Below are 116,766 nucleotides of genomic sequence, written 5' to 3'. Positions count from 1 at the left end.
AGCTGTACGAGAGGAGATGGGGCCAAAGGGCCAGGAGTGAACGGCTGAAGAAGGACACAGGGTGGCTCCTGGTTTGTGCAGGTTCCAAATATTCACGTTGTTACAGTCCAAGCAAGAGCAGGCATGGCGCAGAGCACGTTTTTCCCCACTACCCTCAACTTACAAAGAGCAAAGAATAAAGACAAAAGTTGCTTCAGCTCTTTGTAGCTGCACAAGTGCAAGCCATAGAGGACAGGCATTTTTTTCCACTGTATTCTCCCAATTTTTCAGTGGCAACAAAGCCCAGTTAGCTCCTGCCAGCGAGGAGCAGACTTCACCCCAGACAAGAAATACAGCGCAGGCAGGAAGGAGCCTGCAGCCCGCGAAGGGAGGATGAGAGCAGGAGCGGGGCTATAGGGAGTGGATGGAGACGGTCTGAGCAAAGTTAACCCCTGGCAGAGTACAGGGAAAAAATGAGAAAGAAAGAAAGAAAGAAAGAAAGAAAGAAAAAAAAAAAAAAAAAAAAAAAAAAAAAACACAAAGCTACTTAAAAAGCAAACCAACGTAAAGGGACTTAAGACAGGATATGCTCTTACTATGACAGGACAAAAGCATAACCATGTCCTGTGCTTTAAAGCGTTAGCGAGCTGGAATTGTTCTCGGCAGAGGTTTTATCCCCCTCCAGCTGTGCCCACTGAGCAGCCACGTCGTGCTGTCACCTCTCCGTATTTAAGGGCTGCAGGTAATCCTCTCACCGTGCCCAGCTCCCCACATCCACACGCAGGTACCTTAACCCTTGCTGGCACCTCCACTCACTTCTTGAACCATGACTTGTGCAGACAAAGACTTCCGATGACTTTTTCGTACTCCGTGCAAGTTTCCAAACAATGCGGCGAGAAGCAGACATACTCCAAGGGCAGAGTTAAGGTTGTGTAATTATCACATGTAGGAAGTGTCATTTTCCCATTGCATCTGCTGTTTTCCAAACATTTTTGCTCTTTTAGATCGTAGCAGCAATGTTTGCTTCAGGAATCTGTGTGGGAACAGTCACTCAGCAGCGTTCACAGGGGTATGCTGAGCACAAAGTCCCGTTGTGCAATTGCTACCAGAACTTCGCTGCAGTGATGTTTACAGGCACAACAACAACGTGTTTGGGGACAACATCAGCGGAGAACCTGGGAAGAAGCACACAAAGGCAGAAAGTCCTGAAACGTCAGCTCAGAAGCAGATCTGAGCACTGCCTGACTCCTGATTTCTGCTACAGCAAGAAGAGGCTGCAGCTATTCTCCCTATCCCTCTGTTACCACGTTAAACAGAGCAATGGCCACAGCAAGCACAGAGCGAGTTATTGTGGAAACGCAAAGGAGCTACGGGACATTTTTAGAAAGCAGTTTATCTCCTCAAAAAGTTTCAGGGTTGCTGTATTCACAGCAGAAGTTGTTTTCTTTCCAAAAACCTACTACATCCTTTATTATCAATTCCCCTGGAAACCTTCCTTCCTCAGCAAGTAAGTTTTCAGTCACATGGTAAAAGCTTGGCAACCTCTGGACAGTGTGACTTCATTTAATCACGTACGTCCAACAGGAGGTAATCATTCCCAGTTTATTAAACACTCCTCAAGTAGCAATTAGGTCTCTCTACCTTCACAGGCCGGATGGCAAAGCTGGGATGGTTCCTGCAGCAGCACCGTGACTGCGGACGGGGCCAGCTGAAGCTCCAGAGCTGCTGCATCCCTTGGGAAGAGCTTCCCTCTTAACCCCTCCAGACACCAAGAGAAGAGCCATTTGTGGAAATTAAAACAAACTAAATTGTAGCTATGCTGGTGGGGTGTTTATTTCTCACCAGGTTGCTCGCACCGTGGATTATCCTGCCTGCCTCAGAAGTCACCGCGGTGACGTGGGCAGCGTACCCTGCTGAGCATCTGGCGATTTTTAATGGAGTTCAGGCTCTCGCACGCTCGCAAGGCAGCCTTGGGCAAGTCATTTAGCACTTCTTCTCATTAACTCCAACACTCTTGATTTGAAAAGTGAACGCAGTAAATTTCTAAGCTCACACATAAATCCATGGCACCAGTTGTAAAACCGAACTCATTCCAGCCAAATATTTTGGACTCCGTGCCCTTGGATCCAGAAGATGCCACTTTCTCAGCAGCACCGTGTTCAACCCCTTGCTTCAGAGCTCTCCCAACTGCAAGAGGATCCTGTTAACCCACATCTTTCCACCTCTCCCCTTCCCCCATCACGTGAATTTTAAAAACAAAGGTCTTGCACAGAGCTGCTGGCTGCAGACACTTCCCAGGCATGACCTGAGATGCAGCAGTCCCTCACAGAGCCACCTCCCTCGCCCCGGCAGCACTGCAGCTGCTCCTGCTTCTGAGCTCCAGCTCGGAGAGCAGGCACCGGTCCAAGGCTCCAGTCTGCACCTCTGCAACTGGCCAGAGATGCTCGGGGCACGCTGGCGGCTCTCCCACCCCAAACTGAGCATCCCACAAACAGCCCCTGCAGAGGGGAAAGAGCTCCAAAACCCGGAGTGCCAAGAGCGCAAGGATATTTCCACGCACCTGGACCACTCATATACACGGGTTTAAAAACAAAGCAGGACGCTACACACCCAGCCAAAGTCAGTATTTGTGCATAGGGTTCAATGCCAAATATAAATATTAACTCGAGCTTCTCGGCCCCGTTAGTCACTGTGGTAAAGATGCATTTTTGTGATTTTGCATCAGAGCTGCGTAACTTCTCAGAAGTGACTGCTGTCCTCAACAGGCTGAATTCTAACCACTTGTAAATGAGCTTTCTGTTGGTTTAATAGGGAATTTGTTACACAGGAATTGGAATCGGGCTCGGGACACGGGGGTCCCTGTGAGTTTAGCCAGAGCTAAAAGGCTCAGAAGTGATGCTCTGGGGCAGGAAAGTTGCGTCTCACCGCGTGATTAGCGCCTTTTAGTAGAAGTGGGTGAAAAGGGAAATTAGCAATTGAGGGAGAAACGGCAGCACTCACTTCATTGTGCCCAGCACATCCCGCTGAGTGGGATTCCGAGCTGGGGAGAAGACACCGAGGGGAGGAATGAAAAGAGGCTGTGTGAAAGCCGGTGGCCCCCACGCAAACTAGAGTAATGTTTGCCGTGCAGTAAGAGCATCCTTGGCAAGGGAAGCAGGACTGCGCTCAGAAGCCTGGAAGTCTTCACCACAAAACAAAACACCAAACCGGAGAGCACGCGTTAGCCAGAGGCGCTGGTGGCCAGCTAACCGCACCCTCCTCCGCTTTCAAAGCACAGCGTTAGCTGCCACTGGCTCGCAGGTGCCGATGCCAGCAAGAAGTCAGGAGGAAACTACTCTTGGAAATCTCACTTAGCACTTGACAGGACCTTTAAAAATGCGGCCCGGGCTGAGTTCGCAAGCTTTTGGGGAAAGCGTTGTGCTAGGAGTTGTGTAAACACAGAACTCGCTGATGGATGGCCCCGGTGCACCACCGAGCTTGATGCGTGCTCCTGCAAAACACACTGAGGGAGCTGGATTAATACAGAGATGCTGAGAGACTTCACTGATAATTGTGGGAGAAAAGCAAATGATAAGAGAGAGAGTTCCCACACAGTATGCCATTTTCCAGACTTCAGTAAAGACTCTGGTATGCTGTCAGATGGGGTATTTTTAGCCGAGCTGGGAGCACAGGCATGGCACAGTAGGCAAGGGATGAGGCAAGGAGAACCACTGTGTGACTGAGCTCCTGGAAAGGGGAACGTCAAGCTGCAGATATCAGAGCTCCCAACAAACAGAGACAGGGAAGCATTTAATGGCACTGTGCAGTGCGCAGGCAAGATCTTGCTGGAGTTGCCATTCTCCAGGCAATTCTTGACAAAAACTTGCACATGGGCTGGAGCAAGCACAGGGGAGAGCTTCTAGGCTGGTCAGAGTAGTGGGAAGCCTGTTTTATAGAAGTCTCTACCAGTTCAACATGCTCAGCCTGGAGAAACAAAGGCTGAGAGGGGGTATGGCTACCCTCTCAAAATACGCTGGGGAAGGAGGCAGCACGCTGGGGCAATAGAAGAGCTAACAGACGAGAACCAAGAGCGCAGCTGAGCTACGCCGGCCATGTAGGCTGGAAATCAGACATCTGTTTCTAACCTTCGGAGGAGCAAGGAACAGAAACAGCCTTGCCATGGGAGGAGCAAAGGCAGGCGATGTCAATATGGACCTTGATCGCTTGCAGGAGGAATCGCACAGCGGAGCAGCTGCCCCGGTCCCTCCTGCCCCCGGGATCCCCGTGGGATCGGGTCCTGCACCTCCCTCCTCAGCCGCTGCTCTCACAAGGGAGAGATACAGAAGGAGGGGAGCTCTTCATCCAGCTTTTGCCTCTGGAAATGGATTTCTCAAACACCCAGGGATTTCCAATTTGCCTCTAAATTTGGAAAGTGTTTTTTTTTTTTTTTTTTTGCCATCCCAGAAAACCTAAAACTTCCTCTGTTCAGCAAAATAAGGGTCTTTTTTAAAGTTCTCTTTTAATATAATCTATTTATAGATGGTCTTTCATGGGTTCTTTGGAAAATAGTTTTAGAACTGAATTAGCAAGTGATCAAATGCCGACTATCAGGAACTTCAAACAGCAAGCCAAAAACTTTCTATCAGAAACAGCCTGCCGAAGAGCAACTTAGTAGAAAAAGGATCTGAAAGATGAGGAGCAATATGCAAGCAAGAGCCGGTGCCAAGAATCCCAGGGTCTGCAAACCCTTAAAATGCCAGACAGGCAGGAGCAGAAAACAGCCTGAAAAGGTGGGGAGGCATAAAAAGCTGTGTGTGCAACAGTGTTAAATGCAGAACTCAGCCGAGGGAAAGGAAAGCCAACAAAAAGCAGAGGCACCAGCTAAGCATCCTGCACGCTGTATTGTACAGATAGCGAGGGCTGTGCAATTTAAATCTGTAATCCCTTCCCGAGCAAAGAGGCTTTTGCAATAGCGCAATCTGGATGTCACCAGCATATGAATAGGCATCTTGGGACTGCTCTGGAGAGCAGAGGTCAAAGTTTAGTGATGTATGTAGTTGTCTCCCTAATGGGCCTTATTGATTATCATCCATAGAAACAAGCAACGTCTCCAAATCTGCCTCCCCCTTCATGTTAGATGCTGGCAGCCAAGAAAAAGTACCTTGATATCCTCGCTCCACGCAGTTTGTAGAGCATTGAAGCCTGCAACAAGGAAAGACACGGCGCTGCTGAACAGACTTCTGAAACACAGCGAGTGGGAAATGATAAATAGACCTGCGCAGCATCTGCATAGCAGTGGGAGCGCTGGGCCAAAAAGTGCTCACTAGTAAAATACAAAACAAACAGACAGCCCAAACAAAAAATAAAACAGGATGACATGAGGGGAGAAGGAGGAGGGGAAAATAACCAGTCACCCTTGGAATTCAGCCACCTAAATAAACTATGGAAGGGGCTGAAAAGCCCCACTACAAACAGAGCCCAATTCTTCCTTGATTTCAGGTATACCAGCAAGGTATCGTAAATATTGCCATGAAATTGTCATATCTCTGACGTAAAATCATGAGAATAGTTTGGTGTCTTCACAGCACGTGCACAGCTCTGTTGTGGAAACTCAATGGGAGAGCAAAAATAGAAAATCCAGCATAAAGGCTGGACCAAAAGCACTAACGTTTTTTCCCATTGCAGTGAGCGCTGCTGCGGCAGCCAGCGTGCCAGCTGAGTGCCAGTGATGCCAGCAGAGCCACACAGCCACCTCCGGCTGGGTGCTGGGAGACCCCTGGGTGGGGGAAAGCTGATAAGGAACCAGGGTGATTATCAGACCTCTTCAAACTTCCTGGGTTTTCAAGACAGAGCCAGAGAAAGCAGGCTCACTCTGCAGATTTTTGGTACTTCCAGTTGTGGCTGCTGCTAGAAAGTGGAAGTGGCAGGGGAAAGAAAAAATATTAAAAAAAAAAAAAAAAAAGAAAAAGAAAAACAAGCCCTCTCCACAGTATTTCAGAATCTCAGAAGAAATCCCACTTGGTTCCAGGGTTGGAAATTGTCCCAGCCAGCAGGGAGGTCCTGGCTCCCCCAGAGATGTTTGCCCACCTCGGTATGGGGACATCAGGCCGTTTAGGCTGCCCCTTCAGGTGTGCTGCTGGGCTGTCTGCTCCCTCCATCCTCATCCTCAGCCATTTTCACAGCCTGCAGGCTCAGCACACACACACTCAGGACTTGGAAGAGCATCCCTGCAGACAGAGGCACCGTCAGCCCCCCGCAGCCCTTTGCTACCTCCTGCAGGGTTTGGGATCCCCTGGCCCCGCAGCACTCACAGCTTCTGTAGTGAAGGCGCCCCGCTGACCTCCACAGCACAGACGAGACGTCTGGGAGGCAGGAGCAGTTTTGCACGGCCCACACAAAATTCCTCTAAGTCCTTAGGCATTGCAAAGTTTGGCCAAAAAAAGGAGTCTGTGTGCAGGAGGCGTCTGCCCCTGCAGCTGGGAAGCCTGTACAAGCCTTATTTATTCCTGAGTAGCATCTGTACGAAACCCATCATCTACCTGCGTGTCCTCACACTGAAACGCTGGCTCTTCCCACCTGAGAAAGAAGAAAAACTGGAGATTATAAAGCAAAACACAGGCTGTGTCACCTGCATGGAGGCTGTAGTGCCAGCCAGATGGGCAGCAACCACCGCCACTTCAGCGGCACTGCAGCAGCACGACGCCGGGCACTGCCAGGGATGTCGCTATTCAACACGCTGCCAAGTCACAGAACAGCAACAAGCCTGTTGTGCCCTCAGTTTTCTTACAGGTACAGCAAATTTGGCTCGCTCTGGGGCCTCTGAAGGGCCCAGCGCCGGGGAATCAGCGATGCTGTGCTCTGTGCAGCTGGCACTAGGATCACCAGCATCTGGTGGGAGTGCAGCTCCACGGGACTCACCAAAAGAACAAAAAAAAAAAAAAAAAAAAAAAAAAAAAAAAAAAAGCCTCTCTTTTCTTCTAGAGTACAGCTGAATTCCCTTCCTCTCATTCCCTCAACAGATGTCAGAAAAAAGCATGAATGGCTGCGGCCCCGTGTTTGACTTGCAGCTTTCACACTTGCTGCCGAGCTGCCCTACCGCTTCTGAATTCGGCTCTGAAAGGTGCTGCTTTCTGAAAAGGAAAAGAGAAAGGGGAAAAAAAAAAATCAACAACCTCAAACATTTAAGAGTAAACTCCTTCAAAAGAAAACTTGCTTCAAGCCAAAAAGCATGTGCCAAGTTTCAACTAAATGTAAATTTTCACCACACTGTAATAAACATCTCAATATGGGGGGCTCGCAATGAGAACGCTGAGACAACTTTGCTTCAAGAGGTTAAGAATATATAGAAATATAATATATAACTTTTTCTTTCTTTTTTTTTTTTTGAACAGAAGGAAAAAATCAAAGTACCCCAAGGAGCCATTTTATGGTGTTTGTTATATCCATATAGATATTAAAACCAACCAAACAAGGAGAGCAAAATGACGAGCCATGGGTTGATCTGGTGCTCGTCGTGCAGGAGGATGGAGTCGGGAGCAGGGCTCTCTCTGCCAAGCCATGTCACAGGTCTGGGTGCTGTCAACCCAGGACTGCTATGGGAAGGAAGATTTTCCAGGACGGAGAGGTGGCCTGCAGCAGAAACGTGCCTGCAGAGCACACCTGCCCATCTCATCTCACCAGGACTCTGTGGCACGCAGCGCTGGCCCCCAGCTGCCTCCTTCCCCAGCTCAGCACCGAGGGGTACTGGACATGGCTGGAGGGCTCCAGCAACTGATGGAGGTGGCGTTAACAATAAAACGTGCCTGGAAGGGGGAAGAGTCGTTGTCCTTCACTGCTCAGGTGTTGCAGGCTTTCCTTGCCCTCGGGCTGGCAAGGTGGGGCGCTGGGAGCTTTGGGTGCAAAGTGCGAGCACGGCAGTGTTATCTCAGGGCCACGTCTGCCTGCTTGGCAGACAGCTGCTGATTTGTTTTGGAATGTACAAAAATGGCCTTAAATCCAATTTAGGCATTAAGGGAGAAAAAAAAAAAAAAAAACAACATCACCACAAGAGCCGTATGGCAGCTTTGCAAGCCCACAGGCTCCCCCGCAGCTCCCGGGAGGGCAGCAGGGCTGTGGCCACCGCTCCAAAGGTGGTGTGAGGGTGCCACCAGCTGCAGCACCCTGCAGAGAGGAGCCCAGGGGCTGCACCAGCCCAGGGACAGCAGCTCGTGCCCTGCAGCTCCTAGGAAAGCTGCAGCAGGAGAGCATCACATGTATCTCCAGGAGAAGGGGCCACGCTTGGCACCAAAGCCATGAGTTCGCCAAACTTGCCCAAAAAAAGGGAAAAAAAACACTGCTTACAACGTTCCCCCAGCCCAGGAGAAATACGCTTCCCCAGAATCAATTCAAACCTAACAGGTTGCTGTGCTCAGAAGCAAAATTAATCTTACACCAGGAGGAGGAATTACAAAAGGAAGGGGTTGCTGCGCTCCTCGCTAAAAATTAATCTTGCGCCGAGAGCTTCCCTGTCTGCTCTCCAAGTGGCCACCTTGCCAGGTGGAAGGGAAGCCTGGGTGCAAACGGGAACTTTGAGAGAAAAGGTAAAAAGGTTTCCAGGTGGTTTTGGTTAAAGCAAAGGCAGAGCGATGAGCTGCATCACTGCCTGGCCTCAGTCATGGCAGAAGGTGGAGAATTGGCCAGGAAGAGAGAACCGCTGCTGCCGAGATACCGTGACTGGCCTAATTAGGTGGAATTGCCATTAGCTATTCCACCTAATTAGATAATTAGATTAATTATCTAATTAACTGAAATTGTTGTTAGACAAAGGCAGGTAGAGCCTCAGAGGTGATAAGGAAGGTATCAGGGCAAGGTTACTTTGAGATTTATATTGATTCCTTTAACGGTTCAAGAATTCCCCTGCTTCCCATAGTTATTTACCCTCACCTTGCTCCTCCAGGATTGTTTAAAAGTGATTAAAGCAGGGAAGAGGGGGGCTGCTTTTTGAAAATAGAGGGGGAAAAAAAAAAATGAAAGTTTCACTGCAAGTTCATGGCTCCATGCTCTGGCCACGCTGGCAAGGACCATGCCTGTCCCCAGGCTCCTGGGGCTGGATTTTTTGGGTTTCTCCCCGCAGTCCTTTCTGGCTACACAGCCCACGTATGTTCAGTGAGAGGCACAACACGTGAGCTAACGCTGCCCCGATGCTGCTGGGTTTTTCTCCATCCCTCGTCCCGTGCTTGCAGTGCTGGTGGGAACCACAAGCCCATTACGGAGCCCTGTTGCAGCAGGCACGGCATAAAAGCAGCATCAGAGCATCCTGCCCCAGAGACCCCACGGCCCTAAATACCCAAGGGGTGGCGTGAGGCAGGTCTGCACGTTTGATAACCCAGCTCTTCTCGCTCAGGTGTGAAGCTGAAGGCACGGCAGGCAGGGCAGGGGAGGCACCCGGAGCCTCTGCCCACCGGGCCTTCTGCTGCCCCCCCTAAATTTTGCCCTGACCGAGCCCAGGCGTGGGGAGGTGCAGGAAGGCGTGCAACCAGCTGGACCCTGCCCTTCCCGTCCTGCATCTATTGTTAGAAGCATCAAGGAATTTGACCCACTTTGGGAGTTTCTGTTGGTTTTTCGCATTCCATTTGTCCTCTCCGACGAGCGTTTTGCGCTCGTGTGTCACGGCGCTGGCTCTGCTCCCTGTGGTGGATGTTCAGATGGCCGTAAAGAGATCCAGCTGCTGTATCCCGCTGCTCTCAGAGCTTTTACACGCCGAGTGGATCCAAGATACTGCCCACACTGGGTTTTGAGGCGTCCTCTCCATGTACCAGCTCTACCTAGCATCCTCCCTCCTTGCTCAGCTTCCTTCCTCCAGCTGGACATTTTAATTTGGATGCAGACACTGCACGCTTGCTCCCACCAACACCAAAAACACGAGCTTTGTTAACTACGACACAACTTTTGCAGAAGCCCAAAACAAGAGCCCAGATTTGGTGAGCAAAACATCCTCAGCCCAAGCTCTTTTGCTCACCTCCCTGCAGGAATCTGTACGGCTCTGCCATTGGGCAGAAGGAAAGTTTGAACACCTTGTCAGGAGCTCGAAGGTGACTTCTGGTTTACCCTCTCCAGCGTTGGTTGGTCGCACACACGGGTGTCTCACCATCATTTCCCCTCTTCTGCCTGCCTCCTGTGCACCTCTGAGGTTTCTCTTCCATACGCCCTCATAACACCTGACTTCTTTCAGCCTTAATACCTGCGTATAATAGCTTAATAACTCTCATAATAGCTCCAGCCTGTCTCCTGAGAGGCACAGAAATAAACCTGTCTCTCCTCGTTGCAGGGAAGACGTTAACAGATCCATTACCGGCCAGAACAGAGCCGCTGAGATTGTCAGCATCCCTCGCTCCTGCTCCCAGGGAGCGCCTTGGCTTCCTTCTCTGCAGGACGAGAAGTGCCTGCACCCGAGCAGTGCCCCCCAGTATTTTTGCCTGTCCTGGAAATCCGTCAGCAGCACGCTGCGGCTGACCCCACTTAGCCAGCAGGACGGAGGGAGGCCACAGGCAGGCAGGAATGAATTTAAGCCATGCCCAGCAGCAGGCTTCTAATCCCTATCACAAAACCTGCCCGTTCTGCCGCTGCTGCCATTCGGCTCCACAAGTTTGCAGGGCCAGGACTGCCAGCACTCAGGCTCCTTCGCTTTAAGCTGGAGGCTGATATCCACAGGATCTCGGGGAGTTGTGTTCATCGCATTTGGCTCAGCTGGGCACTTATTTCATTTTTAGGGCTCGGAGACGCAGCAGCACTCCTCGCTGCAGTGGCAGAGTTCAAACCCCAGAGGAGAGAAGTCAGGGAACGGTGCATGGGCGATGCCTTGACGCTCCTCAGCATAAATATCAATTTTCACACCATGGTCGGGTTCTGTAAGTGTGGGGAATTGGTGTGGCAACAGGATTGTAAAGAGGTCTGCCGGAGATTAATCCCTCCGTAGGCAGTCCCCCTGCGTGCGCCGATTCCTTGCGATCGCTCGGTAATTAAGAGACTAAAACCAAACCAGGAGGGACTACAGTGAAAAACTGCCCCCCTCCATCTGTCTGCCCACAGCTGCTCCCAATCTGACCCATGGGCAGGGAGCAGGGCACTCCAAAACCTCCCCATCCCTCCTGCCAGCGAGCCTGGGCAGCCCGGGCTCAGCACACACCTGCATTACATCCCTTTTACTGACCCCCTGCCCGCAGCATCAGCCCCGTACCCTGGCTCCCAGCTCAGCATTACATCTCGCTGTGCTCCCGAGCACATCCACCACAAAGGGACAGCTTCATCCCCATGTCCCCCGGGGAGCAGCCCGGAGGGATGCTGCGGGCAGGGGTTAGCCCATCGCACAGCACGTTAATCGTATTACTGCAGAAACCTGACACAGTTCCCAAAGTGCGAGCCGCCGAATCCTCCCAGCGCCCGGCGAGCCTCATTGCAGCATGCCAGAGGTTCTTTAATTCATTAATCATATTTGCTTAATAACCCTGTATCTCTCCAGTGGGGGGAACTGCCAGGCTCGCACGAGGTAATTGGGGATGGCTCTTCTGGGGAGCAGCACCAGGGTTGGGGCACGTGGAGCAGCCCTGCAGTCATTTCCAGCTCCCAGCCCCATCCCCAAAGCCCGGGGGGGGCACACACCAAGCCCCACGGGTGTCAGGCACCCTTCTGACAGCTCTCCTCTCCCCGCCTGGCAGCGAGGCTTGTGGCAGAGGATTTATGACGCTGCCAGGTGATTGACAAGCCCGCGGCCGGCAGCAGCGTGTTTATTGCGGGTAATTACTGATGATGTCAAGGAAAAAATTGCAGAGAAGATCCCGCGCGCAGCCTGCTAATTGTACCTGCTCCTCGCGCTAGGAGTTGTGAGAGGTGTAATCCATCAGAGGGGCTTCGTGCGACTTCGCAGCAGCTGGCTGAAGGCCAATTCTGCTGCTTTCGGAGCCAACAGCAGCAGCAGGGCTGGCGGCAGCAGCCCCAGCTGGCACTGCCCAGCAGCAGTAGCCCCACATCAGCACACGTGCGGGTGGATGGGGTCAGCTCTGGTGTGTGAAGCTCTCCTCCACTCGTTCCCTGCCCCTGCAGCACCAGTTGCTCTCATACTCACTGCATCGAAGCCCCTGAGCCCAGCACTGGGTGGTGGCAGCGCTCGGTAGCTGGGGTTTGGGTGCTTCCCATGTTGAGGATCAGCCTTCTTAAATATCCTGTGATAACAGCCCCAAAAATCTTCAGCTGGCACTTTTTCCAGGACTCCACTGCTGGCAAAATGTGTATCGACCACCCCATGGCTCTGCAGCCCCCCAGCACACCTGTGTCCATCCAGCACCACCCAGATCCCAGCCAGAGCTACAGCCCCACGCTCTCCCTACAGCATCACCAGGGGGGTGTTTTTTCCTCACCCATGATCAGGGAAATCAGCTGGCAAATCCCATGGCCGGAGCATGGATGGGGTGGTCTATTTGATTGCTCATTATCATCCAGTGCCACCCACCTGAAGCACAGCCTGGGCACACCAAGGAAGCTGCTGCACCTTTATGGGGGCCCACTGGGGCTCCAGCTGCCTTTGGGGATGTAGGGAGCATCCCATAGCTGCTGCTACCTCTCTCTTCCCCCTTCCCAGGCAAGGATCAGCTTCACACCAGCAGCCTTATGGCCACAGAGCAGGCCAGCTTTAAATGAGCCCCAGCTGGGCCAGCTCCTCCTTCCAGAGGGTGCTAAAACCTCACCAGCAGACTCCCTTCACGTCCCACTGACTTTGGAGGTGCTGGGTGAGCCCCCGCAGGCTGACACGATGCAGGATTTACCTGGCGTGCTGCAAGCACCACAAACTACTTGTTAATCTTCACAATGACCATTCAAGACAGACAAAAAACCTCTGCGTTGCTCATCCTCCTCCACTATGGCCATCAGAGCAGCACATCCCACCCGATGTAACCCTGACACTGGGTGCACCCGCGGAGCCCCGGGTCCGGAAACCAAAGCGGGGACAGGCGAGCACGCCGCCGAGAACCTGGGAAATTAAATTGAAATGCTTTTAAAAAGCACAGGGAAAGCAGACACCCTCCCAGGACAAGGAGGCTGAAAAGGCTATTGAGAGCAGCTATAAATACAGCCGGGCCGGTTCTGGCGGAGCCATGATATCATTTAATAACGTTGCTCGGAGGCTAATTGCAGAGTTTAAAAGCAAACTTAATAAGTAGCAACTATGAAAATGTTAGTTCTTAGGTTACAGGATTATAAGAAAGCAAACCAGTCTATGCTGTATGTTAATGTCTGAATCCACGTATTAGAGCAATGATCTGCGCTCGGTCTCTCTGTATAAACCTGCTCAATATTTCAGCAGCTGGGTATTTTTGCCTTGGTTCTCAGAGAGAAAAATACGCTCATTTATTTCCCCGAAATAGCATATTATGATGGATGCAACTGCCAAGCTCCAGCTAATGGATGTAACATGATGGAAAACATCATTATTTAGGTGTGGGAAATTGTTCTTTAGGAATCCAGTGTCTGCAGCAAACCTGCACTCCTTGAACCTCAATCCCACAACACGTTTCAGATGTGGATTTTAAGTGACTGTTTCTAATTAGTGCATCACAGAGCCCTGTCAAAATACCTCCTGGTGAATGGCAACAGCGTGTGCATGGGATTTTAAATCGCACCAAGAGAGCGGCCGTGGCTCCCCGCAGCTTTGGAGGCAGGAGGCCAGCACCACGAAGCAGCGGGGCCGCCCGTGCCCGGCAGGCAGCGGGATGCCAGGCTGTGGGGTGAGCCCGGGGCTGCTGCTGGTCCCGTGCTGCTCGTCCCCGTGCTCCTCCTACAGCAGAGGTGCTGGGGAGACAAGGCAGAGGCAGCAGAGATCAGCTCGGTACGGAGGCACCTGCAGAGGCTTCTCCCCAGGGCTGCGCATTGCCTGGGTACCCAGGGGGGTTGGGATGGCAGGCGGCACCGAGACGCTGCCAGCTGCACGGGGAAATCGTGAGCTCCCCAGTGCCACCTGACGCAGGAGGAGGGCCTTTTGTGCTGTTTCCCACAGGAAAATGAAAAGCAGTGAGCAAGGCGCAGGGCTGGGTACAGCAATGAGCCCAAGCAGCCCGGCTGCTGCAGGGAAAATTCCCTCCTGGTGCGGGATCTCCCTCACTCCCCGGACTGATGGGGTCAGCCTGGCCTAACACCCACAGGGAGATGCTCTCTGCTCGCAGTGGCTCTGAGCTTTCTTTGTCCATTTACTCACAGTTTGGCACCAACTCGTTGCAAAATCCCCGTTGCACCACAGCCTGAGCGGCACAGGCCAGAGCCCAGCAGCCCCAGTCCAAAGGTACTCCCTCACAGGGGAAACGAGACCCTGCTCCTCGGGCAAGGGCAGCAGCATCAACACCCGCAGCTGGTTCACATCAGCCCCGCAGAGGCGTGTGCTCCAGGTGCTTGATAAATGCTCCTGGCTTCCTATGCAGGGTTCTGCTGTGCATCAGGGAGGCTCTCAGCCTGCCTCCGCCGCCTCAAGTGGGGCACCCCTGGTGGTTTCGGTGCTGCGGGAATAACTCGCTCTGCTACCCCGGCGCTCGTTTCTGCTCCTGGAGGTGTGTGAGCAGCTCCTGCTGAATCCAGCCTGGTCGAGGCTGGGCTTCTGAGAGCTTCACAGCTGCCTCTGCCAGTTTGCAAAGCACCCAAGGGCTGGGTGCTTTGAGATGTTGTCAAGTCCTTCCTGTGCTCGAGGAGGGAAAATCCAGCTGTGGTTACGTGGGCTGAGCCCTCCTGGTGAGCCTGGGACTTGGTGGCATCAGTGACCACCAGCCCTCGCTCCCCAGGCAGGGGAAGCAGCATGCACCCAGGGAAGCTGGCTTTTACCAACGCTGCTGGCATTGAAAGGGCTCCAGAAACAGCATCTCTCATTAACTGATTGGGAAACCACAATAATCAACCCGCACTAAACCTGCAACTCTGTCGGTCACATGATTGTCACCATCATTTTGGGGATCCATTCCTACTGCTCAGCACTGCCCAGAGAAGTCCCCTCCACGTGTATCCCCAAGGGCCAGAAAGCAAAAGAACTACAGCAGCAGAACAATTATCATTTTAGGATCCCAGTTCTTAGCTCTCTCTCGCTGCTCCCATCCCCATCCCTCCTTTAGTCCCCCCCTAGCATCTCACAAAATTCCTGCACCCCCGGCAGATCCCTGCCACCCCCGGAGCTTTTTGTTCCCGGTGCCGCCGGCGTGACCGAGCACTCGTGCGGACGGACGCACGGACGGACGGACAGACGGACACGCTCCCCCCACGCTGGCATTGTTCCTGCCGTGCCTGCCCGAGCTGCTCAGCAGCTGCCCGGGGGTTTTGTCTGGCTGTTTTGTGGCTCCCGGCCGGGAGCTCATTGTGCGTTTCCAGCAGCTCCCGGCTGACCCAGGTGATGGCTCAGCTGCCGCGCGGCCTGGCGCCGGCACAACTTGGACGGGTTTCAGACACCTGGCATCGCGCAAGGAGGCAGAGAGACAAAGGAGATCGATACCCTCTGCCCCCAAGGCAAACAAACGGCATCGATTAGCTCTGGCGGCCGCGGAGACGTTGGGAAGCGATGTGGGTTTCGGCAGGTCTCACGGACACCCGCTCCAAATGTGCTTCTGGTGTTCGGCCTCCCCGAGCTGCCCGGCGGGGGTCAGGGCTTTACAGGGAGCAGCCACCCCCTAGGCAGCAGCTCTGAGGTCCTGCCTTCATGGAAACGGATCTAGGTTGGGGGTCTTCATGCACAAATCCTCCTCCTGGGGTCCAGAGCCCCCTTCCCTCCCCGTCCCCCTGCCAGGATCCCTGGTCAGGCTCGGCGCGGCTCAGAGGACCCCCCCAGCTCCATGCCTCATGTGCCAACACGTGCACTGAGCCAGGCAAAGCAGGGCACGGCCTTTGCACAAACACCTGCCCTGGGTTAAGTCCCCGTGCTCGTTGGGCAGGCCCCGAAATGGGGCTGGGCAGTGGGGTTTGGGAGGAGGGAGGCTGCTTTGAGGGGTCAGGGCCTGTCCTGCCCCAGCCCCGGGGGCTCCTCGTGTCCTCTCCTCCCCGTCCACCCAAACTCGTTTCTTCTGGCTGCCCAGCGTGGTACTCAGTCAGCAAGGACACTGATAAAAGGAGAAAGGCTTTTATTTATTATTCAGCCCTCTCCAGGGTTTCGGTGCCACAACACATTACCGTCCTTCCCACATCCATTATTTATTTCCTGGTTCAGCACAGGTAAAGCTAAAGCGAAGCTGAAAGATGTTTGAAGCCCGTGCACAAAAGCTTCATCCAGCCCAGCCTCCCCCAGCTGAAATCCCTTCCCTGCTCGGAACCTGGACGAAAGAAATCCCGCTTTTGCTGAAGTCAAAGAGTTTTGGTAACGAATTTCAAGGGGTCTGTGCTCCAAGCCTTAGCAAATGGCTGAAGGGGGGGGTGGCCCTGGCTGCAGGCAGCCCCTTCCCGCAGCCCAAAAAGGCTGTTCCCCCCCCAAAAAAGGCTGTCCCCCCCCAGCCCCTGCTGCCCCCTCCCTGCCCCCTGCAGTGCCTGGTCCCCAGGGAGCAGCGCAGGAGCAGAGCAACAGGGCAGGGAGGATCCTTGGACCCTTGGATTTTGCCTGGTTTCTCCAAAAACCTCCTCCCTCAGCCCCAGCCACCCAGCTGGTTCGGGGAAGGGCGGCCCTCACCACATCAAACACAAATGATTGCAGGATCTGAGGAAAAGACAGCAGGCTGGTGGAGTAAAACCAGCGCTGCAAAATCAAAACATCTTGGATCTAGGTACTTTTTTTTCTTTCTTCATTCTCTCTCTCTCTCTCTTTTTTTTTTTTTTTTTTTTGGCATCTGGTGTTTGAAGGGGAGCGAATTCAGGAACTGGAGATATTCCCAAGCCTTTGGGTCATGGCTGCCGTCGGTGGCACCGGGAGGGCAGCGGGGAGCCACGAGCCCTGCCTGGGGTCTCTGGGGAGGATGGGGACGTGGGGATGGGGATGTGAGGATGGGGACACACTGCTCCCGGGTGCCACGATGCCACAGAGCCCCCTGTCCCTGCCCTACCAAGGATGCATGACCAGACCGCGAAGCAGGAGCTCTCGGGAGCCAGGATGGGGGCACAGCCCGGCTGGCCATCCTGAGGGGGGATTGAGGAGATCAGCTGAGATTATTCAGGCATGGAAGTGTTTGCTGAAAGCCGGAGCCTGCTGTGAGCTCGCTGCCAGCGGAAACGCTCCTTTGTGTCTGCCTGGCTGCAGAGGGCTGGCGACCCGACCCCCCCACAGACACCTAAAAACTGCTCCTGAGCGCAACGGTGCTGCCCACAGGGCACTGCTGTGGGACAGGTAATTAGCAGAGCCACTGCTAATGATGCACAGAGTGAGATAGTGCCTTCGCCCAGAGGCAGCGGGGACACGAGGCCGCTCCCGGGGGCTGGGAGCCTCCCCAGGACACGGGGATCTCCCGGGGATCTCCCGGCCACTGCGCGCCGATAACAGGATTAGCGATCTGTTCTGTTGAACGGCGCTGTTTAAACACGAGGTGCCCTTAAGCGTGGCGCTTAATGTCAATATTGGCTGGCGAGCAGGGACAGCCGATAAGCTGCCCGCGAGGACACCGGGTGCCGGCCCCCTCCATCTGCAAGAAGAGCCTGGGACCTCGCTCCCAACCCTTTGATCGCGCCCCGCAGTTGTCTCGTCCTCAGCAGAGGAATGCGGCCCCGTATAAATAGCGCTCGCTTTGATGTAACAGCCCCGATTCCTCGCTAATAAAACGGCCTTGATTCAGCCCAGCACCCAGCGCCCGGCTCGAGCCTATAAATATTGCTCTTCCCCTCCTCGGAGCCGGCGCAGGTCCTGCCGATATCAAAGGGGAGCACGCACGGGGAGGATTCATCGCGAGCCGCGAGCCAGCCGGGCACTTAAGTGATTTGCTGAACCGGAGCATTAAATGGGAAGCAGCGAGTTCTTTTAACTGCCTATAAATACCATAACTTCTTCTCGGAGCCGGAGCTATTTTTTAATGACTGGTGCTTAGCTACATTGAAGTTTAAAACCCCGTGGATAAAAAAAAAAAAAAAAAAAAAAAGCCCTGCTTCAGCACATGGGTAACACAAAAGCAGCATTTCTTGTCCATATGGAGAACATATTGGCTGAACTCAGCTACGAATCGACCTTTATCTTCGTTCGGGAGATGAGACCAATTAAGTCACTGGTGGCAGCGCAGCCGGTGAGTTATCGCTCTCCTTCCTCGGGCAGATAAAGGTCAGGCACGAGCCGGCAGCACGGGGCTCGCTGCGGTACCTGTTGCCCCGAGCTGGCTGCGGATGCCCACGTGCTGCTGCTCCTGGTGTGCCCAGGAGCCAATTCCCAGCTAATTGGGGGGGGTTTGGAGCCCCCAGCCTCGAGCAGGGGTGCTGGGGAGAGGCTCCTCAGATGGGCACAGAGCCTCTGCTGCCCTGTCCTCCCTCTGGGGGCACGCGGTTTGATATCTCGAGCCAAAAAAATCCTCCAAAAAAACGCTCTCCACGCTCCAGTGGAGCAACCAGAGCACAGATTTTGCCCCTTGTCCTCAAGTCCCTGCCTTCAGCAGGCTCCTCGGGTTATCTTTTGGGGTCTGTGTGTATGTACGGCTGCGTCCGAGTGCCTATATCCATGTACACCCCGTCACGGTGCACAGCAGGGCTGTGGGCAGAGCAGCCTGAGCCAACCCCCCCGGGGGCACGGCTGGGGGCACGCGGTGGCCCTTGGTGGCCTTTGGTGGCCTTCAGGCCGTCCATCAGCACAGCCAGCATCAGGGCCAGGGCGCAGGGCAGCCGCCTCCCCCGGGGGATGAATTACGGAGCCATAAAGCGCGCTGGGCTCAGCAGGAGGGTTTTATGCTCACCATCAATCAGGAGACACAAACAGCTCCATTCCCGGCAGAAATCGCGGCAGAAACGGGCACGCGGGGACCCTGGGGGGGGGTTGTTGAGAGGGTCGGCTGGTGGGGCAGAGCTGGGCACCCCCCATGCACCCACGATTGAGGGATCGCACCCCTGTCCCGCAGAAGGAGCCCCAAAGCCCGGCAGCTCCCAAACCAGAGGCTGGTGCTGCTCACAGCCACGCACCCAATGCTGCCCGCTCCCAAATTTCACCTCCCTGAGCAAGAACCCAAACCTGCCCCCAAAACCGGGGGTTTTGGGGCTGGTTTGGGGCTGGTGGAGCCTTCCTGGGGCAGGGGTGCTGTGGGGACAGGCTCCCCAGCAGACACTGCTGCCCTGCTCATCCCTTCGGTCTCCAAACGAGCATCGTGTGGGAGAGGAGAAGAGGCAGGGAGGGAGGTGTGCACCTACTGAGCTGTGTCACTGCCTGCCCGAACGCGGCCCTAAACACCTGCCCCAAACATATCTGCCTGTCCATCACCTTCAATTAGCAGGCAGAGCAAAATGTGAGCCAGCACATCCGAAAAACCTCACCCTGAGCATGGGGGGAGCCTCTCTCGGCTGCTACCTGCTCGCTGCTGGAGCTGCATTCTCCTGCTAACCCCGTGCTGCCGGAGGAGTTTCACGCTCCGGGGTTGCTTCCCCGCTCTGCTCCCAAAGTTTTCCTTGCTGTCGCGTGGATGTTTTTCCAAGCTAAAAATAGGATTATCTCTCCACCAACCGAGTCTGTCTGGGATTATACATTCAGAGGGTGTGATATAGGGACGTGGAATAAAGGTTTAATGAATCACAAAATTGAATCCTTTATGGGCTGGCAGCATTTTTCTGAATAAAACAACAACTTAATGTCCTACGTGTTGTACTTTACGAACTGGGACCTAAACTTATCTTGTACAAAGGAAATTACAGAAGCAATCAGGGGAGGTCTTTTATTAGTAGTTCTTCTCTCCCCGGCGCAGAGCAGAATATGAATTGATTGTCAGAGATTTTTTAAGTGCCTGTGATTGAGGAGATGATCTCTGATAAGCTGCTGGAGTAAAATAGGAGCCAACAGCTGCTCCATTTAACACCGGTTAGCCTCCAGTCCTGGTGGCTCACTAAATGACTGTTTTATCTCCCCGGCACATCCCCACATCACGGCGCCGCTGGCGCACACCTCCTGGCCAGGGCTGGGGGGATGCTGCAGACAGGGATGCTCCTTCTCCCCCTCCAGCATGGGCACCGTGTGTCACACCGCCCAGGAGCTTCTGGTGGGGATGTTTCCCTTCTTAAAATGGGGGAGAGATCATCATCCGTGCTTTAGAAGGGAGGAGAGAAGGTAATTCACTTGCTCTCCCCAGCAAAGTGTCCATCAGGCAATTAAAACACGGACCCTGCAGCTGGTGAGTTTGGAGGGGGCTGCTGCTCCCCAGATAACCCCGCTGCGCTCTCCCCACTTGCAGCATGTCACATCACATCACCACCGGACCCATCTCACATCTGGGAGCTGCTCATTGCCATAAATTGCACAAATTGCCTTCACTTTAATGCCACCCACACCCAGCCGCATCCCCGGTGCCCGCAGGAGGGCACGGCCACCCTGCTGCCCCCTCAGTGGGAAGATTTGTGTCCCAAACTCCACCACGAGACGTGCCCCAGACACCTGCAATGAATCCTGAGCGCAGCTTTATGGCACGGGTCAGGGTGCAGCCGAAGATGTACGAGGGCACGGCGCAAAGGGGAGGGGGACCTGGAGCTGCTGATGCCCTCCGTGCCTTCCCTGCCCCTCCACCAGGGCCAGCAGCCTCTGACTCGTGCTGCAGCCCGGTTTGCTGGCTGCCTGCATTTGATGCTACCCTTGGAAGACTCTCAGACGTTCACAGGCTCCATGTTTTGGGCGAGCAGAGCTTTTTCCAAAAGAGTCACTTAAAGGTTTACGCAGGAACAAAGCTAAAGGGGCTGCTGATTATTTAGAGTTAGGCATGGCTGAGTTCACCAAGCCATCACCCATCTCAGCTCCCCACTGTATGGTGAGAGGAGGCAGATTTCCTCGGGCTGTGCAGCCGGCCAACTCCCAGGCTGAATTTAGCCTCGGAAACCTCGGGTCTCCTAAAGAAAACACCACAGCCCTGCCAGAGCCAGGAGCAGGAGCTGACATCAAGTAGCTCAGACAGGCTTCGAACCACCACGACCTGGCCTGGCCCAGCTCTCCCCCAACCCACGGGGACACCGCGGGGAGCTGGGTTTGCACTGTGGGGAAGGGCGAGATATTGCTGGAGAGACGAAGGGGAAACTGAGGCAGCACCTCTGCAGCAGAGCTGAAGCCTGCTGCCATGCAAAGGGCTCTCGAGGTGCAGGAGCATCCTTCGGTGTCCCTGCTGGTGCTGATGGGGAGTGAACCTGCCCGTTGCTGGCAGCTCACAGGGGGGATGTTGGCGGGGTGGCTGCGTGGGCCCCCCTGAGCTGCCCACAGCCAGGCTCTCCCCGAGGTCTCGGCAGCGCAGGAGCAAACCTCCCGGCGCTTGGTTTCGAGACGCAACTCCGCCATAATTGATATCATAAATATTAAACCAAATAAACCCTTCTGCGCCCTGCCACGCTGGGAGAGCTGCCTGGGAGAGGCGCGTGCGGCAGCGCGGGCTGGATTTACGAGGGCTGTAGTTATAGCAACAGGCGCTGCCCTGGTGCGGCACAGCCCCGGCACGGCGGTGACAGAAACCCAGAGCCACGGGCTGGGCTGGGCAGGACGCCCCTCGGGCATGGCTCAATCCCTCTGGATGGGGTAGCACGCCTGCCTTGCATGCCCTCCTCGCCTACCTTTGTGCCAGGACCCGTGGGCACAGACCCGTAGAAAAGCCAGGCAGCGTGCCCGCTCTGCTTGCCCTTTGGTGTACGCGGGGTCAGCCGGGCACCCGGCGTCTTCAGGTGGCACTTTGCTGCCTTTCTCCTCTTCGCAGCACGCAGCCAGGCTAAAGAGCAGCTCTCCTGCCTGCGACTCAGCCACCCTGCTAGGAAATCAATAGCAATTTGGTGATGTTGTGGCACTTGGCTCGCTGCATTGCAATGCCCTGGGAGGAGCTGGCGGAGCGAGCAGAAGCAGTGTGAGCAGCACGGGCAGCACGCCTCCTCCTGTGCTTGCCCCAGGAGGCAGCAGCCACCCTGCAGCAGGCATCCCGTCCTGTCCAGCACCACGTGTGGCTGCCTGGAGCATCAGGGAAGTGGGCAGAGGGCTCGCAGGGCACGGGCTCGGTGCACACAGATCTGGTTTCTGGTTTCTGCAGCTCCAAGGAAGGTTTGGGTCTCCTCCTGGCTGCTGCTTGCACATCACATGCTCCAGAACAACTACAAGGCACGAAAAGTGGGTAGCCATTCACCCTTTTATTTAGCTTAGCTCAACCTATTTACCTACAGAAAGACAGAGTAGGAATCACAAAGTTCTGGTCAAGAAATAGGCAGAAGCCAGGACGTGACTCAGGATCTCAGGATCAGTCCCACACACGACAGCAACGTGGTCCTGGTCACAGGCTCGAACGCAGAGCCAGAGAGAAATGAAAGGTGGAGGTGCCGAGCAGCAGCAGCTGGTTTAAAACAATCAGGAAACTTAAAATAGATTTAGGCAGCTTTGAACCACAAAAATAAAAGCTGCTGGCATCTTTGTTTAACAAAGAACAGTTGTTCTTTCCTGCACGTTAAGGAGGGCACGGGCATGGCTGGATTTCAGCAGGTTTCAAAGGGCAGCACACACATTATTTTAAAATGATAAATAAAATGTAATAGCCTGACCTCGGGAATACAAGGGTCTGTTTCCAATGCACTCCTGCTTCTTTCATTTTCCTCCATCTGCATGGAATACAAACTCCTGCTGCTTCCCACCTGCGTGCACCATGGTGCCAGAGCTGCTCTGGGTCCCAGCCTGGCCAGGATGCAAACCCCAATGGGGGCAGGAGGGGAAGGGCAGGGCTGTGCAGGGGGGGGAAGCTCAGGGCTCTGCAGGGCTCTTCCCAGGGCGCTGCCTGCGTTGAGAGCAGAATTAAGACCTCCAATCTATTCCTAATGGAGAGGTTACAAGAGGGCATTTGGGAAGCAATTGAAAGGTCGGTGAGGAGAGGCGGCCAGGAAATGTATGGAGTCTCATTACCTTTTATCTTCCAGGCGCATAAAGTTTGCAGGCTCTCTGTTTAGGCTAGGAGGAAGCCTCCGCAAGAATTATACACGCCGCCCGCCTGCTTATCAAGCGAGGGAGAGCTGTGCTCCATCAGCCAGCTGCGGGGCTTCGCGGAGATAAAGCTGTCCCCCTGCCCAGCAGCGCCGCGGGATAAATCATCCTGTCCTCGCTCTGCCGTCGCTCCTAACCTCTGCCTGGCCCTGCCAGCTGCACGATTTAGCTGCGGAGCCCGCAGGAGCGAGCGTGGCCGTGCCTGCTTGAAGCCTCCGAGCGCTCTGCCCGCAGTGTGGGCAAGGAGGGAGCGCTGAGTTTACAGAGTGAATCAGCTCCATCAGCTGCAAACACTGAGGTCGCGGCTTAAGCACACGCCCAGCCCAGCACCAGGAACCGCAGTGCTGGAGCTGGCAGCGGGGTGCAGGACGCTCGCTGCCCCTCTTCCTGCAGCTCCCCGCAGCCCCCCGGGGATCCCGTCCCTTCCCCGGGGCTCAGCAGTGGCGGCGAGGCGCGGAGAATGAAGGAGGCTGCAAACGGAGAGGGCTGGGCACGGACACGCAGTGTCTGTGGGATTCGCTGTCGGCCAACAGCACAGAGACATGAAGAGCAGAGATGCACGGAACCGAAATCCCTGCAGGCTCGTTCTTCTCTGTAAGCACCACATACACACCTGGAAAATAAAACTGTGCGAGTGAAAGGGAACAAATTAAAATTCAATTCCTCCTATAGCAAAGAGACGCTACCATTGGTGGAAGGACGTTAGAGATATATCGGTACCGGCATAATTCCTTGGTGAACTTTTATGAGCCAATTGATAAAAAATATCCTCCTGAGAGCAATGCACATTATTTCCAGAGCTCCAGTATTTTACTAGCAAGTCAGTGCGGGGATGTGTGATTTACACAGTGAAAACAGAGGGCTACCTAGGCGCAGGCAGTACAAGCGCTAGTGCTCCGTGGGGAATTCTGCCCGGGGTCGATGCACAACGTCTCTGCTCGGCCTGCAGAGAGGATGAGCTAAGGCAGGGCTTATGGGGATCTCTGCTGTTAAAGAAGTGGCAGGCGTTTATAAAAGCAATGTTCCCAAGCAGCACAAAACGCACCACAAGGAAAAAAAAAAAAAAAAAAAAAAAAAACCAAGATGCACAGCACTGCTGCATCTTTCCTTATGACGGCCTTAAACACCTTCAGCAGAGTGGAGCAATTTCCTCCGGCACTCCATGTGTTCTCCAAAACGAAGATGGAAATCTAGATGAAATGAGCTCATCCGCACCTTCCCTCCAGATGTGCAGCACCCCGTGGATCCTTGCACAGGAGGAGCCGCTCAGACATCGCTTGCCAAGCGATGCTCAGCCTCGTGCAGAGCAGGGTGCCGGGCTGCTGCCGGTCCCTGCATGGTGTGGGGGCTGTCCTGCACGGCCCCCAGCACCTGAGCACCCCCAGGAGCTCCCTGGAGAGCAGCAAACTGCCGGTCCCTGCCCCGACGTGGCTGCAGCTCTCACCGACATCAATCACAGGGCTTCCCCGTGGGACAGAGGATGCTGCTGCAGCCCCCCGCGGATCATCAGTCATGGTCTGCTGATGGGAACCAGATGGAAGGGGCGCTGTCTGAAGCCAGAATTACGTTTGCTGCTCTGGTCTCGCTGCGTTCAGGGAGGTTTCAGCCAAGCAAGCCATGGCTGTGCCTGCAGCAGCACAGAGGTGATGCTCGAGCAGAGCCTCTGCAGCCCCTCAGCAGCTCCTGCTGTGTGCAGGCACCCAGCTCCTCCGTGCTCTCAGGGGACTGCAAATTTAGATCTAAGAAAGCCAACATCGGTCTGGTTCATGCATTCTTTGAATTCACCCGTCACGCCTCTGAAGATGAAGGTCCGCTCATTTAATTAGTGTAGTTTACATAGGAAAGAGCATGCAAAACCCAACCTGAAGCAGCACAGGAAATTTACCTTGAACCCTGGAAATTGGGTGCTTAAATGATAACATTCTGGTGTTTTACTACACCCCTGCTGTCAGCCCCGTCCTGCTGACTCAAGCAAATCACGAAGGCCCGCGACTCCGAGGATGCTTTCCTGCATGATTCACCTTGTCACTCACTGCAGCAGGAGCAGCAGGGATCAAGCTTTTTACCTGGGGCAGAGAGAGGGCTGCAAGTCAGAACCTCTCACCTCCGCGATCAGGAGGGAGAGAAGTCACTCAGCTCCTCGTGCCACGAGGGCTCAGAGGGAAGGGAATATTTACCGTGCCTCAACATTCACCTGATTTTTTTTAAATTTCTTCACATTAACTTGTATCACAGGTCAGCCATTTGTTGGGCACAAATTTATTTAAAAAAAGAATCCCAAGATGGTTAAAAATAAAAACTTGCCCTGCCTTTTCTATCAGTCCATCACCAGATATATTTTTCCTCCATCTCAGGGAGTTTTCTGGCCCACATGAGGAGTGTGGTGAAGCATCTGAGCCGAGCATCATGCCCCTGAGCAGTCCCCACTGCAGTCCCCTGGTGCAGGGCAGACCCCAGTGGCATCCCACAGAGGGGACAGAGGATGCAGCCGGTAGGGCCAGAGCTGCTGTGGGAAGCAGGAGCTGATCCTGAAGGAAAAAACTGCTGACCATAACGACTTCATTATTTTTAGTGAGCACGGTAGTAGTCACTGTGATCAACTTTGCTGCATTTTAGCCTATTCAGCAGTTTTGTCCCTACTCATCTGCCTGTAATAACATGTGTAACTATTTTATTGAAATCTAATGCAACTACAGAATAAATAGAAACCCATCAATAATACTGAGCTCTTCAAAGACAAAAACATAGGCCACAGCAGGCAGGATCGGAAGAGGGGGCGTCCAGGCTGACCCCTCTGTTTGAAACCAACCACCAGCACTGCGGCCTGGCCCTGCACCTTCTCCGACCTCGGATTCTTTTATTTAAGTGGTAAAAGGAGCTTCACAGAGTGCCAGAGCAAACCTGAAAGTGAGAAAGCCCACAGGTGCAGCCAGGCACTTGCTGTGCCCTACAGGGAACGGGGGCCAGAGCCTCGGTGGCAGCACCAAATGGCTCTGCACAGCCTGGCACAGCCGTGCCTGCGCTGTCCTGGGGGACCTGGGGAATTCCTCTGGCTTCTCAAAGTACAGCAAACACACAGAAAAATGTGTTCTAGTCAATAATTTATTATACCAAGATGGCAGCATAATTAAGTTACCAGAGGGCTTTGGGCAAGTATCTGGTAGCATAAGGTGCTACGTGCTCTTGGCACAAGCTTTATTTAAACACATTGGATCAATTTGAATCAATCTGACATGTACACACTTCAGGGCATGGCTAGTTTCAAATCAATTAAACTACTTATGACTTTATGATTAGAAACTTGAGGTTATAAAACATTAATACAAAAACACAGTTTGTAAAGTAAAAAATAAAATCCCAGTGTAATGTTTCATGAAGATCACAGGAATCATTATACAGGCTTCATTAAACAAACAAGGTAAGGGCAATTAGACTGTAAATTGAGTACAGTAGTTAAAAAAAAAAGAGAAGCTATAATTAGGATGTGATGGCCACTTAAACAAATATAAGGAAGTACGGCTAACTAGTTGTCTTCTGATTTCAGACAAAAAAGCAATTGATTTCTTCATGAGATAGAGTGTCCCAGCAAAACCTTCAACACTGAAAGCTGTTTGTAGCAAATGGCTCTAGGACAGGCAAGCTAAAGGAATTGATTTTCAGGCCTGGGAAGAGAAGACACAGATTTAAAGCAACAAAATGCATGCAGATCTCGCACAAACAGTGAATAAAAGCCCAGCTGGTATTATGGCCACATAACGATATGATTCAGCAGAGGATTTGGGCAGGTACCTGGGCACGTTCCTCTGCACGGACTTCCCTGGAAGAGCCCATGCAAGTCCCACTAGCATGGATGGGACTGAGACATGCACCTCAGTGCCCAGCAGAAATAAATTAAGCTGGGGTTTGAGAGCACTTCTGGGGGAAGGTCTGCCAACAGATTTTACCTTCTGGTGCGTTAAGCATAAGAACTGCCAAATCCCAAAGTGCTGTCCCCTGCTAAGCAAATGTTCATTACCAGAAGTCCCAGGGGAACAAAATCCTTCCGTTGCATGTTCTGTGAAAGGAGCATGATGGCCGTGCTCCTTCCTTGGCTTGGTACAGGTTACACTGCACAAAAACCATCCTGCCACAACCACGTGTCTTGGTCAGATTCAAGATGCCTTTTCAGAGGCTGTGAAAGGCCTGTGAGCAGTTCTCCTTCAGAAATGCAAACAATGATTCTCCATGTGCTTGTATCTGGCCTGACCAATAAAAACATATTAACATAATTAAGTGTTTCAGTACAAAAAAAAAAAAAAGCAATAGTGATAAACAACAACAGACACAACACCAGGTGCTGTGGATGGGAGAACCCCGCGGGCTCCCCCCGTTACACGTGGGGCACGGTGCCTCCCCGCTGTGCCCGGCTGTGTGCTGGCAGGCAGGGTCCAAGGTCCAGGAGCCGGCAGAAACCCTCAGCCTCGGCAGACTTTGCTCGGGGCCCCATGCACATAGGTCGTGTCCTTTGCTCCTCATTTACCAGGGGACACAGAGGCTGTGGGATCCTGGTGCCACCCCACAGCACGCCCCGTGAGCCCCCTCCTGCCCGCTGATGTCCCCAGCCCTGTCCCCTTCCCGGAGAGCCGACCGAGTGGCTGGAGGCCTGCTCCAGCCTCCCCACCGCAGCAGTGAAGCCCTGACAGCTCCAAACACACGGCGTCAAGCCTTAACACACAGCCCGAATCTGGATCGCTTCAGCCTTGCGTTGCCACTTTGAAATTCTTGGCAACTGGTCCGAAGCCTTTGAAGCTTAATCCCAGCCCTGCCTCCCTCCCTGTTCAAACGCGGCGGGGCCGGGCCGCCTCCATCAGCTGGCCGGCACATTGGGCGGGCGACCCACGGGACAGCAGCAGGGCTCGTGCTTCTTGCAGGGAACCTGGAGCTGTTTTCCCTCAGTGTCCTGACCCCACCTGTGGCCACAGGGCCCCCCTTTTGCTCCCCTCCGAAGGAACTGCCCCAAAAGGTGTTCCTCGCCACTGGCACCTGGAAGGAACGTGCTCTTAAACCCTATTTCTTTTCTTTTTTATTGGTCATCCCGCAGTAAGTGCTGCCCAAAAAATATAGCAGGGGAATGTGTGAGGGACGGGGAAAAATTAGGAAATTACGCCTTACCTGCTGCCTGCTAACTCAGGCTCTGTGCTGCTTCTTTCCGAGGTGACGGTGCTGCAGAAGACAGGGGAGGAAAAGCAGCAGGGGCGGAGATGCAGAAATTGCCAGGATCTGTGCATCTGCCAGACGTCTGGGTACCCGAGTCTGGCCCCAAAACCAGGGCGCTGGGTTACAGCACCAGCAGGCTTTATCACATCAGCTCTGCCCAAGGTTCAGCTCAGTCCCCAGCCGGTTTTGGTTCTGATTTCAGGCCACAAACCAGCACCAGGCTTGTGGGCAAACGGCTCCAAGGAGGAGAAAAGCTGGTTGTGTCAGGGTGGTGGAGGCTGAAGTCATCCAGCCCCACCTGGGACGGGTCTGGGGGCTCTGGGTGCCACAAATCCCTGCCCGGGGGTGAAGGCAGCGAGAGCCTTCCCTGCTGGCTTACGGGAATGCACGAGGATGCCTGAGGATGCCTGAGCAGCGCTGGCGCGTTTATTAGGGGACCTGCTGGCTCGCCAGGAAATTGCACAACAGTTAAATGCTTTACGTGCTGGACTAGTTTAGGAAGGAGCTATTTGAGGTTTTTCAGAGAGGGATCACTCTGGAAAGCACGGTACGGAGAGCAGGAGGCAGGCCCCGAGATGTGGCATGGCTCGGTGCCACTGCATCGCTGCTCATGGGGAACAGGAGTGCGGCAGCCAGCACACAGCACAGTGAGGACAGAAAGAGCCATAAACCGGGAGATCTCTCCTCCCAGGAGCCTGCAAACACGTGCGAAAGAGCAAATAGCAAAAGGCGTGTGCAGGGCTTCAGCCACGTCTTGGCACCAGCAGCTGCTGCTGTGACAGGGCCTGGTCCATGAGTGTGAGCGCAGGGGGTGGCAGCAGGATAAATGCCACAGGGAATAATGCTGTTCTTATGTAGGGGTGTCCCTGATAATGCTGATCTCAGGGTGAGGAACCTGGCAGATGTGCAGGCATCTCTCTGCCCCCCCTGAGCCCTTCAGGCCTCAGGGCTGCTGCTCGTGTCACCTCCGTTTTCCAGCAGGCAGCTGAGACTCAGGCTGGCCTCTCACACAGGGCAGGGCTCGGAGGCTGCCGGGGGGGAAACGGCAGCACAGCAACTAACGAGGAGCAATCCCCACCAGGTAAAGAGTGACTCAGGCACATTCCCCGGGCTAACAGGTGCCAAAACCAACACAGATAAACGACAAACAGTGGACCTTGAGACAAGAAATAAAACAATGTGCGGAGCGGAAAGGTCGCGATAGGGACTGACCAGAAAAGTCATCAAGGCTGTTGCAGATAAGAGAAGGAAAAAAAATGCTCTTATCACAGCAAGAGGCAGCAAAGGAGCGCTGGGCTGCCGCTGCCACCCGCCCTGCAGCGTGCCAGCTGGCCCTTCCCCTCACGGCTCTTTTTGCTGTGCTCACTGCATTTTTACCTCTTTCTGCTTTTTGGAGATGGACAGAAAGGCTGTCCATGGCTGGTGGGGTGCCAAGGTGGTGCCAACCTGTGAGCTCCCAAAAGAGCTAATTAAAATTACTTCTACCAACCCGAACCAAAAGGCTGTCCAGAGCAGGAGGCAGCCGCTCCCATGGTCACGTTCCCTCCTGCAGGTCCCAAGGAGGAGAGGCAGAAAATGACTTTTCCTTGGTGGCCATAACTGTCAGCGCAGCGTATGCAGTGCATGGATTATCTCTGGAGAAAACAGGGCCGGCGAGCGCGTTGACCTTTCCAGAGGAAGCAGCCGGTACCTGCGGCAGGCTCTGTGCTGCCCTGGCAGGGCTCTGCCCCCAGCCACCAGCCCAGTTAGCCCGGGCCCAGCCGGGCGGTAGATCATGTACAACTGCGGCACTGTCACCGGCGAGGATGTGGCAAGAGGCAGCTCCAGCCGCTCACCCATGAAATGTAAATTTAATGCAACTATTTGCAATGTAAAGTGCTTTGCACTTTGAAAAATATGCCATTATGTGCGGCTTTTATTGGCGAGAGGGGGAAAAATATATTCAGAAACAGTCTCTTGTGCATGTTCGCTTCTTTCTGCATCCAGAGTTATGGAGTTTATATTGAAATTTAGCAGCTGTGGGATACGCGGACCAACAGTGCCATCACCACTAAATCATCTCTTATTTAGCTAATGCCCTTCATCGCTTGCACTCTCCTGCGAAAGCCACACACAGAATAGAAAATGACCTGCCAGGCTTACAACAGGCTGGTCAAAACAATTCCTCCTTCACTCAGTTTCTGCAAAATGCACCATCACCAGTAATACCACAACGCATTTGTAAATATTCCAAGAGTATTGGGTTTATTCTTAGGCATGCATGACATTTTCCCCCAAATCTTTTTTTTTTCATTCACCTTACCAGAAGTGTCCACCTCAAAATAGTTAAACCAGATGTGAAGGAATGTATCTCAATGCATTAAGGAACATCCATCCACTATGAGAGTATTTTATTCTACTTAAAATTGTGAGAAAGCCTTAACTATCTAGCCTCATACTATATGTTGAGTTTGTTTCTCTCTCTTTTTTTTTTTTTTTTTTTTTTTTTTTTTCTGTACATCTGTAGATCTTAACAAAGCAAAGGAAAAGGCTTGTAGAGAGAAGTAATTCAATTATTAAAATATATATATATATTATTTTTCCCTTCTCATGAGTTTTAAATTCCTCCTCCTTCCACTTTGATGTCAACATGGTAAGTTATGAGTTTCACAGGGAAAGGGCTGGAGCCAGTGAGAAAAGAAATGGAGATATTTGGGGGTGAGGGGAGGAAGCTGAGAAAAAAAAAAGTTATTGTCAGAAGTAATGCAAAGAAACTTCTTTACAAACATTACTCCTCATCCACAGACTCAGGAGGAAATGCCTCCAGCAAATCCCTGGAGAAGGCAGGATAAGCAGAGCTCTCTCACATCACATTGCCATGGCCTATTTATGCTCCTGCAATCAGTAGTTGAGTGCAGGAGAGGAGTGAAAACTCCTTTGGTCCTCTGGATCACTGAGAAGCATCTGGCTACCTCCTTGGTGATCAGTGAAAAGAAAAGAGTGGCTTCTTTATAAATTCCCCCCCTGCCCCCCCCCCCCCCCCCCCCAAAAAAAAAAAAAAAAAAAAAAAAAAAAAAAACACCACAAAACAAACACATTTTTGCTAGTGAAGCCAAATTCTGAAACACCACACGATGCAACCTGCAAGCCAGCACGATCACTTGGCCATTTCTTTTCCTCAAAATAAATTAGCTGTTGGTTGTTTTTTATCTGAAGGCCAAAGGTTTGCATTGCTCCAGCCACTGTGAATGCATTGCCAGGCGCATGCTGGTGACAAGACTGGTCAATGGAGGTGACAAATGGCTCAGCTGCTTTGTGAGGAACGTCCTGACACCAAACCTTCATCTTCCACTAAAAGTCAGATGTGAAAGGTTGAAGCAGAGAGCCTGGCACCTCGATACCAGCAGAGCGGCCACATTTTATCCCAGGGTGACACCACACCTCCCAGAAGCTGTGGCAGGTGCCTACAAGGGACGTCCATCAGGACACGAGGTGCCACCAGATGCGCCACGGGGGCTGCAGTCAGCGTCTTGTTACGGGAGGCTGAAGATAGATGACGGCGAGCAAGGTTTTCATCATTCAATGAGATAACAAGAGGCAGAGATAAATCCCTCTTTAGGCTGCAAGGCTGGTGGGAGTGATCTTACCTCCTGGTTCATTAAGCTTCCAGAAAGCTTCATCTGCCATCGTTAAGCACTGCGCTAATGGGCCTGGCTGGGTTTCCAGTGGCTCAGCTCCCAGGGACATGGCAAAACTTTTTCCAGGCACTTCTTTAAATGCAGTCTCAGTGGTGTCTGATAACAAAAAACTGAGGAAAGAGAAATGCAGTCCAACAGACACCGTGAGGGTGCTGTCCCAAAGCCTGACTGCCTGATCCTCTGCCATAGGAAAGCAAACACGGGTAGCACAATGTGAAGACAGAGGAAATCAGGAGTGCCAACAGGGTTCCTGCCTTAAAAAAAAATAAAAATTAAAAAAGCCTAAAAAAACAGCTGAGCACCAGAAACACCCACTCCAGTAGGACAGGTTGTGCCCAGCTTGCCCCCAGCATCCTCGTCCTGCCTGGCACAGGGGAGGATGCCGGGGGGACACGGGCTGGAGGAAGGCATCACACCAGCCACCACCTTTGTGGGCTCCCAGTGGCTTTGTGCACTGTGCTCCTTCCCGTGTGGTGTACAGAGTGAAACAGGTTAAAACCTATAGCCATTTATAATAATTGCTCTGGAGGTTGTCTGCAGATAATGTAGAAAATAACAGTGGATTTGGAAAAAAAAACAACAACTACACAAAACCCACTTTTTAACCTTAATAAAAGCATTTCAAAGCAGTGGAAGGTTATTTATAGGGTGTGTAAATGTAACTGGAGGGGAGGCAGAGTAAAGGGAGTTCAAAGGGTGTCTCTGAAAAGGAAAAAAACCGCAGCGTTATCAACAGCGCTTCCTGTTTTCTCACACTCAACAACATTTTGGACCAAACTAGAGGAAACAACAACAAAAAGCTCCCGAGAGCTATTTGAGTATTATTTGACTAAATAATACTCTTTGACAGGTGGGCTCCTGCTACTTGCCGTGGGTTGGAGCTGGCAGGGACGGTGCCCGTGATGCCCACAGGACAACGGGGTCACCTACCAGGTGAGGAGCTGTGGCCACCACCACCTCCTTGTCTTCTTGTCCCTTGTCCTGTGACCTTCCTGCATCACCTCCAGCTCACGGCTGGGTATACTTGTAGGACAGGAGATTCTCATCCCCTCGGGCTGAGCTCACTGGCCTCTATCCTACAAGGACCCCAATTGTTGTGGGGTGCAGCTCTGGCCTCCCCGCCACAGCCCAGACTTTGGTGGGAGACAGCACTGGATGCTGCGGGGCTGCCTGCACAGGACACGTGGGGAAAGCTTTCCTGGCAGGAACACGATTTTAGGCAGAAATAAAATCACGGACTGCCCCTTTCCTGGGGCTCTGGATCATCCGCGGGCTGTGCAGGGTGAGGAGGAGGCTGAGGGCTGCCTGGGGAGGGGGACACAGCCCCCTGCAGGGATTTTCTCTGGGCGGTGCGATGCAAGGTGAGCACTGCTGGTGGAAACACCGGGCTGCAGAAGTGCTTTTCTGTGTTAGAAAATCAGCATGCTGCAGGAGAGCCATCGGTTCAGCTGCCTGCTCCCGTTATGTTTCCTGAAAGCCAGGCAGTGTATCGGATATTCATTCATTTTGGGCTAACTATCTTTTCCATTTCTGAACAGCTTCAATTTTCTTGATGTCTCGGGGAATGGTTTATGAGGAAATAGAGCCTTGAGGGTGGACAGATGGAGAAAAATCTCCCTTCTCACCAAATTGATCACCGTAATCCTTCATCCGCTGCCTGCGGAGCCGGGCTGCTGGCACTCGCAGGCCCTGCCCATGGTGTGGCCCCTCTGGGAGCACTGGTGCCACTGGTGTGTCTCCAGTACCGGGGGTCTTGGGCATGAAGGGGCTTCGCCTCACTGCTGCCAGCACCGAGGGGAACAGAGCTGGCCAGCCCTGCTGCCAAGTGCTTGTGTAACAACACATCCATGCTCCCAGCTGTACCAAAACCGTGCTTTTTAGACTTCTTCATTTATCCATTTAACCCATTCGTTCCATTTTTAAAGAATATTTAAGGACGGGTTTATTCTGGTGCAGCTTAATTCCTGATGTTTCTTGTTTCAGTCTTTTTTTTTTTTTTTCCCTTTCCATCGATTGGGCCAAAAAAATAAAGTAGTGCCATCTCCCCGCAAGCTGCACGAACTCAATTAAGCTGATTTAAAGCACTCGGCGCTAACGGGGCTGATTTACTGCCCTCTGCTAAGCTCCGAGCAGCTGCGCGGCCGCCTCCACGCCAGGACCCGGCGCTCCCCTGCCTGCAGCTCCCACCGGCGGCCCCCAGCCCCTGCCCCAGGCCAGGGCAGGACCAAACCACATTTACAGGGATGCCCAGAGCCACTACAGCAACAGGTGACAGACTTTTGAACCAAAGCCTGCATGGAAGCTGCACAATCGGGCTGCTTTTCCCAAAAAACACCCTTTTTTGGGCAGCAGGGACGTAGCTCTTGGTTTACATTTTCATGTTTGTTGGCTGCCCGGGAGCGTTTCCTTCTATTTCTCATTGCACCTCACCAACGAGGCTGTTCCCAAAGCTCTGAGCTGCCTTTTTGTTAGGATACGGAGCTCTGGGGAAGCACTGGCACCACCTGGGGCATAAAGGGGCAGCGCTGGGCCCGCACAGCGAAACACGTGGGCTCTTCGCGGTGCTGCTCTCGAGGAATGGCACCAGCTGCACGTTCCTCGTCAGGGGCAGCAGAACAGAGCCGCAGCACCGAGGTCCCCTGTTGGGACGGGTCGTGGGGAGGAACCACGGCGAGGCAGGGCCTGTGCCGATGGCATCGGTCGCTATAAATCACCACGTCAGCAGTGCCGGTGCGGCAGTCTGCAGGTTCACACCTCATTAAGTTTCCAAGTGCCAAATTAATCAATGGGGTTCAGCACAACTGTTCTTAATTAATTGCCGTAGCGATGGAGAAAAGCAACGGCAGAAGAGAAGGAGAACTTGCTGCCAGCAGCAGCTTACGCAGAGCGAAACTCCCCTTCTGACTTGGCGGCGGGCTGGGGACGCCCCCGCCAACCTCAGCCTGCCGGGGGCTACTTCGGGGCTGGGGTGGAGAGCAAATAGGGGCTGGTGGCTTGGAGAGCCTTTCCACAGGCTCCTTGGTGGGTTTCGCAGGTTGGCAGTTGTTTATTTTTCAGTTATTATTAAGATTAAGCTGCATCCTGTCCACTTGGCCCGAAGCAAGATGCAAACCCAGCTGTGAGGGAGGGAGAGGTGGGTGCTGTGCTCTCACCTTCACGGTGCCCCCAGCTGCTTGCTCAGTACAATTTGTGATGCCAGGGTATGGTAAGAACACGGGGTTGAGCTTCGGGGACAGAGCCCAGGAGGGGCAGGACTACCCCAAACACGATGCCCATGTCCTTGTGGGCTGCTTTCTCCCACATGCAGCAGCCACCACAGCACCGGGTCCCATCCACACCAACACGGGCACAGCCGTGCCCAGGGGCATCGTTATCTTCCCATGACAGCCCAAATCCGACTGATTCTTTTAATGGACTGCTCTGGGACCTCGCCTGCTTCTGTGGATTAATTTGAGCCATGCCTCCCACCAGCTCGGTACATCATTATTTTCCTTAGTTTCTCTTTTTCCCATATAAGTCCATACTAAATTAGTAAAGCTGACAATCCATTAAGCAAAAATGGTCTTAAACCGTGTTCCTAAGCCCCACACTTCCTGTGCTAGTAACCAGGGATACAAAAAAATATTATTTGTAGTTCAGTTTTGATATGTTGAGGGGGGAAAAAAAATGTGGGCTTAAAGAATTCATGGAGGTTACGTCCAAATCTCTGTCCAAAAATATCTGCACAGCATTAAAGCTCCAAAAGTGAATTGTTTTGGCACTAGAGAAGAGGTCCAAGACACGCCTATCTTACACGGTCATGAATAATTACACGGTGTAATTATTCATAACTCAAGTCCCAAAGGAGCACAGCCTTGCAGCATAACCACGGTAGCATCGCTGCCTTCTGGGGGGCAGAGGCTTCACCCAGCTTCCAGGCAACACCGTCCCGCTTCCTCCTGCCCTGCTCGTCCTGCAGCACTGTGAGCAGGGCAGAGGGCAGAAGGAGCTCCCTGCTGGTGCCTCGCACCAAATCCTGCCACACAAAGCACGGCTCTTGTCTCGTAGCTCACCACCATCACCAAAGTGGGCTCCCAGCGCAGACGCTCTGACCTTGGCGGCTTCTACGCTTCTCCATTCTGCTTTTAAAATGAATCATCTCATTCCAGGTAAGTGCTTTTGAATTCCGCCGAGTGGGACGTGACTCTCGCTGACTGAGACGTGCGGGTCTCAGCAGGGAAATAGACTCGGCACAGCTCCGCTCCCCGGTCGGTTCCAAGGCTCCAGTGGCGCTCACCTGCGCTAATTTTAAACGGGAAGCCTCGCTGCAGGGTAATTAAGCACATGAGGAGCTCTGTCAGCACCTGGCGGTGGGATTCCCCTGCCAGAGGCACCTGCTGGATGGTAATTCCTCCTCCCCACTCCCCAGCTTCAGCCCGAGCAGATGGAGCCGTCGCCCTCCTCCTCCTCCCGCAAGGCCCCCCGCTGCTACCCGGTGCCTGGCGCAGCGGTAATGCACGTAATTAGGCAAATCAGTGGACAATGCAGCGTATTAGAGTGGGAGGAGTCGCATCAAGGCAAAACACGAACCCTGATTTATCTGCCGCAGGAGACGGGATGCTGCTGCCCGACTGCCAAAAATCGCAGACACGAGGTGAAACACGGTGACGGCACCGGCAAGAAAGGTGCTGCAGGTGGGTCACTGCCTGGAGGGCTCAGAGCATTTCATTCTCCTCCTGGCACGTGATTTATGCCTCAAACACCCATTTCTGTTCACATGCTGCACCCCCAGCCCCTCGCACACCCAAGCTAGGCAGGGTGATGGCTGCTGACGTTCACTTTACCGCTGGCACCAGGCTGAACGGCACAGCTGAAGGCTGCAAAACCCTTGCAGCAAGGAGCTTTGGGCAGCCTGGTGTGGGCTCACACCAGCAGCAGAGGGGAGGTGTGGGACGCAGGACGTGCCCACGTAGGAGCCCGGGGCTGAGCCCCACGCGGCGTTACGCAGAGCGGTGCAAGCCAAAGCGGTGCCGAGAGCTGGAGAGGCCGTTACATTTCTTGGCTTCTTCAGAGAAGGGGCTCCGCCTGCCAAGAGGAAACACCAGGGGTGTGATTCCAGCGCTGCAAACAGCCTCACACACACAGCGGGGTTTATCCCAGCCTATAAACTGGAGCACGGCCGTGCAGGGACCGCCCGAGAAGCCCAGCCCTTCCCCCAGAGCACCGCGGTGCTGCTCAAATGGTGGGCAGCCCTCACACATCCCGCCGGGCAGGGGGCACTTCCAGATCTGTCCACACACAGCAGGACAAAAGGCCAAGCCTTCGGGTGTTGCTGGGTGGCTCTTTGTTCTCCTCTGACTTTTTGGGCTGTTTTCTGACACTTTCACGGGGTTTTGTCCTTGGCCCTAAGTGACTTCGCAAAGTGGGTCAGGACTGCGAAACGCGGTGTGCTTTTCCATGCCAAGCACTGCCCGGCTCTACCTGGCTGAAGGAACAGAGCTCTGCCAATGCCCAAGCCCTCGCACAGCTTTTGTTCCTGTCCTCGAGCATCCTGCAAAGCACCATCCGCTGTGCTGAGCCGTGCTGTGGCTTCTGAACACGAGACATCCAATAAAATGCAAACCAACATTACCAAACTCATTTCAGATACGATCTAAGCCAGGTCTGCAAACGCAGTAGTTGTGGAAATCGTACTGTCACTTCTCCAAAGCCAAGGAATATAAAAGTAGTTTGATTTATGGGTACCACAATTCTACAACCCCAATTTACTTTGTCAATGCAAGATCGTGCCTCACACACGCCTGCGTAACCACAGCCTGCAGCCACTCACCACGAGAAAGGAGAGAGACAGCTCCACGACAGCAAACCTTCAAACCTACCGACCTGCTCTGCTGACCGGAGAGCTACAAACGTCATCCACGGCTGAAATATTTAATAAGAAGCTTGCAGGTTCACCCAGGCCGCTTGCCATGCTCACGGGACACCCCGGGAGGGGGCACCAGGTTTGCAGCACCACCAGACGCGAGCGCAGCAATCCCACGGTCGGTTCATTCCCCCGGCTTATCTTTTCGCAGCTTTGGAGTGCATTCTTCCTTATCTTGGAGACAAATGACCTCCACGGAGAGCTCTGAACAGCAGAGCTATTTATCTGTTTGACATGTGTTTCCCTGTTTGTTTTCTCCAGCCTTGAGACAATCAGCCCCAGCTCTGACACCGCTCAGCTGTGCCAGTGGCGGGGGCTGCCCGGCCCCTTCGCTCCAGGGCTGTGAATCAATTTCTTTGCCATATTCATCATTGACTGTAGTAAATCAAGCCTAATCGATGCTTTCTTCTTTTGACATAGAACAAAGTCTCTATAAACTTTTCAGAAAGCTGGCTAGAGGGGGAAAAAAAAAAAAAAAAAAGGAAAAGAAAAATCAATTCAGCTCCGTATTTTTCTTTCAGGAAACAAATGAAGAGGTGGCAGTGTCCCGGGGGTGACATTGTCTCCACCAAAAGAAAATAAGGAGGAAAAGAAGTTTTATCTGATTGTTTCCAGTAGTCCACTTGTTGCTTTTAGCACAGAAACCTAACCCTAGTCCTAAAGCACATCACCCAGCCTAACCCAAGCACATCTGCATGTTCTCAGGGGCTGCTCCTGGCCCTGCATGCTGCTTGTGCTGCCCCTTCCTGCTGCCAAGCACATGGACACGCTGGGTAACACAGCCACAGGGAATTCTCATCCCTTAATAAGGAAAAACTTCGTATCCTGCTGCTGCAAAAGTCACTTCCAGCGGTTGTAAAATTGCCAATCAATGTAGAAATCAACATTCATTGTCAGTTCCACAACCACTAAACGGGATTTTGGAAAAAGGCAGTGATGAACATCAAAATGACCCCGAGTGGAAGTTACTTGCGTATGGGACTGGGTCCTGGCATACCCACGACACAGCACGTTTCCCCAGGTGCAGGCACACAGAGCAGCAGCAGGAGCAGCCAGAGGGACAGGCAGCACGCAGCAGACCTGCAGTAACAGCACAGGCACCGTTACGTTTTAGGAGGCAGAAACAGAGCTCACCTGTGCGAGGCCTCAAAGGTGAGGACACACCTGATGGCATCAAAGCTCTCTGCAAGTTAACGTGTGTGTGTGCATCCCCTGTTCTCATCCAGACTCCGTCACGGTGTCACGTCCTATGGGCAGTGAAGGTATTGACACCCAAAGGGGATTCACACGGACATCGGGCAAAACGCTCCCAAGTGGCATTCAGAAAGGATGCTTTTAGATGGGGGAAGAACACGTAGATAAACTAAATACGTTGTCTTCCCTACTTGGTAGCCAGTCCCCACAAATTAAGTGGGACTACTGGAAAAAGGTACTTTTAATAGTCTGCCACAAAATTGGTAAAAGGAGAAGAAAAAGAGCTGAAGATACCGGATACTACAAATGCCTATTAATTTGTAGGGTGTATATTTCCTAACTCACACTAATTTAAGGTTCTCCAGCCCACATTCAATTGAAGGAAGTTTGTGTTCACACCTGTAATCTGGGGAGGGAGGAAGGCTACTTTTTTTTCCGTTAAACACATTTTTTCACTCAGACATACACAGCGTAATTGCAGCTACATCGTAGATTTTATTGCTAGCATTTAGAAGAGTAAGTGCTCCCTGACATGATGGGAAAGGTTCCTCCCCTGGGGAACGGAACACAGAGCCTGATTAAGCGACCGGTAGGTATTTAAGGACATAAAAAATAGCAGCAGGTCGGGGCTGCAGTTCTCACCAAAAAGGAGTCGGCAGAGGAACAGAACTGAACAGAACTAGCCTGCTGCTTTCCAGCAGGGTACAGAGCACTGGGGAAGAACAAGTCTTCAAGCACAGGATTTTTATGTTTTATAATAATAAAAAGGTTGAAAAGTAAGCATAGAATGGTTTGGAGCGGAAGGGACCTTAAAAATCACCTCCTTCCAATGCCCCCTGCCCCGGGCAGGGACACCTCCCACTAGACCAGGTCCCTCACTCACAGCTTGCTCCTCCCGAGCTGTTCAACAGGTAAGTCACAAAGCTGGGTCGAGACAGAGCAGGTTTGCTTGCAGTCCTGTACTGAAGACCACTGCACGATGTTGTTTCTTCATTTTGGTTAACACTACTTCAGTGAGAAGAGCATACACAGACAGAAGAAATAATAATTAGGACTTAGTGAAAAAGCAGTAGCTGTGCTCACGTGTGGAAACATTTCAAGTTAGATGAAAGAGTGAAGTTACTTCAGCACTTGTGATGTGTTAAGAACTGCAGAAATAAGCTATGAACTCTATCTTGCACTGAAAAATTTCCTTTATTTTCGCACAAAAATAGAAAAATCTTATTAACAGAATTTACATTTTTAACATTATAACCATTTTTGAAGTGGTTAGCTACAAACCATTTCAAAATGAAAATAGCAGAAAACATGAAATACAAACGTAACAGGAGTATTTCTCCAAGTAAATGCCACCATCTAAAGGTATCTTTAATGATTCTGCAACTGACTTCAGTTGTGATTAAGGACATAATTCTACTAAACAAGCTTAACAAAAACTTTTTTTTTTTTAAACAAAAACTTTTTTTTTTATATAAGTTCCCTGAAATTACACGTTCCCTCACGTAGAGATCAAACCTGACTCTGTAAAACCAAAGAAGAAAAATAAAAAAAAGTGAGGCTATCACACATTCACATCCATTCTTTTCAAAGCAGTCTTGTCCTCCAGACTGTCAACACAAAGAAGAAAAATATCAGCTTCTCTCTGCAGCTCAGCATAGCCTTGGGAACACCTCATTACAGCACCAAGCTGTGTTGCTGTTGGGTCACACTGCTCTAACATGGTCCCTTAGTCTTCATCTTCATTTGTACTGCAAAGAAAAAGCAAAGGATTTGTCTTTGAAGGCACCTCCAAGAAATTTCCCTTCCCAGTAGAAGCTTCCGAATACTTGTCAGGTTCGGACACATGGTTTTCTTCTTGTTCCCGTAAAGCAAAGCAACTTGCAGCAGCCAGTTCTTCAGGCTGTTCTGAAAGACTAATTGCAGTGCGCATTTGCTTTTCTAATTCTTCTATCAATTTTCCAGGAACAGACGTAGATTGCAAAGAAGCCGTTGATTTTTCATCACTAACCTCAACCATCGAAGTGTTTGCGACTTGCCTTAATCCATCACAGTCAATAAGTGGAGCTGTCCCCTCCTCTTGAAGCACGCCTTGTGAAGAATTTATTTTCCCATCTTCACCGGCTGAGGACTCTTGCTCATCTGAATCAGAGCCTTCTGTCTCAGATGAAGTGCTGCTCGATTCTTCAGAGTCACTTGTCTCCGACTCAGAGGAAGGCAGCTGTTGCCTGGAAACTGCAGCAGCAGCTTTTAAGTGTCTCTCCTCTTCTTGTACCAGCAGCGCTGCTGCTTCCAGCTCTTCCAGCTCAAATCCGAGGTGGGACTTAGCCAGTGCGGTTTTCTGCAAGGATTCAGAAAGTGCAGCCAACTTTTTTGACCTTTAAACAAGAACAAAACATGTTTAATGTTACAAACAGAACATTCCCATTTGATAATGAGAACAAATCAAACATTTCTACTATTCACTTGGTTTGCAAACAACTTCCTATTCCAGTTATAACTGTAAAAGTTACACAAAAGTATCCGAAGTACTGGTGATTACGATTATTCTCAGCAATTTTTCTTATATGGCTAAGCAATATCCCACTGAAAGCCTTCAGTGACATTTTCAGGAAAAAACACTGCTTTGTTGTTTCAGCAATACATGGTAAACTACTGGTTTCACAGGGATTCTCAAAACACCGATCTCAGAACAAATCTTTTCAGGATTGCTGTCTTTAGCAGTGACCTCTGCAGTATTTGGCTTATTGAATTAAGTTAAAATGCAGCAGAATCATTTTGTTCTACTGCCCTTCCAGATGTCTGCTAAACACAGATGAACTGATAGAGCAGAGTTGATCAAGTCCATCTCAGTGGGTTGTCTTCATTATTTAAATGCCTGATTTTTTACCGTTAACTCTCCCAGAACTATCTGATGCCTTCAAATCTTATACTGGTTACATATTTATCCACCTCTTAACTCCGACCTCTCTAAGAAACACAAATGACAGTCAATAATAAGCTGACTCTGCAGAACGGCCATAACCATACTCCAGGCCTCCGGGAATCAATCTTTCCTGCATTAGAAAGTTTGAGAAAAATATTCGGCAACTATGTTATTTATCCTACACTTGGTTTCCTCTGATATATTCTCCTCACTTCACAGCTACCTTGGTGCATCCACGAGGTGTCCAACACACTGTGCTTTACCCTGCATTTGTACGACAGCTGAAATGGAAGTGAAGAAAGCTATCGGGACCGTTCAGATAAGCACCACTCCTACAGCAGGCACGTTACCTCAGCTCCTGATCTTTGGAGCAGCCCTATCCATTTCCTCAAGTGCTCTGAAGTCAGCACATGCTTTACCAGAAAAGGGCATCGTGGATTTAAAAACAGAACAAAAAGCTAGGGAATGCCTGGAACTGGGGCGGGGGAGACACCACCACACAGAGGGGAAACCAGGTATAAAACCAGCAAGCATACATCCTGTTTCTTGTTGTAGAGTTTTGCCCCAGACTATCAATCAACTTTTCACCACTTCCTGCAACAGCAGGTCTGCTATAAATCCTGCAGTAACTGACTGGCTTTCATTTCCTCTGCCAAACCCTGCTAACCTGCAAGGCACGACACGCTGACACCGGAGCAAGCAGCTGATAATGTAATACATGACTCCTGCGAGGCACGAGTTAAAGTGCTTGTTCTCTCAGCTGAATGATTTTAAAGATCTTTATATTCTATTTCCCAGGGGGGATAATTACTCAGTATAACACAGACTCTTCAATTTTTCCCCCCCCCCCGCTCCTAAAGGAATTGGATTTAAAACTGGGGGAAGGGAAGTTTAATGCAGCAGCTTATGCGTTTTTAGGCACAGCGCAACACTTAAAGGCTGAACTTGGATGAAATACAGCAACCTGCCTTCGTCCAACCCACGGAGTGGAAAACCAAGAAATAAGTGTTTACAGGAAATAACAGAAGCAACAGAAAAAGGTATTTTTAGGACTTTTAACTCCAAAAAGCTTAAAGTTAAATCACAAATCCAAACAGCTTCCAACGTAAACATGGGTTTCAAATGTTAAAGAGCTTGACATTGCCCAAATTTATTTAGGTAAAGTACTGCCAAATTTATTTATTTTTTTAAATCAATAACTTAATAATTGATCTTTTTATTTTTTAAGTTCCAGAGCATTTGAGAAGTTGCCAACTTTGTAACAGAGGAAACATCTTCCTTACTCCTTAAGTAAAAAGAAAGGCAGAAAGAAACCCCAAGCGATGCACAGCAAGGTTCATAAGGCCTTGCAGGTAAGTCGTACAGGAATAGCTGCCTCGCAGGGAAATTTGTTTCCTGAACACACCAGTTCGAAGCTGGGTTATGCTTTAAGTCACAGGAGTTTGCATCCCTTTCAGAAAGCATTTTTCTCCTTTGCTTTTGAAACACGTCCTTCCTCCTAACTTCACGCACGTACTCGCGTATGTGCCTCCTCCCACAGTAGGGGAGGTTAACAACATGAAGGCACAATTATTTTTGTCCTATCACGTGACTGTCCACAAGAATGTGACAAGCTCTACAACCTCAACTTGCTTTGTTACAGAGAATATTGTTTTCCTTGCATCGTGGCAGAGAATACGTGGTTCCTTTTAATTTCATTGACGCACAGTTTCCTCTGCTGACACATCTTCAACTCCAGCAACCTCAGTCTCACTACCTGTTTTACTACTGGCATTATAGATAGAAAATCAATTTTTCAAGCCCCATTTATCCACGTACCTTTTCTATCATGTCTGTCACTGTTTCCCAATCCTGTAGGTGTTCTTTGGCTTTTACTTATTTCTACTATTCTAATTTTTCCTGCATATTCTTCCTGCAAGATGTTCTGTCCTTGAAATCCCTTCCTTAAAAACTCCTTCCTCCTTTTTTAGTATTTTCTTATAACAAAGTTAACACTTGGGATAAAGAAATAAGGCACATAACCAAGTCAAGTATTAAGGAGATGTATGGCATCGTGTCCATTTTTACATTACTACTTCACTGTGCTCCAGATTACTAACGACAAGCGGTACAGAAGAAAATACACAGCGAGATGCTCATTTTATTCAACACACATTATTTTACTAAATTAGATGTGTGGTACCCCTGACAGATAAAAGAATGGCCCCTCTAAAGCAGCAGGTTTTTCAGCCCTCTACACTCACATGAATTTTTATCAATGAATTCAAAGAGAATGAATGAAAATGCTGGTGCCTGACAGCGGTGAACATCTGCCTTACTGGACAATGTAAAACTGCAGAAGGCATTCTTCTGAACATCTCGTTTCAATTCCTTCTGAGTGATCAAAGTAGACTACAAGATAACGATAATTAAGTCATAAAACAGCTGCGGCTTCCAGACTCACGTGTACTCCTTTTTCCTCAAACGATCTGCAACTACCGAAAGAGGAGATGCTTTTTATCTTTACAACAGATAACCAAAACATGGCATTGATTCAACCTCACAAGCAGATATTCTGCTTGAACGAGTGAATGCCTGCAAAAGGCCAACAATTCCACCCATCCTCCTGCTCTCCAGATCTGCCTTACCTCAGCTGTCTCCCATGGGGTCCCAGGGAGCAGTGTTGCGGCCACCACAAAGCACCAGGTCCCAGAGCACATCTCAGAAAAAAAGAAAGGGTGCAGACTTCATGCAGACCTGCACCACCACCAACTCAAGAATCACATTACACCAACCAGAATAGGAGTCTTCTGGTAAGCCATAAAAAGCCTAAAAAAATATTTTCATAGAAAACACAGAATGATTTGGCTTGGAAAGGACCTTAAAGATCGTCTAGTTACAATCCCCTGCCACGGGCAGGGCCACCTTCTACAGATCAGGTTGCTCAAAGCCCCACTACTATTTTTTTTTAGCTCTTAGCTGCATCGGATATTTGATTTTAACTGGATTTAAAAGAGCATGAATAAAGTATCTTTTCAGTTACTCAGATTTCTTAGCAGATGAAATGTTTCCTCCCAACTTTTACTCTGGTCATCAAGTCTCTTCCAGAAAAAAATGGAAAGCCTACAGAGCTCAACATTTCAAATGTGAAAAATAAATTCAGACTGTCATGCTCTTGACAAATTTATACATAAAAGCAGCAAATTCCACTCCTCAACTTTCTAATCTTTTATATTAAAAAAAAAGGCACTCGAAGAGCAGCATTGTGTCATTGCACCCCTCCCGTTTTCCTGTGCAAGGGACTAACAGAACTGCAATTAGCTATCGGTCCATCTTGTTTAAGGGAATTATCTTATTTCAAGGAGAACTGAATTTCAGGAGTGCACTTCACATCAGCCTTAAGAAAAGGTGGCAGTACTCCTTGGACAAAAACAAGGCAAACAGCATTAAAATCAGAGCCTGGAAAATGCTTTCAAGGGATACTGCGGGTCTCTGAGCTGACAGTTTCCCTGGCTGAAAGATAAGGGGCAATTCAGGAAACAGAAGTGAGACAGCAGAAGTGAGATATGATGCGTGAGAGACTTGCAGTAAACAGGTCCTGCTGTTTCCAAAATCTTTTGAGTAGCATTTTAGAGATTAAACAGCAAATACTTTAATTTTTCAAGTATGATTAATGGAAACGCATGATTACTTTAAGACATGCTCATTCCGTATGCACATCGTGGTAATGATATCTTATTATTATGGTAATAGTGTTCTTACATAAACCTGCATAATAAGCTTTAAAGGTGCTACACAAGATAATTATTAGTTATCAAGACGTCAGTTGCTTAAGGAAAATGCTTAATTACAGGTTAAGCTGATCAGATGCATGTTTTGTTTAATGTACAGCTTCAAGAAACAGGTAACAACAGAGGCATCTCAGGTCCTGTCCATTAGTCTGAAATTAAAATCTCAAGACAGAAGTACTGCAATCCTTGCCTAGGCAGCAGGGAAGTTTGTCTAAAAGAAACAATAGATACTGTTCTACAGAGCTCAGATTATAAAAGAGTAAAACTGGGGTGAAAAGAACAAAGATTTGAAGAGATTTGGTAAATAAAGGGAGACAGATAACAGGAAAAAAAGAGGATTATGGCAGCAGAAAAGGGAAAGCTGGGTGTAGGATGGCAATTTGAAGGACCGATCAACAGACAAAACTGTAAAGTTTAAACAAGCTACAGTCTACAATTACACTGCTGTACAGGAACTGTAAGAGTACTTTCTGCCCCAGTGGCCTTTCAGAAAGCAGAGATGGTTTTCTTTCCCTCGTTTCTGCACCTCCTGTAGTGCTGATCATTCAGGATGATCACCAGGAGAGGTGAGGGCAATGGGGACTGAGTGCAGTGCCCAGTGACACGAGGGACAGCTGGGGTGGGTGGGAAGCAGGACACGACTTCCCCAGCTACAGCCCGAGGGGCTCTGGTTCTACCTTCTGCTACGGAGTAAAGAGGGCACTGGGCTCTGATGAATGAAGATAGCTGACATCTCCAGAGCACAGAGGTACCAGACGAGGTCTCACAGAGGAAGACATACTGCAGGGACTTGCTTTTTTGCAGGAAGGCTTATGTTAGCCAGAAGGAATGGTAACCTATCAAAATTACCTACCCAACCACAGCAGGTGAAGACCACAGGACATGGGGAGATGCATCCAGACATAAGATCCCCAAACAGTTTTCTGTTTGGGGACAAAAACCAAGTTTTCACCAAACATTAAGTACAAAAAAAAAAAAAAAAAAAAAAGTGCTTCTGTATAATATGCTCATCAGTCAGAAATAGCACTATGAAAGGAAAAGGTTTAAAGAAAAAGTGTTAATGGGCCAGGCCTTTCCATCTGCCTGGTATCTGCCTTGCATCCAAATCTCTTGCTTAGCAGTTCGGCTATCTTAAAACAAACAAACAAGAAAACAAAGAACTTGAAAAATATGAAAATCAGCATTCTACTCCTCATTCTACATGACGGGTGGCACTGCATACTCGATCACAGCATTGTGAGTTGCATACCTAAAATGCTGTGCAAAGTATTTGCAAACATAGGAGTAAATAGTCAAATTGGCATGACAGCCTTTAAAAACAGGAGTCAGCAATGTTTCACTAAGGAATGAAAATAGTGTCTTCTTGTACTGGTACAAGCTTTAGCTTGCTCCTGTTTTTGTAAACAATAGAAAAATTATTTCTACTGAATCATAAGCCTGGTTTTGCATTTTACAAATGTATACAAACAGCCACTTTTCTGAAGTCCATGGTGTCAACTAGATATAACAGATAACAAAACTTTAACACAACAGAATTTTATTATTTTTTTTTTTTTTTTATCTCCCCCTGGCTCAATCACAATCAAGTTAGTGCACAGAGCACTAAGCCATGGCAGGTTGTGTTGTACTTGGGCAAGAACAGCTCAAAAGCAACAAAAGCATGGGAACCTGTGTATCAAAAACCCTGACAACAGCCTTGGTTACCAGCCTGGTGTTTGAATGCGACCTAACTGGTCTTGGAACTGAGATTCATAACTCAAGTCTCGTTGTATGAGGCTGTTCCAATGTGTCTTGGGCCTGTTAATTGCGTTACAATGGGAATCAGTCCCTAACAATACTCTAACTTGGCTCTACAGAGCTGACAAGCCCTGTTTTAAATGTAGAACACTTTCCATTAATTATATTTAAGCCTTAGAGGCAAGATAAACAACGCTCAAAGAAACAGTAGATACTTCAAGTGCAGGCTTGCCTTCGCAGTGTTGTAGGCTCCACCAAGTGGGAAAGCAGGCCTGCCTTATTGCTAAGCAGCCATCCCCTGGTAGCCCTACAGCTCCCTGAGAGCCACTCAAAGACAAACTAGCAGCACGCTGTGCCAGCCAGCAGGGCTGACAGGTACAAAAAGAGCAGTTAAATAACTTATCTCCACTCGACAGGAGCTCCGGACACCTAGGATTCATCTAACAGCAAAGCTGCTGCGTTAAGCGAAAGGCTTCCCGTCTGCTGGGTCTTCAGGTACTCCCAACAGCCTCCGTGTGCTGGGATGGCTCCACGAGAAGCCACGGAGCTTAAGGAGAAAGCATCAGTCTATATTTAAATTCTCTCTCCTGACAAGGCCTGGCAAAATTCAGACTTAGGAGAGAAAGCCTCACAGACATCTTTTTTCTCAGATACAAGAGATAAGATAACAAGCAGCACGCCCAGCCAGTACAACCACTTTAAAGGTGTTCCAGATGACAGACCTGGCAGCACTGCTTGCAGTTTCCCACAACTACATGTACTTGTTAGCTAGAGGCACCCTCAGTACAACCCCAGGGGTATTGCTATCTCAGGCATCACTGGATTCAAACCCCAAGCAGAGCCCCAGCAGCTCAGACAGAGGGCACCTCGGTGTAAGGATCTGCACGACACTGAACACCGGGTAAGCTCTGAGGGGTAAGGGAACTCTGCCTTGCCCCAACGGCGAGGGACAGGCTGCAACCTGACGTACCTGCTGCTTCAGCACCGACACCGGCCACCAGAAGCTGCAGACCCTGCAGCTCGGCCCTTTTCCTGCCCACAGGGGTCTCACCAGATTCCATCCATCGCTGTCTTCCAAGTCCATTTTGGCTTATGGGGCTACACAAGGGGTATGAAGAGACCTTGTTCAACATTCAGCCCATTGGTAATGCCAGCATCGACTTCTTAAAGGAATTCTGTCATCATCTGGATGAAAATTAGTCTCCCTCAGGCAGCAAATCTACTGCTTAAGGTCCCTCATGCAGAGGACTCAGTAAGTTACAGCTGACCACATAAAAAAAGAAAGTTGATACAAGAGTGATGCAGCTGAACAAGCACCCAGCTATTCTTACAGACTTGAGAAGAAAACGTGTTGTTCCTCCACCTAAAATTTAGATGTCAGCTTCCATCCAGGCCTGCACAGCTGCTTCAGCAACCGAAGTGGTGATCTTCAGGGAATGTCTTGAAGCTGGTAACTGAGCTCACCCTTTTAAGTAACACGGAAAGTCACTGGAAAAGCACATTGTGATATCCAGGGGTGCCTGATAAGGTGGGAGAGGAAGACACACTGTTGAATTACCCTAACAGGACTGAAACTTCAGGGCTTTGGGCCAACACTAGCATGCTTCCGCTAGAAACCCAACTAAAAGTCAAACATCCCTCCACATTTGAAAAACAAACTGCTAATAAGAAAAAAAATGATTTAATTCTCATGATACAGAATTGAAAGACAAATTGATTTTAATAAGATAGTCAAGACATGAAGAAGTCTAGGTTTGATCGACCCTGACTGTAAAACATAGAAGCAATAACAAAAATGACATTGAACTGAAAAGCAGACTTCATTAATGTAGAAACACCTAGAGTCAACATGCACAAAAAGCATAAATGGTCAAACAATGAGATTAGATAACAAAAAAATCCTCCAGTCCAGGAACATAATCCTTACAAACGGACATTTAGCTGCAATCATAAGAAACTCATCACACTAAACACACCATCCATTTGCTGAAACTACTCCTAAAGCCTCGGATTCTGCGTGGAGATAAGGCCTCTGACTCAATTACACCTTTTAGCGTGTTTTATACGAGACACCGTATTCCATCACATTTTATTCCACTTTCAAGGTTATTCCTAATGAGAGCTTCGACTTATCCTCGACGCAGTGACCTCCAAAGAGAAACGGTTTTGAAAAAGCCAGCTCAGAATGAGCCCAGACTTTTTGCAGTGTTTATTTGGTAGAAGCGGTAATGCACACACCAAGAGTGAGCCCCCCCCTCCAAATTAAGCTCTGAAAGTAATTCACAGCAGAGTCTGTAATCTTGGTAGATTTTAAACAGTTGCCTATCTGCACACTCTGTTCTACTACAAACTGCAAAAAGATCCTAACTTTACAGTATTTTTACTGAAAACTACCTTATGCACCCCTTTACCCCAACTTCCCACAGGCTTGGGGAACTATACACAGATTTTATCCAGTTCTGGGAACACAACCGGTCTCTACTGTGAAATATAACTCAAACTTCAACGAAGCAGAACAACACTACCCTGAAGTCTGAGGCGTGAAGTGGAAAAGAAAAATACACATTAACTGAGCCAAAGGGCAACCCTTTCTTGGAAAGGAAATGCACTCATTCGGAAGAATACAGACAGTATTTTTCTCTCTCTCCATAGGCAGACAATACCTTAAGTTCCTAATGAGCAGAGAAGTACTGAAGTCTAAAATTTTACATTTCCTTCTTCAAAAATGGCACATCTACCCTCAAAACTCCTCTTACTGTACCAGTAAAACAGAAAGCCATTCCTTTATGGAATAGACAACATCTAAAGGTTGCTCTTTCCAACCTTTACTGTAATTTCATCTGTTTTCCTGAGATGCACCATCTGAAAGGTGGCCAATCATAACCCCACCTGACTCAGGAGATCTGAAAGAATCACGGAAAAGGTAATATCATTAACAGGCAGCGAGATAAACTCAAGCAGCACCATTCAACAGTTCTGTGCGCTTAGTTTATTACATATTTTATAGTAAGAGGCAGAACCAATAAATAACCCCATTAAAATCTCATTAACTCTGATCAATGCGTACCAAAGCTAACCTAAGAACAAAGCTGAATTTAATGTGTTTGTGAAGGAGAAAGAGGACCATTTTCTTCAGGACCTGGCTAAAAATTGACCTAAACTTTAACTAATCTTCTACATTATCTACAGCAAAAGAAAGACAGATGAGTGTAAACACAACACAAACAATGCAACATCTGTTCACACGATTTAGTACGAGACTAACCACTATCTTTATAGGTAAAAAAAAAAAAAAAAAAGTCTCTAGAACACAGCACTGAAAACCACATAGTTTATAAACATCCTTATGAAAAGCCAGCTGCTAAAATAACGCGCCCAGTCTATTCAGGATGTGCAAGTGCAGGTAAGAATTCACTCTTTCCATTTTTCTTAAGAGAACGGATTCTGATTTTTAGTCTAAATAATCCAGGTCTGCACACTTATACTGTCTATACTTACTGTTAATTATTTCCTTTATAACAAATTTTCAAAGTAACAGGCAACTTCAATCAAATTTAAGAGAAACTACAGGTTGAAAAAAAATCTTTGAAATCCCGCATGTTTCGTGAAAATAAGCAGAATCACATCAGAAATAGACAGCCCCATGAGAAGGGCAGGCAGAACACAACCACTGTGTGCTGGGTTGGTGGGAGACCACAGCATGCACATCCCAACTGCAGGTACCAACCAGCCCATCGGCGCTCAGACCAGCTGCTGCCTCTTGCCTGGTGGAGGTGTCAAGGGCTGAGAAGAAACCAGGGCACAAGGATGGGATTTGTACCAAGTTTATAGAACTTTTTTTCCCCCTTCTTCCTCCTTTGTAGACATCAGACAAAGTGGAGACTGGAACCGTATTTGCTGCTCACTGAATCTTTATCTTAAAGATAAGAAAATCACGCCATAAAAATGGGAGCACTGGGTTCAAAAAAGTCTCCCATTAGGAGGGAGAACAGACAAGAGAAACTCACCATTCGTCTTCAGGTGACAGACAGGAGTCCTGAGCACAAAACAAAGGCTGACGTGGAAGAATCCAACAGGCTTATGGGCAACAGAAAATGCTTTCATCCCGAAATTCTGGCTTCCAAAGGGCATTGCCTGAATTCTGAGCTAAGAGCGATAACTTACGCTGCAAGCCAACTCACAGTCATGTAAACACGAACTGCTATCTACAGAGCTTAAAGTATTACAGTCTGTTAAACATAAATCAAATATGAAACGCAGCACCATCATTTCAATTTAAGTGACTTCTTTATGTTAATAAATCTGAGTATTTCAAGTGACTTTTCCCTCCATATTTATTCTGTAGTTCCACAGCATTTCTTTCATAAAGAATCTAAATACTGTATGAGCTGAACTTCACATTTATAAATATTTAAAAAAAAGATGAAGCTTTCCAGTGTAACATTTTACTTTCATTACTTGGTCTTTTGATAAGTTGAAACTAAACATATCATGGATTATAAAAGAAATCAAGGACAGCTTATGTATATGATGCTACGAAAATATTCAGAAGAAAAAACAGGCTTGTAATTAATACTGGACTATAAAAAGAAACTGAACAGTGTTTATGTTTTAAGAATGCTTTAACTGAGTTTAGAAACAGCTCAGTGTTGCCAAAATAGCTTCAATAAGTTGCAACCAGCCTAAACATCCAGCAACTGCACGGCTTCCAAAGTTCTATATGGTAAATAACATAACGCAAGATTTATAGGAACTCGCCACAGAACAGACACAGAGAAAGGAACGGATTTTAAGATGCGATAGCAATTGTTGGCTGTGTGACAGAAACAGAATGCCGACACTTGTCCTACGTCAGCAGCATCTCACTTGGAAATTTCTGAATTGCTGTTTACCTGTAGCTTGGGCTTCACCGTGGCCTCCTCTCATCTCCTCTGCCACCACCCTGTGCTTTCAGGGTACCTCGTATCGGCTGCCCTGGGGCAGGATCTCACCTCTTACACCTTTTGGGGGTGATGAGGCCACGTCCCACCGAGGTGGCCGCACACCTGGCTCCCCACCACGGCAGGAAAGCCTGCAGCCATCGTGCAGCCCGCAGCCACGGTCCTTGCGGGAAGGAGTCCCCAGGGAATAGTGGGGACAGGTCCCAAGTTAAACGATCATCCCAACCCCTTCAGCACGGTTTCTCTCGTGCCATCCCTGTTCGGTGTTGAGATGTACGGGGGAATCACCGCGAGGGGTGGGAGCGGGCGGATGAAACAGAGGCAGCACTGACAGGGCTGAAAACACAACAGGAAGGCATTATCAGGCTGCACATCGGCTCCCCGCTTTGATCACAGCTGCACGCTCCACCTGCTCAGAAAGGCAGCAACTACATGAGCCCATCCTTCCCCCGTCGGAGCAGAAGCCGGCCGAGATGTGCCGACTGCAGACACGGCACCGAGCGCTGACCCTTCGGCAGGCAGGCAGGAGCTGCCTCCCCACAACTTGGGGAAATCAAAGCAAGGGCCTGAGGGGGAAAAAACTGGCTTTCTTCTTCCCCTTCTCTACCCGCAGCAAGGTGCATGCAGACACAGCCTGAAGGAATACGAGCTATAGAAAAGCGATGGAATAAATAGGGGAAAAAAAAACAAGAGAGGAAAGGAAAGGAAAACATCAAAGGAAACTGCAGCTAGCAGCTGGGAGGAGAGATTAAATCCCTTGTTAGAATCCATGCTTTACAGGGCTTGCTAAAACATATATAAAGGGAAATTTCTGGCATTATACCCACCTGTCTATCACATTTTTCAGCCTTTAGGGCAAACACTGTTTTGCTTTAAGCCTCTTAAGTCAGTATATTACATTACTTGGGTATTGTTATTTACAAAGTGCTCCGCGTACACCTACTGCTCTGCAGACAATTGAAGCGACACCTCGGGCCTTAAATAAGATGCAATATTTAATGAGAAGCATGGCAGCTCAGGATGACAGTAAACAAAGAGAAACTATATTAAAAACATGCATCAAAATAGTGAAAGATGAGACAAACACAATGTGCCTGCAAATTCTTAGTTGCTATTTTTAAATCAAAGAACTGTGATCTAAGGATTAAAAGCAGATGACTTGGCATGAAAATAAATAAAATTTGGGTCCTCTACCAATTCAGGCACCAACTGCTCATGCACTCTGATCAATTGGTAAGCCCTTACCTAAGGTCTAAGTGCTAAATGATAGCATTTCATTTTATCTTTTTTTTTTTTTTTAAAAAAAAAAAAAAAAAAAAGACTAGAAAAGCCTATTTTAGTAACAAATCGTGAAGAATCTCAAATACTTTCTGCACCATATCCATAGCCAGTGTTTGAGCCATGAGGTATGAACCACGAGTTACGCTGTCTTGATGGAAACATAAAACAGCACAAAAATCACCCAACAACCTACGGAGAATGAGGGAACGCAACATACTGCTGGTCTGAATTTTTCCTGTTTCATATTCAATTAGATGAATTTTAGCTGCATTTTTGTTGTTTTTCTTGTATTACACAATAGCTAAACAACAAATCTCTGCCCCAGCATACTTGCAGACATGTCAAAAATCAATCTTTCTTAAGAATGACCCACTAAGTTTTTCCAGTTCTTTGCCATAACGTGGGTCATTCAGACATGCACATTCATAGAGCTTTTTGTCCTGTAACTCTCACCAATTTTCAACATTTTTTAAAAGTAGACTCTAGAATTAGTCAGTCTCTTAGCAGGCTCACAAATGATGCAGTCTGAGGTCGTGCCACTTTTCTCCTAAGCGATACCATTCTGCTTCTTCAGTGAAACACCGTGCGCACGCTCTTACCTATTGAGAGATGAATAGGTACTCAAGTTCAAACTGTTCTCGAGCATGACCCAAGCTATTTTTCCTGCCCTCAACTGTCTTATGTTCTTCAATTCATAACCATAATCTACAATCTCTTATTGTAAATGTGCCATCTTATACTTGATTGTATTAAAATGCATGTTGTTCAAATAAGCATATGTTGCCAATCTGGGTCAGTCTGTGCAACTCATCTGTTCAAATCATTATTTCCTACTTTAGAAAAAAGAACAACTTTAAATGTCACCAGAAATTTTATCTAAAAGAGACATACTCTGTATTTTCTTACAGATTGCTTAAGTTATCAGCTAGTACTCAAAGACTCCAAAGACAATGGATGATCCTCATTTCATAAAGAAACAAAAAATCCCGTCTTTTCCTTTTTTTTTTTTTCCTCCCCTTTTCCAGTATTTCCTAGAACACTGACACATTAGTTACTCCAAGGGTCAGTGGTACGTAAACTGAAATAGGTGTAAAATGAACCTCAGGAGCCTGCAAAGATCCCATTTGAAGCAGCCACTCCCATTACTGGTAAAACTTTGAAAACCAGCTGAAACATCTGAAAGTTAATACACTACCACAGGCCAACAAAGAAGTGGTAGAAAAGCAAACCTAAAGCAGCACGATTACTTCAAGCAGTAAGCAAATGTAGTCTGCCAGCAATAGGAATGCCAGTTTGCAAAGCCTGGTAAGAGGGAAATACATTAACAGAGGCTTGTAATCGTGTGCTACTGTTGCAAGGCATTGCAGCCACAAAAACGAAACAGAACAGCTTTCTTACTTCATTCACTGAAAAAGCGTGATCACAGTGCAGCACACCAAGATTTTTTATTTTATCCCTTGTACCTGCATGGACCTCAATATTGAGTGGAAACTGCAAAGGAAAGAATAACCTTCAAAACATGATCTCCACAGTCCAACAAGTTGTTTTGTTTTACACAGAATATGGGGGGGGAATTAAGGGGCTTCAGTGTATCCAGATAACAATACCATTCAAGAAAAACAGTGAAAAATATAGTTCTTTAACTACAAAATACATCAAAAGAAGGGATTTTGTACTGGTGGCAAGGAGGTTGTTGACTAATAAATAATATAACCAGCTACATGAGAGCATACACTAAAAGCAGATGCTAATGGCAAGGCTGCTTTCAAAGCAATGTGAAAGCAATTTTGCTTTTCTCTGCACCACCTACTTGGAATACTGGAATTTTATCAAACCTGTAATTCCCGTATCTTTCAATAAATTAAGCTTAATTTGGCAGTAATGAAGGTAAAGTAAAACCCACACTACAGCCAAAGCAGACTGCAGTTGACCATGGAAGTGTAATTCACATAAAATACAATCCTGTGAGTTGTATTCTTCTTAAGATCTTAACTGTAGGAAACGCTTAAACATACCGTACCAATCAGTTTAATCCCACAAAACCAAGAAACAGGATTTTCATCCAGAATATATTACTGCTTATGCTTTTGTTCTTCTGAATCATGGCTGCTGAATCCAAGAGGTTAACAGCTGAAAATTAGCATATTCTTCTAACAAGAGAATGCTTTCAGCCACTGATTAATACTTCTTCTCTGCTAATGATCCCCACACACACACAGACACACACACAGAGAAAAATTAATAAACTAGCTTGCTAGCAGCATACCATTTAACAGTCTGTTTGGATAGTTTTGTTCCTGAATCTTCCTTTCTGAACTTAGTATTTTCATCATAGATATGCAGTCAACAAGATCTACGCCATTCACCTCTCATTTGAGGGTAGTCCTTAGCTGGATGTTACAGCTAAGTTACTCCTAGGAACACTGCAAAGCCACAAAGAATAGGACTTCAAGAACATTAACCCTGTAAGTCGCAAAAAAGCAAAGACTGAAAGATTTTTGAAAGTCCGTTTTTCCTCTAGTATTTTGATCTTTCCAAAGGTCCAAACCACCGAAAAAAAAAAAAAAAAGCCAAGAAACAGATGCAAAAATGGCACAAAGTAGTTTCTATATGACCTTCCAGAGTTTTCTAGATCTCAGCAAATAATGACGGGGTCAAATTTTAAGTTTGCAGATGGATAATAAATTTCAGAAACAATTTTTAACATACAGCTATTTATATTCACCTAAAGATCATAATATTTGACTACACAAGCTTAAAGATGTTATATGTTATAAAAATATTTTCCCAAATCGAGCGGAAGCTTGAAGCAGTTCTTTCAGGAGGGCTGTCATACATAAGCTGCTCTTAAACGCTCTTTGCCCTACAAGCAAGCACAGAAGAGTACATGGGGGAGCCAATGTAACAAAACAGAAGGAAAGTACTACAAATAAGATGCTCCACAGAGGACAGAACTTGATGTAAATTAGTAACAGACACATAGTTATGCTAACAGCTGAATAAACGGAAGAGGCTTTTGACCATTTGATGGTACAGTGTGTTTAGATGGGCACAACAGCAAGCTATCAGCACCACTCTGATTATCAAATGTATGTTTGGAAAAAAACATGAGTAGGCTGCCTTTTTTTCCCCCATATATAAACAGTTGATCACTTGTAAAATAAATATTTAATATCAGTTAAAGCCAACAAAAGAGGTCAGAACCAATATACAGAAATCTTCCCTCTACCAAACCACAGCAATGGACTAAAACTATAATGCCGAAGGCTGAGATCCTTATTCCCCTACTTTAGTGGCTTTATCATTTCTTATCTTAAAAATCCTAAATCTCGCCGATCTTACTTTTTTCTGAAAGACTTGTACTCCTTGATGCCTTTGCAACAGCAGCCCGTAAACCTTCAGGCCCACATTACGCTGTATTGATTAAAAGAGTAATTCAGAAAGCCTAGGGAAAAGGGAAGGGGAGCTGAACAATCACAGTCAATCTCATCACCTCAATGACACACTGTGAGTGTAATTAATCCTACATTTATTTAGAGAACTTCACACCCTACACATCAAGCAGCAACTCCCTGCTGGCTTCTGACTAGGTAATTATGTTGTAACAAGGACTAGGTTTTGATTATAACAAAGAGATGAAAAGGAAAACAGAGCTATGAAGCTAGGATATCTTTTAGGGTATGTCTAACCTGCAAATCAACAGAAGCAAACGGAACACGTTTAGCAATATTGACTTGGCTTTAGTCTAGTTTCAATAAAGATACCAGCTTCTACAGAGGCTGCATAAATGACACCAGGGATCCTGGTTCTTTAAAGCTTACTCTAAAGCAAACAGTCCATGCTTGAACTGGCACGTTATACCTGGAGTCATCCAAATTAGCAAGATTACATTTGTCGTAGGTGTAAGTATCTGTACTCTGCAACGAGGAGGTGTGACTGCAGAGCATGTACACACCAAAGCAGCCTGTACGCAGGTGTCATAAATCAAGTTGCAGGCACAGTTCCACGGGACATGCTGAAGCAATTTAGTGGCTCATCCCTCTTAACGTAACAGATCTCCTTTACCGTGAGTCAAATCTACAGCAACACACCATGTGAATAATGACTTCAGAATTTTTTGCAGTAGAACGGATCATGAAAAAAATATGAGATGGCAAGATAAAAATATGCTGTTGAAAATACAATGCAAATTATATGGGATCAAACATCTTACTCTTCTGCATTCCTTGAACCCACGAACTTTGGAGATGTATAAACCATAAAACTGCCTAAGTGTAACTACCCCTGGAGAACTGCCAGGGGCCCTACCAGCTTCAAATCCATTTCAGGAACACAGGAAACATACGTTTACCAATAATGAAGTGGTATATGTTTAAACCTAAACATGTATTTAAATGTTAGGTAAACATACTTTAAATCGGCATGGGCTCAATTGTTTTCTTCCACAGGGATGCAGAACGGCATGCACTTAACTGCCTGCACCACGACTCGAAGCTGTTCAGCCCTGCACTCCGCCACTGATCTTACAGCCAGCAGCATCACACGGCTGAGCTACGAACAGAGCGGTGCAAACTGGAGTACAAAGCACTGGAGAAAGACATCAGGCTACACAAAGGAACCTCAGCACAGCAGAAGTCAGTGGGTGAACTACTCTGACATCTATCTGTAAGGGAAACAACTCCTACGGGGTCACAGACAGAACTATCCTCCAGCAAGGAAAGGGAAGGGAAGAAGTTCTTCTGCAATAAACCCACACTTGATTCCCCGCTCTTCACAGCCCAAACGTAGCTATGAGACAACCAGTGGTTCCCCAAAGCTCTCTCTCCTCTCCCTCATCATCTTCTGCTTTTTATACCAGAATGGTGCAAAAGACAGAAAAGCTCAGACTTTAATACAAGTCCAGTTGTAACCTCACTTTGGAGAGGCTGCCATATGTATCAGAGCGGTTTGTAAAAGCTCTGACCTAAAGAAGAAAAGCATGCAAACCAGACAAATTAAATTTAATTTTATTATGGAAATGAAAGTAGTAACAGAAGTGACAGCAGGGTGGATGATAAGCTCACTTAGCAGGGGGATCAAATGAAGTGATGACATGTCATTATGACCTCAGGGGTTAAAGATGCAATTTTCCATCTGGCTGCATCTGGCTTTTCAACATAAATGTTGACACCACCTGCCGAGACTTACGACAAGCTGCCTGCATAGGTCTTTGTCGAGCTTTTGTTACCCAGGTTAACCTTTACTTTTCTCTCTTCTGATAGGTTTTGCCGAGCAACATGCTCCCTTCCTTCAAAACACGATGGAATTAAAATGATTTTACATGCCATTTTATACCACAGAACCGTATTTATTTCACAAGCAAGCTGGAAGTCTAAAAAGCAGGTAAAACTAAACTTAAGACTGCAAAAGAAAAGATGAAACTTCAGCTATACTAGCTAATATCTTTTATTATCTAAGATTTCCAAGAATTTACTTTTAGTTACAATTACCTCAATAAAATCAGTTTCTCAAAAAATCCTTAGAATTAGAGCACTGGATTGTACTCACCATATCCAACTGACTATTAGCCACCTGCATTTGTTTTTATTCAGAAGCTTAATCATTTCCAATTCCAGACACACTGTGCTTAAAATAAATCATCTTCTGCCAGCCCAGTGACACATGCACTTATTCATCTAATTTAGCCACAGCCAAATGATGATCTCAAACCAAATTTGTAATCTGCTATTGACACACCGCTGGCTATAAGGTTTTGTTTCCACTCTGAAATTGAAAAGGTAGTAACTACCTGTGGTGCTCCCATCCCAAAGGCTTCATCTTGACTATTATTCTCTTACTACCATACGATATATCCATTGTACTTCTGCCTATGTCATTGTTTTTTTCCTAAACCTATGACTCCCAGAGTTTTCTCTGCCAGTACAGGTGAGCTAAAAATCTTGCTTCCAGCTGTTTTTAAAGTGCCCAGATTCTTCACTAAAAATAACCTACAATCTGTTTTAACTGTTAAACAGAGGCCCCAACCTCCACTAGGACTGGGTAACATCTCATGGAAAGAGAGGAAGAAAAGAAAAACCCTTCACTGATTTTTGAGAGTAACCTGGGACTACACCTATGAATAGAGAGGAGAAAACGGAGACAAAGAAGATTAATGAAGCTTGCACAGAGCAAAGAATAGCTAAGAAACAAAACAGAGAAAGTATCCAAACCAAGTGGGTATGCAAATTATTTCATTAAAAGACCACTAAAGAAACCTATGAATTCTTTCCCCTCCCAAAACTCTTTCCCACAGAGGCAATTATCAGAGAGCTGTAACAACTTTCTGCCCCTGGAACCGCATGTGTACCACCCTCCCATCCCAATGCCTTACTCACCTTGAGGAGCTGGAACCCTTGCTCTTACCAGACTATTCACCACTCCTTTCCAAATCTGTTAGGTATTTTCTGAGTGAAAAGTGGACTCAGTAATTCCCTTCAACACTTACAAGGGGAAAAAAAAGTGCCCCCACTCACCTAGAACATGCTTAACTTCAAGCACACGCTTCACTGCTAAACTGAACCAGGAATGACTTAAGCATATGCTTAAATGCTTTCCTGATTCAGGCAAGTTCATTCCTAAAAATAGGCAATGGTTTCTACTGTTCCTCTTTCTCTTGTTCTCCTAATGACAGACAACTATTGTGCCATGTCATTATGACAGTAAGATAGCTTAATTGCCCTCTTTCCAGAAGCTGTCAGTTCTGCTTAACTGGTACATAATGTATGTGTCTGGCAGTAAATGTGTTAATGTAGCAGTCACTTATATCTACCATACATTTTCTTCTGCTACGTTTAAAGAAATTCTTGGGTTTTCTGACTGACCTCCTTATCACTGAATTCACTGATATGGGCAGCAGTGATATCACTGTTCTGTGACTCATTTATTTGTGAAAGATCATGAAATAACTCCCTCTTTCATTTACTTTTTCAAGTCAACTTCAACCTGAACATGAATTTCCCCATACTTGTATTAAAGGTCTTGGCAAAAAAGACCCCTCAGAAATGGAGATTTGGAACGAACTGGCTGCTCTTGTAACTAACCAGGTTTCATCAATCAAAAAATATTGGAAACATCCGTAGTTGCTTTTGTGCATCATCACCTGCAGGAGCGTGATCCTTTTAACATATAGAGAAGAAGACGACTCATCTATATGAATAGCACATACTAAGCAGTTGTGAACAAAAGGCCTTTAACTTATGAAAGAGAAGTGAGCCAGCTTGCACACTGCCCTTTCTGATTGTGAGAATTATCAAGCTCCCTCTATATCCCCTCACCACTTCTAGTATCTTGCACACTATTTCTTACCCACAGATAACCCATCTTGAATTGTGAGCTAGAAGGCAAAGACTACTTTTACCCATTGTTAGGAAATTGCTATGTTGCTATATTATCAAACATGACAATGGCACTTTTTGTATTTGTATTAGGAAGGCCGTGATTCCCAGATTTAGTCTGGAAGTGGCAGAGTCACTGTTTCCTCTCCAGAGGAGTGGAAGCTGAAGCACATTGCCAGGCAGAGTGAGCTGGCAAGCAACTACAGGGGCAACAGTATACAGCACACAGATTTGAGACACTTATTCTGGTGTTAATAATCAATTGGTACACCTGCTATAGTTCATAAATCAACTGTTTCATACGGATTTAAACTGTCTGCATGTGCATTTGACCTGAATTGGAAGCTGTCAATACTGTAAGTAATTGTAAATTCAATGCTGAACTCGAATTTGTTCCAACCATCTTCCGGACGTTACATAAGTTCTCAAAAATCTCTTACTCCTGGGACTGCAATGGCATGAAAATTCCCCTAAAGCTGTTTTTCCCCTAAACCATTAATAATCAATGAAAATTCACACCTATATTTAAAACGCAACTCCTCCCTCCCTTCTCCAGTGATGCCACTAAATAAAAAAATGAACTGGATGTCTTCTCCCATGTTGTAGGAATACCTGGATAACAAGGTTACGAAATGAAATAACTGAAAACATTTCTCTTTATAGGATGTAGCCTGTATTTTAGTTTTACTGATTATTTGTTCCTACATGCAGTATGCTAAAAACCTTTCCCACATCAATAACAAGTTCAGAACTTACTTGGTTTTTTGAATCCAGACGCAGTAGTCTGTAATGAAGAGATCGTTAAGGAGGTAGGCAGGGTCGCCCTCCCTAAAAATCTTGTGAATGTCCAGCAGACACTTCAAAACCGCAGCTCTTCCTGGAAATAGATTTTTATTTCTGTAATTCACTAGAAATTAGTCATTATGATTTCTATCTTCTTCCCACCTTTGAGACTTTAATAACAGCTATCTACAACCACCTTGTAACTTAAAGTTGATTCACCGTCTCAGAATTGCAGTCAGATGACTGCCCCTCGGCTCCCACATCTCTGTGGATGCAGAGCCTCCGACTTCAGCAAGAAAATCTCTGCAAGACTGAAGCCTCGAGGCACAGTCATGCATGTAATTCTCAACAGCTCAAGAAGCCCCCTCCCCCTGCCTCTCCTTTCTTCTCACTGTATGGCTCTATACCACATCAAAAAAAAAAAAAAGAAAAAAACAAGCTGGAAAGTAACTCACGGATAACAAAAAGGTTATGCCCCATCATCATTCCCCTGCTGAAAAAAAACATAAAGCCTATTTCTCTGTATGCCTACACAAACACCTGCATTGGGAAAAAATAAAGTTGGAAACACACAGCCCAGAGCAGGATCAGGCACCCAGAAGCCACAGCAATTGTGTAAGCCCGTGTAAGTGATACCATTGCCTAACAGCTAACAATTGCTTTAAATTAAGCAGAACTTTCCCTACTGCTCTTAGTTACAAAGTAACTTGGCAAGCTGAGCCTCCCTCCAGAAAGAAAAATTCACTTCAGGCTCAAGAAAGTGCCATTTGACGTACAGTTGATAAATGCAGAAAAAGATAAAGCCTTGAACATTTCCTCATTCCACAACCAGAAATCTTTCTGCAGTCGGTTTGTTTCTGTTCATATGCAATTATTCCTTGTTAGTAACTTCTCTTCCTTGTGTAAATTCCAATTAACTAAAATCTCCTCCTTCAGTTTTCTGATGGGAGTTGCTAAGGGGTTAAAGGCTGGCACACTAAACAACAAAAAAAAAAATATTTTCACTGCTTAATGGGGGAAAAAACATTCAAATGAAAACAGCCACTACTGCAAATGGAATCTAATAACCCTCTCCCAAGAGACTGGCTCCTCCTAGGCTATGAAACCTGAACATGGATGAAATTACATTTTACAGAATTAAAAAAAGGAAAAAAGATCAGAACTCCCCCTGCTGTTTGAGCACAACATTTTTGTTTGTTGCTTGTTGTGGAGTAATTCCATGCTGCAAAATATATAGACAGAGAAAGAAAGTGAAAAGATGGGGAAGACCACAGTATAGAAAAAGAACACTGAGAGCACAAAGCAATGGCAAATAAAAATAAAAAAAAATGTGTATAGAAAGCACTACTTTGGAAAAGAAGCAATTGAAGAAAAGTCAGGGAAGAATGCAAAAGAAATGACAACCCCAAGTATAACTGCTGAACTTTCAGATTCCATCACCATCAATGCCTGTCAAACCAAACCTGTCAAACCGAACTATTTTGACTACAAAGAAGTATGCTCTTTTAAAAAGAAATTATACATGGAATTAAAATTTTGCTCAACTTTTTGGTTCTAGCTGTCAAGCTGCCAGCCTGAACCATTTACAACATCCACTACATTTACTCAACTGCCAAGTAACTATGTAAATTAGTGACTCGAACACTAATTCTCAACAAAGAAGTAGTCCTTCTTCATTAATTACAATTTTAGATTACTGTAGCTTAACATCTCTGTCCTCACAGAGGCTGCAGCTCTAGCCAGCCTTAATCCCTGCTCAGCATGGGCATTCAGGAACCCCAGAGCTGTGCCTGTGTTAGCAGAGGCAGCTCCCAGCTCCTCTTTCAGCCCACGGCTGCACAGTGAGCAGCTGCCTGTGCTGGTGAATGCAGCATCTTCTGCACAGAGATGACTTCAGTGATGCCCACCTTACCTCTGCCTTGGAACACTTCCAAATCCTGTATATGTTTAAAACATGCTATACGTTCTTGTAATAAAAATATGATTTTGTACACCACTACGGGACACTTCATTTGTGAAACACGACCAGAAGATTACACTGTATTTACAAAACTGACTTTGAGTAAGTATGCAGATAAAGCATCCCAGAGACGGGGCACTATAGTCTGTATTCATGGTCTGGGGCGTTTTTCTGACTTTTCAGACAATTTGCTATTACCACTAACATACTGACTCTAATCTTATGTGTTTTTTTCCCCCATACTTTCACTGGAAAGGGAATATATAAAATTATATTTAATTTACAGATTGTGGAAATGATCTCTACTAAGTCACACTGCACATACCAAGATAGGATGGGAAACAAGACAGCTGCTTTTTTTGGCAGCTCAACCCTTCTTTGCTAAGATACACCGACATTAATGTAGATTAAACTTTCATCATGTTGTCTCTCAAGATCATACATCTCTTCTGTTACAAGAATAAAAAAATAAATTTGTGTCTGAGTGATACACGAGTGGGAATGGTAGATGGTGAAGGCAGGCTGGGAACAGCAGGGGTAAAAACATGGCTCTGAAGGACTCTGTGACACTGCCATCAGCAATCCCATCCCAGTCCTGACATTCCAGGGGAGACTGATTTAAAGTAAGTCAGCAGAAAGTTATATCAAAGGCAGTTTAGTTACACTGGAGGTAGGCATTCCCTCTGTTTCACTGCAGCAGCCCTTACCAACAGCCACCCTCCTCCTCCTCCGGCAGCCGAAGTCCTGCAGGGGGTGGCCGAGCAGTGACAGAAGCACATCTCCCTGCCTTTGGGAGCTCAGAGCAATGCCTGGTACAGTTGTCGATCAACAACAGCAATAAAATAGCTGAGGGAATACAAGCATGGTTTTCAGATGTGGTAACAATGATGGGAAAAGATGAAAGTGTCAGCAACACACGCGTGATGATCTTCAGCTGAGGAGACAGAACACTGAAACAAAATGAAAGCAAATGGAAAAGAAAAACAGCTCTTCAGTGGATTTGCTTGGGTTCACACGTTCACACGGAGATTTTATGTATGCACATGCATGCAACACATCAAACAGGGAATCCCACACAGGAGGAACACAAAGCACAGCAAACACACTTCTGCTTTCAGGATATGCATCTTATACGCGTACCCAGTAAGTAAGTCCCTATAAAAACTCCTTACCACAGGAATGAAAAATAAGCACTGAAGAACAAACACTAGTTAAGCCTTGAAGTAGGGTATCCCATGAAATACAGATGATTCTCAGCCAATTTTTGTGAAATCCCATACCCTTATGTTTTGTCTTTGGATACACCTACTTCAGTCTCCAGCAGGCACCCGGCTGCAGCTCAGTACCCAGCACCATTCCTGCTCACGCTGCCTTCAGCGCCCTGCTGCACTCCTGCACCTCCCCCTTCTGCACAGCTCTTCGTGACGTGCCAGTGGCAGAGTTTGTGAAACCGTACAGCGAGCTGGAACAGGGAACCGGTGAAGCCAAAAGATGAACAGGTACGGGAATTTTTTGGCAGTTATGTCAGTCTCACTCACAGAAACGTTGCCTGTCAAAGCAAAGCTAAAACGTGCTAGTTTTAAAAAGTCTCACTTCTTTTCTAGCCCTAGAATTCTCATTTTTTAAAATTCACCACACATTAAAAGTTGGGGTCTTGGAAATGGGGTCTCTGACATTTCACTTCCTTTCCTGACGTTAACAATCATCCCACTTGTGCTGGATGAGAGCAGCAGCAGTCTCAGAGGAAGAGCAACAGAGGCTGAGCACCCAGGGCTGAAGTTCCCGAAGTCAGAGCACGGCTGCAGATCGCTGGGTTGTGCTGGAGTTCACTGCTACCACAGCTGGCAGGGGGCAGCCCACAGCTGGAGTTCTAGATTGTTTCAGAAATTCAGTTCTTCCCACACGTGATTTCAGAAATTGATATAATTCAACCCCAGCTATTTGCCACTTGATACCAAAACTACTGTTTTTACACAATAATGAAATTCTACTGGTTTTAATACTGAATGTTTAGAAGTAAATTCATCCTTTCATTTTACTTTACTTTGCCTATAGAGTATATTTTTCCATATGTGCAAGAAGGAACATTCACCTAAAGAAATAAACCGAAATTTTGTCATCTCATGAAGCAGAGAGAAGAATGCCATTCTGAAAAACAAGCAAAGGACTCTTCTGACTTCTGAATGAAAATCTCCTGGCAATAAGTTACCCTGCAGCCAACAGCGATAATTATTTCGCCCTAAATCTATGAGCATTAACTTCTGCGTGGAAAGAGGCGAAGCATATTTTATGTCACAGAGGATAAATAAGTCCCCTATTTTTAGCTCATAGATGATGGCTTCCAAATCAGCATTAGGCAATGGTAGCACAATGGCAGTAAATACTGACAGAACCAGCTCGTGCCACGTACTTACTACAAGTCTCCTGAAAAAGGGCTCCATATATTTCCATAAATGCAGAACACAGATTTTGCTTGAAATAGCACCGTAGCTAGTACGTGCCACTATTTCATTCCATTTTTTAATTATCCAAAGAACAGTAGAGCACATATCCTCGACAACACTGAAGTTTGAACAGCATTGCTGAAGTATTTTACGTATTATTGCTAACTAAAACAGAATGAGAAAATCTGCTAAAGACCTTAATATTAATCAGCTTAATGCATTTTGTCTTATGATTAACACTTTGGTGGGAAGTCGTAATTCAAATTAAGAAGCGTTTCAACCTCATGCAAAGTCCTTAATACCTTAAAAATGAAGTATTCTGTGTTTTTGAAGTGATACATCAAGATAGCACCAACATTTAAAAAATAAAGTCAAATACCTTGACATAAAACAGTTCAATTCCATCAGAATTCTTTACTAGTACTCAAGAAATTATTTTACTGTGTTCATTTCCTTAGAATTCAAGAACTTTTTAAAAGCAGAATATTTATTTCCTCGATTATTTTGTTAATAGTGGAAAAATTGTATGGAAAAACTGTCAACTTTCCTAATACCTGTCTATTAAGTTGCTTCAATTTTACACTTGAATTATTCCTATCCTGGTACACAAAATTTCAAATCTGCAGCTAGTAGTTTGAGCACATAAATACACGTACAAACGCACCTGGGCCAAACTGCACCCAAAATACCCTGATTTTATTATCAAAACCATTATATATCCCACCTTCTGCTACCAGCACTCTGTAAAGAAAACTTAAGTCAGGATGCCATCAGCTGAACCCAACACTTCCTTGGAGTCCCACTTGTCCTCTTGCACAGCAAGGAATAGTTTTGTGGTCCTGTCTGACTGCATTCATTACCTGTTAGCTGACAGTCATTTTTACCTGCACTCCTCACCCCTACATTGCAACACAGTGCTGAATCAGGTTGGTGATGCATCCCGTGCACTAAACAAGAAGGGTAACAGAGCCCGGTATTCTGTAAAAAGAAATCCCTCAAAACCATGGCGTGACCTCCAGTGAAATCTGAAGGCAAAAACATTCTCATTGAACAAACAGGCCTTAGCCGTACAAGCAGTATCTACAAACCCATTTCTTCTGACACTTTCCCCCCCCCCACTGACTGTAGGTAGGTATTATTTCCAATTTTTATCTTTCCCAATACTTTAGTAGTTGGCTATTTAAAAAAAAAAAACTTTTCACTCTAAACACACATGACAATAGGAAAGTAATAGGAAAGACTAATTTGATGCATAAAACCCAGAGTTTTCACAATAGCCAGTAATAATCACTCTGACTCTTATCACCACACTGCTAACTTGCTAACATCCTTCCCAACAGCCTTACAGCCACATGAAGAAAATCACGTATTTGTGTCAACTTCCCAGGCAGCACCCGGAGATAATCACTGCTCATGCTGAAGATCCCGCCCTCCTCTCTGTTGTTAACAGCTCTGGCTGAAACGGGCACACATCCCTTTTTGTAAGACCCACATCTGCCTTTCCAGTACCACTGAGGCAGCCAGAGCCCCCATCCTGAGCCCTTGTTAGGATGCACGTCCACGATCTGTTCTTCTTTTTGTTACCAATGGGTACACAAGTGTGGTTGTGCACAGCTGCACAAGTGAAGTTGGAATAACCTTAGTTTTGAAAGTTTGTCCTTTGGCCAGGAGAGCAGGAATTTAATGTTACATTAAAATTCCTTTCTGCTAAAATCCTAACAGGATTGACAAGGGTTAAATTAAAAGAACTCATCTTCCAAACAATAAATCCTACTAAGGAAGCCGTTCAGATTCATGACTGTGAACAGCAGAATATGAACTGAACAGTTGGAACAGCTGAAGAGGATGCTTTAAGAACTTCCTTTAAACGTAGACAAACCACGAAAGTCAGAAATCCTAGTCTTTCCTTTCCTAGAGGCCTTCAGTCAGGTAATTGAAGAAGATCAAGAGCAGCAAAACAACAGAATTCCTGCTACATTTGTAGCAATAAGTGACTCTGCTCTGAAATATATCAGAAATAAAAAATATAAGACACCTTTAGAATAGGGTCTAAAACAATTATAGTATCTAACCTACCATAAAAAAGCTTTATTAATGTTATTTATCAACAGAAAAAAAAATCTTTAAAAACAGAGAAATACAGCATAAAGAAAAATACTTTAGAATTCAACATCATGTTAATAATTACAGTAATTTTCTCTGAAGACCTTTTCCCTAAAGCTTTACAAATCACAGTTGGGCTACACTGATTTATTAAGATACTAGCTCTGATCAAAGCTTTTTCTGAGGATGAGATATTCATAACACTTGTGTGGATTTTCTGGTGTGAATAACGTAGCTGAATTTCCCCCCAACTGCATGCATTATCTGCTGCCTAATTAATGAGCTGCTTCACAGGCTCTTGCCTGGCAAGTACACTAATTTTGTTCCCTTCACTCCCCGGTCTCCTTTTCGCAAAGCCAGCAGATGTCCAGGAACGTGGCTATCCATCAAGTTCAGGTGAAACGGGCCAAAAGATTAGAAAGTATTTTTGTTGTTTCTTTGTTTTTGTTTTGTTTTGTCTGTGTGGATTTTTTTTTTAAACAGACATACAAACAATGTGGCTGAATGCTTACCTAGTTGTAGTATCATGACTGTATCATTCAAGGCACGTGTCACCAAGTCGAAATGTCTGTGCAGTGGATAGCAGAGCACTCTTCTTCCAAAACATACCACAACATCATGAATGTCATAGAAACACTGCATATATCAATGACAAATCTGAATTAGTCTGTGTACTTCTCAATACAAAGAGCTACTATTTCTTTTTACATATATAGGGAAAAGTTTATATACATAAGGAAAAGTAGCATAGATAAAAAGTAGTTTATGTATTACGCATCTAAAATCTGTACTTTGATAGACACGAAAATCAACATGTTAAATGGAAACAAGACTGTGCAGTTAGTTTGCAGAGCAGAATAACAGAAGTCCTATACATTTCAGTGGTTTTGAATTAAAAAAGTAGGGAACGTTAGAATAAAATGTCTAACTTGAGACTTTGTCATTCTTTAGATTAAAGCAATAAATTCCATCTGCCCCACATTATTATATATATTAAGGGGAAGCTATAAAAAGCCTTTTAAGATTTTTTTTTTCTTTTAAGAAAAATTAAAAACACATGATATTAACAAAATACATGTGTACATGTAAGATCTCTAAAAATGATACACGACGCTGCCTTTCATGAAAATTATAGATATTTGAGACAAGGATAAATATATCTGCCTAGGGAAAGCAGTTCATTGTCCTCGTTTATGAGTGAGGAAGACCTCTAATTTACTCAGACCGGAGGCATTAATGAGTTATTACACACTCTCTTACAAGAGCCACTTCTTTTTCAGCTTTCGCTTTACAAAAGACAAAATATTCCATTTATGAATTCAAATAAAAATACCAATTTCACCTTGAATCCACAATTTATTAAAATTAATAAAGGTGCTTTGTTGACAGCGAGCACTGTTTTGTATTATATGACCACCTCAACTCGTTTTTCATTTTAATGACTGCTGATAAGCATTTTAATCATATTTTGTTATTTGAGTCTAAGGTGTGTACGCATGACAATCAGTTCAAAAATGGCAGTCAGTTCAACCAACCCATCGCTGAGGCAATTTTGTTTACAGATGGATGAAAACACCCGCCTCTACATGGTTTGTGTAACAGATAGAGTTATTAACAGCTTGGTGCCAGGAGACTGAATTTCCTGGGTGTGAAGTATACTGTTGGCGCAGGCTGCGCCAAGAACTGCTACATTATAGGATGAGCACATGCAGAAAACTCCTTCGCTGTGTTAGGGTATGGATCTGCAAGCACTCGAGATAAGGCAATCACTATTTTAGCTGCACTCCTCCGTCACTAGCTACTGCAGAACACCCAGCCGGACACAGAGACAGACTGACCAACCTGGAAAATCAGTTATGAACGGAACAAGTTCTTGTTAATCTCTCACCACTGCTAGAAGTGGTCATAGGACCGAACCCAAATAGCCTGTCAGAAATCTCATTTTTGATCCCGCAAACTGAGACGTGGCTCAGTAATTTCAGGAATGATGGAAGGCCAGACCTTTCTAGCCCACTGCGATCACAACCAGTAAACGGCCACAGGCCAGGTTACGTCCCTTCCACTCCCAGCTCTGTGACAACTTAATTACAGAGGCCTGTGAGCTCCCAGTAAACGATGTGAAAGCACACAATAGAAAAAAACAGTTTGTTCCCTCCAGTCTATGCTGATTTCAAAGAGCCAGCAAATCCCCACAAGTAATGGGACAACAGTGCTGAAAGGAAGGGACGGAGTAAAGCAACACACATCGACTGGCTTACTTTGCAAGAAATATGAAACAAAATCATTCAGATAAGTAGCTTTTTTGTATTGACTGAGCTCAACTCTTCCACAACAGTCCAGAGCAAGGCCCAGCACCAAGAGACAGACCAGAGGTCATGCTCGAGCCCCTTGGGGCTACTACTAACTAGGAGCCCAGAGGTCATGATCAATTTCTGCTAGTATTTATCAACAAGTGGATATACAGTTATTTTAGACTCAATACTGAATGAGTAAGCCTTCCTCAATTGCAACGTACAATGCCAAGAACAAATAACACTGCAAATCTGTAACACAAAGAAGTTTGAACTCACCTCCAGCCAGCACAATGTAGCACTCAGTTTCCTGACGTTCCAAGATGATTCAACCTGATTTTAAGTGGAGACCATAAAGCAAATATCATCTAATTCAACATTCAAGACTGCTGGCAAACTATTTAAGATAACATTCCTGCTGCAATTTAAGAACCTTTGTGAACATGGAGGAGTAATTACACTATATGCATTGAAATGGTCACAGGACAGCATTAAAAGTTTTATTGCAATACAGATGTTAAAATATCTGAAATGGTTTCTGTATTGGGAATATCTAGCCCATGCACAAAGCCTTTAAAATACAACACCAATCACAGAGTAAATTATTTCTGTGGAATTCTGTCCCTTTTCAGCAAGCAACAGAAACGTCAGTCTGCCCAGTGCATAAATCCAGATCAAGCTACAATGCCTTGTTTCATGAAAACAGCTCAAGACTTCTGGCTTTCAGAGGGTGTCCTAAAGCCAGCAGTATACATAAGATGTCATTATTCTTAAGATGTGGCAGATTCCTAATATTTCTGTGGTAGTGTGGTCTAGGCGGATGATTATGACTAAAAGCCAGGAAGCCTTCAACTATAACCCTGACTTTTGTAAAGATTTGTGTGGCCTGAATGTCTTAGTCTTCCTATTAAAGAGAAACAAAGACAGAATGTGTTTTCTACACATACCATAAATGACTATTGCAAAGCTCAATGATGATTTGTACACGTGCTCCTCACACATATGCACCTTTGTGCAACATTAACAAACAATACAAGAGTCCTGTGATTACTCTGTTCGATAGGCAGGTCTGCACGGTTCTGCCAGCAATTCTAAAATCCATGCTTCACAATTCAGTCTGATTAGAACAGAATGGTTTTGATTATATGTTGCAATATTTTGATTAAAAGCATAAAGAAAACATCTCCTTGGTTAGTATCAGCAGAGGAGACGTTAATGTTTTTATCTGGAAAGCAGGTCCATTTTAAGAAGACAAGTTTTCCAAAGAACTGCACAGAAACCACACTAAACTTGTGCTATCTTCTTCCTTCTTTATATCTTACAAAAAGCCTAGGATACAAAACACAAAATAAAGCTGGCTGCTCTTCTATGCAAGAAACAGAAACACCAGAATACTGAAAGTGGAAGCCGCCTTCCTACTTCCCTCCAGGATTTAAATACTGGAGAAAAAAAAAATCATTGCTGTTTTGTATTCAAATGTGTATTGATTTTAAGATTTTAAATGCCTAACGGCAGTTTCCAGAATGCCTCAAACATTTTTCATACTCACTGCACAAGTTTAAAAATAAAAATGAATCAGTCTAAAAAAAAGAATAAATCAATTTTGTTAAAAGCACGTACCGATTGCCTATATAAAACACTGAATTCATAGTCTCAATCCTACAGAATTAATGATTTTCCATGCTTTTCCAGAATCCAAATCAGCAAACTTACCTATTACAAAACAGTCAAAAAAAAATCTGAAGAACCATCTATATGAGAATGCTTTCATGAAATCTGCGTTTACATAAACAAGACATCACAAATCAGAACCTAAGGGAAGTGTCTTTAATCTCCTGCATCTCCTTCACCTTGCTCCCATAGCTAGAATTCTGCTCCAGAAGCAGCATTTAGAAATTGCAATAATCCTGAATTGCATCCCAACAGCTCAATCTAGAGAAGGAATGTTTTGCATTGTAACTTAGTCAATGATGTATTTTTAAACACTTGGAACTAAGTTCACTTTGAAAGTTAAGTTTTCCAAACAACCAAACAGGGTCTGGCAACAGGTTACTAAGACGTAGTGCATTTCCTTTTATCTTTTTCTTTTTTTTTTTCTTTTTTTTTTTTTTAATTACTTACATTTTGTTCTCCTTCGTTGACACAGATGTCATAGCAATATGCCAGAAGGATATCAATTAAGCTCAGATACACGTGATGACGGCTTCTTTTATCCAGAAGATAGGATTTATTTGTGAACCTTCTCAGCTGTTCTTTCTCTTCTTCAGTGAAGACAACTACATAAAGTAAAAGGATAATTGATTACGAATTTAAAGCTGACTCTTTGATTTAACGGGTGGTAATACTATTTCGACAGTATCTTTAAAAATAAGCATTACTACTTACAAGTCACTCATCACTCAAGAAAAAGCCTAAATTATTCTTCATTATTTATTAAACTGATACACTCTTTGCAAAGTGAAGCTCCAGCCCTGGAAAGTATTACATGTATACACCAGCAATTTTGAAGCCCTCAGAAAGCACCAAGGATTTCCGTGGACGTGTTGGTAACTCACAGAGTAGTAAATGCATGATCAGGACCTGAAGGAATTTTAATTTACTAAGTCCATGTTGTACAGGATAAGAAGAACACAGAAGAAAACAAGTGTTTTTTCTTAATTTAGCAAAGTGTAAGAACTAAATAAATAGGGAAGGGAAAAAAGGAAAGATATAATTTCATATTTCTAAACGTCAAATTTTGACTCAGGACCTAGATACATGATTTAGGAGCATCATTTACACTGTCCGATAATATCCTCCTGGTGTTTAAGGAAGATCAAAGATTAAATCCTATCCCAGTGATGGCAGTATGAAAGCTACAATTATTTCCAAAGAGCTATGGTTTCCACTGTCTGTGACCATCGCATTTTGCTCACCTTCAGTGTACCTCATTTAGTTAACAACAGCTATACTGAGCCAAGGCAGCGAAGCACCTCACCCAGCTCCTTCTCTTTGGGATGCACAAAGAGGAAGGCACCACCACAGCAGGCGTGCTGCAATAACGCATCAAAATATTGCTCTAGGGATCTGTGGTGCAGGCATGGAGAGCTGAAGGAGCATCCTGAATGGCAAACTTTCTGAAGAGTACTTCAAGCACTTCAGGAAGGATGTCACAATTACCTTGAAATAACAGCACAGATTAAGGAGATAACTGACTAAAAGCCATCTCTGCACAAACTCGAAGTACATCGAGAAGTCATTTAGTAAAATTAAAGCAGCTAGAAGCCTGAGCTAAGAGATTTTCATCCAGGCAGCGTGGCGTGCAGGCGCTCCGTGTCAACAGGCTCTGATTTACTGAGTCAGATGGATGTGGCAGACACATTTTGGTCACACCACAAGAGAAAGTTACAGACACAAAGCGACTTGACAGGAGAAAGCTGTGTTACCAGCTGATGCTCTGTTGCATTGCAGAAGCCCCACTCCACTATTTTTGCAAGTACCAGCAAAACTGGAACCAGCCTGATTTAAGGATGGCAGTCATTTAGGGAGATTTCTGAGAAGATGGCTACAAGCCTAATGCAGCGCTCTCCTTACACCTTCATAACAAGCCCTAAGCACAAGAGTGGATACGTGGTGTGCCCCTTAGCTTAGTGAATTTGATTTATTCTAGGAAAGGAGAAAAAACAACACCTTATAATATTGAAATCTCTCTTCAGTTATTCTTTTACCACCTCTTTTCTGAGTCACCGTGTTCTGCCATACTCAGCTGGGGGCAGAGAGAGGCAGCAAGCAAAACACCCGAACTTAAAAACAAAAAGCAATTATTGGGCAACACACCAGGACGAGGGGTTGATACTGGACAGTACACTCAGCACCCTGATAAAGCGCCTGGAGTCCCTGGTAGCCAGGCACCAGTCAGGAGGGGAAAGGTCAGCTTCTGCAGCTCTCCAAGACAGATCCTCAAATATTACTGAGCTGCCATCTTCCACCAGCTTCATTAGCACTAACAACTTGACCTGATAACCCAACAATTCCCACCTCGACTCCCTATTTTCCACATCACCATTTAGCTCTGGAATCCTTAAGCCACTAACAATCCTGCCTCCACAACCTTACCTGTAATTCTACCACTCTGATTTTTCTGTGGACTTTCTCACAGCCGTCAGCGTGAGCCAAGGTTACGCGGCTGGGACGTAGCAGAGCCCCGGACCCTTGGAACACAAACAAATCCCTCAGGAGAGCTTACAGCACAGCTTACAGAGAGAGAAGGTTACAACTCCTGGTAAACCACGTTTCTTTTTACATCCCTTACTCATTTCGCTACTGTAAGGATGATGATCATGAAGGTGCTTAGAGATGTTTCTCCTCAATTTATACAATCCACATTCTCAGAGATGCTACCCCGCTACAAGACACGTGAACTTCTTCATCCAAGGAGCTTTCTACAAGACTTCTAATTTTACAACTGTTTTCAAACAAATGTCTGTGATACCCAAGGCACATACATATGCACACACCTCATATTGAGGCATCAAATTACAAATTAAGAAAAACATTTTTGAATGTTTTTTCTTTATGAACTTTTTAAACGTTTCAGCTTCATAACCATGAAATGCTTGATTTAAATTCCTATGGAAACTTCTTTACGAGCTAAAACATTTCTCTGGAGTGGAGCCAGTCTCCATTTATTTACAAGCTCCCACAAAAAAATTCCAGCTTTTATGTCATCTTAAGAAAGCTGATCTCTTCCATTTGCTATGATCTAGTACAAAATGACAATTTAGTGAGACTGTGGCAATTCAACTCTGTTTTCCCATTAATGCAATGCAGCTCAGTATTATCCCCTAAATCACCAACCTAGATGGCACATCTATATTCTATCAGCAAATTTCTTGGCAAGTTCTTAAAATGCATTGATTGTTCAGCAAGTCACCTCCATCATTCATATTAAAATTGTCCATAAAACCATATGTGCAATGTTGTAGCACACTGGAAAAAAAAAAATTAGTTTCTGAAAAATATAGCATAAAACCACTCTGAAAGTTGCTACAGTAGGGTGGGTTTAATGAGGTATCACAACAGGGTGTTTACAGTTAGGAGATCCAATTAGGAAGAAAAAAGGCATTTCCAATTTCAGCAAGCTTTCCACAGAAAACCCTCTCCTGGAGTAGAACACAATTTATTATTAATAGTATATGCAAGTGGCACTTTCATCCTGAAGAGAAACACAAAAAAACAGAGGTAAAACCAAAGCTAAGGGAACAAAAGAAATTCTGAAAGAAAAAAAAAAAAAAAACAAAAAAAAAAAAAACACAGGAAAAAAGCCCAAGTCTGCAAGCAAAGACTCCTACATCAGATCACATTCATAAAGCTTAAAATCACTTCCAGGGACTACAGAAGTAAAGCAGTTTGCTACAAAGAAACTAACGACTCTCATGCTTTGAAAGAATTGTGTCACAGAACACATTTTCTGCAGGATGTAAGTCATTTACCCCAGCACTCGCCAACTTCTAGGTCCATCTCACTGTGCTTGCTGCAAGCAGCAACCAAGATGGGCATGCATCAGAATCACTTCTGTTCTCCTCCAAACACTCACTATATCAAGTACTGGATCTACTACCAAGAAGTCACCTTCCACTGTTCTTAATCAGTGACTTAACAACTGCAAGTGGATGTTTGTCTCACAGCTGATGACAGTTGCCAATGAGATCTCCCTCATCCAGGTTAAGGAACAGCCCAACACTGACAGCAAACATTTTTAATTGTACTACTGAATACCTGTTAGATTCCCTAGAATCCATATTCCAGAGGTATGTGCAAAATGGCAACAATGGTTCTAAGTAGAAAGCAAAGAAGTTGTGAATTCAGTGAATTTCATGAAATGTGAGACTTTTCCTCCTCTAAAAGAGAAACTCTGAAGCATTTTGACATATACAACTGGACCATAATCACAGAAAAAACAAGTCTACCAGACAAGAGCAAAGAAGCAGCAAGACTAGACAATTCCCAAAGGTAAACGCTGCAAGATGTTCATTAACTTAGTTACTGCAAAGTACCAGGTGTTGTTAATAAAATTTCTCTCTGGAGAAAATACTTGAAGTTTACAAATAAAGATCCATCAATTCCGTAAAGATCTTGAAGAATAAATTATCCAGGCCTAAAACTAATTATTAGCATGTCAAAACCACCACCTACTTTGTTTTCCTAATTCAAAAATACAAGTGTATAGTACAAGGTAATCAGAACAAGTGAAATCATAATTACATTTTCTGCTATATTAAGCCTGTGCTTTGTCCATTGGCATTACCAATGTTTTATCTAACAATGCCTCCACAACAATCCATAGTCGCTTTCTGAAAAGCAGCATCTGCTGCCGCTGTTTATCAAATCCTAAATTTGCAACTTAATTTGGATTTTAAAGCATTTTATGTTTGTCACTGCCAAAATCATGCCTCTTCCTGTTACAGTGGGACGGTGTATTCATACATTAACATCTAAACGAATTGTGCAAATTAATCTCACACACAAATTTACTGCTATACTGAGACTACCCTCACTTTTTTAATCACTTCATTTACTTATTTTAAACTACCATTTCTCATTAACACATTTCAAATTGCTCCTCAGTACAGTGAAGTACAATTTAATCCCTAAACAGGACGATGCTTTCTTACCATGTGGCTAAAATTTTATACAGCTGATCACATCACTTAAATTCTAGATAAGGTTCGGAGTATTCAGCACTCAGGAGTGCAATATCTGTATCTCAAGACTGTTGTGAAACTTAGGGCTCTGCATGTGTTGTGTTAGGGGTACTGAGATAACGTGCTACCTACAGAGCCAGCTCAGTGGTCAGACTCGCAGAACCATAGAGAAGTCAAGGTCAGACAGGACTTCTGGAAATCAGCTGCTCCAGCCGTCAGCTCACACCTATTGTGAGTTGTAAGCAGTTTTAAACACCATAAAACTTGTAGTCTCTTAGCAAGCCATGTGTGTGGAAGTACCTCACCCTCTCAGCAGCTGTTTAGAGGCTTCTTACTAGAAGCACCATCTAATACCAGCAACTGTCTCCGTATCCTTCTAGGTACATTAATACACGTTGCTGGAATGCATTCAGATTTCTCCCACTTCTAATGGAAATGATGCAAAGTTTCTCAAGTAGTAAAGAAGGTCCTTTACTCAGCACAGTCCTTATTTCTATGTGCATTTTCTGTGTCGTTTCCGTTTACTCAACATGCACACTAGGAAACATATTAATGCAGATATGCAATCGAATTGCAACCAGTTTGTGAGAATTCCTGGATCTGTAACCCAGATAAACCAGATCTGTGACCCAAATTATCCAATCCCTTCAACTGGATAAACCATAACAGCAATACAAGAACATTTTAATCCTCCTATTGATCATAAGACTCCAGATCGAATAGCCTGGACCCCCCTCCTGCCCTTATTTCCACTATTCAAGTGGAACCTGTACTCCCCCTCATGGTGGTTTCTTTTACCACAACTCATTCAGGTTTAGCAGCCTCCGAAGGCTTCAGATCCCTGTTCTGCTGCCTGCCATCCAAAGTCTGTTACCAGAACAGAGGTCTAAGTTGGAGGGCACATGGGGCCTGTTGTCATTACCTAGCCCAAACACCAGATGGCCACTTACGCTATTCAAATTTACTCAAGATCCCCAAAACTACATGAGCCTCTTCACTCTGCCATATTAAGGCCACACTAAGCTTTATTTGATCATCCTGATTACAAAAAAGTCTGTTTTAACAAATGCTTTAGAGAAAAGATGAGCCTTTGTGAAGTCCTAATTTCTGCATTACTTTCCTTAGCAGGCTTGCCAGGCTTTTGAGCAGTTTCTGTATTGTTGCTTCCCCTGAAGTCCGAGAACATATGCACGTGGGTTTTTTTAGAACTTTAATTTGGAATAAAAATATATTCTTTATCAATAGAATCATCCAGCAGCTCTTCATCTTTGTTATACTCCTTTACACAAACATTATCAATATTTCATTCACTAAGGAGAGAATGGGTAAAAACAAACAAAAGAACTCGTTATTCTGTTTCCAAGCCTCTTGTACCTTTGTCCAATGCTTTTTAAATCAAACACTTATGGTGGATATAATTAATTTCTGGTTTCAAAGGCTGAAGAGAGATCAGTAATGAAGATCAGATTACATTTGCAGTAAAATACACAGCATTACCCAAATTCCATTGTTCTACCCCTGTAGAAGATGTGCAAGTGCAGGTTTTATTAGTGCGCTAATATTTTATTTGTTACAGAACCTCTGCTAAAGGGATTATCGTTATCTGCTTCAGAAACATAGGATTTTCATACTATAGAGGAAATGAGGGAAGGACAATAAAAGAATATGCATAATAGTAACTTGTAATAGTCTCTACAATTATTGTGTTCAGAAGGGTAATCTCAGTTATCTGGTAACAGTACTGTTACAAGGTCATCTATTTAGCTTCTAACCTGACACAAAGATTTTCCCCTGAAAAAAAGTCTCTAGGAACTATAAAAACGGTTCAGTAATAAGTACCATGAATGTCTGTGGCACTGTACAAATAACATGAAACGCGCCACAGGCGACACGACCATCAAACAGAGCTAAGGGCTGACACTAGGAGTCTTCCACAACTGATTGCTGGAAAACTTGCTGTGAAATGTCTGCACCACATTTTTAAGTGGGCACTAAAGTCTGTCTTCCAGACTAAAAATTGTAGGCTAACACCATACTTTCCCTTTAAGGATGATAACCTAGAACATAACAAGGCTTCACAGCAATTATTCTGTAACAGGTACGTACACGCAAACACACACACACACACATATATATATATAAAATGCTCTCACCTACTGTATTGCTGTCGTGTTTCTGATGACTTTCTCCCTGCAAGGCTATCATTTTTTCATGAGCCTCAACCCACCACGGTTTGTATTTCAAAACACGCTGAATAGCTTCATCTTCAAAAAAGTCAGCTCTGAGGAAAAAGAAGACATAGTACTCAGTTAGCTTTCTGGGCTGCAAGGGCACATTGCCAGCTCAAGTCAAGCTTCCCATCAACCAGCACTCCCATGTCCTTCTCCTCAGGGCTGCTCTCAGTAACATCCTACTGTGATGAGACAAAGGGGCAGGTAAGAAGTAAAGCTATTATTTCCACAAGTGTTCTTAAAACCAAGCATCCATAGAAGAAGTGATTATTTCAACTGAGATACTTTTACTTGACCAGATAAAATAAATCAGTACTCACAGGTAATGATCAGAATCGAACTTAGCAGCTTCTGCTGCCAGGCGTTCCTTCCTACGTTCACATACCGGAGTTTTGTCTGGATCCTTAACGTCTACAACATCACTGAGTTCATCCTGAAAATGCATCAAGAGTGAGATGACAAAGCTGCAGATACAACATGCAAGATTCATTTAGTAAAAGTTTATGAAGGATGCTTATAAGCATTACAGTGTAAAGCCTAGATGCTGTCCAACCTCTCTTTCAAATCTTTCAAATTCAGGCTCTGCTGGGCAAATAAAAGATCGAAATTCTAATGAGTTACAATTATAACAAACTCTAAAGACCTTCAAATATTATGAGCTCTATTAACGCCTTTATACCATAAGGCAGACAGGTTACTTTGCAGTACAATGACAATTGCTATGTTTAACAAAAGCACACAACCACAAGAAGGCAAGATAAAAATCATAGCTATTGTTCTTGTGACTCTTGAGATTACTGCTATGCTCTGAAGTGGCCATACATTAATTAACAGGCGATTGTAGTGCCCTTTTAAATATCATTAAGCAGTGGTACTTTAATGCTGATGGGAAATGTACTTCGGAAATTTCATGGTAATAAACCAGTGTATATGTCTGAACAGAATGCAAATACTTTCTCCATAAATAGCAATCTTTCTGCTCCAAACCCTTAAAATCCTACAATTCAAGCAGTCGTAACTTACAGTTATATGATTTGTTTTAAGCACCTACTGGCAAAATTGCTCGGTGTAAGAACTTAAGCAGAACATTAAAAAACAATAAATTATCAACTACTACTTTAACAAAAGCTTTGCACGCTATGAAAGGTATTCTCCTACCTCGCATGTTACTGGGTGTAGATTACTTTCCATCTATTCATGAAATAAAAGAACTTCTGAATGTACAATAGCAAAGTAACCACATTTTAAAGTTCCTGCCCTGCCAACTAATCCACAAAAGGAAGTTCCAGTGCATCAGCATAACCCCAGTAAATCTAACAGATACCAGGTGGGCAATCACCTTGAAGAATTACGATCTCAACCAGTAAATACCACCTAATTATATTTCAATTTATTTTATTCGACATAGTAGATAGCTAGGCATTGCCCTCTTCATGAAATATTTTATAAGCCTAACAGTAGAAGGGCTTCACTTTGCATTTTTTTAAATCTAAGTATTTATTCAATTTAAAAAAAAAACAAGAAAACCCACACCTAATAAGAAATAACTCCGATACACAATTAACTCATTCAAGCATCTCTATTTTCACAGAAAAACAAAGATCTGTCTGTACTGTTACATGCAAGGGCATAATATACTCAGTCTCAGAATGGCACAATGGAGAACTGTTACCTAACAATCCCCTCCTGACTATGGAATGAGCCAGGAAGCCTACTCAACAGGAAAGCTACCTGGATCTTTTGTTAGGAAATATCAAAATGCATCTACCTGCAGCCGCTGGAACACCCCCGAACGCAGATTCCCAAACCCATAGTAGTACTGTAGTGGTGGAAAGCTTTCTGCAGTTTCTTTATAAGGGGTCTGCTCTATTTCCCATTCAAATTCTTCTTCCTCCTCCTCAGACAACGCAGCAGAGGCACCTGCATATATTGCATGGTCAAAGGAACAAAATTATTGTGTAGGAAACGTATACAATTTAAAAGAAAGGCAAACACCAATAACAAAATAAGCATTTTTCATTGTTACATCTTTAAGAAATGTTTTACTACACTGGATCAGCTGTAACTTCCAGAAGAACAAAAGAGGGGAAAAAACAGAGGTAGTGGACGAATGTGAACAGCACAACTCCAAATTCCCCTTTATCTTATCCAGTTGACTGAGCGCATCCTGAGAACTTCCCTACCAAATAAACCAAGTAGTTTGAATGAAAATTAGCTATAACAGACTAGATTCATAGATAACAAGGCAAAAAGACAAAGATTAGGAAAAAGCTTTTTTTTTTCCTGTTGATGCAACGCACAAATTCCCAAATACCGATGTTCAGAATTTGTGAGGTTTCACTGGACTTCTTGTGCCACTATCCCAAAGGGCGGTCTTCCAAAAAATTATAACTCTTGTCACCTGGAATCTGCAATAGTATCACTTTCACACACAAGCCCCGTTATTTTCCAATTGCATTATAAGGTTGAAGGGTGGCATGTGCCTATATCACAGTTCACACTGGAATAGTGTGAATCACTGCTTCTGTCACAAAGGATTTTAGTGAACAAAGAAAAAAAGACATTCACTGGTTACTGAAGTGTTTCGGACAAGCAGATGATTAAACAAAGAATCATAGATCCTGCTCTAGATTCAACAAATTTCAAAACTGGAGACAAGAAAAACTGAAGCTTTTTGAGTACACTCACTCAAAGTCTGAGATCATTGTTCCACTGTATACAGCCACTAGAGGGGTACAAAGATCTACAGAGGATTAGCATATATTAAACACACCTTTAAAAAATGTGATCACAACTAAGCCTACAGATACAACACCTCTAACTCCTGAAGACATTCCTTTCAATACATACTAGTAATTCCAGTCTCACTCATACTCCGCTTGTGCCTTGGACTAAGTAAGAGTAGAAACACTCTTATTTTTTTGTAATATATATATATAGGTAGATCTATTTTCCTAACTATTTTCTTACATATCTGTATCGATAATGTAACGAAGACTTTTTTGTCTTACCTATCTCCTCCACTAAATGTTTTGCTGATCTTGATTTTTTGGGTGCTAAAAGGGATGTTACCATATCCAGTCCTTCAAAATATTGCCCAGGACTCTCCTTAGGTAATCGAATTGTCAAGGTCCCTTAAAGGAAAGTCAGAATACAGTTATGATATTAAAATAACCATGACAAACAAAAAATGTGCATTTTTCCTCTAATGAAAAAGGCTCTCAGAAATTGGGATACATGCAGGTAGCATTTTATCGTGCATCCATCTCTGTGCATGCTTTTAAACACACCTAACAAGTTTCACAGAAATCAAAGATTTTTATGATAAAGCACAGAAGAGAATATTTAATGAGTTGTGGTCTCTTGACTCACATTGCATAACACACCAACAGAAAACAAGCTTGAATTTATCCTGAATCCGTCCACCAATCAAGCCATCAACTGAAGATCATAGGAAGCTATTTAGCATTCTGATTATTGTTCCGAGTCAGTACATAATAAAGGCTTTGCAAGCCTTTTGTTTTGTTTACGAATGCATTTATTCCAAAAGGTAAATACTGTTTTACAGAAATACCATCCACCTTAAGAGAGAGGACTGTCATGAGACTGCCTCAGGATTACCTCATTTCTGCTTAGTACTATCTGACTTCATTGTGGATTTGCTAGACTAATGATCTTTGTACAATGGCATGTCTGGCCCCTATGGGCTCAAAGGAAACTTGTACATATTTTTTTCATTATTAGGACAGTTATGGAATGTCATTTGTGCTTACTGATAGCCTAAGTACAGCAAATCCCCAGCAATTTCTTTGTTTTGTTTTTTTTTTTTATACCACGTAACGTGGGAGAAGCTTTGAATTTATTTACAGTATCATATACTTTGCTAAATGCAATTCCAGTGCAAGGAAGTATAAGTTACTGGAGAGTTAGTAACATTCTTAAAAACTAATATACTAAGAACATTAACCATACGTTTGTCTACATTGTAAGATGCTTTTTCTCTGCCATCTTCCACAATTCTTCCAGGAAGCGTCAACCTGTGGGCAAGAAGCAAGATGATGACTGAATGCCTGACTAGTTGTGCAACTTAACATCTCAGCACACAGACATGTAAGGCGCATTCCAAAAGGAACACAAACAATTTAACTACGTGATTCCTCTTGATACTAACGGAAGCGATAAAGCTAAATCCCTATGCAGTTCAGGGTCACAGCCACGACAGAGACAAACAACATCCTTGGCACTATGTGCAGCATTTGGAAGATTCTGTAATTTAAAAATTCTAAACGAATCTAATCTACAGCAACGTGACACAAAGTAACTAATTCACTGCATTCTACCAACCTACTAAGACCCCTTGTGGTCTGCTAACATGTATTGTGGAAGCTTATTCAAGAACACAGGAAACAGAAAATAAAAAGGGTTGATAACTCATCAGCTCTTACATGCCAAAGGTTCCCTTAGTAATTCCCTACTGAGATTGCCTCTTGGTCCTTTTCTGCAGCATAGAGGGGATCTTGCAAGCTGTAGACTTCACTTCCTACCACCTGTACTCACGTGACTTTTCTCCATATGTTATTGGGCATCGAAATACATTCTTCATCAAATATATTCTATCTGGGTCTACATCACTTACATGCGCCCAAAGAACCGTGTTGTCATTTTACAACTAAAACTCTATGGTATGGTAAACTCAGAAAAGCAGTTATTTAAGTTCCTTTTAAGGTGACTTAATGTCTGGAAACAAAGTGAATGGATCCATAGGAAGAATTCCTTGCAAAAAAACGGCCTGCCTGAAGTCAAGAATGTCAGAGCTGTAGATGAAGAATGATCTGAGATATCCCACATGAAGTTCATTTTCTACTGATTTTTATGTATTTGATGAAGCCCAAAGTTTTTTTTTTTAAATGCTTCTACTACTTGCCTGAGAAAGTAAGGCTTAGAATAAAATTTAAAGTCTTCCCCTTCAAAGTACAAGTCAAACTCTGAAGCTCTTGCATAAGGTACGTCAATGATTATTGTAAGGAAATCCGGATCCTGGCTCAGCTCAAAAGCTGGAGTAATCATGATGAATGCCACAGGCAAAGCAACCACTGACTATACAGTCCTATCAAAACAGAGAAACAAGAAAAGGTTAGTATGTTGTAGTTTCCATTTTATGACAGTAAATAGAATCTCTTGAAAATTTTGTATGAAAAACATTTCAGATTATCACAGAATTATCTTCTACACACTCAAGAAGAAAACACTCATGAAAACAGAAACAAAAAACGCGTTCCTATCAAGAATACGAAGGTACCATCTTGCTGCAGCATAATGAGAACTTATCATAAAAGATCACAAACATTTGGAGCACACAGAAGTATTTAATACATTCATCATAAAAAGCACACCAAGTTCAGTCCTAAAATTTGTCTGTTTTCTGTAACCATTACTTAGTATTTCACAGCGAACTGACCATAAACCATGATTAAAAACGTTGAAAAAGAGCAGCGTTTTATAATAACTGCAGCTGTGCTTTACAGTGGCATGCACAGGTGAGCCAGACCACAAGCAACAGACAGAGTACACCCCACACAGATGAGCTGGGTGCACGCCCTGAGCATCCTGTCCTTCGTGTCACATTTAACATACGCCACGGGGATGGTACGTGCAGAGCAAGTCAGAGGTGCTCCTGCGCAGCGGGCTCAGGCCACCATAGCTGTCTCAGCAACACAAGCAACTGACAGGCTCGGATTTCCTCATGTCCATTACAAGCACACTTACTGTTCTGATCAGTTTGCAATTTTCTGGTCAGTTCCAGCGATGCCAATTTCGCAGCCCAGCCTCGGTTCCGCCTGCAGATTCGGCCAAAGAGCACCTGAACACAAGTTGCATTGCATTAAGTTACCTGCACTTGGAATCTCCCTCACTGAGTGATTTTAAGGTTTGAATCATCACCTAGCAGCATCAGATGTATGTTTGTACATGGTCAAATAAATATTTTGAACGAGGGAAGGGATTTACAAAGTAGCGCCCATCTGATGTATACAACCTGTCTCACTCCTTGAAAGCTTTGAAAGCTTCCTTATTCAGGGTATTTTTTTAGGTTTAACTTAGAATCCACTTTTAATTAAGAAAAAATAAATAAATATATATATATATATATAACATTTGAAAAATCTTTTTACCTAAATAAGAAAAATACGCGGGGCACCACCTGAAAGTGCGGCTCCCCCCCTGCCGCCCCCCAGCCCCCCCACACCACCCCATCCCCAGCAGCGCCTGCTCCAGCTTAACGCCGCGTTTTCCCGAATAACCCAATTTCCCGGCTTTTTCTCTTGTTTTAAATAAAAGAACACACAAACCGGCCCTGCTGCGCACGTGAACCGTTGCCTCAGCGCACCTCTCCCCCGGGGCGCCGCACGGGACCCGCCCGGCTCCCGCAGCCGCCTCAGGAGGCGCGGGCTCGGCCGGGGGCCGGCTGCAGCCCGTGGGCAGGGCCCGGGGACCGCACCCGGGGCAGCACCGGAGGGACGGGACAAGGCACAACGAGGCCGTGCCGCCGCCACTCACCATGCCCAGGCTGTGGCGGTAGCGCATGTGCGGGCCCGGGCGGCAGCTCCGCCTTCAGGGACGGCCTCGCACAGAACCGGCCCTCACAAGCCCTTCACAAGCCCGTCCCTCACAAACAAGCCCCGGCTGCCTCCAGCTCGCTGCCCGCCCCCGGAGGAGGGCGCTGGGAGGGAGGCGAGGGCGCCCCCGCCGGCCCTGAGCTCGGTTTTCCCCTCACAGCATGGTGCGGGCTCCCCCCCGCTGCTCCGTAGAGAAGCCACGGCGCTGACTGTGGTGGTTTGGTGCCCCTGGCGTCCTGCTTTTGGGGTTGTGTAAACGGTCTGAAACAAGTGAAAGCAGTATTTGATGTTTTTAAAGCTCTGAGCTTCAACTACCGTCACTACAAGTCTTATAAATCTGGCAAAATCATTCTCAGAGGATGGGGTGCTGTGAGGGGAAGGCTGCCCGCATCACCCCAGCGTTTTCCTCTGATAACCGCAGGGATAGCTGAAAGTGTTGGTGTCGTACACGGCCAGATCCTGATCCTTAAATACAACAGGCTGCTGAAAGTAAATTCAGTGCCACAGCTCAGAATATAACTGCTTTATGTATAAGTACAGCGTGTGGGCAGAAGAAACACCTCTGGAGAGAGGGAAGCTGAGAAGTGAGTAGGAATGGAAGGTTTGGGCCTAATGTAATTCAAATTAAGGTATTAAGGATAAAGTGATTTCAAGAGCTGAAATGCAGAGCAGTGCAGGGGAGCAGGAAAACACAGATCGGTCCCACAAGTACTGCTGGAACAAGATGCCCAGTTCCGTGAGTGTCTCGCAGGAGAGCAGGCAGATGTGAACCAGATTGTCCATGTGAATAGAGGCAGAGCCTGATGATGCCAAGGAAACAGCATTTGGGACAAAGCACAAGAGGCTCGAGGAAATTGATAAAAGCAGAAAAGTATGTTTAAAAGCCAACTATTTAAATATAGAATTTAATGTAAAATTAATCTGATTTTTCTGTCGTCAGACTATGAATGGTATTCTGGTTCCACATCATTCTCTACGTTTTTAAGTGCTACTGATTCTCTTCTCCCTGTTCCCTGTGACATGCATTCAAATGTTTGTCCTGAAGGGATACAACCTCTGCTGACAAAGCTTAAAAAACAAAATAGACAAACATTCTTCCATGCTGATAAAGATTGATTTTCTTGCTGGAAATCCAAAGGATCTGGCATCTCTTCATGAGAAAACATCTTCACTCATACAGAACTGAAACAGCAGTTTAAATACCGTGCAGTGTTTCGTTGACATGCACAAAAAGCAAATACTTGCTTCAAAATAGATAATTCTCCCCAGTGATCTAAAACGGATGGACAGTTTTAATACACAGCCTAAATGTTCCCATGTCCCATTTTTTCACATGCAGAAATTGAAGATGCATTGTATATAGAATGCATTTTTTGGATTAAGAAGTTAATGGCATGTAATTTCAGATGCTGATTTGACTTAGACCAAGGCCTCAGAAACTTTTGATGCATTTCCAGAGAACTTCAGCACTAATTAACTTTTGGACCTTGCCAGTACAATCTGTGGTAAGTGTGTTGGACAGGAAGCTAAATTATGAACCACTAGACACCATTCTCTAGATAAGTCCAAATTCACATAAGATGAGTCTGTGAAAGATAAGAAGTTTCATCAGAGAATTCATTCTGGTCTAACTGATGCTTTCCAAGACTGCCTCAGAATTATTTTTTTCAGACTCTAATAACTCCTAGCCTTTTTTGACTGGTAATACTTTGCCTGTAAAAGAGAATGTATATGCTGATTTCAGTAAGGAAACTGGCACATCAACCAAAAGTTAAATTGACTATTAAGGCTCCATATTTAATTTTTCTCAAAATATAACTGTACTTTAAATTAGGTCCTTACAGATCTACATAATAAATCTTACGGTATAGCACAGGCCTTTGAATGATTTGCCTCTCAATACATATGATGTCATGGTACTGTGGCTGCAATATAAAATATGCAGAACACACTTGGTGTTAATAAATTTGTTCAAATGAAGTCTAAAGTATGCAAAGTTTTACTTAAGCATGCTTTCACTGTTTTATTTATTTATTTATTTATTTATTTATTTATTTTGTCCCCCAGACCTAAGCCATCTGTTTGATTATCTCTGTAGGCACTGTCATGTAACAAGACTACACATCATGACCAGTCCATTGCTTTGCCGCCAGAGTTGAACCCTTTGGAGACTGCAGTGGATTTAGCAGTGCTGACTAGAAACTGTGCCGTGGAATTCTTCTCCAGTCTGGTAATGTAACTGATTTTGTTTGAGCGTGCATGTTGGTAGCCCAGAAGAAATGGTATCTTCACAACTTTGAAAGTTTGAAAGAAAATGGTGCAAACAGGCAGGTAAGTGTACACTGGAGCATATCACACAAACAAGGGAAAAAATCTCCAAAATCATGTTAGGAATGTTTTGCGTATTCCATAATGTTTACCCTGGCATTTTTATGCAGACATTGCTGGCACATCTATATAAAAAAAATATTATTGATAAGTAGTATAAAATCACACATTTTACTGGTTGAGGATTTCATGGGATTGCTATTGATAATAGTTTTTATTAAGAAGGAAGTTTGGTAAGGTTTTGTTGTGGTACATATATTCTTAGAAGAGAGCATATGGTTATGCATTGTGGTTTTTCTGTAGCCTCTCATTTAGTATTGCTATTTTCTCCTTGTATGAAGTAATTTATATTTTGACATCTGCTCAGAATTAAAGTTGGATGAAATTCTGAAACAGTACGTTTTCTTCACATGTCCGTTGATAGTAAGGCTAAGTATTTTTTAGGATACCATTGGTGAAGACTTGTGACATCGGTACAAAATGGCCAAGCTGTGTAGCTTTGCCAGCCACTAAATGCATTTTAGTAGTGGAGGACCAGCTCTTGGGAGACCTGGCCTCAAAGTAAATATGACTTTACAGAGCAGGGCTGTGCAGCAGGAAGATTCACCCTTTTGGGTGAGGTGAATCATTTACTGTACACTGATCCTTACTTTGGTAGGGTCCTGACCCACAGGTTCGAGGCTTTGGCCTCACAGCCTGCAGTTACCTGTCTGCAGTGGCGTGCTTTCCCTCAGGTAGCACTCTGGCCTCTGTGGTGGTCGTCACATTACAGCAGCAGCACTGAGGATCTATTTTAAAACTAGCAGACCGAATAGGCTGATGGAGAGCACATCTCCAGAGAGGTGAGAGACAGCAGGAGAGCTGTGTTTGTTATGAGCCCCACGGCTGCTCCAGTGCAGCTTGTTAGCTCATGGTTGTCCTGCACAGCATTCCCTGGAGCTAAAATGAGCCACGGAGAGTCTGAGTTCAAGCAGTAAGACCATGAGGAATGGGTGAGGCTACAGCTCCTGCTCCCTGTGATGATGTTTGTGCCTCTGCTCTTTGCAGAGCTTATGCTCCAGCTCCATGGGGCAGCAAGAATCCTCGCATTTCCATCCTTTAACAGACATACATTAGCTTACAAACCTACGCAGGATTTACTTCTGCGAGTTAATTTCTGAAGCTCATTTCTGGAAGGGGTTGCCCAGCGTGTTTCAGGACAGGCTGGACGTGGTTCTTGGGGACAGGAGTCGGGGGGTGACAGTGCTGTGAGGGGCGGTCGGACCCCAGGATACTGGAGGCCTTCCCCAACCTCGGTGCTCCTGTGAAACTGCCGGTGCTGCTCTCCCAGTCCCTCCAGCACAAGCCCCAGGAGTCAGCAGCTGCTCGTCGAGCCCCCAATTCCTTCACGAAGTTTTATTTCTTCATATTGCAGCGGGGCAGGCTCTGAGGAGCGGGCCGCCTTCCTCCCCTCACGGCGGGGCCGGCCGCTAACCGAGGGCCGCCTCCCTTCCCCGGGGAGAGCAGGAGGAGGAGGAGGAGAAGGGAGGGAAGCAGCGGGACCACCCCAAGCCTCCTCCCCCGGTGCCGGTCCCTCCCCGAGCCCCTCCCGGCCGTGCCGTGCCTCAGGGCCCGGCTCCTCCCCGCTGCCGGCCGGGGCTCGGCGGCCACGTCCCCGCTCGGGGCCGCTCGGGGCGATGGCGGCGGCGGTGGTGGCGGCGGGGGCGACCCCCGGCCCTTAGCCCCTCGCCCCCCGCCGTGGCCATGCGGTTGTCCTGCAAGGTGGCGGCGGCTCTGCTGGGGCTGGCCGGCCTGCTGCTGCTCCTCTACCTGCTGGCCGGCCGCCACGCCGCCCCCCGCCCGCCGCCGCCCCCCACCCGCCCCGCCGCCCGCCGCCAGCCGCGCCTCGGCCGGAGCCCACCGCGGAGGAGCGGGGCCGGGGGAGCCGGCGCCAGGTAAAGCCCCCCGGAGCTGCCCCCCTGCGAGCAAACAGCACGGGGGTGGTGGTGGTGGGGGGCTCGGGAGCGGTGTGAAGCCGCGGTGTGCCCCGGAGGGGTGGCTTTTGCCCGGGGGTGGGGTGCGGGGAGGTGCTGTCACCCCCCAAATTGTGGCTGTGGGGGGGGTCCCAGTGCTGCAGGGCGGTGTGAGGGGGCTGGGAGGTGCTGCGTGGTGCTGCCGTGTCCCGAACGGTGAGTATCGACAGCTTTTAAGCTGCCCAGGTCTGGTTTTAACTGCTCTTTACACGTAAATTATCATGAAAGGTTGAAATCAGGCTGTGTTGCATTCCCTCTCCTATTACCTCACAGATGGGATACTTAAAAAACATGAATATTTGCAAAAAAATCTAATTACTTCAGAAAAAGAGGCAGTGTGTGCATTCAGTGGGTGGAGGGCTGAGTTCCCCATCGCATTCCAACTTTATTATGGTCAGTGTGACCTCATATATCTAATTAACTTGGTATGTCTTTGTGCCTTTGATTCGTGATTTCACAGAGATGTTCTGAATGAAAACTGTTCCTGTTTCTTGAGCTCTTATTCCTTAACTTGCTGAAGCAGTTGGTTTCTTACAAGCATTGTTGCCCTGCTGAATGCAAGAGATGTTTACTGTGGCTGAGAATGTGTCATGGACAGAATTCAAATGTGTGTATTAAAGCAGGATTATTTCCACTAGCAACTGTACCTCCTGAAGTCATTTTTCTTTAGGGCATATCTCTGCAATTATCATGGAAATCGAGAAGAACACTGAGGGAAGGAGCCTGGAAAGTATGAAACTCTGTTAGAGTGTAAACAGCCGCTCCATTTCAATGAGCTTTTCAGCGAGCATCTTCGTGTTCCAAAAGTTGACGTTATCTGACTTTTATTTACTGACTTTGCAAGGATTTTTGACAAAGGTTGTAAACTTTTGTTGTTGTTCTGCAACACAGACACTGTACCAGACACCAGCAAGAGTTTGCATCGCGGAGAAGCACAATTTTAAGGCCCAAATATGACCCTTGCTGAAAAATTGTGTTGTATTAGGTACTACCAAAATAAAATGTATTTGTTGAGGGTATCCATACAAAAATAACTTAGGGGGAGTGATGTAGCGTGGTCCAAGTCGAGGAGGTGCCTGCCGTCTTGGAAAGGAAGCAGCACCTGCGAACAGGTGCCACGCTAGCACAGATCGCATCCGCACGAGCACGGTGAAGGTATCAGGTGGGAGGATCGGCTCATTGTGAAAAGTCTGATCCGAAATACACTGAAAGCAGTGCGGAGGCTGTTTCCAAGGGGCTTGAATGTGGAACAAGGAAAACTGACAGTAGTTGAACTAGTTATTGACTTCGGGAGTGAGTATTCCTGTTCATTGAGCAGGCTTTGCTTGTGCATGTACATGCTTGTACATGGCCTTAACATGGCACATCCAAATGTTAAGCTGAATCAGAGTTGTTATTACCAATTCATTCCTATCCTATAAACAGTGATTATTTTAGTTACTCCTTACAAGCCAAGGGAGATTTACAAAATTACTTTAAGGCTATGTGTGATCTAGCCAATTCCTGCAGGATAAAAAGTCCGATTATGACTGCGTAAGATCTTGTGGTCTGCCCATGGTGTCTGTATTCATATGCAGACTGCGTGAGTAAGTCACATAACCTCAGTGAAGCTGTGTCTGTGTAAATGTAAAAAGTTGCTTTAATTCAGTTTTGCTGAGTGGATTAGTGTAGTTTAGCCAGAAGAGTGCAGGTTTTGGTCTGAATTCAGAAATACTCGATGCCTCACCTAGGACATGGGTTTGGTTTGTAAGAACCAGTCATGCTGCAGGCAAGGTAGTTTTGCAGGTTGACAATTTTAGTTTAACTCTGAGTCTCTAACGCTGCTTTCTGCAGTTGCATGAGAACAATAGAAGATGTTTGTTTCCAGTTTTGAAGAAATTTCTCCTGATACAAGTAGTGATCCATGGTAAGAGCTTTGAGCCACGTAGTCCCAGCTGGCTGGGGCCTGGTAAGGATTAGGGAATAGGGGCACGTGTGCTGCCTCAGTCATTAGATGATTTTGGCAAGTCTGGAGATGAGCATCACATCTGAGTTTCTGAGTAGCTTGGAAAGCTTGGTTTTGGGGGGTTTACTGATCCTTCCTCTCAGAAGTGAGAAGTCCTGGGCCTTCAGTAAGATTCTCTTCCTGTGTGTAAGTACAAATACGTGCCAGACCGATGTGTGCAAAGCATCAAAAAGCAAAAGGGTTATTTTACATTCGAAGGGCAGATGTGACCACACTTTCTATTAAACCAGCGTGGCAAGGTTTGGGAAGTGAGCCTCTGCCAGGATGTTTGCTTCCCTGGAAGTAACTTTCCCAAAGCAAAACATCTCGTATGCGGCAACCAGTCAAGACACTTTTTCTCTCTGTGCAGCCTGTGTGCACACATGCAAGTTTGGCTTGAGGTTGATGGCCATAATACCGCGGTGGTGGCCCCAATCACACTTTTCTAACAAAGAGCACCCTTGATAAAAGAAGAAGATACAAACATCCGTTCTGCTTTTCAGTGTTTTCCCCCCTTTGTCTGAGTGGTAGGAAGAGGTTTCAGGAGTTTTTTGATTGCCAGCAACTACAGTCAGTTTTGTGCAACTGCATTAAAGTGAGAAAACTTTATTTTTAAAACATTTTGAGCCTTTCTGGTTTATATTTTAAAGTGTGAGAGGGTGTTTCGTATAACAGAGCCGCTGTTGGGGCATTGGCTCAGCGTTGAGACGCAGGAAGGGAGCCCATCCAGTGAATCACGTTTTGATACATTGCCTAAATCTAACCTTGTTTATGCTGAGGGAGTAAATGAGATCATAATAAGAAGAAGGTTTCAAAAGCTAACAACTATATTGCATTTTGTAAGAATCTGCATGCATTATCTTTCTCCCTGGAATAAATTTGAAGGTTTGAATAGGTTAGGAGGCTCCGTAATGAGATGGGAATGCATTATTTTGAATGGATCTGGATTGATTTAGACAGGTTTTGGGTTAATTACGTTTGAGACACTTTGGCTGTGACTAATAAGAAAATTGCATGTAATCCAAACTTTAAGGCCTAGAAATGTAGGCTATTGTGCCGGAGCACTCAGGCTTCTTCTGTGATGTCAACAAGCATGCCTGTCAGGAAAAAATGTATGCAGTAAATAAAATGCCATCGGGCATCTGGGTAGGAGCTGGTCTGTAGTGCTGGGAGACCTTTTCTACAAGTATTTTATCGTGCTACATCCTACCAAGTCTGGCTTCAGCTGTTTCCCAGGGATCTCTTCTGCTGGTATTTTGTTAGGCTTTCTGCAGTGCTTAATCCTAGGCAGCAGTGCTTAATTTTAAAGCCATAATAATGGGGAACAGAAGGAAAGGGAAAGCAGGAAGCTGTTTTCTCTGAACAGATGGGTAAAACTGGGAACAGAGCAGGGGGGTTGACATAATATTAGTTAGATTGCTAATATATCAACAAACTACATTTCTGTACTGAAATTAGAAGATGGGGAGCAAGGTAGCAAAGACCTGGCATATGTAATTCCTTTATTTGTTCTGGTCAAACCTTAAATTTTAAGGACCAGGTCACTGTATTGTGTTAGATGCATTTGAACATTTAATTCAGGCCATAAAGTCCAATTATAGACTGTACCTGTAACCAGTGGGTTGGACTATAAATGAATGAAAGCCTGTGTGCAGGTTAGGAAGAATTTGCTATTAACAATAATTATGGTTCTCTGTGGGTCTGTGTGCTTCCTTTAATACGTATGGAGTTCTCTAGAGGTAGGCAACTATTAGTACTGGAACAGCCGTTCCTCCTTTTACAGGCAGAGCAGCTAAAGCACGAGGAATTAACGACTCACCCACAGCTTTGCAGGGGCTGAGTTACTGAAACAGCCCCAAATGGTGCTCGCTCACCCTCAGCCACCGCCCGAGGACTTCTCTGGTTCCAACGCCTACGAGTGTCTTTGGTGTACAGAACCTAGCCACGTATTCTTGCTTGCTTGCCAGCTGATTTTTATTTTGCGTAACAAATCGCATCCTCTGCACTGTTTGCTGGAGTATTTGAAACAAAGCGTGCATCTTTGCTCTGTCCTTTTGTTGTAGAGTCTAGGAGCGTCTGAGCAGGCAGGTTGGGAAAACTCGAGGTGCCCGGTCAGTGTGCGGCACCCAGCGGTAACTGCACGGTGATGAGAGGACTTTGTTCTCACAGTCCTCTTGGTTTCCTAATGTACTTACAAAAAGACAAAATCTTGTGCTATTTGTCATCTTCCAACATCCTTCTGCTCCTCATTCCCGCTTTCTTCACTGTTTCCCTCGGTGTCCCAGACTACTAATGAGGTAGCTCAAACACTACCTCCTGCTCCTTTTCTCAGGCTTTTTATTCCTGCTTAGACCATTGCAAGCTCCTGAATGCTTTCAGCCCAGCTCCTCATGACTGATAATTAGCACGAGGCCCAGGTTTCTCCTCCGCTCTGGAGCCAGGACGGTGTCTGTGTTGGCAGTCGGGATGCCTCCTGTTCTCCACGCCTCCCCTGGGCTCCTGGGGCTGTCTGCTTTCGTCGAGGGGCTTCTTCTGCCGAGTCTGTTGGAAGCACCCGTCTGCTTGTACGGGGTTTCTCAATACAAAACAGCTGCAGAACGATAAGCTCGCTGTGCCTAACGTCAAAAAGTCATAGCGCTTCGGTGTAGGGTTTAGAAATGTCAAAAAAAACTTTAGTCCCTCTCCCAGCGACTTCCACTGCCACAAGCTGTATCAGAGCAGCTCTTATCCTGCATATGGCTTGATTTAGAGACTCAATTAGAGGAAACATTAAAGGGATGGGGGTAGCGTGGGGGGAAGCGGGATCTGTGTGAGCAGCAAATTATTCACTTTAATAATTCAGCGGTTTTTACACTAATAGGTTGGTAAGTAAATACCACTTCACATAGATGTAGTGTTCTATTATTTATACGCTGATGAAATTGGGGTTTAATTAAGACTAAAGCCCAAGACTTTAAACCATTAATGAAACATGTTGCTTTGTCTAGCCAGGCTGGTATTCCTCAACACAGAAGTGGATTACCCCGTGGTACAGAGCGCTGCTGCTACACTGAGCTGTGCTTTAATGTGTGGAAAAACATAATGACAGCTTTATTAACTGCAATTTTTCTCTTTATTTAGAACTTTTGTTTATAGTATTAACTTTACTGATTAATTTTATGTATGTAATTGTGTGCAGAGAGCAGGCAGGGGCTGACGTCCTGTGCTTGGCGGTCTGTCAGGAGCTGGCAGTGATCTATGATCAGCCTTTTGAACTTTACTCGAAAGATTATGATGCTTGTGATTTAGATCCTTTGTCACCATGAATCCATCTAACGGAGCAGAAATGCAATCTGTGTTGGAATGTGAATACAGTACAGCAGCAGCATTCCTGGAGGATGTGATTTTACCTCCGTACTGACTGCAGGGGGGAGGACGCAACCAAAAGGCCCCATTTTCAGAATGTCTTCAGGTCCCTAAAAGGACTCTGATTTTTCTGAGTAGCAAGGAGCCTGAACATGCCTTTTACATGCAGATTCTCCTGGCTGAAATTTCTCTAATGTCCACACAGACAAAAGTAAAAAAACCCCATAGCTTGGCCTTACACTGCTTGCGGAATCTAGTTGGATTCAACTGGGACAAATAAATGTGTTTGTTTTTAAAAAAATCTGTATTTTAGTAAAATCTCAGGGATTCCATCCAGTGAAATGGAGAGCAGTCCTTTGAAACTACGCCAGTACCTTCAGGCCAGGATTAAGGCATGCATTTTTAAAAGCCAGATTAATTAACTGTTAAAATAATTTGCATATGGATGGGTGATTTATTTATTTATCTATTCATTTCATGATTGGTTGTCCTGTGCCAATCTAGCCAAAAGTTACGGTCCTGGAATGAAATTACTGGATATAGCTCTGTAACCTGCTCTGTGTTTGAAGGCTGCCTAGGTAGTAATAAGCCCATTCTGGCTTTGTAACATCAAAGCTGGAAACAAAAGCTATCATTTGCACTTAGCAAGCTGCTGTTGTCTGCTTTGAGGTGCTATTGAATTAGTTTCGTGTGTGGATATAGTGCTGTGATTTATGCCAGTGCAGAAATGCAGGAAATCACAGATAAATTTCTGGGAAGACCGCATTTCTTTTTGTTGTAATTTTAAGATTCCTGATTTGCCTTGATTAACAAAATCTGGCCTCCTACTTGCAAGTTCTGTGAGTGTCTAATCAGAAAAAAACCTCTCTGATCCCCTACATCATGGAGAGGAAGAAAAAAAACCTCATCTCTTGATGCAAAATTATCTTCTTGTTTACCTTAGTATTTTTTTATATGTCTGTTACAAATTTTCAGGAAGCCTGGAGAACAAAAACATTCAAAAGAGCCTTCATCTCTACAATGCATGCATCTGGCAGTTGTGGCATGTGGGGACCGGCTGGAGGAGACGCTAATCATGCTGAAATCAGCAGTTCTCTTCAGCAACAGGAGGCTCTGTTTTCACATTTTTTCTGAGGATTCCCTTAAGCCTGAATTTGAGAAGAAGGTGAGTTTTTTTTTTTTGTCATTTGGTAAATAAATGCACGAGTCGCTTACATGCTACAAATCCTGGAGCAAAATTACACTGACATCAACAAGTAGCAACTAAGTGCTTTGTTACTGTAAGCGGTTTCTAAATTCCTTACACATGCATATTAAAAAAGAAAAGCAATATAACATGTATAATTCCTCCCCTCATGTCTTCTAGTTACAGGAATGGCCCTCCTCATACACAAAGAAGTTTGAATACAACATTTATCCAATAACCTTCTCAGTAGGAAATGCTCAGGAATGGAAAAAGTTATTCAAACCATGTGCTGCCCAGCGTCTTTTTCTCCCGGTAAGGCACCTGGCTTTCTGAGTAGGATGCTTCAAGAAAAGGGGCTGCTTCAAGAAAAGGTTAATTCCACGGAAGGGAAGCTTCGCTGATATAATATTAAAATGATTTTCAGGCTAAAACATCTGCTTAAAGGTACTTTAGTCTGTACTATTGCCACTTAAAAACAACAAAGCAGAAATCCAGCCTTTTTTTTTTTTATGCTAGCAAAAAATGTGTTTCTTATTTGCCTGCAGTTCCACTAGTCTCTCAGTGGAACTTCCACTTAAGACTCAGCGCAAGAGCTCTTTCAGGGTAGATGCTGCGTGCTTTCCATGAATAACATTCTTTTCAGCGTGCAGTCATCATATCCTCTTTATCCACTATCTCCCTTTCCATATGTTAGTCCTCGGACTGATGCTTTCAGGAGTCCCTTTTCTTGTGTTGGACTTCTTTTAGCAAGACTGTAAGATTTGCCCTTAAGGTAATAATTCCAGTGTGTTCTTAGAAACGTAAATTTGGAAATTATATAAGGCTGCTGGACAGAAATAACAATTTTGCATATGCAGAAATATGCAAAATTAAAAGAAGCTTTGCATAAAGCAATTTCAGTGAATTTGAGAACAAACAGCAAAATATCTTGTGCATTGCTGTTGGCTGGGGTGACTCCAGTGAAGTGGCACGCTGCTCACAGGCTCCAGATTTCTTCATTGCTGTCTAATGAGAAATGGGGGGAAAAGAAATCTCTACTTTCTCAGATGGAAACAATCAGGAGACAGCTGCACATCCAGATACGTTAGCCTATGAATACATATGTGAGAAAATATGTGCTGTCAGCAGTTCTGTTTATCTGCCATTTCGGGGTAGATTTTCAAATGCACAAAGGCCAGATGGGCTGGAAGTAACTCCAGCTTCAGCAGGGATCCTCTGCTCCCTGAGTTTTAGATCACCTGGAAAATAATCCCCAAGTGTTAGCCTGTTCTGTACAGATGTGTTGTAAGGATTTACTCGCATGGGGATGTTCTCACTAGGAAAACACAATTCTCTGCTGTTCCTGTGACTGTGGCGGTTTTTTGTCACATCAGTAGAGACACTTGTCACAGAAATGGTCTCACATTTGTTGTCAGCTGATGACAGGAAAAGGGTCCTGTATCGATGACAGTTCCTTCAGGCTGGGCAGTGCTTTCTTGGTTCCTTGTTTGTCACTTGCGTGTTGCTGAAGTTTGGTGTCTCCAGCGACTTCTTGCAGGGAATGATTAGACTGGTACGTGGTTTCTTGGGAAAATTATGAGGCAGCCTGAACTGTAAATGTTTGTTTCTCTCAGGACAATTGCAAGATGTTGTGTGTGGCCAGGCCGAGGTGTCTGGCCCTCAACAGGTGGGGTTGCCCCAGAACAGTTGCAGCTGACACTACATTGATGTGGAGATAGTGAGGAAAGTAAGTTGGAGTAAGAGCGGAGGTGGCAAGCATCCCCTTGGCCTTCTGCACTCAAGTTCACAACCTGGCAGAACCTTAATCTGGGTAATTTCAGTCACCATTAATGTTTGTTACTCCATGACTAGGCTCTGATGTCCTCTTTGGATGAGACAGAGCTGTAGAAACCCAGTCCCCACACAGTGGGAGCAGAGGGTGTCTAGTGTTGTTGTGTAGTGGAATATTTTGACTTCTTAAATATATCAACAGGGTGTCAATATCCTTTTTTTTCCTCTCCCTCCTTCCAGGCCCTAAGCATTTTCTAGATTTCTAAACGTGCCTGGATTTCGGGAGGACCCCAGGGGAGCAGTGGTGGAGTTGCTCAGCTGTTGAGCCCTCAGTTGTGCAAATTGTCTTGTTCCTGATAATGCTAAGCCTGAGTGGAATGCGAGCCTTTGATTCACAAGTGCCTCTCCTGCCAAAGCCGTCTCTTTGGCGGTGACAGCAGGCATGTGAAAGTGGACAGGAGGGAGCGAGGAATGTGTTAAAGGAAAACTGTGTGAAAATCTTCTGGTGGTTTAACTGGCTGATAAAGCTAGAGCCTACGGGATGTGATCCTACAGCCTGTAGCAATGAAGTGTTCCGCCCTGGGTAGGAGGTTGAAGAACACATTCTCAGTTTGTTGAATCTATTTGGGTTACTAATATATTAAGGGAGATCATATGGCATCCTACATCTTGTAGAGGCATTCTGTGACATCTGACCTTATGTTTGCTACACAGAGGCAGGGGAAGTGGCCTCTGTGTAATCTCACAGAGGCTCCTTGTGATCTCACAAGTCTAAATCTTTTCCTGCAGTCCATTTCAATAAAACTGTCAATGGGATCTGCAAAGGCAGAATAAGGAAGATGTGGATCATCATTAGCACAGGACGATACCTTAAAAATAAATGAGGAGGATAATGCTCTCAGCAGTTGCTACCTGACATCTCTGTTAGCAGGAAGGTAGGGTGGTAAAATCATCCTTATCAAGTAGAACTTTTGTCCTTGTGCCGTCAAGTACCCGGACATCATGGCAGTTGGCAGCTATCTACAACCCGAGACAGCTATTGTGCAATGTTGGGAAGATTGGCAGAACGCAGCCCTGCGATACAGCTCGATGCTGTGTGCTGTTCACAGATGTGGAAACCGAAAAATTCCCTGAAATTCTCTGCTCCGAAAGTCACGCAGGAAGTGTGAGGCTAAGACTTCTCATCTATCACCTTTTGTATGCCAAGTTGGTTATATTCTCTTCTCCTTCCTGCCTTCCCCCCTTTCCTCCCAATAAATAAGTCATCACCCAAAGCCAGTTTTTATTCTGTGTTCTGGATAGCTATGGGGGTTGTTAGTCCGACTGGACCGTAGGATCACTGAGGATAATCCTAAATATCTGCGTTTGTTTTTTTTTTCCCCCACTGAGAACACAATTGCTACATTGAAAGTGTTTGGTGGTATTGACATGGATGTTAAAACAGGGTAAAAAACTGTGTTCTGTTCTCATGAATGCTGTGTGCCACAGAGCTGGCTGGCAGCTGGCTCTGCATTGCTCTGGAGCTACCCAAATAACCAGCTAAAGTATCATGAAATGCTTAAGGGATTTTTGGATGATTTTAGTTCTAATAGTAACTAACGTTTACAGCCTTTCTCAAAACACTGAATCTACTTAACAGCTTTTAGGGTAGATTAATATTATCCTTGTTCTGTAGGTGTCCTCTTGAGGATGCTGAAGTAACCTCCCCAGTGGATCGGCGACAGTGCTGGGAATAGAGGCCAGGGCTTTATGTAGACAAAATTCTCTCTGTTGTAACTTGAGTTAATTGCTAATTACAATTAAGTTTAGTAACTCAACTTTACATTATCATGGAGATGCAAGCTTAATTGTGATTTGTCCCTAATTTTGCATAAAGCTCTGCTAAATTGACACGCTGGCTGTTGCAAACCAGTAGGTAACGGAGCTTCTTGATGCGCCAATATGTGTTTACACAGTCGTGTGTTATTACTTGCCAACCTTGCTAACTACAGAGACAGAAGTTGTGAAATCAAATTGCAGTTAATTGAGTATTTAAGTGAAGTGTCAGGCTAAATATAGCAAGTTCTGTGCAGAACTTTTTGACAGATTTACTAAGAATACCATCTAGCTGCAAATGAGGAAAAAAAAATAATCACAGTTCTTCTGAGCTGCAAGTGCCAGCAGAGCGAGGAAGAAGACGAGGCAGTCAGCCCATATTCCTGACCATTCGTTTCAAAAATCACAGTCTGTCAGGTATGTCTACATGGTTCGTGCTAGCAAGCATAAACTCAGAGCACCAGACACAATCTTGTGCTGCTTACGCTGCAGGTCGGATGTGCATCTCCTCCAGCGTGTCCCCCCGTGAGCCCCTAGCAGGCTCAGTGCCACTCTGCTCTGGCAGAGCCAGCTGGAGCAAGGTCTCCTACCACTGCCTGCCTCCTGCTGCTCACTTGCTTTTGACGTTGAAAAGCAGCAGTCAAAAACATGCTGCTTTTGAATAAGTAAAGGCTAAATATTGTTTTAAGGTCTGTGAAAAGCACAACATATTTTTCTGAAAATTCTTTTTAGCTTGGGTACAGAGCTGGCTGGAACCTATGGGACATTGGGAATGCCAGAGTTATTTAAATGAAGTTTTATTCCCAGTGTAGTTCCATTGAAATCCAGGGAGCTATGCAAGGAACTCTACTGACATGATTTCTGAAATTAAATTCCTCTACCCAAGGCACAGCCAGACAGGGATGTGATCAATTCAGGCTGACATGTGTAGGTTTTAAATAAGTCTTAACACTTCGCATGTGAAAGAGGAAAGTGTGAAGGGTTTAGGCGGAGGAGAGCAGCTTTTCTTTCAGCCTGTTGGGTGTCCCTGCAGGGCAGCAGAGAGGCAGCAATCTTTTGACAGACCAGGAAAGAAAAGCGTGTGAATCTAAGTGGAGGAAGACAGGGTGGAAGGCATGGGGACGAATGCCTGTAGGCACCCACTTGACAGGGAACTGGAATACTTGCTTGAATCCGTTTATATATTGGAAAATTATTACAGTCTGTTTAAGCCTTCCCCAAGCTTAAATTTCTGTGTGTGTTTGCAGTTACTGAAAGAATATTTTCTGCTGGCAGAGGCAGTGCTGACACTGTCAGTTATGCTTGAGAGGAGTTCCTACGTGCACGCATTAAACGCCCCCCTTAACCCTCTGCTAGGAAATGCCTAAACTTGTCTCTCCACCATGACACCATGTGTGTATATATATTACATAATTATATGTATATTATATGTATTTTAAAAAAACAAACAAAAAAACAACAACAAAAAGCATCCTGGTTTGGTCTGCAGTGTGCTGTGGGTCCAGCAGGCAAATAGCTTCTTATCATGCTCTTCATATTTGAATGTTATCACCTGTCTCACACTAAATTTGGAGGGAATTGTTATTTTTAGTGTTTTCATCTTTCTATGAATTCACATAGTGGGTCCCTATGAATCAGGGCATGGCAGTGCTACAGAATAGCATGCAATACCCAGAATATCCTTAAGCTAAACATCCTTTTCGTCTTTTCAACTACCTGTCTTCTGTTGATTTACTCTTAAAGTAGCTATCTTTTTGAGTTTGTATCTTTTTTTTTTTTTTATAGTATTGGACTTAAGCTCTGTAGTGTGTTATTGGACTACTGGTGTCATCCATTATCAGTACCTTCCCCTGCTGTTTCATGTGGAAAAAGAAGTCCTGGTGGTATTGCTACAGCCTTCCATGCAGCAGAGTGCTCTGCCTGTTGGACTTGTTTATGTGCAGTTTCTCGTAAGCAGATGTACAGACATTTGCCTTCTCCTGCTTGTCCTGCTATGTGGGAAGAACATAAAGTTATGTCAGGAATTTGTTAAACTTGGCTAACTGTCCGTCGGAGTCCCAAAGTGTGCAGTCAGGTGAAAAATCTCACTCAAATCTGTACTCACACACTTGGCATCTTAATGGATGCCTGCTGAGCATACTTAAAAGTATTTTTTTTTCACTTGCTCAAAGTTCTGTTGTTTCATCTGTCTTTCCCCAGTAATCTTTAATCATGATACATTTCAATTCATGTAAAATTAAATTTCTTTGGTAGCATTAAGTCATCTGCATAAATAGGAGGATTTGACATTAGTATCATTGCATTTGGATGAGTGACTGGTGGTTCCATGCCACAGCCTGGTGTAAATCAGCCCTTTGGATGTGCCTTTCGAGTAAAGAGAGGGAGAGAAGTGGCCTATTTGGCTGAGACCATAGTAAGAAAATTTCAGTCCTTCAGGAATCCTCGGACAGTTTTAGCAACTAACGAAGAAGAGCAACAAAAATTCAATTGGACCTGATGGTGAACCTTAGCTAATGGTATTTCCTACCTAACAAACAGCATTACAAAGAGCTGCTGCAAACAGCAAGGGAGTTCTCTCAGGCTGTTGAAGCACTGTATAATTTGCCCTACAAAAATTAATGAATGAGCATGTAAGCGCTTGGACAGCCACAAGGGGGAACATTGTCAACGAGAATAGATTAAATATCCTGGATCTAATTTACAATTTACACCCTTGTGACCTGAGTAACTGTACTGTGCTTATTCCTGATGTAGAGTCTGATAACAAAGGTCAGAATCTGACCTGATAAGTCTTAAGAGGACATTTCTATTCACCAAGCAATTCTTTGTTCTTCAGGAGGATGTGTATAGTAGTTGTGATTTCTGTGATTAGTAGTTTTCTTAATGTAAAACATTTTTATGTACTAATATTGAATGTAAGTCTCCTTGTGTAGGAACACAAGGTTGTAATAGGAAAAACATAATCCGAAATAGAGATGAAAAGCTTTCTTTTATGAGAGCTGTCTATGGTGGAAGCTTGTATGTTTCATCAAGGTCTGTGGTAGCCAATCTGACTGCATCATAACGATCCAAATTAGGTTTTGTGACTGATTCTGAAAGCATCTTCTATATACATACAGAGTAGCAGATGTATATTATGCTGTATGGTATATAATTTTCAATACTAATCCTTTCAGAAACCTTGTCATGCAGTATGCAAAAATGACATGTTTTCTAAAACCGGTTAATGTATTTGTAGGTTGTTTTTTTTGTACAAGCATAGCACAGTTTGTTAAAAGAGCTAATAAAATTATGTAAATATATGTTCTTTGCATTTCATTTCTGAACTGATACTAAGTAGGCCTTGTAGATATTTTTGAGAGGTAAGTGGATTGTTGTTGGCTATGAAGGTTAGAATCCAGCGTTTGTGGTCTGGTAGCTCTTCTGCTTTGCAGTTGAAATAAACAAGTTATAACTGTTGTTCCTGTATGTAATTGCATTTAGCTGATAAATCAGCTCTTTTAAATGATCAGCTTAAAGTATTGACCTTTTGTCAATAATCTTCCTTTTTATTGTCTGTTTGCTTCCTTTCTTCCTCTCCTCGCTGTGCAAACCCAAAAGGTTATTTTAAAGGATGTGGATTCTCTCCTGTATGTGGACACTGATGTTCTCTTCCTGAGGCCCATCGATGACATCTGGCACATCCTGAAAGAATTCAACTCAACCCAGCTAGCTGCTATGGCCCCAGAACATGAAATACCAAAGATTGGCTGGTACAGTCGATTTGCGCGTCACCCATATTACGGGACAACTGGAGTCAATTCCGGAGTGATGCTAATGAATTTAACACGGATACGCAGCACTCAGTTCAAGGTGAGAAGAAATGCAGCTGTTGCAGAAAATAGCGATTTATGTGTTTTTCACATCTTTTAGGGAAACAGAGTTATGTTAAGAATTAAAATTAGTAGAGAATTATATAAAGCCTACATTATAAAGAATCTCAAAAGTACAGAATGCATACATGGATACTAAACCCAATTATTGTGAAAATGATCACTAAAACAAGTGAAATATCCTCATGAGGCTGGAGCACTGAGAACTTGCAGATGAAGCAGTCTGCTAGTAGAGAAAATGTCATCTTCAACAGTTCACACTCCTTTCGCAGGTACATAAAAGGAGAAATTCAAGGACCTTCAGTGTGGTCACAATGTTGTTTTAAAATTGAGAAGCTTGATGTAAATATCCAGATAAATTTGTAATTGTTTGCATCTGCTGTAAATAAAATTTTGTACCCTGCTGCAGATGAAGTGATTCTGTGAATCAATATAAACGAGGAGGGAATGTTTTTCCTCCTTAAACTGACATCTTTCCAATTTTGTGAAAGGCCTGACACGTTAAATTTTGTTTGCTCTGTTGAGCATGTATTCTGTAATCTCTTTAAAAACTTTATTTACCCCCTGAGTGGTCTTGTTCTTCAGTCAAGGCCAGGGGTTACTCATACAAGAACAGCTTGATTAAGAAAATAAACAAACTTCCTTTTTATATCAGAATCCCTGGGAAGGGAAGATCGTTTTCAGTTTGCGTTTTCCTCACTTCTATACCTCAATTTTCACCTTGTCCCTGCATTTTTACATTTTTCCACATTTTCTCCCTCCTGTTGCTCAGAATAGGAAGATTCTCAATAGCAGGAGCTGACATCAGAGCGACACCCAGGAGACCTTGCTTTCCCATTCGGTTAGATTAACAGCACAGTCAGCTCTGCTCTTCCAACCCTATCCGGGTCAATGTTTCCTAGCAGTTCTTCATTTTTCTAGGTATCTGACATGGCTTAGCAGATGCAGGAATATGTGGGTGCCACGCTCTGAGTCATACATCACATCACTGTACCCGGGATTAACCCATTACTTCTGTTTTTCTTCCTGCAGAACAGCATGATACCAGGCGGTTTGACCTGGGAGGAAATGCTGTATCCATTATACCAAAAGTACAAAAATTACATTACGTGGGGAGACCAGGATCTACTAAATATTATTTTTTACTTTAACCCAGGTAAGTAAGGATTCTTAGAGTCATGATTATCTGTGCTAAGAAATCTTACTGACTTCACTAAATTAAAAAAAAAAAAAGCTGTTTGTTACTTTTGATAGCATAGTGTACTCCTGCATGAAGATCATGTGTATGCACACGTAGGATTTGCCACCTATAAAAATACTTCTGAAAGTGGTGCGGGTAATGAGGCTCATACTTGGCTCTAATGAATATGTAAATTTGTCTTCTGGAGATTGTGAGAAAATAAGTATAATGTTAGTTTCATGATCGAATGCAGACATAAAGTTTAAGTTGCATATGTGCTTAAGAGCTTCACTGGAACAGGGCCTAGCTGGAAAATATTTTTGTTTCAGATGTTTATCTGAGCACAAGGTTGCCAAACATTCTCCAAAATTATGGTCTATTTTTCTGAAATCCAGCTGAATTCTGACACTTATGCAAATAACTGTGTTACTATAAACAGAAAACAGAAACAGCCACTGAAATACCTCCTTTAAAGCCAGCTGCCCTCCTTCACTGCAAGTTACGTTTTGAGAAACGTGTGGCTAGCCTCTCACCTGAATGACTCATCCTCAGCAAGCAGCTGAATGGTGTCATTTATATTCTGCTGGTTAGCTGTGTGTTTTCTACTCTTCCTACATTCTGCTTGCTCTGGTGCTATGAAGAGCTCTAGAGGACCTCCTATGTCTCAAGATGTTATCATGGCATACCCCACCCATCCAAGGGATTGCAAGGCTCCAACAGAGGGTTAGCACGACCAACCCGTATATATTTGTAAACATAGCAAAATAATATATCAGATTCCTGTCTGTCACTCTTGCACAATGTCTCCATAAACAATTTGCAACATTTCTGGCGTCTCCTTCCTGTCCTCCTGATTTTCAGTCTTACTTGCATGAGTGTGCATTTCCAAGGAACTGGCAGCTGAAAGCTTCTTCGTTTTAAAAGGGCGTGTCTTTTTTCCACAAATGCTGAGGCAGTTTCTGGAAGTTCAGCTCCCTTGAAGATCACACAGAAGTAACTTCAAGCTCTTCCAAAAACAGTAACATGTAAGAAATGCAAGGATTTCAAAATTGCAGCATAGTAGGTGCTTTCCAAAGAAGCTGAGAACCTTATTTCACACTTGGGAATGTGCTAAGCATCCGTCCTTATTTGCTTTTCCTCATTTCCTATGTGACCTTGTATTCCCTCAAGTGAGCTTGAAAACAAAACAGGTTTGGATTTATCTTTATTCTGTCCCCTTTCCTTTTACTCTGAGGAGTCGTAGTGGAGGTAACTGGATGTGCTCAAATCCAGCCAAAAATACGGGAGAGCAAAAGCAAAGCAGGAAGTTAACATCTGTTTATTGCAGACAGATGTCAAACATCAGCGTCCTGGGTACACTGCTCATTAGACTCAATCCTGGGGGAATATAAAGTGGAAGAAATCTTCATAATGAAATTATAAATTAATTTCTGAAAAGACATAAATATTACGAGAATAGGGTCTTCTGGAGAAAGATGAAGCTGGATTGGTCATAAAGTCAAACTGAAGTTGCTAATTTAAGCATGAGAGGAAAAAAAAAAAAAGCCTGTTGAGTGTTCTCTATCAAATCCATATGTTGAGACTCTGTTCTGCACCATAATCTGCCTTTTCCTTGTAACTGGTAAATTTTTTTTTTTTTCCCCAATCAAGTAACATCAGACTGCACAAGAAAAAGAAAACAAAATAATTGGATACAACTCAAACAGCAAACCAGACTTTCCCAAGTTTTTAAACTGCTGGACTGATGAAACTGACCTAGGAAAGAATCAGTCGAGACTGCTGCAGATGGCTTTTTATAGATGCACTGCACTGGCTTAAAACTGCACAGAACTGTGCTACCTGGGGCACAGGATGCCCCCTTCTTCCTTTCTCCCAAGTCTGTTCAGATGATTGATGTATCTGAAGGCTCACCGAGCAGCTGGAGGTCAAGCCCAGCTGCGACAGCAAAAAACGTGTGAAAGCTTCATGGTGAGAAGAAGATGGAGAATACTCAAGTAACACGTACAGAAGCTGATAAGCACCTGATGACATCCTCTCCCCGTAGTGGCCTGCTGAGCAGTTGTGCTTGCAAACATCTGCTCAGGCTTCCTGGAAAGTCCCCGTTAACTGGATCAGAGTTTGGATTGGGGAATCGCAGCCTTCCCTGTCCTTCCAGCAACACCAGGGAGTGATTTTGGATGTGTTGTAGGTCAGACTGAATGGAGACCACTTACCATCTACCCTCTCTTGAGCAGTCTCCTGCTAGAGATGCCTTTAGGGAAGAGCTGTTTCAAAAACATTTTCTCTCACTTCCTCAAGAATCACACAGGAGCTGCTGCACATTTCTCGGGAAGCTAGGAAAGGCCAAGTGGAAACTTCAATCTTCAGCACTTCTGACACGACCTGCCAGCGTAGTGGAATGATTCATTGTGCTCCATTTCTGTAGCAAAAAGGTCACAGGCAGTGGCATGATTCATTATAAGCGTGTTACAAATACTGTGGGTGTATGGAGAAAGCTTAAAAAAAAAATCAGTAGGGAAAATGAGGTTAGAAGCCCTTTTGAGAAATCAGGCTGATCTTTAAAATAGTCTGCACCTTTGAAATGAATGGATGACAACTCTTAGGAAGACTATGGATAAAATACAGTGCCTCTTGTGCCCTGCTGTGTCTCAGTTTAACAAAGTGCCATACCCTCAACGAAAGCTTCAGCAGCGAACAGTGGATATACTTTGCAAGCTTCCCCTGCTATCTCCAGCAGGATTCAGGATTTTGCACACCCATCAGTGCTCCGTGTGCTTCCCCCATCATTTCTGTGACTCTGGAAACTTCCTCCTGTGGCAGAAGACCCTGAATAGTGCCACATAGCTCGTACTTTCTGGGTTTGATTCTGTCATTTCTAACCTTGTAAATACAATCTTGGTTTATACTTGCACCCAGCCTTTTCGTTGCCCTCCCCTCTCTTCTGATCAGCTCCAGTCCAGCAGTGCTGAGGGAGGTGTAGCCGTCCTCTGAGGAAGGGAAGCTTCTGTGTCTAGTTGTTGCTTTGGACCTTTGTAAAAAAGTAACTGATTTTTTCTGATTGTCAGTCCCAGCTTTTCCACAGAACCACGGTTTAAGTTTTAACTCATTTAATGTGTCTTTTTTTTTCTATTTCCCCCCTTGGTTTTTCCTCCCAATCCCCCGGGCTGACACTGGCAGAGTGTCTCTACGTGTTTCCTTGTCAGTGGAACTACCGCCCTGACCACTGCATGTATGGAAGTAACTGCAAAGGTGCAGAAGAAGAAGGTGTCTCCATTTTGCATGGAAATAGAGGCGTCTACCATGATGACAAGCAGCCTACGTTCAAGGCACTCTATGAAGTGATACGTGATGTAAGTCTCCTCTTTTGATAGAGGCAGTCCTTTTTTTTCCCATGTAGATTCTAGCTTTAAGCAGGTCACTCAGATCGCTATTCCAGCACACCAGGCTGAGCAGAGTTGTGATTCATGTATACCCTTTGGTCACAAATAATGAGGTTGCTGTGGCCTGCCCTTTTTTACTGGGATGATTTGAACAATCTTCCTTCATGTTACAACAAACTTCTAATCAAAACGTCCACTAAATTGCTTTTCTGCGATACTGGAGCTGAAAACTAACAATTCTCTTTCTCTTTCCTTTAGTTTCCATTTGAAGACAATCTCTTCCAGTCTTTGTACTATCCTCTTCAGTCTAAGTTTCTGGACACAGTGCACACTTTATGTGGGAGAATTCCACAAGTATTTTTGAAGCAAATTGAGAAAACTATGAAGAAAGTGTATGAAAATCGTGTCATTGTCTACCTGGGGGCCAACCACAGATACTAAATGTAGCTGTGTTTTTTACTTGGAGTTTTTCATTCTTGCACTCAGACATCATGAAGCATTTAAATGAAGAATGTGACCTCTTTTACTCAGAAAAAGATATATTTTTTTCCATATCCAGTTTCTTAATAACTCTCTGAAACTGCAAAGACAGAAGAAATCCTAGAGATCCACCTAAATGTCCTTTTTTAGGCATTCTGTTGTCTTCCTACATTGCTCTTGGTTGCCACACAGTGAGTTGATGATTCTCACTTTTGTTTGATGAGTTCAGTTTGGTTATTTGTTTAAGACCAGCTGTATTCAGTGTAACCTTTTAAGTTGTGCAGAAGTTTGTACTGGACTTAAGCTCAACAAAGAAGTGACAGTTTGAACTATTTAATATGTATGGGATATAACTCTTGAAATGATAAGGCAAATACTCTTGGCTGTCATGAGAATGCTAAATTACAGCAAAGGTCACTCTTGTCATATGATGAGTAAAAATTTACGGTAGTGTAGGGAAAGCATTTGCTTAAAATTGAAGTTCTGTCTGAAGGTATGTTACTTGCTGTTCTTCACACGTAAGACCTTAACAAAGGTTAGGGGAATAGAACAGTCCACTTTATTTTACAGCACTTTTTGTCCAGTGATTGTCAATTTTACCCTTTGCTATTCAGTAGTTTTATGAGGGCTTCTCACAAAGGAAATAGATGGAAAATAATTACAGCATAAACAGCATACAAGTAATGGGAAGGGGATGCAGTGGAAGCTGTGTCACCTGCACAAGTAATGCACAACACAAACAGAATCCTTTCTTGCATGGAGCGCAGGCATGGTCTTCCTCTCTGCTCTCCTACAGGTTTAAGAACATATTCCCTAACTTGGTAATGCTCATTGCATTAGATGCAGCACAAGAATGTTGTGAATGAAGAGTCCAAAATCAGGTATTATTGTTCTGTTTTTAATTAATTAATCCTCTTTAATTGCTATTTACTGCACAGTGATGATGCTATGTCACGGAGAACCTTTGTTCTGTACCTAGGCTGGGAGACAGAACGCTGGCTGTGACCTCTGCTTTTGGCAGTGCCGGGAGCCTGGGCCGTAGGAAGGTGACTGCCTGGCAGCTCCCTTCCTGGAGGTACAGTTCTACGCTAGGATCATAATGGATAGCTTCAAAGTGAAAAGGGGATACAAGAAGGCTTTGATGTCTATTTAAAGTACTTCATTTAGTTTAGATGTCAAAAGTATGATCATCGTATGATATGCACAGACAAAAACTTCCTAAAACTTGCAGTAGCCAAGAGGTGATAGGGACGAGTTACTGGGGAACGGAAAGTAAGGACACTCTTATGGAGCAGTGACACGGGAGCAGACTTGCAGAGAGCATCCTTTAAGTGTAAACAAGCCCTGATGGGTGCACGTAGGTGGGAGCATGTAGAAAACAGCAGAAAATGATCTTACTTTCCAAGTGTGTTTAGCAAAAGAAATTCACTCTTGAAATTACTGTATTTTATGTCTCACAGGCAAAGTAGGAGAGAGGTGAGGAAGGTGAGATGCATGAAGCTTTCCTCTAGTGAAAAGAAAATGGATACAGTTTGCATATCCTGTATACGTAACATACATTTATTAGAGATAAATATCTGTTGTGTGTGGGTGAGGGGTAGGATGTGTTTCTGAAGTTACAAAGGAGGATTTCGGAAGAGTTGTACTTCTGGAGGTTGCTGCCCTATCCAGTCAGGACAGATGCACGGCTTCATAAAAACCAGCCTCCAGCAGAAGGTACTCGCAGCGCGCACATACCTCTCCTTGTGTGGCAGCTCACAAGAGAGAAAAAACACAGACCTTGCTGGCATCTCCGGCTGCCAGATCGGCTGCACGCGGGATTAAGTGCTGACAAACTTTTTCCGAATGCACGGGGTGTGAAAGTGGCTGTGACACATCCCGAAGCGTGCTGTGTGAGTGACACGGCGTGGCAAACTGCATCGCTACCCGATCGGCTGAGCAGAGGGGGTGTTAAAGCAGGGGGTGTGCAGTCTTGGGCCTGGCAGTTTTGCTGCAGGCCTGTGCTAGCCCTCAGCGGGCCTGACACGCAGGCACGTCTGCTGTTCGCGCTTCTGTGCTGCAAATTCCAGTCGACAATTTGAGCGTGTTTTGTGACTCAGAGACATTATCTTACAGTCTTTGCCACATAAGTGTAAATTGACTTGTAAAAGACAGAGGCCCTTCTGCATCTGCTCTGATGGGAAGCTCAGAATTTCCTAATGGGAACCAGGGAGGCATTGAAGCTTCAGTTTAGGTGTTGCTTTCTCACACAACTCTCATCAGTATTTTCTATTTCAATTAGAGTTCTAATTGCCGCTTAGAAAACGCTGCATTTCTAGATAGAGCAAAGCTTGAAAACAATGCAAATGGACCTCGAAGACTTCAAAACCAGGAGGCAATGAAAGGAAAACTCAGTATGCTGTTTTAAAAAAGTTTAAATTAATGCAAGCCTAACATAAGTAAGCCTTTTAGGCCAGCAATACTGAGAACTTGTAGAAATCTTAGCTTGCTTTTTGATCTTTATTTTTGAGTATCGGGGTAAAGCTGCCTGTAGGTCAAATGAGGATAGATGAGACGCGTGTTGGGCTCTCTGAATTCCTCATTTCCGTGATATCTACAAGCCACGGAAAGTTGCAGAGCAAAAGTCTTGTTGCCCAGACGGTTGCAATACTGATGCTAAATGTCTGGAGGTTAGGAGGCTGTGATTGTGTAAGCCATGATTCAGCAAAACCCTGTGCTAAAATGAAGGAATGGAATTAATCACAAAACAAAGGCATAACTACATATAAAATGATTAGACTTTAAAACTGCTTTTTATGTTTACAGGGGGTGCTACATTATTTTTAGAAAGAACTGTGTTATGTTCGCAACAGCTATTGAAATGCATGAAGTATATGCTTTAACGTGGAGACGTCTGTTCATCCAGTATCAGCTTGCAGGAGGAATGGGGGAGTTCCCCCCGCTGTGCTTTTTCTGAAGGGGGGAAAAAAAGCTATAATTTGAACTCTCCAAAGTGTACTAAAACAATTGTGTAACTTTGATTCTGCTGTTGTTGTTAGAATTATTAATTTATATTCTGTTACAGCTTTCAAAAGCATATTGTATTTTGGTTTTAACAGTAGTTGGTTCTAGTATTAATCTTATTTAGAAACCATTTTTCATTCATTTCGTATTTCATACTTGTGGCTAATTCATGTAAATTAGCCTTCATTTACTTTAATAATGGGATATGTAAATACTTACATAGACCTTGTATCCTCTTTTCTGCTTCCTCTCATATTTTAGTTATTTCCAGCGGTATAATGTAACCAAAACACCTTTGTTAATGTAACACATTCAGCAGTGTGTCATAACAGAGAAGGGAAAACCAAAATAGTTTTCTATAAAGGAGCAGACACTCCAGCAGGCTGAATGTGCTGGTAACAAAGAATCCCCTTTAACATGGAGAAGGAAGCAGTAGGGTGCAGCCCCCGGAGCTGTGCCCTGGTTACATGAAGGTAAGCCCAGACCCAGCAACCCTTCAGTTCTCTGAATTCTGCCCGTAGTCAGTAGGCTTATATGCAGTGCATAAAGTTAAGTGTGTAAGCAAGTCCTTGCTGTATCAGCGTCAAATATTCAGGTTTTAAATTCGCTATATTATACTTGAACTTGCTGAAGATAGATAAATAGGGGCTTTGTATTAAGAGCTGCTGAGCACCTCCTTTTAGCCCAAAGCCATTTAAGAAAGTGTCAGGTTACAAATGCACGTTGTAGAACAAAGAACTGCCAGAGTGGGAAGCACTTGGTTGCATCATTTATATAACGTGAGAGCTTTTCTAGGTTATTTGCCTGCATATTACAAAGGAGGCTTAGATAGCTTTGTTATCGTTTCTTTTTTCTTACAAGAGGAAACTGGAAACTGCTGTGTGTGTGCATACCTACACAGCACGAGTGTGTGTGTACAGAGCTGTGTACCTTTTCTGTATCATCAGATTCTTGTGTATTTTTATTTGACAAGTGCACCAATTGTTTATAGCTCCCAAGGAGGCATAGCAGTGCATTTCTGTGTTAAAATCCTCTGGCTTACAGTACAAATAAATGAATTTTTAAGCAAGCTCTGTATTTTTATTTATATAAGTATATTTAAGTGTGTGTACTGGGTCTCATTGGGATGGAGTTAAGTACTAATGCTGTTAACTTTCCGTTGTAGCATTTCTGCCCATGCCTGTTTTGAAGAGTTAATTACTTTATCTATGGTTGACACTAGAATTCAGTGATGTCTGTTCTTCAATTTGCTTTCAAGGCGGCTGTATTCTTTGGTATGTTGTAGCCTTTCTTTTTCTTGTTTAAGGTAAAAGGGGTATGGCCTCAGGGAGGTGTTGCCTTCTGCTCACCTGGTGTTGCATTTAAAATGTATGGATTTTGCAGTTCAGCACAAAAATCCACCAGCAAGGTAAGGTTCTTGGTTGTGTGGCTTGTGCTGAAGTAATGGGGAGCGAAGTGGAGAGGGAAGTACAACACTGGTTGAAATATCGCCATGCGTGTGTATGGTCTGTCTGCATCGAGCAGAGAACACTGGGCTTACCGTTCCTCTTTTACCACGTTACTCTTACCATAGTGAAGGAGTGTTAGATTGGATGAGACAAATACATACGTTTAACTTCCATCAAAGTGGTGGTGAGTCCTGCTCCACTCCAGTTTTGTGGTGACAGAGTTGGGAACCTAGTCTCAGAGGAAGCTGAGGTTACCACCTTCTGCAGCACTTCAAGGATTTGGGCATTTAGCATCATTTGCCTTCCCTTCTTTCCTTCTTGTTTGTTTTGTGTTGTTGCTTTGTTTTTTGACGCTCTTGTGTGGTCACTGCTGCAGTGTCTGTGGTTTTGCTGCAACACCTGTGTGTGACAGGAGCCTGTGAGCTGGCTCTGCAGCCAAACCAGTTGAATGCCTGGTGATGAAATTGTTTTCCCATTTGCTCAAATTGCTCAACTGGATGGTATGTTGGGCTCAGTCACACTCTCTTTGAAGTCAAGAATAAAACTCCCATTGATATTCATGAGAAGAGGTAAGGCCAGCTGTAAACCAGTAGCACTCTGTACAGTGTTCCTTCATTTCTGGCCTGGGAAGTGTGTGGCTGGGTGGTGTTTCATTACCTGCCCTTAGTCAGCCTGGGCAGCGCTGTCCTCATCCAAGATTTTTTACTGGCAAGCGTGGCTTCAGTCAGTATTGAAACTTACGGGGAGAACGTGCACAAAATTTCCTAAATACAGAGCAGGCAGAAGTAAGAAGGGCACAACAGCAAACAGGATGGGCATTTACCCCTTTCTGGTGGTTCAGAGGAAGGGACCTGAACTGAGATTTCCACGTCCTCATTGCCGTCCTGCTGGGTCTGTTGGATCAGTATGAACCTTGCTGGCTGCAGCTGCCCTGTTGGGCACAAACAGACTCTGAGCTCCCTGAAGCACAGTTACCAAAGCTGGGGGACCTGGGTGCTGGATGAATCCCCTCCCCTGCTCTCGCTGCTGCACACACGTGGATAACCACGACTGATGCTAGGAGACATCCCCGTCGTGTTCACATGGAGCGCTGAGTATAAATGGAGCTCAGATAAGATTTTATATTCATCCTTGTAAGTATGATCCTAGCAGAGATAACTCTGCATGTCTGTGACATTTATAGCTGAGAATGAAGTACCAATAATGGAAGAAAAAATGTGGGACTTTCATACTGCAATAAATCTTGACATATTATCAGCTTTAACACAAACCATTGATCATTTAATTTCAAGTGGTTTCCTTCCCACTGCTTCAAGAAGAGATTCCTCTCCTAAGGATCAAGTACCTGTAACCATGAAGAAGCCAACTCTCAGAGAATGTTTTGCACCTTTCTGTTGGAACATAGTCAAATATTTTCCTGGCAAAGAGACACCACGGACCCATCTAGATGGGACAGCACAGCTACAGGGAGCCCCCAGGAAGGCTGGAAGTGTTCCAACGCTGGGCTCTTGTGGCAAATGCCTGTCTGTACTGGGATCCGTGCAGACTACAGCCTCCTAAAGAACAGTAGTTGCTGTGAGAGAAGGAATCGTTTGTGCTTCAAAAGACACGGCAATGTTTGGAAATTTTGCTTTCATTCTGGACTGGAATAAAAAACAACCTGTCAACACCTCCTTTGAAGTGAAAATGAAAATTGAGACAAAACAAGAATCATCATTTAAGATTAACAAAACACTTTGTTAATGTTTGGAGGTAAAACATTTTGCTTTTATATTTCTATAAATAAACCATAATTGCTTATGTTATTTTGTAAAGATTATAGTGTAGTCCAAAAATGTGCAACTGCTTTAGAACTACAATATATTTGTCATACTGAAATAATGGAACTTTTATTAAAAAAAAAAAAAAAAAGTAATTGATTGACCTGCTCCTGCAGAAATGTCTTTCCATGAAAGGGAGGCTGTTCCTGAATCCCTCTGATTACCTGCTGTACTGGTTGGGGTTGTGCAAAGCTGGTGCCTCCTCGGTGTACACTTTTCCAAGACGATCTCCTTCCTGCTCTGCTTGGCTCCTCTGAAGGGCACGTTGTTTTGAATACCAGCTTCCTCACACCTTAGGCTCCAGGTGAAAAAACAAGTCTGCTGGTAATCTGAACGATCGGTTAGTGTGCGGGGTGGTGTAAAGGCAGCTTTGTGTCCTAGGGATGTACTGGGAGGAAGGTATGAGAAAGCCAGCTCGGAATGAGCACTACACAGTCTCACAGTTCCAGAGAATCAGGGGGACTTCAGCTGAGTTAGTTTTGAGGCCAGTGGCTAACTTTGCTAAAGCCTAGAATATTTACCAAACATAGCTTTTTATTTTTATTTTTTTCATCTTGCTGTTGGTACTTTCAACATAAAAACCCAACTCCCACAAATACAATCTTTGTTTTCAGCCTTGTCTAGATTTCAAGCACCCCAATTGAGCTATTCTCATCTTTTGATGTTCCCAGGCCTTCCGGATCTATTAAATGATCTTCAGCCGTTTCCTCGGAGGAGGGATGTAATTTGTCTTGAAGTGGCTATGAGGTACTTTTAAATTAAATAATAAATACACAACTTTTTAGTGTCATTTTGTTGTATTGTGCTGGTGTTCCTGCAACTATAAACGTAATAAAAACACCCAAACCCTAACCTCCTCACGTGAATTCTATGATGTATATTGATACATCATTTTTTTTTGAAGATCTGAGTGGGTCTTGAAACAGGATTCTTCTGATTTTCTTACACTCGCTTTGTATTCTGCTGCACTGCACTTGCTTGATACTGAATCACTACAGAGTTT

The 116,766-nt window shown here is 45.2% G+C and overlaps 2 protein-coding genes across 4 annotated transcripts; one reads left to right on the top strand and one right to left on the bottom strand.

The window, feature by feature from the left end:
• Positions 1-40,213: 40,213 nt before the first annotated feature.
• On the bottom strand, positions 40,214-86,090 carry SHQ1 (SHQ1, H/ACA ribonucleoprotein assembly factor). 2 transcript variants are annotated; one of them, XM_082767836.1, is made up of 14 exons: positions 85,874-86,090; positions 85,293-85,386; positions 84,451-84,633; positions 83,499-83,563; positions 82,538-82,660; positions 81,295-81,446; positions 79,847-79,959; positions 79,449-79,576; positions 72,734-72,888; positions 70,892-70,945; positions 68,834-68,957; positions 61,788-61,908; positions 41,016-41,382; positions 40,214-40,755 (listed from the first exon to the last, which is right to left on the bottom strand). In XM_082767836.1, exons 3-14 carry the CDS (start codon positions 84,591-84,593, stop codon positions 40,747-40,749), a joined length of 1,554 nt encoding a protein of 517 aa, XP_082623962.1. In that variant the 5' UTR covers positions 84,594-84,633; positions 85,293-85,386; positions 85,874-86,090; the 3' UTR covers positions 40,214-40,746. The 2 variants fall into 2 exon arrangements, with proteins under 2 accessions (XP_082623962.1, XP_082623961.1); XM_082767835.1 differs by having other exon boundaries at positions 40,214-41,382; positions 85,874-86,087.
• A 4,014-nt stretch (positions 86,091-90,104) lies between these two features.
• GXYLT2 (glucoside xylosyltransferase 2) lies at positions 90,105-115,776 on the top strand. 2 transcript variants are annotated; one of them, XR_014318175.1, is made up of 8 exons: positions 90,105-90,402; positions 96,785-96,974; positions 97,176-97,307; positions 104,181-104,432; positions 105,485-105,608; positions 108,810-108,982; positions 109,271-109,683; positions 113,661-115,776. XR_014318175.1 is itself a non-coding variant. In XM_082767977.1 (7 exons), the coding sequence occupies exons 1-7, from the start codon at positions 90,212-90,214 to the stop codon at positions 109,451-109,453; spliced, it is 1,245 nt and encodes a 414-aa protein (XP_082624103.1). In that variant the 5' UTR covers positions 90,105-90,211; the 3' UTR covers positions 109,454-113,605. The 2 variants fall into 2 exon arrangements, 1 of the variants encoding a protein (XP_082624103.1); XM_082767977.1 differs by lacking the exon at positions 113,661-115,776 and having other exon boundaries at positions 109,271-113,605.
• The last annotated feature ends 990 nt before the right edge of the window (positions 115,777-116,766 follow it).

The sequence above is a fragment of the Aythya marila genome, assembly GCF_965140915.1.
Source record: "Aythya marila genome assembly, chromosome: 10".
NCBI classification, from domain to species: domain Eukaryota; kingdom Metazoa; phylum Chordata; class Aves; order Anseriformes; family Anatidae; genus Aythya; species Aythya marila.
The sequence above is the reverse complement of the archived record's forward strand: the minus strand, read 5'-3'. Positions and strand labels throughout refer to the sequence as shown.

Excerpts from the sequence above, each read along its gene's own strand:
- SHQ1 (XM_082767835.1), bottom strand. The coding sequence starts at position 84,593 with ATGATTACTCCAGCTTTTGAGCTGAGCCAGGATCCGGATTTCCTTACA. Across the intron at positions 81,447-82,537 it reads ACATTTAGTGGAGGAGATAG|GTGCCTCTGCTGCGTTGTCT; the intron begins GTAAGACAAAAA and ends CAATATATGCAG. Across the intron at positions 68,958-70,891 it reads CTACATTGTGCTGGCTGGAG|TGTTTCTATGACATTCATGA; the intron begins GTGAGTTCAAAC and ends TGATATATGCAG.
- GXYLT2 (XM_082767977.1), top strand. The coding sequence starts at position 90,212 with ATGCGGTTGTCCTGCAAGGTGGCGGCGGCTCTGCTGGGGCTGGCCGGC. Across the intron at positions 90,403-96,784 it reads GCCGGGGGAGCCGGCGCCAG|GAAGCCTGGAGAACAAAAAC; the intron begins GTAAAGCCCCCC and ends ACAAATTTTCAG. Across the intron at positions 108,983-109,270 it reads TCTATGAAGTGATACGTGAT|TTTCCATTTGAAGACAATCT; the intron begins GTAAGTCTCCTC and ends TCTTTCCTTTAG.